This window comes from Alosa sapidissima, chromosome 2 (genome assembly GCF_018492685.1).
Source record: "Alosa sapidissima isolate fAloSap1 chromosome 2, fAloSap1.pri, whole genome shotgun sequence".
NCBI lineage: Eukaryota > Metazoa > Chordata > Actinopteri > Clupeiformes > Clupeidae > Alosa > Alosa sapidissima.
Genome location: NC_055958.1, coordinates 4751838 through 4893593, shown reverse-complemented (window position 1 = coordinate 4893593; position 141756 = coordinate 4751838). Strand labels below are relative to the sequence as shown.

At 43.8% G+C, this 141756-nt stretch overlaps 9 protein-coding genes and 1 long non-coding RNA gene across 30 annotated transcripts; 4 read left to right on the top strand and 6 right to left on the bottom strand.

The window, feature by feature from the left end:
• Window positions 1-3131: 3131 nt before the first annotated feature.
• Window positions 3132-8024, bottom strand: LOC121694093 (caspase a-like). The gene is made up of 8 exons (XM_042074034.1): window positions 7862-8024; window positions 7164-7445; window positions 6670-6791; window positions 6396-6572; window positions 5894-6128; window positions 5678-5797; window positions 4343-4452; window positions 3132-3729 (listed from the first exon to the last, which is right to left on the bottom strand). Exons 1-8 carry the CDS (start codon window positions 7866-7868, stop codon window positions 3637-3639), a joined length of 1146 nt encoding a protein of 381 aa, XP_041929968.1. The 5' UTR covers window positions 7869-8024; the 3' UTR covers window positions 3132-3636.
• Window positions 8025-10146: 2122 nt separating this feature from the next.
• On the top strand, window positions 10147-15703 carry LOC121687280 (sialic acid-binding Ig-like lectin 10). Its single transcript, XM_042066907.1, is given in 11 exon segments — window positions 10147-10194; window positions 10762-10844; window positions 11781-12137; window positions 12521-12630; window positions 13016-13172; window positions 13657-13828; window positions 13830-13918; window positions 14193-14286; window positions 14895-14901; window positions 15110-15193; window positions 15426-15703. Coding segments are annotated over 10 exon segments (1167 nt in total). The 5' UTR covers window positions 10147-10194; window positions 10762-10834; the 3' UTR covers window positions 15513-15703.
• A 548-nt stretch (window positions 15704-16251) lies between these two features.
• Window positions 16252-19319, bottom strand: rpe (ribulose-5-phosphate-3-epimerase). Its single transcript, XM_042074415.1, has 6 exons — window positions 19136-19319; window positions 18731-18810; window positions 18225-18364; window positions 17627-17761; window positions 17301-17387; window positions 16252-17050 (listed from the first exon to the last, which is right to left on the bottom strand). Exons 1-6 carry the CDS (start codon window positions 19255-19257, stop codon window positions 16928-16930), a joined length of 687 nt encoding a protein of 228 aa, XP_041930349.1. The 5' UTR covers window positions 19258-19319; the 3' UTR covers window positions 16252-16927.
• Window positions 19320-55677: 36358 nt separating this feature from the next.
• On the bottom strand, window positions 55678-59442 carry ackr3a (atypical chemokine receptor 3a). The gene is made up of 2 exons (XM_042074063.1): window positions 59261-59442; window positions 55678-56836 (listed from the first exon to the last, which is right to left on the bottom strand). The coding sequence occupies exon 2, from the start codon at window positions 56823-56825 to the stop codon at window positions 55707-55709; it is 1119 nt and encodes a 372-aa protein (XP_041929997.1). The 5' UTR covers window positions 56826-56836; window positions 59261-59442; the 3' UTR covers window positions 55678-55706.
• Window positions 59443-70537: 11095 nt separating this feature from the next.
• Window positions 70538-72531, bottom strand: LOC121694264 (NAD(P)H dehydrogenase [quinone] 1-like). The gene is made up of 6 exons (XM_042074324.1): window positions 72398-72531; window positions 71947-72111; window positions 71677-71807; window positions 71421-71534; window positions 71182-71283; window positions 70538-70904 (listed from the first exon to the last, which is right to left on the bottom strand). The coding sequence occupies exons 1-6, from the start codon at window positions 72399-72401 to the stop codon at window positions 70605-70607; spliced, it is 816 nt and encodes a 271-aa protein (XP_041930258.1). The 5' UTR covers window positions 72402-72531; the 3' UTR covers window positions 70538-70604.
• Window positions 72532-73165: 634 nt separating this feature from the next.
• Window positions 73166-123159, top strand: lrrfip1a (leucine rich repeat (in FLII) interacting protein 1a). 20 transcript variants are annotated; one of them, XM_042073247.1, is made up of 29 exons: window positions 73182-74000; window positions 86753-86839; window positions 92524-92541; window positions 92892-92939; window positions 93950-93994; window positions 94470-94520; window positions 94908-94955; window positions 95694-95753; window positions 95855-95896; window positions 96199-96258; window positions 97792-97875; window positions 98219-98263; window positions 98981-99052; window positions 99806-99883; window positions 100378-100491; window positions 101224-101259; window positions 101413-101535; window positions 102288-102359; window positions 103347-103517; window positions 103814-103906; window positions 106167-106259; window positions 106494-106586; window positions 106805-106928; window positions 112278-112327; window positions 112452-112572; window positions 112679-112758; window positions 112951-113055; window positions 113176-113302; window positions 123132-123159. In XM_042073247.1, exons 1-28 carry the CDS (start codon window positions 73911-73913, stop codon window positions 113284-113286), a joined length of 2214 nt encoding a protein of 737 aa, XP_041929181.1. In that variant the 5' UTR covers window positions 73182-73910; the 3' UTR covers window positions 113287-113302; window positions 123132-123159. The 20 variants fall into 20 exon arrangements, with proteins under 20 accessions (XP_041929082.1, XP_041929120.1, XP_041929067.1 ...); XM_042073254.1 differs by lacking the exon at window positions 123132-123159 and having other exon boundaries at window positions 73185-74000; window positions 112682-112758; window positions 113176-114684; XM_042073242.1 differs by lacking the exon at window positions 123132-123159 and having other exon boundaries at window positions 73189-74000; window positions 113176-114683.
• tyw5 (tRNA-yW synthesizing protein 5) lies at window positions 115176-118042 on the bottom strand. 2 transcript variants are annotated; one of them, XM_042074039.1, is made up of 8 exons: window positions 117770-118042; window positions 117367-117521; window positions 117194-117263; window positions 117045-117089; window positions 116662-116799; window positions 116314-116401; window positions 115875-115991; window positions 115176-115747 (listed from the first exon to the last, which is right to left on the bottom strand). In XM_042074039.1, exons 1-8 carry the CDS (start codon window positions 117944-117946, stop codon window positions 115404-115406), a joined length of 1134 nt encoding a protein of 377 aa, XP_041929973.1. In that variant the 5' UTR covers window positions 117947-118042; the 3' UTR covers window positions 115176-115403. The 2 variants fall into 2 exon arrangements, with proteins under 2 accessions (XP_041929973.1, XP_041929983.1); XM_042074049.1 differs by having other exon boundaries at window positions 117660-117856.
• maip1 (matrix AAA peptidase interacting protein 1) lies at window positions 118018-121104 on the top strand. The gene is made up of 5 exons (XM_042074427.1): window positions 118018-118419; window positions 118891-118962; window positions 119504-119630; window positions 119803-119953; window positions 120128-121104. The coding sequence occupies exons 1-5, from the start codon at window positions 118102-118104 to the stop codon at window positions 120204-120206; spliced, it is 747 nt and encodes a 248-aa protein (XP_041930361.1). The 5' UTR covers window positions 118018-118101; the 3' UTR covers window positions 120207-121104.
• pgap1 (post-GPI attachment to proteins inositol deacylase 1) lies at window positions 121540-138935 on the top strand. Its single transcript, XM_042073481.1, has 26 exons — window positions 121540-121781; window positions 122502-122655; window positions 123712-123887; window positions 124154-124325; window positions 124557-124717; window positions 125033-125085; window positions 125205-125271; window positions 128855-128960; window positions 129059-129117; window positions 129267-129350; window positions 129541-129590; window positions 129709-129760; window positions 133828-133905; window positions 134305-134380; window positions 134535-134608; window positions 134702-134753; window positions 134875-134941; window positions 135101-135206; window positions 135288-135326; window positions 135489-135673; window positions 135873-136103; window positions 136236-136371; window positions 136589-136639; window positions 136806-137020; window positions 137613-137717; window positions 137962-138935. The coding sequence occupies exons 1-26, from the start codon at window positions 121650-121652 to the stop codon at window positions 138098-138100; spliced, it is 2820 nt and encodes a 939-aa protein (XP_041929415.1). The 5' UTR covers window positions 121540-121649; the 3' UTR covers window positions 138101-138935.
• Window positions 126790-127576, bottom strand: LOC121694618. Its single transcript, XR_006025843.1, has 2 exons — window positions 127381-127576; window positions 126790-127080 (listed from the first exon to the last, which is right to left on the bottom strand). It is a non-coding gene; the product is annotated as an uncharacterized LOC121694618 (long non-coding RNA).
• Window positions 138936-141756: the final 2821 nt, after the last annotated feature.

The window sequence follows — 141756 nt, the reverse complement described above, 5'->3', positions numbered from 1 at the left end:
TTACTCTCAACAGGGACAGAGTCAGGTGTGAAACTAGACTAGCCATGTTTGTGCTCCTCTGTGGTCCATGATATCTGCAGGAAGACAGAAGGGATGGATACAGTTTGTGTTAAAGTTACAATGTGAATATATGCATTTGAAAGAAAACAGAGGGAACTTTGTTTAGATTTGGTAGCCCAAGAGATTCATTTATGGTATAAAAAGGGAACAAAAAGTTTTGCTTGATCAGATGGTAGTTGCATACTGGACTGTGATGTTTATTGAAGGCCTGTCCATTGGCCTTGTTGCGCTCTCTGTCAGTCAGAGATCTTAGCTTAATTCTTAATGCTCAAGGTTGAGTGCTCAGTGGGAGTGAGGATGTGTAGAAAATAACCATCTTTTACAGAAAGTAAAAAGTACATTGTCTTATTCATAATCTAAAATTGCTTTGTGAAACTGGCCCTAGGACCTCTGTAGTCTATTTCTCTTACAAATACAAAACCTAAAATATAGCCGCAAGCGGCAATGGCGGGCCCGAGCACCTGCGGGCCGCAACCCGTGACATTTCAGAATCCAACAAAGCACCGACATGGTAACCTGACCCTAGCCAGATGAATGTCGTTCCGCTTAGCTCCGCCTAGCTCCGCCTAGCTTCACTCACATCCATCTGGGACCTCTTCCATTGAGAGTGATTTCTCCAACCAACTTTATGGTTTAGCCAATCAGGACGCAGGGCGTGAGTTTCATAGATGTGACATAGCGTAGAAGCGACTGTGAGTCTGTTATTAGCGTCACGGGTTGGCTTCGATGTGAGTGGTTGAAGTAGCACGTCAATAGATGACGGACAAGTGGCTTATTCAATCATATGCAAGCATTTTTTGATTAGGCCCAGCCTTCTGAAGCAACACTTCAATGGATCGGTTCCAGATGGATGAGTGGAGCTAGGCGGAGCGAAATTCATCTGGCTATTGCCAGGTTACCGACATGGTGCATTTGTAAAATGTACATATTTGATGTGTGTGCTATTTGTTTTTGCATGTTATTTTCTGGCACATTTACTTGCTTGGTCAGGTGGGGGCGCAATGCAAGGCAGGCCCATTGTGTGTCATCATAATCATAATATAAATTAACCTGAGGGGCGGTATATTAAGCATTTGAATTACACATGTGAATATCATCACACTAATGATATCCAATATTTTGCAAAGTTTCAGATCATCCAATATAGGCATTACCAATTTCTGGCACATTTTCCTGCTTGGCCAGGTGGTGGCGCTATGCCAGGTAGGCCCATAGGGTCTCTGGATATCATCATAATTATAATATCTATTAACCTGAGAAGTTTCAGACCATTCATTCAAAGCATAGAGCATTTCTGGCATGTTTCCTGTTTGGCCAGATGGTGGCGCTATGCTAGGCATGTGAATTATATGTGTGAATATCATCACCATAATGATATCCAATATTTTATGAAGTTTCAGATCAATCACTTAAGGCATTGTCCATTTCTGGCACATTTCCTACTTGGCCAGGTGGTGGCGCTATGCCAGGCAGGCCCATTGGGTTTCTGAATATCATCATAATCATAATATCTATTAACCTGAGAAGTTTCAGACCATTCATTTAATGCACTGTGAGTTTATGACACATTTCCTGTTTATATGGTTAGATATTTCAAGCCATGCATGGTGAATTATGACACATTTATTGTTTATGTGGAAGGGTATTCAAATTAATAATTTCGTCAAATTACAACATATCAAAAAAAAGCTTCACAATTTATAATCAGGAACATCTCGGCGTCATGTATACCAACTTTGACATGAATCGGATCAACCATCTAGGAGGAGTACGTTAAAATTGATCATGTCCACAACACACAAAATCTCAATTACCTCACTTCCTGTGGGCGTGGCTAATGGCATGTTAATACAAAAGTTGTTTGTTTTTGGGAGGTACATACACCCACCAAATTTGGTGTGTGTATCTAAAACTATATGCCAACCACAAGTCATAGTGACATAAGGGGGCACTATGGAGTTCCTGGGCAACGCCCGGTGCCAAGGCTTTTCCCCTGTATATTCACGGTACCTCTTGACCTGTGTGCCAAATTTCATGCGTTTTCACCGATGGGAAGCACCTCTTTTGGCATCACAATTCATCACATTTTAGTCCGCACAAAATCCCAAATACCTCACTTCCTGTTGGGCGTGCCTAATGCATTGTACATACGAAAGTTGTTCATCTTGGGGAGATACACACACCTGCCAAATTTGGTGTGTCTAGCTGAAGCTAGAGCTAGTTCCCGGGGCCAAGCCTTTATGCCTGTGTAGCCATTGTGATACCAGATGTGTGTGCCAAATTCCAAGACTTTTCATCCATGCTAACCACCTCAAAAATAGCAAAAAGGTGAACAAATAGTAATAATAATAATAATAATAATAATAATCCTTTCAAAAACAATAGGGCTTCGCACCTCCCTAAATATTTAAAATGCTTGCCAAGTAATTATTAGACTTTAAGCTATAGTGGCCAATAGGCTATTGGCTAGTATATTGAGCAAAATAATTTTTCTGATTTATCTACATCCGTTGAAGGATAAACCCCCCAAAAAAATCATGGTCATTGCCAGTTCTATGCATTTCTTTGGAGTGTTGGAGTGGACATCTATAACAAATGCAGTTTTTCACTTTCAGGTAAAATATTTATATATGTGTGTTGTTAATGTTCCTTGTGTTAACATCATTTAAGACTGGCGTCATCATACAATGGATTAAGCTCAACCAGTTCATCTATATTTACAAACATGAACATCATAGTAACATATTACTGTCCTAGTGTGGTCTAGTTTTCTATACATTAAATTCAAAAATTAAATGGAATTAAACTTGTGGATGATTTAAGGATGCTTTTTGTGCCAACAAATTTTACACTTTTTTCAGTTGTCTAGGTGATGCTAAGTCTAGTCATTAATAATGACACAGTTATTTAACATTTGAGAAACAGTTACATTGTCAAGCACATAGCTTAGGCTATGAAAACCACATTGTGCATACAACTTCAGGAGGAACCCCATACTGAGATAAAAATCGATACCTTCACATGCAATATTATACTTTACCAGAAAATAACAAGTAAAAACATCCAGTGTGTTTAATGTTCAAGACAGGGCAAAGCCAGTTTATTTATATAGTAGGCTACATTTTATACACAGGAGGTAATTCAATGTGTTTTACCTGTTCAAGCTAACATTTGTATGATTTTTTTTAAAGATGAAAAAGACATAAAGCATAAAACCCGTCACCTTTAACCAAGATTATCAAAAATAGTCATACTGAATACTGTGTGGCCCACAGCACTACAAATTACTCCTATAAAATTCCTTTTTTTTCCATCATCATTGGGATGCATGGTAAAAAACAATTAAAAAAACATTCACATTCAAGAGCAAATCCCTGATAGTACCATTGGTCATCTATCCTTTTAGGCCATTTATTTCTGTAAAATGCTGTTTCATGTATAATCAGTCAATAACTGTATTATAATAATGGTGTCATGGTGTTGATATATTATAAATGTAATAGTAACCTAAGGCAACATGTTTTTGAAAATCTGAGAAAAATCTTCTCAGATTTGATGCCAAAGAATACTCTTGTTTTAGTGCCCTGGGAACAGGTAGAAGTGCCTTGAGAGGGTGGTCCTGTCTTTGCACACCATTTGTCTGGGAAACTCCTCAAAACGTCTCATAACCTATTGGAAGAAAACACTTTCAGAAATTTGCTACTCAAGGCTTATATGGTTCTTGTGCAAACATGTTACCGATGTGGGAAAGAAGACATACTTGTTGGAATATCTTCGCAATAATGATGTCAAAAATATCTGCCATTATATCTTAATCAATTGATAATTACAAAGAAAGAAAGAATGAATGAATGAATGAAATTCAATTCTCCGTAATCCCTACACAATGTCAGCACTTCTTCCAAACTAGGCTATTGTAAGAGGGGCTACTTATTTCTATGGAGTATGAAAAATAATCTATCTTAAAAATTCCCTTCACCAATTAACCTACCAATAAAGAATGCACTGTATTATCAACACAAATCTTTACATCTAAATTGAGAATGTTGCTAATTCGTTATCCCTAAAACAAAGACAGTATCTCAACTGATTAACATGAGAACAGTTAGATGGTTCACTATAAGAACTCCGTAGCCTTGTGGAATCTCTAGCAAAGACTTCAATGACATTGATATTTGGTTAAGTCAATGTAGGTTAAAGAACAACAAAGTTACAAAGCATTAATAGCTATTGTGCAATACAGAAATAATAATAATTGATGGATTATATGTGTTACAATTACCCTTGTGAACAATTCTTCTACGTGGTCCTGATGAGCATGAGTGTTGAACTCCTGCACAAGGTACTGAACAAAAAAAGTGCCATTCTCCACATGCCTGTAGGATTTTGTGTCTGTGGATTGAGTGTGACATTACATTACATTTGGCTTGACTCCTTTTAACCAAAGCGACTCCCAACATGGTATACAAGATTGTATACAAGATATACAAGGTAGAGTAAGATAAGTAGCATCAGTGCATCAGTGAGTGCTATTTCCATACAGTCAAGTGACGGTTCTAGTATAAGTAGCAAGGCTATCTGTAGTGCTACGAGAGGAGATATTCTCTGAAGAGCTGGGTCTACTACAGGAGTTTTTTGAAGATGGAGAGGGATGCCCCTGGTAGTGTACCAATGGCAGAGCCAGACATCGTTCATGAGGGCATTGAAGTAGGTGGAAGCAGAACCGGAAACTACTTTGTAGGCAAGCATTCATACACTTTTAATCCAAAGTGACTTGCATATGTCAATTCTATTACAACTACATTGTCCATCTTGAGGTTTAGTGCCTTGCTCAAGGGCACAATGGAGGAAGCCGAGAATTGAATCCACAACTTTTTAGGCGTGCTAGCCCAGCTCTTTAACCACACTGCTACCAGGGACGGGCAGTATTTCTGATGCATGTATTTAAAATATGAATACAAAATATTATTTTGTGGTTTGATTGGGATGATGGAAATGCCTTCATATTTTGTATCAAAAGGCTTCAGTTGTATTTTTATAAATACTGTAAAATACTTTGAGACATAGTGTGATGACATCATACACTGTAAAAATGTAAAGTCAGGGCTGTCTGATTTATCAAACCATATTATGTGTAATTACATTAGTATCAAAGTTATCTTCCTTTACATTAATGTTGCAATATTACACATATCTGAATGTCTATCTGAATGCCTCGGTACACGCCATCTGTATAACACAATGATGTTGAAATTATATAATATACAATTATATACAATTTTATTGTAATTACTAGATCAAATTGGGTAATCACAGCATGAATCAGTTTTGTAAATCCAGAAATTTCTTCTTTTTTTTTCAGTGATATGGTTCCTAAATCCTCTCAATTGGTTTGGAGCATAGGTTTGTACCACTTGGGAAGTTCCTCCCTTATTAAGTTACTTATAAAATTATATAATAACATATTGATACCTCTGTGAAGTTGGCACCCCATGCTCAAGGGCACAATGGTGGAAGAATTGAACCAACAACTTTTCATGCTGCTGCAGCTCCTTAACCACTAGGCTACCACCACCCCCTCGCCCATGGCAAGAGAAAAACGGGTGTACCTACTAACCAGGTGTGCAGGAAAGGAGGGAGATGAAATCTTTCTCCTTGTGTGCCCTGTGGTCATCACTCTCAATGCCGGTACTGTCATCCTGAATGCCATCAGACATCCAAACACATCCTTCTTCACCTGAAACAGTATACTAAACTGATTGCGTTCATCTGAAAATGACCCAAAATTGTATCATACTCAAGAGTTGCAACTTAAGAAAGGTCAGACAAGTACCTCCTCTGCAGGCCTGAATAAGAATAACCTTTGGTTTGTTGCATAATCCAGGACAGCCTTGGGTGTTCAGGTAGCTGTAAACGTTATCAATGGAGAAAACATCAGGGGTGTCTTTATTCCAATGCACACCCAAAATGGTGTCCCTCTTCCCATGTGACATTATTACAACAAAGGTGCTGTCAGATTCAGCGTGCTCCTTGCGTTTTGAAAATTCTTTCATGGCTTTGTCCATCTCCTGCAGGGAACAGACTTTATTAGCTGGGATATAGTGTATTGTGTTTTTTTTTATAATATATTGACAATGCACAATTCTTGTTTGTGAAATACAACATGATCTCTAAAATTACAATTTGACCATTTCTGCAGGTGGTCAATTTGGGTACATCACAATTAATTAGTCTATGCATTGCCCAGTGCAGATTCTGAACCATGCAAGATTGCGATCCATTAAGAGTGTGCATTCAACAGATACATTCTGTAGGACTGTTTTTATGATGCCTACCTCACCAGAGAGGTCTCTGTGTTTCACTACTTCATATCCTAGGCCCTTAAGTAGTGTTTCCATTCTCTCCTCATCTTTATCCGCCCCTCGTCTCAGCATCCCCTTACAGTCAAACTTAACATTGTTAATGATTAGCGCCAACCGCTTCCTTCCTGGCTTGTCCAGAGGCTTGTAGATCTAAGAAGGTGGTGAATCACAAGAAAGTCACTCTTTTGGATTTGTGTAAATGTTTACATGGCTATATTATATGGACATTTTACAAAATAAACTTTACCCTGTCCCCTTCCATAAGTTTCTGTGATCTGAATTGTGCTGAGCTGAGAAGAAGGACCTCTGACACAGGGGACTCATCTGGATTTGACACCTGGGATAGTGGTGCTGGGGCCGCTGGGGCAGCTGGAACACATGCGACTTAGGATCAGTAGGAAAGTGAGGTATACTATTCTATTGTCCACAAAGGCCCTAACAGTGTGGAGCTCCATGCGGAGAAGAACATTGACAAGTAAGGCTACTGCATTAACAGATTTATTTGATCTCAACTTACTCAAGAAGTTATGCAAGTTATTTTAGTATTGTTACAATTCCTACATTGTGTTTCTATTGATGATTTCTGTTAACATGCTCCCAGTTCATGAGATCCATAACACCAGCAATTGTCCTCCTCATAGCCTATAGCCCACTCCTGGAGCGCTGTGAGGTGCACTCAATGCCCAAAAAAATGCGCTATATAAATAAAAGTGACTTGATTTGACTTGAAATTCTACTCACTAGTCCCTGAGGCCATTACACTCAATGACAGCTCCCCGTACAGATTTTCGTCTCTCTCCTGGATTCGTTTGATCATTCTTTCCGAGGATTTGTTCCCCTTCTTCCGAACCATATCAATTAAACAGCGAGCTCTGTCCGCCCTCGCCTTGTTTTCTTCAAATACAGATTCCATCTCTTCTTCATTCAAGACACGGTCGTCATTAAGGTCGTCCAACAATTGCTTGAGTACGGGTGTAGTCACTTTCTCCACGAACTTCACGCGAACATCACATAGTAGTTGGGCTATAGTTAAAAGCAAAAAAAGGATGGGTAACGTTAGGCTGTTCTGCTCATAATAAAACATCTGTTAGACCTATGTGTTGGTAATTGCAGTGGCTAGTCTGTGTCATTATTAAGTAGGTATAGCCTAGGCCACAGTAGTTTATGTAATCAGTTGTTGCTGTTGCTGTTACGATTGACAAGCAAGCCAAGTGCTTGCAAAGCGAAAGTAGACTAATCTTGCTTTTGGTAGCCTGGGCTCTATTCAATATATCTACGCTCATAAATTCAACGCATAAGGTTATTTGAAATTGTAGCACAACAAAGCAGGTATGATGGTTGCAAGAATATGAAACAAAACTTCGCGTCGCCGGAGACATCGCGTTCCAAGAGACGTGTTTTGGGGAGGATAGCTCTGCACGTTTCAACGTGTATCTTACCTGCCATTGTTCAGAGATTTTTCAAATGCCTGATGTTTCTATTGCTTCTAATATCTGTTTTTCAATTGATATCTTGAGGATTCTACAAACCTAAATGAGACAACTCGCAAAACAGTGGAAAACACTGAACGACAACGTCTGCTTTGCCAATAGTGTCATTCTTCCTGTATATAGCTTCATGTTTCGTTGTTCCTGATTGGTTCGTTGCAGCATATACGCTATCTCAAAGTCCATTACACACTGTATCACGCCTGTTCTAGCACTAGAAAGATACAAACTTTGAAAAAGTTTGCTACATCAGTGGTATAGGCTATACTAGCCTATAATCATTTGTCCGGTCATTCTTCAAGACATCATAGGCCTAAGCAGGGGCGTCGCTAGCTATTTAAAACATTCGGGGCTAGAGCCCATAAGTTAGAGTTCTTTTTTGTCCGGGGGTTCGGGGGTTTCTCCCCCGAGAGATTTTGAAAATCGTGCTGATGAACATGCAATTTTAACCTACTTTGAGAATGAAAAGGAAGGCCAATCGTAATGACTCACGTCAAGGCATTCTGAATATTTTGATGTTTAAAGACCGTGTAAGGAGAACCAGGCGCGCCTGCAGGTGTACGTCCGTACACACTGTGCGTACCATCAGGCTACTCAACAGCGAGAGAAAATTTCCCTTGTGTGTGTGTGTGTATTCACACCAAATTGGCCTACCATACCTTCCCAACTTTGTACAGTATCCCATTAGCTGCATGCCATCAGGCTATTTACCATTTTCTATTACGTAAAGTTAGTGAACACATTATGTTTGAGCAGGAGAGAGAATACGCATGCAGCCACGCAATAGGCTACTTGTTGTTTTCTTCAGCACACAATGTTGAGCTAATTCACGAACTCAATACTCATCATGGATATCACAAGTTTTAAACAACGAAAACAGAAAGGATGGAGGCAGCAACGCTAGGAGTTATTCCAGATGGACAAGAACAAGGTAGGCAATTGGTGTGCTTGTCAGAACGTTAGACTGCACTAAAGCCAGACGTCACGTTACGCTAGAACAAAACTAAAGGTAACTTTAGCCTGTATAGGGCTGTATCAAGTTGTCCAAATGAATAGGTCATTGTAGACGTTGTCGTTGTATTATTGCATGTGGATGTTGTTATGCTATGTAGGCTACTTTTTTGCTGACTGACCAATGCACGGACCTAAAACGGACAAATATTGTTCACGAGTGAATTATTTTTTTTGCGGGGGGGGGGGATGGGTGTGCGTACCATAGCATTAATTCCTGCAGGCGCCCCTGAGGAGAACGTCTCTTCTGCCAAAGTGCACCACATACAACACCCCAAATATCACATTAAAATAGCCTGTAGAATAAACATCGTCATGCACCTCTGTCGTGCACTTGACAGGTGTGAGCGTTCGTCTCGGGATAAACATTTCGGACGTCATCCCCTTCAATTAATGGGCTATGGGTGCCTTGAAAGCAATGCATTTGGGTTGTATATCACGAACTTTTGCCCAAAGAAAAAGTTCCATTCTGTCAAAATCAAGCCCAACATGCATTGCTTGGAAGCCCCCTCAAACGAGGTCAGGTTTATTTACTGCGCATGTGATTCAATAGTAAATCACGATATATTGAAACTGAGCTGATCGAAATGTCCTCCTGGGTTGCGGGAGATGATGACACACTGAAGAGTTTCCACTTCTTGTCCCTGCTCTGTCCTTTTTTTTCTCTAAATAAACTTCTAATATCCATTTGTCCTTATACACTTATTTCGCTAAGGCTAGTTAGTAGAAGCACGAAACAGCAATGCGTAATAGCGTAGAGGAGAATTGAAATTTCAAAATTTTGCAACAAATGATTCTAAACCTGCCCAGATCACGTCAGATTGTCTTGCGCTGCTGTTAATGCACACAATGGACACAAAACACAAAAGTCTCTTCTACGGGGCTATTTATTTCATTCACGATTAGAGTTTTTATTGTTGTTGACGGCCCATAGATCCGGGGCTATCCCCAGAGGATCCGGGGCTATAGCCCGAATGCCCAGGTCTAACCACGCCACTGGGCCTAAGGGTCTGTTTTACACATTAAGGGCCCCTTAATTTAAATGAATTGGTTTTAGTATGTTTTCAGGGGTAATTTCAGGTACATTTGAGTACATTACATTATTGATGCTTGTCTGATGGGCAATGGGCAGTGTAGGAATTGTGGAATTCACATTGCATTGATGCAATAGTCACGTGTGTCCTCCTCACAAGTTCCCATTTTTCACCACTACTGTCAGTTTGAGAGGACAGACTACATTGAATAGATCCGTACCACACAGCAAAACCATTCAGGTAGGGTGGACTTCTGAATTTGTCCATTTCAACATAAAAAATGTATGAAAGTGTTATGATAAATGCAATTATATATGAATTTGGTGATCTTATGATGTTTTGGTGAAATTTTGCCTAATAATTACACTGTACCAAACTCACCATGTCATTCAGACTGGATAGTGCTGTGGGACAAGTCCCAGTGTAAAAAACAAGTCTAATACATTGATAAAGTTGATTAAAGAAGACATTGATATGATAAAGCTTTTGATTAAACAAAACAAATCTACATGTTGTTTTTTGCCTATCCTCAAATACTTTTTAGTTGCATTGTTGGATATTTATTCACTTGACTGAAATAAGTGAATGATCACATTTTTAAATAAGTGAATGATCACAATTTGATATACATTTGAGCTTCAAGATACAAGGAAGTTTTGCAGATTGTGCTGGTACATTGCATTAGTGAGGAAGTGTAGAGAACATTATGGAACGATGGATAAACACATTTCATTCTATCTTAGTCATTATGTCTCCAAAATTATTTTCAACTGCTGTAATGATTAATTTGATTTGTATACTTTGCAGGCACATATTTTCTTTTTTTATAAAAAAGGAAGAAAAGATGTTTGGAATACTGGCATCATCAGTTATTGGCTTAATGTTGCAAGGTAAGGCCCACGTATTAACAACACACAGATACACCGATCAGTCATAACATTATGACCACCTGCCATTTTTGCTTTGCAGCAGAATGCATTGTCCTGCTGAAAGAGACCACTGCGTTTAGGGAATAGTGTTTCCATAAAAGGGTGTACATGATCTGAAACAATGCTTAGGTAGGTGGTACGTGTCTAAGTAACATCCACATAAGTAGCAGCATGTATTCTGCCCATGGTAAATGACACACACGCACCTGGCCATCTATGTGATGTAAAAGAAAACGTGATTCATCAGACCAGGCCCCCTTCTTCCATTGCTCCGTGGTCCAGTTCTTATGCTCATGTGCCCATTGGCAATGGACAGGGGTCAGCATGGACACTCTGTCCTGTGGCTGCGCAGCCCCAGACGCAACACACTGTGGTGCACTGTGTGCTCCGACACCTTTCTATCAGAATCAGCATTAGATTTGTTCAGCAATTTGAGCTACAATTTGAAACGGATCACAACCAATGACCCTGATTCACCACTTTTCCTTCTTTGGACCACTTTTGATAGGTACTGACTTCTGCAGACCGGAAACACCCCACAAGAGCTGCAGTTTTGGAGATGCTCTGACCAAGGCGTCTATAGCCATCACAATTTGGACCTTGTCAAAGTCCCTCAACTCCTTTCACTTGCCCAATTTCCCTGCTTCTAACACATCAACTTTGAGGACAAAATGTTCCCTTTCTGCCTAATACGTATATCCCATCCACTGGCAGGTGCCATGATAATGGGATAATCAGTGTTATTCACTTCAGTTGTCAGTGGTCATACTGTTATGGGTGGTTAGTGTATTTCAGTCCTATATACAATACATAATATTCTGATGAGGCAGTTTAAAAAGCCATGTGTGTTAAAAACAGAAATGAAAAGCTATTGATGCCAAACTCAAATCTCTATAGGTTGTCTTTGCACAGAATGGTCCATCCAGATGCCTGAAAACATCACTGCCATCAGTGGGTCTTGTATTGTGATCCCCTGCACTTTCTCATTCCCTGCAAAGTACAATACAGAGGTCAATGCTTCATCAGCGTTGTGGACAAGGGCCACGATTGGTGGCCCTGTAGTGCTTCGGTCCGATAAGAGCTTGGCCACTGGCTTTGAGGGAGAGATTGTGGGGGACTTCAAGAACAGGAACTGCACCACCGTCTTCACAAAGCTCCCTCTGAGATTCAGTGAGCCATTACTTTTCAGAGTAGAGGGGCCTTCTGAGATGAAATACACATATGCTAAAGAGCTGTTCATCAGCTTTCAGAGAGGTCAGTCACATGTTTTCCTGACACGTCCTGTTGTATCCAGCAGTTATCTCAAACAGTAGTCTATACCTCATCTCAAGGAGGAAGTTGTACAATATACGTATTACATATTCTATATATAATAATGTTTCTTTATGATCTATTGTTTACTTATGAGTATAATTGTGACAGCAGTGTGCTCATAGTGGCTCAGCTGTGGTTCACTTTCCACATCATGATGACATAATTCTGTAATACTGTTATTTCATGTTTTGGGGTTGCCTACATACAACATGGTTGCTCATTTACCAAAGCTACTCTAAAAAAAAAACAGTGGGGCCAAACTATAAAGCCACACACAGGTGCTTACTTACACATCTGATATTGCCCCCCACTACCCTTACCAGAGCGCCCCCCTCACCCTGTGCTGAGCCTGAGCCCCTCAGGTGGGGTGAGAACAGGAAGGACGCTGACCCCCACCAGTTTATATATTGTATTAAGTGTTAGTATAATTTGTATTTTAGTATATTTAGCATATTCTTTATCTTCTACTGTCCTTACTGCTTAGTTGTGTTTTTATATTATATACTTTAATTACTCTTTCTGCTGTTAAAGAATGTGTTTGTGTTGTATGTATGCTGCTGCTGAGACCTTGAATTTCCCCTGGGGATCAATAAAGTATCTATCTATCTATCTATCTATCTATCTATCCTTCTTCCATTGCTCTGTGGTCCAGTTCTTATGTTCATGTGCCCATCGGCAGTGGACAAGGGGCAGCATGGGTACCCTGGACTGTGGCTGCACAGCCCCAGGTTTTATTCTTTATTGTAAACACTGTAGCCTAAGTGTAATGCACCTGAAAATCAAAATAACATGACTCGTATATTTGTTGATGTTTGAAGGTGGACTCTGAGCAGGGTGTCATGTTTGTGATGGCCACCCTGAGTTTTACTGTGATGCCCCGTCATCATGGTCAAAATGTCACCTGTGAAGCCATATACCCCCGGAAATATGGAGCCAAAAGCCATGGAGTGGAGAGCCAGACCCTCAACATTCTGTGTAAGTGTGTGTGTGTGTGTGTGTGTGTGTGTGTGTGTAAGAGAGAGAGAGGGAGAGAGGGAGGGGTTAAGTTCAAGAGCAGCCCACTACTGTCTATCATATTAAGAGAAATATGAAGCATTCTAATGAAGGACCTGAATGTTGATGGGTGTTGAGCGGCTGAAGTCATGTTCCTATTCTTTTGTCTAACAAGTTCAACATTTTTGTGGAACATTGTTTACTTTCCCATATTTCCCCAAAAATGACTTGTTTCTCCACATACCATTTAACACACCAAGCATTGTGGGTCGTTGGTCGGTTGGGTTGTCATTTTGACCCAGTAAGCTTCTTCAGCTTATTCCCTTTCTGAGGTTATACATTGGGTGATGTATCAATTAGGCTGTGTTCACATAATTAAAAGCAAATAACAGCCTGACTGAAAGCCACTCCGCTCACTGCAGCTGAGCTTACCGAAACCTGTTACCTTTCAGATGGTGCACATAACACCAGGGTAATGATGAGCCCCCCGAGCCTGGTCCAGTAGGAACGCTGGTGACACTACACTGCCTCAGTGAGGCCAATCCCCCAGTGAACACCTATAACTGGTACGCCGGTAGTGCCAATGGACAGCTGATTCTGAGGGCCTCAGGCCAAGAGCAGGCTCTCCACCTTTGCTGACAAGGGTCTGTATGTCTATCAGGCCATCGCCCTGTGGGGACAGGAGAAGTCTGCTGTGGTCGCATTGGAGGTTGAGGATGGCAGTGAAGGTGGGTTTTTGTAATGGTATGAGACTTTTCAGTGGAAATGCCATCTTAGGGGTGTATCTACAACACTGAAATATATGTTGCTGTTTACATAACCGAAGGTTAAGTAGGGTGATTTTGTGAACAATTACAATCAACAATAGCAGCATACATAATTCATAAACATTTCTTTCATAATTCATAATTCATAATTCATAAACAAATCTGTGTCTTTCAAGCATTTTATTTGTTGTGTTCATGATTAAAATTGAGATAATTCTGCATTTCAACACCACAGGCCAGCAGTGCTCCGTGGTGCCATATGTTATCTGTGGAGTTCTGGCTTGTCTGTATGTCCTCAATGTTGTGGTGGATGTCTACAGATACAAAAGGTATGTCTAACAACCACCCACCCACCCAGCCCCAGTCAATAAATTGGCTCAGGACACACTCTGTTACACTGTTATCATGAGATTTCACCGTTTTACCACCATTTTACATATGCAGCGGCACATCAGTACTTTTTTCCAGACAGGCCTCTGTCAGCCCAAGGCTTAACCAATAAACTGTCAAAAGGCATTTCTTCTATTGCATCCTATATGCACAGTTCATTTAAAACCTCCTACCAACCGGTAGCTAAATCCATATAAGATTTCAGATCTCTTCAACCACGGCTCCTAAACTCTGCATATATCATATGCCCTCTGTACCTAATCCAGTAGTACTGTTTTAGTACTAATACTGGGGGGTATTTGTGCAAGCGCTCATATTCAACATCAACTCAATCATTACTTTGTATGCCAAATTAAATTGACAAAGATTACATTTATTAAAGCAATAAGAGGAACTATCCAAGGGGGGCACTGTACGTACTGATCAGAAGGGAAACATTGAACAGTGGAAAGATCATTAGCAAGTAAAATATTTATTGTATTTTGACATTAATTTCTTCTTGTCTGTTCTACCATGGCCTGGTCATCAACACATATTCGGTAAGAAGATTGACTAAGTATATTTATTTATTTATTATTTTGTATCCTCATATACACAAATGTATGTCATTTCCCTTTCCTGTAGTGGTAATGGTATCACTCTGGACTCAACAGAAATATAGTTAACTACATAGTCTCCTATTCAAATTGCTTTGACTAACTAAAATTATTATTTTTTGGTTGTGAAAAAAATATCAATTGGACCTAAAAAAAAAAAAAAAAGACTTTGAGGACCCGAGAGGAACCTCAAGGGCCATATGCAACCCTTTCCTTACCAAACACCTCTCCTGGTTACGAGCAGATTAAGGTGAGGACCATGTAACTATGTGTTATGTACCTACTCCATAACAACAAGCTTTCAAGAGTTTCATTCAGCACTCTGCAGTAGAAATACCTTTAATACCTTTATCAGCAAATGTCAACAAATACAGTAATTATTGTTTCTTTCTCATGCTTTTGTGTTGTAGAGATTTTCAGTTTACTGTGTGTGTTGAATGTGCTTCACATGTATTTGGTTTTATTTTGACTTCTGTCCCTAGCGAAACATCAAGAGCATGCCTGGTTCAGAAAGCACAAGTGAGGATTATCAAAATGGACCCACGCAGAGAAGACAGAGACCAGCATAATGCTTTCCGACTGTTACATCAAATAGCAGGAGAATTTCCAAAATCTGTAGATTTTCGACCAATGAAGAATATGTATTTTTTAACAGCAATAGTCTCAGTAATTAGCTGAAGATTGAGTGCATGCTTAAAACAAAGTCTTTCCATGCTGACAACTGCTGTTTAAATGGCTCCATATTAATAAGTGCATGAAATGTGTCCATCAATAGAATTACAAGACTGCATCCGAGTTGCAGCGGCTGCACAGGTGCAGGGGTCTCGTCATTCTCCTTGCGTTTATTTTGAGCTTAATAATAAAACCACAATATTGCTTCTTTTTTCAAAATAAATCCTATCAAGTACCATGATGCTATTATCACTCGAATCTTGCACACAGTCTACAGAGGCTGGAGAATCCTTACGATCATTTGGAGGTGTTGGAGTGAGCAGCAGTGGCAGTTGTGCAAACAGCACTCAAAAAGGTGCTTCTGTATTGTATGAAAAACATTCTTGAGAAGATGTTGAATGATACTCGTTAAATAATTAAAAATCCCAGTATTACAGTCATAATTAGAAAATCTTCAAAAGAAGAGAAATAGCCACTAAGAAATACATTCCCCTACTGCCTAACTGTAAGCTTCTTCAAATGTTCATGGGCTTGATGAAAATAACTGCTAAAACTCCCTCTGCTCCTCAAAATCTGGACAGCACAAGCTGTTTTGCATGCTGTTCATAGGCCAAATAAAAAAAGAACACCAAAGGGTGAGAAAACAACTCATTGTATTAACCGTTTTATCACAAAACATTATTCAGCAGTACAGTAGGCTCGTCAGAGGGAATGTAATCATTGAACATCAACAAACAGTATAATGGTAACCAGACTGTTCTGATGCCAAGCCGGAATGAGAGGACAGCACCAGAGGAGCCCCAGAAAAGCTGTGAAGGTGTTACAGGTCTCCTGTTAGGTAGCGTACGCCACCCCTCACACAAATGGAACAGGAGAACTCATAATGCACTGGGAATGTAGGGGACAGTGAAGATGGGAGTTAGAGAAATGCTCAGCCACAACAAATGGACTGAACAGAGAAGTGACCACTTCAGTTGGTTAACCTAACCAAAAGCAAACTGGCCAAATTAGGCTTTCAGTTTGTTCTTTTCTGAAGACAAAAAATGCAATTCAGTGGTTGGCTCTCATTGGCTGTAACGTTGAAGGGCCCTCAAGAGCGACCGCGGCCCTGTTGTCCCTTCCCCCTTCCCAAGGCCAAGCTGCCCCTCAAGCACCAGAGGCTTCTAGATGGCCTCACTTTCACCGTGACAACCATTAAATATAAAAATTAATGCAGCACGCAGCCAGCAGATACCAGAGAATCAATATCAAAATCACAGGTGCTTGAGGCCAATGGCTGTGGGGGGGAGGGTCATCTAATAGTGCTGTCCAATCAGCGGTCAAGAGAGCGCTTCTGGATGGCCTCCATGACGACGTTCTTGAGAAGGGCGATGACGGAGCGGGGGTCATCACTGCTGACGACGGCACTGCCGGAGACAATCATGTTTGCCCCTGCCTGAATAGAGAAGTGCTGTTGTCAGGGGGGATTTGCTCATTTGCTCATGTTCTCTCATTGTGTTTATCATTGAGCAAAGCCATAGATCCTACTCGAAAAATGAGAGAAGGTGTGCTCTGTGTCAACAGTGATTTAGTAAAATACTTTGTCATTCATTTACATTTTGTTAAATTGGCAGCACTCAAAGAAAATAATAACACTAATAGATCTGGTAGAAATGTGCCTGAAAAAGGAGGCCAAAAAAGGTTACCTCTGCACATCTGTGAATGCTACCTGGGCCTACTCCCCCGTCAACTTCAATGTCCAGGGAGGGAAACTGACTTCGTAGCCAGCTGACCTTATAAAAAAAGCATAAAGGCAAAAATGTAAAAAATACAGAAAATGAATAAATGTGGTCATTAAGAAAAATACTATTATAAAACTAAAGACACATATTTGATCTTATTCTACCAAAGCAGCAATACACATCAGCTATGAAACATCAGCTACTGAAAAAAAGTGTTCCAACCCATCATATGCATAAAAATGAAAGAATTATAGCAGCCCATCAATTATTCTACATAAAAGAATACTTACCTTTGGCATCATGTCCTCCATAAATTTCTGACCACCGAAGCCAGGTTCTACAGTCATGACCAGAGCCATGTCAATCTGCCCAGCCCAGGGGGCAAGCTCCTCCACAGTGGTTCCAGGCTTGATAGCAAGGCCCACCTGTCACAGTAACTATTACGTTTAACCAGGTTTGCTCTCCAAAACACACACCGACAAATGCTTTCACTATGTACATAAATATGTGCATGAGATGCTGTCTGATACATCCAGTGTTATGTGTGTCTCCATCAATTCCAATTACTTGCCCATCAAGATATATGCTGATATATGCTGATGTACTTTTGCTTTAAGATGGGACAGGTAAGGTTAGAAATAAGAGATGCAACTAGATCTAATTCAACTCAATCACAATGGCGGCAAATGCACTGATTAATGTAAATAGCTCAAAAAAAATGAAAGTGACAAAGACACTCTATTTAGAAAAATATATGACGAGCCTTTAATTAAACATGCCACCTAATTAAAAACACAATGGCCTATGCGTTGTGGCCATATCAGCCTTCTTCAGGACATCAATCTTCAGGTTTTTTTCTCTAATGTAAATAGCTGTCAGAAAACATACCTTCATGCCACTCTCTCTGATCTCCTTGATGAGGTTGCCAGGGTTTGTTGTGGCCTCCAAGTGAAAGGTGTACTGGCTGGCTCCGGCTGCGGCCATGGGCTTCACCCACTGCTCTGGCCTGGACACCATCATGTGCATGTCTGATAGAAGCAACAAGGTGATCAGAGGCTTACACAAGCTGTGGACACTGTCCCGTTGTGTCCAGGTGAAGAAACTTAAAGTAGCCTAGGCAACACAGTGAAACAAACCATAGCCTAGAGTGCAACGTGTGACCAAGTAAACAGCAGAGTCAACACTCAATGCAAAACAATGTATTTGTAAACATCTACAAAGACAAATGAATAGGCTAATCTAAGAATGGGAGTTTGTGAGTCTCACACACTGTGAGATCATGACACAAAAGACGAATACAATACGATCACTGTTCAGACTTCACCTTGTTTTTGTTTGAGCTCACGCTCTAATGATTACAATGTTGCGATCTCTGTGACACTAAGTTAACTCACCGAAAAAAGGATCCGGACCCACAGCACTCCGCAGACATTCTACCATTGGGTGGCCAAACGTAATATTTGGGACAAAGTGGCTATGAAGAAAATGTGTAAGAAATGTAGACTTAGACTCTCATAAGTCTAAAGAGTATTGTGAATTAAGCTAACATTAGCCAACAAGCTAAGGCCTCTGGCTTAACTTCTGACACGTGATTAATCTAGGATCTTTACTTTATGCTTGCCAATAGCCTTCCAGAAGTCACCGAAAAGACACTTGCATACGAGGTACATGTTCCCAATGTTGATGCACTTTAAGAATCCAACTAATAAGCTAGTTTGACTGTTTTGCAGAATACTTCTGCAGATCTTACTGCCTGCCTGGCGATGGCGATGGCGACGTTTAAAGCGTAGGACACTCACCCATCCATCACATCAAGGTGGAGGTAATCGGCTCCACATTCCATCATTCGTTTGCACTCATCTCCTAACTGCGCGAGATCGCTGCTTAGAATTGAGGGACCAATTTTAGCAGAATAAGACATGCTTGCCTCTTGGTTATTGCTCGATGACACCGACCCGTGGCCACCGACCTTAGGAAATATCATAACTTCCTTGTTCGTTTACATTTCAAAGTAAAAGCTCACGTCACACACATTTAGAAAGAAAGAATGTAGCCTAGCCTACTACTGCGATATCTAAAACGGATGTAGGCAAATCAACTTTTCCCTTAGACTACTAATGTTTTTTTGTCATTATTATCTGATAGAGTAGATTACGTACACTATTGAAATGCAATTACATTTGGCACATGATGTGTTGTGCTGAATTGTGAGCCAGTAGATGGCGCCATGAGAAAGCTTTTTCTTTTTCCATTCTCCTATCATGGATGTTCCATGTTTTCCGAAGGTTTTCTCCTTCATGCATTTTCTCTCATGTCGTTAATAAATTGACTTAAATACTTCAACATCTATAATTCAGTGGGAAAGAATATGTAAGAAAAATAATAACATAAATAATAATAACATGGGCCATGTAGCCTATTCTAGTTTGTAACATTTTGATTCAGGTAAGCTATTCCAACAAGTAGAGGCTCCCCAGGCCTTGTGTGTGTGATGGAGCTGGTGAGTGTGTGAGGTCAGGCTATACAAAAAAGGGAAGTCCTGGAGGCACAGGTTAGAGGTCAGGCCTTGGAGCAATGAAGACCTCCTGTGCACTCATTAGACAAGGGTGCTCATGGTGTGAGGAACATTAGGCCATGACGGAGCCTAAGTGTTCTTCAAGATGTCCTTAAATCTGCCACTGTGTGAGAATGGGAAATGGATGTGATTCACCTCAACATCGAAGAGGTTAATCTTCAGTGGGTAACTGCCCGTGCTGTTTCTTGTTCCTGGGGTGAAAGGAGAAGTCTTTATTGTTACTAGTATTTGTGCAGCAATAACTTATTTCACATTAGAGATGCTGAAATACAATGGGGATGTGAGTAAGGGAGAAGGACTGCCCTGGCACTGTTGACCCCCTCTAGCTATAAACTGCTGTTCCTGTTATTGTGCTATTATGATAACAAAACACCATAAGACCTTTATATAAAGTTTGATAAACTGTGAATGTGTGGGTCATACAGTACATGATTCATGAGGTCTCTCAACTGTTGATGGGAATTGCTTTTGAGAGAAAAGTTAATGTTGTGAAATGATATCAAGCTTTAGGCCTACCCCAAATCAGAAAAAGTTGGGACGTTGTGTAAAATGCGAATAAAAACAAAATGTAATAACTACAAATCTTGTAAACTCATATTTAACCTAAAAAAGGACACAGACAACATATTAAATGTTAAAAATGACAAATTTGACTATTTCATGGAAAATATATGTTCATTTGGAATTTGATACCAGCAACACGTAAAAAAAAAAAAACGTTGGGATGGGGGCAACAAAATGCTGGAAAAGTTGTGTAATGATAAAGAAAACAAAAGGAGGATTCACAACTAATTAGGGTAACTGGCAACATGATTGGGTATGAAAAAGAGCATCCCAGAGAGGCAGAGTCTCTTAGAAGTAAAGAAGGGGTACTCATCACTCTGTGTAAACCTGTGTGGAACAATGATGAAACAATGCCATTTTAATTCTTCTTAATATGAAATTATGAAGTATTTGGGGAGTTCATCATCTACAGTACATAATAAAAATCTTCAGAGAATCCAGAGAAATATATGCAAACATGGGATAGAGCTGAAAAACAATATTGGATGGCAATGGTCTTTTGGACCTCAGATGACACAGCATTAAAACGGAAACTTCTAATAACTATTGTCTATGAGCACAGTTTGATACTCAATTCAGAAATGCTAGTGTAAACTTTACCATGCAACAGCCATAATTGTATTTAGACATGATACAGAAATACTACCGTCTTATCTGGGCCTGAGCTTGTTTAAAATGGACTGAGGTAAAGTGGAAAAATGTCCTGTGGTTAGACCAATCAAAATCTGCAATTCTTTTTGAAAATTATAGACTCATCTGGGCTAAAGAGGAGAGGGCCTATTCAAGTAGCCATCTATGACGGTGTGGAGGTGCATTAGTGCTACAGCATGGGCATCTTGCACATCTGGCAAAGCACAGTCAATTCTGGATGATGTATACAGGTTTTGAGTATCTTTTGCCACCCAGGCAATGTTTTTTTCCAGGGAAGACCTTAAATATTTCAGGAAACCACTGTCAAAATCAATTCTGCACATATTTAAACAGTATGTCTCGATAGAGGAAGAGTCCAGGTGCTAAAATGGCCTGTCTGCAGTCCAGACCTGTCAAATTAGGTGCATCATGGAATGACAAACATGATTAAGAATACCCCATGTTGAGCAACTTAAATCCTATATCTGGCAGGAATGGGACAACATTTATTTTCAACTCTAGCAACTGGTCTCCTCAGTTCCTAAACATCTACAGAATTGTGTTAAATGAAGAGGTGAAGCCACATAGTGGTAAATATACCCCTGTCCCAACTTTTTTTGAAATATGTTGCTGGCATCAAATTCAATGAACATATATTTTCCATGACATTTGTAATTTTCAACATTTTATATGTTGTCTTTATCCTTTTTGTAGTTAAACATGGGTTTTCAAGATTTGTAGATTTTCGCATTCTGTTTTTATTTGCATTTTACACAACGTCCCAACTTTTTTTGATTAGGGGTTGTAGGACCTAAACTTTACTGAGGGTGTTAAATCAATAAAATCAAATAAAAATCAATGAAATAAAAAAGTGATGGGTCATAGGTCATTATATTCATAGGTCATTATATTTATTACCATAATTTGTGCTGGCATAGCAAGAACTACGAACTGTGTGCACTGTGGGATTTCAGGTTCAGCAGGGGACAAAAGAGAGACTCTAATGCTGAGAGCCGCTAGGATGCCAAGTGTGTGAAACTCCCTGTACTCGCAACGTCTTTTGAAGTATTTCCCCCACGTTCCTGTTTGTTTCGCTTGCCAGCAGCTTTTTTAATCACTCCAGCCATTCCAGCCTGGTACAGGTGGCTAATTAATATATAATCCACAACAGGTTTGTTAAAGGTTTTGAAGTAGTTTTAAATGCTTCCAAGGCACATTGTTTATAGCATATTAATCTAATTCAGCTTGTATGTCACTCTAAATGAAATGTGTGGTCCAGAAACACAAGGAGTGTGTGTGTGTGTGTGTGTGTTCTGTGCAAGCCTGAAGGGTTAAAAGCCACCCCTGTAAACAAAGCGAGTCAGATCGGATCGAAAGAATCTGTGTGGCCTTTCAAGTCTTTTGGTAACACTTTAACTGCTCAGCTATGCTGGGGCCGGGTGGGCTGGAACACAGTGAGGATTTGTCTGAAAAAGCACAAAATGGAAGGCCGGGTTAAAGGGCAGTGCCCAAAGCCATGAAGTCATTTTCCCCACTGACCCACCGATAGAGTCATTGACTGAATTGCAACTGTTTGAAGGAGAGAAATACACTTTATGAGGACTTTAATGACACTAACCATATTGGAGGAAAGGGTCATTTTCCCTTAAAATTGGTTTATTTTCCAATTTTGATTTTATGCCCTTCACATATATTTTTATTTTAGGAGTCCATGTAATTCTGTTATTATTGCTGTTTTTAACATTATAAAGTTATAAAGTTATAAAATAGTGATACGCGGGTTTACATGGACACTTTTATTCCGATTAAAATTGAATCGGCTCGATCAGATTAAAACTGCCAATCCAATTAGAATTTGAATCCGTTCTTATCCATATTAAACAACCATATATATGGTCAATTGGATTGCCTGCTATATCTTCTCAAGAAAAAGTAAAGCAACAACGGCTATTCCGATCAGATAGATCAGAGATTCTAAAGCACTTTAGAGCACCTGATTGGAATAGAACGTACCCCATGTAAACAGACGGCACACATTGTTTAATCAGAATGACAAAAAACTGTCCAAGTAAACCCTAGTTATCACATTACTACAACTGTTTTTGTCATCATGAGAAGGATTTCCTGATTGAACAAATAGTGGAGGAGAGATTTCATTGTTCTTCACAGAACAAATAGGAATGCACTTTATCATGAAGGCCATTCCTGGAGAATTGGCTCAGAGGGCTTTAGTTGTTTTGTGCTCCATCTCATGATCTTCCGTATAGGCATGTGTGTGTGTGTGTGTGTGTGTGTGTGTAAGAGTGTGTGTCTGTGTGTGTGTGTGTGTGTGTGTGTGTGTGTGTGTGTGTGTGTGTGTGTGTAAGAGTGTGTGTCTGTGTGTGTGTGTGTGTGTGTGTGTGTGTGTGTGTGTGTGTGCGCGTGTGTGTGTGTGTGTGTGTGTGTGTTGTGTGTGTGTGTCTGTGTCTGTGTGTGTGTGCGTGTGCGTGTGTGTGTGTGTGTGTTGTGTGTGTGTGTGTCTGTGTCTGTGTCTGTGTCTGTGTGTGTGTGTGTGTGTGTGTGTGTGTGTGTGTGTGTGTGTGTGTGTGTGTGTGTGTAAGAGTGTGTGTCTGTGTGTGTGTGTGTGTGTGTGTGTGTGTGTGTGTGTGTGTGTGTGTGTGTGTGTGTGTGTTGTGTGTCTGTGTGTGTGTGTGTGTGTGTGTGTGTGTGTGTGTGTGTCCTCCCTTCATCTGCTTTGTGTCAGGTTGACCGTCGGGCCGGACTTGGAGGACGAGGAGGACGACGACTCCCCCTTCCTCTTCACCTCCACTATCTGCCATCTTCCCCCTGCAGCCCAGCAGGAGATCTGAAGCCTCACTGCACAGCACAGCAGTGGCAGCTCCTGATTATCTCTGAAGATGTTTGTCTTCCGGGACAGCACCCGCCCTTGGACATACTTATCACAAGGTGGCTTAATGATAGGGATATCCTCAACAAATAACAGGCCGGCAATGGGAGCTCAGCCAACAGCAAGGACAGGCACAAACTGTTTGTTCGTGTTAAGACATTTTGTTACATGTTCTGTCGTTACACATGTTCACGTCAATTGAAAGTTAAACATAGCCTAATGTATATTATTTATATGTATATAAAATATATGTTAGTCAAATATTTTAAATGATATTATTTTTGTCATGTCAGCTACTGCTACCTCTACCCCATGTTCCAGTCACTGGCTAATTAGTCCTTGGGAAAACAAATGGTTGATCTAAGGGGTGCCAATCCAGGTGACAAGGTATTTTCCAGTTTTACAAGCTGCACGCCTCTGAGTGCCAGCATCACGCGGGGGACCGCTGCCTTTCATTTGCCTCCACCTGCAGCTTTACTGGCCCTCCACAGACAGACAGATGCCGCTGCTGCGGAGAACGGAGAAAGGGGTGATGCCTGCAGGATCACCGTGGGGGGCGAAGAGGGATGGGGGGGGGGGGGGCGTGGGGGGTCCCAAGGCTGCCAGGCCTCAGATGGTAAAACCCTTAATCGCAGCAGTGAGTTATTAGCCGTCTTTCTTCACAGAATGCCCACCTTGTGTCATTTTTGATGATTGATGAACAGGTGTATGTCATAACAAGTGAGAAAGTTTACATGAAGGGCTAGAACAAAAAAGACAGTCGCAGTATCACGATAGCCACTGCTGGGAAGGTGTTGCATGGAAAGTGTCTGATACAGAGACAGTTATGCTGTGGATAGACAACACACAAGGGGAAACATTACGAAGTCTTGTAATGAAGAAGTCTTGGAAAGACACAATTTTTGTAATTTGATATGGTAAATGTGTATTTGTGCTCTTAGTGAGTGTAAAAATGAACAAAGGGGTATTTAAATAGATTTGGTGTGAAAATGTTGGAATGTCTATTTCAGCAGTTGTGGTCATGTGGTGGGATTTTAATCCTTGATTGTTCTTAACCATCTCATTAATCCTCCACCTACCTCAAACTTGAACCCTAATCCTGACTTTTGCTATTTTCTTTCCAAACACAGAGAACTGTTTGAAAAGGCTCCATTTCTTTGTTGGTACAACAGAAAAGAGAATCAAAGGTTAAGACACAGGGGGACCGCTGGCCAGACATGCAACAGTTCCTCTACACCGCTTGGACTGTGGGCTTCACTCCTTCACGAATGAGTGGTCATGAATTGGGGCTATGTTGTCATCTCACTAGACCATGGTCACCTTGTTTTAAATCACACTGATGGACTCCTTTCTCTAGACAGATCACAAATATTTTTGACCAGCAAGCTTTTATAAAACACGCAAATATGATTAAAAAAAAAACATATGGTCTACAAATGCTCACAAATATTTTGACCACAGTTCAGTTTTGACAATAATTATGTAGTAGGATTCAATAGCAAAACATTAGGCTTGTGGCGCCTTGAAAAATCTAATGGTCAAAACAGCATGAAGCCTCACAAAACAGCTGTGCCCTTGCAGCTGTGAGACCTGTGGTCAACAACTCTTGAGGGTTTCAAAATATTGCCAAATTATCCCCTTCTACATTTACTTGACCATAAGAAAACATTAAACATCGGCAAACTCCTCTTTGACACTACATCCATCTTTTTTAAAAGATCGCAAGGAATTAAAAAATAAACTCTCTCTCATGGTGATCCTGCTCTCCACAGGCCAGAACTGACCAAGCTAGAGTTAGTTTTGTCAATTCAACAGTTCGTGTAAATATCCTTTGAAGTGATATCTTAATGTTTTCCCACATTTCTGTAAACTAAAAAAATTAAAAATGTTTTCACACCAGAGTTACAGGAGACCTTTCAGTTCACTCAAATGGAAACACCAATTCAGGAGAAGCCAAGTGAAATATACTTTAACGTAAGTACAGCACCACACCATATGTGGAACAATTAGGCAGATTAGTCCGTCACAAAACGGCCATTTCCGAGAACAGAGCTTCCTCCATGGCTTTATTGTCTTTTGTCTTTCCATTGTGTTGGTGTCCCGGCGGTGGCGTGTGTGGGGGTGTGCGTGGGAGGGGTGCAGTGTCTTGAGCACCTTGCTGGGCTGGGACACCACATGTTTGAAGTTGAAGTGTGTGTGTGTGTGTGTGTGTGTGTGTGTGTGTGTGTGTGCATGCATGTGCGCGCGTGTGTGAAGTGATGGATTTCCGTGCATGGGAGTGGAACCTGCATTTTTGTCAGATAGATAAGAGTGTCACAGGAACACACACACACACACACACACTTTGCACACAAACATGCACACACTGACAGGCACACACCCACATACAGCATGTGCATTGTGCACACACAAATTGTGCAAAAGCCGAACATATTGTTTGGTTCTATCCACTTTTACATTCCCACATATGCTTTCACTTATTTATACATATTTGTGTTTCTATAGGTACTCCGTAGAATAGATGTATTGCACGGTTGGTGCTCTACTCTCCACTGTAAAAACTAAATTCAATCACAATCCATATTCATCTCACACATTACACCACTTTGACAGATCGCTCGCCTCCGGAGCAGCGGGCCCTTGGTGATACATGGTGCTTGGCCTGACACCGGAGGTATCAGTGTGCGACGTAACCCTCCTCCGCTCCCTTTTGTTTTCGTTCTCGGCATCAGGCGGGAGGCTCCAGACCTGGTCCCAATTGTTCTCCTCCTGGCAGATCTCATCTGCTGCCCGTCGGGTCGATTATGATGTGATGGACTGATTGGATGCACATGTGGCTCTGCGAGGCCGACGTCCTGCGGGGCTGTTCACACCTGGTCTCGCTCGGAGGTGGACGGGCTGCGGTAACTCCCTGCACACGCCAGGACTCCTTTATGGAATGTGGCGGCCATGACAGCTGCATCTTTTACAGCTGTGGGACAGTGGAAGACCTGTGTATAGAGTCACCTCTTTAATGATGTGGCATAAACTCAGTACAGACTGGGCAGATATGAAAACAACAATTGTGTGTGAAAACAATTTTATCCAAAGCAGGTGAAAGACATTTATATGAACAAGAAGTACTACAAGTATGAAACGAAACCAAAAAACAATTCAACAAGTCATTTTAAAACACACCATGACACTTCAACTAACGTAGGTGGTAACATACAAATCCCAAAATGGTCTCTATTATAATATCATATTGTAATACTAAATGTCTCTATTATAATGAGTATAACTAAGTTTCCTTGTGCTTAAATAATATCTTAGTGAAGATTTTAGTTTTGTTCTGTTGCCCAGGCCTCAGGGCAATGCTACTGCTCCCTCCAACCAATGCCCACCCACCCCAGACTGGAAAACTTTTCACATTTCTGCCATTTCATTTTTTTGGCTACGGTCTGTTTTTAATCCCTCCTCCCAGTGGAGCGCTGTGCCCTGGCTCCACGCGTCCGTCAGCGCAGCTACAGATGTATCTGGTCATGGCGACGATGGTAATCTGCAGCCGACACGCAAACCCTCCACCAACAAGCCATGTTTCTAATTTGTGTGGAGTCACATGCAGTAGAACTAATAACTCCCACGAATTGACTTATCTGTGTTTTGTGGTGATCCAGATAGACTAGTGCTAACCATAATAAACGTGGTGTCATTGGGAGGACTAATAGGCTATCAATAAACTCTTAAACAAGCTATATATTCAAACTGAATTGTTTATATATTTGCTCAGTTAGCCGATTGGGTGGTGTCTAATCTTTAGTCCCTGTAAATAGTTTGACTGACTACTGAAAGACTGAGAATGAGATACATATAGTAACTCCATTTTTTCTAATGACTTAAGTCTTCATGCTATACGAAATTCTACCATGCAAATGGATTGTGAGCATTCTATATGAACACTTCCATGTGGCTGTTTTTGCTCTGGCTGAGGAAGGCCGGCATGCATGTCCACTCCTCTGGGGAGCGGCCAAGGCCCCTGCAGCCTCGTTCATGTGCACTCCAGAGGAGGAAACTTTTTTTCAGCTGCGCCTTCTTGGCGTGGACTACCTGACCCCTGTTATCACAGGAAATCACTCGTAAAACAGAGGCACAGCAGACCCCCCCCCCGTTGGATAATGTATCCAACAGAGCCAGAGATGGTGGTGAATTCCAATCAATGTGGGGTGAAGGCGCTCGCTCCGAATGACCATCAACACATCCACATGAGCAAACACCCAAGGTCTAAAAATGACTTGCATTCCCCATCGAGTTGATGTCATTTTTAAAAGTATAACAAGTGTAAGTGTTTCTATTTTCAGAAATATATGAAGCTGCTGAAAGTGTGTTGGGGGTCATTTAGATTTTGTTGCCATTTGATTATTAGGTTTTGACATGCGAGGTAGGGGGATTACTGACATCTCAGTTCACATGGGAAAGCTTCGGTCCTGGCTTGTCTGGTCAGTGTATAGCCAGTTGAGTGGAGTGGTCAGAGCCAACAAGTAGATCAGCTTTTGTGAGGCTCCACCTGTCATCTATCTCAAACCTGACATTGTTTTCTTTCATTAGGAAGAATTTAATCATTTTTGGATCATAAATGAAATCATGTTTAGGAATTTGGGACAGGTTATGCAGACAAATGAAGTTAGTGGAGGCATAAACCTTGTCTGAGACTGAATAATGTTCTCCCTCGGAGGGAAGATCAATCAAATCTTTGTCACAACCAACGGCAAAAACGGTTGGATAGAACTATAAATTAACTTTACTGGTGATTTGAACCACTTTGTTATTGCAATATATATTACCCTAAGTACCCATATACCCATTTGATGTCGAACCCAGTCGCTAATAGCCTTCTCTGAACTTTCACATGCTGGGAGCCCCTCTCCAGCAAGACCTCCGGATAATCTGAGCAAGCTATCCCATGGTGCAATGCACTTGCCCACATGGGAGCACAGCTGGGCCTGAACTCAGGAATTAGTCAACATCAGGAGCTCTGCATGAACAATGGAAAATAATGTTTACTCCCAAAACCCCAGTTAAGCTAGTCTTTGTGATGTGACTCTGCAGGTGCGGGTTTTGATTTTATGGCGGGCTTTATGTGGATCTGGTTCTGCTACAACCCCAGTTTGTTTATGCATTTCACTGGGAACCTGGGCAGTTTCTTGATGATGGGAATGAGTAAAAACAAAGTCCTTTTAGGCAAGTCCCTCCACTCGGCGGCCATATACCAACGTTTTATGGGCACTCATCGGGCACAGTCTTTGGGTCAAACTGCGCGTGCGCAAGGCTTCACGACACCAATCTTGCTCCAGCGGCGAGATCACAACACATGATTGGCACGATGTCTTCACAACACACCACATGATTGGCTCAATGTATTCACATGTCGACATTTTGCCGAGGAAGGGGTGGGATATGTGTAGACAATGGCCATATTGGCGTGACAAACTAGCCCCATGCATTTCTATGGAGTATTTTTTGAGTGCTGTGGCTCCTCATTAGAAAGTCTCTGGTAAAAACGTCTGGGTTTCCACACAACTATACATGAAGCACACCTATATAAACAGAAGGATAAAACTGATGATACTCAAGGCAATTTTGGAACCATGTTGCTGGGTGATGTTCTGTTCTGGCACATTCAACAATTTATTGTATCTTCATAACCCATGTATCATAACCCTAAGGCTTTCGTAGATATTCACAGAAATCTATGGGGTTATCACTGACACGACATTTCTCAACTGAGCTTGTCTTCGCTAAGTGACTGATGACATGTGGTCACTGGTTAAGTTTGTAACATTGTACACTGTCTCTTGTGAATATGAGATAAATTGGACATGGCAGCTCCCAACAAACACAAACAGATCGCCTGAATTGTTGTCAGTGTTTTTGGAGGGGTTGCAGATGCTGCGTTTGTAGTGCTATCATCGCGTGGCTGCTGGCAAATCCTCAGGCGCATGACTTTTGATGTGCAACACCCAAGCATATAACACAGACATAAATTCACATGCCAAATTTATGCTATATGGTTCAGAACAAACACTCTTTATCCCTTATGCTACGCAATATATATTGTCTTGACTCTTGACTTTTCCATCTGCAGTATACCAGCAAAGGAAAGCAACAAATGGTTGTATTTCATTCAGAAATATGTTTAGCAAGATCCATGACGTCTGGCTTTGTTTAACTTTGAATTTATGTTATACTCGTTCTTCGTTGTTTACTTCGTGTACCTTGTATACATTTGAAAAGATCTTTGAGTCCTACGGGCGTGAGAGTATAAATCAGCAGAGTGGCTCATAAACATCAATGAACTTGTAAGGTCAGCAATTTGCATACCTAAACCAGTGGAAAGGTGACAAAAGCTTTTATAATCAACAGCACCCCCGTTTATACACAGTGAACTAGAAAGTCACTGTTTTCAGCTGCCATTTGGTCTCGGTTCTTGTCACCCTGCTGAGGGCCTAACTCAGGCCCGGGACTCTCCTGGACCACAGGATACTGTACCTGAACTGTATTTGTCAAAGGAGAAATAATCTGTTCGTGTGATACCATTTTATAGTCCAACTTTTCCATGCGAGAAATACAGTATTGTCAGTTGTAGAACAGTAAAGTCAATGTCATATGATGTGTCTGTAACCTGGGATATTTAATGTCTTCTCTGATGAGATGCGCCCACACCCCTTGCTCTCAGAGATGCCCTGGTGATTCCAGATGAATGCCGTCTATATGTTAATAGTTAAATTGTTTTATTTAAGGAGAAGAACACAGATTCTTCTCATCTTTCTCTTTTCTTATGTTCTGCCTCTTGTATTTGACTGGGCTCTGCCTTCTGGAGTAGGTATTGCTCTCTCTGGCCTCTCTCTCTCTCTCTCTCTCTCTCTCCTTTCTTTGGGGTTTGTTTTCATTTCTTTATATTTGATGTATTATTTTTATCTGATGTATTTAACATCTGACTTGTGTTATAAATTGTTATTGTTGTTGTTATTTGGTTGAGCTTACTTTGTCCAACTGCATCCAACTCGTAGTATATGCCTATCTGAATTTTACCACCATTTATATATCTCTCCTCGTATGCCATGCCACTACTCTGCTACTACTTGGTAATTATTCAAGGTCAATTTCTTAATTTTATGGAGTCAGATTAATTGTAGTTTCTCATAATATTTACCACTGCTTCACTGCTCTGTCCTGTTCAAGACATGTTAGACGTAACATTTTACAAACTTTCATGTCAGTGGGTGCCGGGATATCTAAAAAAAACATAGCTTGTGGTTTCTCTGGACTATGAAGACATTTTCAACATTTTAAGCATTCTTATATTTACAAGTACACTTTTGAAAAGCCTGTGGTCAGTTCTAAATGCTTATTGGGTGGAGTAAGCGCCAATGATACAGTCACCATTGCATTGCCTTAGTGGACTTAGAGCTCGCATTCCTTCGGGTCTTACCGAAAGACAACCCCTGGAACATCAGCAAGAATTTTCCCATTTTCCCAAGTTGAGGCCGAGGTCAACCAGACGTAATCTGTAATCCAATAGAGGAGGGGTCTACTTCAGGGGAGAAGTCTCCCTAGATGGATGTTTGTGTTTGTATGTTCATGTGAGTGTGTGTCCATGAAAGTGTGTGTACAGTATAAAGGACCTGTGTTTATTTCTGAGTTTGAGTGTGTGTGTGTGTGTGTGTGTGTGTGTGTGTGTGTGTGTGTGTGTGTGTGTGTGTGTGTGTGTGTGTGTGTCTGTGTGTGTGTGTGTGTGTGTGTGTGTTTAAGAGTGAGTGAGAGAGTGAATGAGTGAGTGAGAGAGAAAGAGACAGAATGGTATGTGTGTATACCATGGGATTTGCTCCCAGTTGAATACACTTCTGAGTTCACTAAATGTCTCACGTCTCAGTCATTAAACCAATCAGTTTATCACACATACCAAAGACATTGATATTGTGTTAATGCCATCACTGACCAGAACAAAGTTATCCCTTTGGCAGTGAGCCTCGGTGTGTGAGAGAAAGAGAGTCACCTCCAGGCCAGGGTTAACCTTGACCACTTCAGCCTGGGTATTCTCAGTCCCTCCATGAGCCGGCCTCAGGGAGTATCAGATTCTGCAGTGGTCCACAACCAGGTTGACAAGCCTCATGGATCACAACGCTGCTGGAGGAAATGTGGAGAGAGCAGTTAGATGCTGTGTTAGTTATGTCGGCGGAGTCGTGCCACTCGCTTGTTTGTGTTTCAGGACATTTGTCCCTGCCCCAGGGGAGATATTACGTCCCTGGAGGAGGTAAAAGATGGATGAACGGGGCTGATTTCAGACCCCTACTACTGACCACAGAGCGCATAACCAACACATGCAGTCTCACAGTCTGCCAAAGGCAGAGAACATCAGCCAGTCGTACAGAGGAGTTGAACATGCGTTTTGGTTTAGACCCAGCATTATTTATGATCCGGCTTCAAGTGCCCCCTGAAACCTATGGGACGCATTTGTCTATTCTCTCATCTTCAAAGCGAGACCGAGCAGAGGGAAGCATGCGTGTTAGGTGCCATAACACGGCACTGGGCGGCCATGTGTATCCAGAACAGCTTGTAAACAGCAGCAGAGGCGGTGGCGTAGTACAGTATTCCACACCATGGTTTGTGATGTGCTGAAAGGCGTCCATGATGAATTACGTCTCAGTTGAAAGCCTGGTTTGTCTTCAGACTAGTGAGACCTGCCCATTTGAGTGATCCAGGTGAATATGCACCTGGTTATCTTGTATATGGTTATCTCTGGTAATAGGATATTATCAGGTGATCTCAATTACAGTATTGGTATTTATCACCCGTAGAGAAGAAATACTCTAACAAAGTTGTACAACAAACTGAACAAGTCGGCTTCTTTTTAAACGGAACCACTTATTTCCTTTGCGTGTTATTAAGGCATGACTATTGCCTACAGTGCTATAAAGGCATGACTATTGCCTATAGTGGCAACCGGGTGATAAACAGAATAATGGCCTTCAAGGTGAGAATTAATGGACTCGGTGAAGTTCTTTGCCTCGCCCTCGTCCATTAACTCTGTATAACAGGACACCTCGAAAGCCGTTATCCCTTACATTTAATGGATGGGTTTATACATAAATCAAAATCATTGTTTGCTTGCTAATGTGAAATGATTTTACTTTACACATAGTCATGGCATATTTATCAGCAGTGGCCTATCAGCCCATGGGCACTGGCTAAATTCACCTCATAGTGACAGATTTTGTGTGTGTGTGTTTGTGTGCGTGTGTGTGTCTGTGTGTGTGTGTGTGTGTGTGTGTGTGTGTGTGTGTGTGTGTGTGTGTGTGTGTATTTTAATGGGCTGAGCCATTCATTTGGAAAGAATAGCCAGTTGTTACTGGCTTTTGTGCCGTGTTGAGATGAATTACAAGGTTCCATTTCAGAGTGTGGCGGTGACTCACCATCAGGTACAGAGCACAGTGGAGACCCCGAGACTTCCATCACACAGCACATGGATGCGGTTTCTCCCCAGAGGACAACTGAACAGAAACTACAGGTTCGGCAATATTTTTCATACACACACAGGGGCCAACCCCAGTTGCCATATTCGGTGAGTTTCGCTCTTTAATTTCACTGCATGTCAGTGACAGTCCATAAGATGTCTTATTTAATGTATTTTTAAGCCATATTCCAAAGGCCTGATGGACAGTGAATGAACACATTGTTGAACATAACTCTATCAGATCAGCACATGTCTGAAATTTCTATAATTACTGAGCATGGAAATACCATTTAAGATACATAATCTGACCCATGGGTTTATGAACAAGCTACCATTGATTATGCTGGGGGAATCTCACCCGTCCACTGTGCTGTTTGGAACCCGAGTTGACCCTGAACCGGTGAGCTCTAAACGAAATATCATACTCAAGATCTCCACGGCGTGCTGTCACTCACGTCAGCTGGAGGCAGTAGGAACGCTCGCCGAATAGTCCCTCTGTGATTTGTAAAAAAAGAAAAAAGAAAAGTCAAAAGCGTTGGAGCAGTTGACGGTGCTGCCCAGGTTAACTGACTCGCTCACGCCCACCCGCTGAGACCCCGGTGGACTGCTGAGTGACTGCTCGGACAGTGATGGACGTTTAAAGGATCCCCTGGAGTTAACTGGAGCCCTCCGCTCCTGGTTTAGTGCGTGTGAGGACGGTGGGGGTGGGAGTGGGCATGAAGAGAGGCTTTGTGGAGGGAGGGTGGAGGGAGTTCCGCCATGCCAGTGCCACCCACAGACAGGAGCTGGAGAAGGCAAAGCCGAAGGCCGAGGCCTCCTGAAAGCTGAGGGCTGCTGCCTGCCTGCTTCACTTGAACTCGGTTTGACTCCGTCGGATGGGGGTGAGGGGTTAGCGGTTTATCAGACTTTTAAAGTGGGCTCATCTGAAAGAAAGGCAGCCCTCCCAGACCACCAAAGTCATTTTTTAGAAGTGGAGTAATCTGTCACGGAAGCAGCAGGGAGGGGAGCTAATGAATGACATGAAAATAATCATTTTAGTTAACCTAATGATCAATGATTTCAAAATGGTTTTTGAAATGTCTTTTCTACCAGCAGGATGTAATTAATATGAAAGCAGATCATAAGTTCTGTTGTGGCTGGATCAACAGTATTCGGTGAGTTTGGATTGATGAAGTGATGGTTGATGCAGGTGACCCATGCTCCCCTAATAGTTGTAGACTGGACGAACCACAAACCACATACGGCTGTGCTGGGATTGGGAGATATGTGTGGTGGGCAAACTGGTTGAGAAAGGGAGAGAGAGAGAGAGAGAGAGAGAGAGAGAGAGAGAGAAACAGGGAGCTTCCAGCGCTGGCTGCTACCGCTGTTAGCTCGGGTTCCCCCGGTGGTTGGTGTATCAGATTCCGTGGCGGTGTGCCGTGCCGCCTCGGCAGCTGTGATGATGGATGAGGCCTGGGGGTGCCTGGACTGCGCTGTTTGTTTATAGGTGTGGCCAGACAGAGGGCCGGCCCGTCCTGTCCAGAGAGAGAGGGCCCCTGGGTCTAGGACCCAGCTACTGTGCTTCATTAGCTGGATAAGGGCCTCTATTCATAACTGAGCTGTGAACTGATTGTAAGGATGTTTGGTCAGCGGCTGAGGAAGAACAATACAGATGGAGTCTCAGGTTCATATTAACATAGGAAAGCAAAAGGCCAACGTGCAGACTTACTGATAGTTTGCTCCCAGAATAGCAGGAAGCTGTTGACACACCTTGAAAGGAAACCATCTGGATTCTGGCCATTTTTATTTGACCTCATGATTATGCTTTTTTTCCGCTCCTCACTCTCAAGTGAGTGACCTCAGTGTTTAGTTGTATATACACTGTAACTACAACAAGTGTGTGTGTCTGGGTGTGTGCGTGTGTGTGTGTGTGTGAGTGAGTGTGTGGTGTGTGTGTGTATGAAAAAGATCACAGGATCCAGGAAAAGAAACAGAGGAACCTTCCTTCATGTTCCACTACGGCAAGCTGCAATCAAAGCAGCAACTGCCATTAACACAACCCAAACAGCTTAGCAGCTAAATGCTATTTAACTCAAGCATTAAATGGACTAAACATGTTAAAATGTTTAAAGTCACCCTCATGCCACAAAGCTCTGTGTTTCCTAACCACCCATGAGCAGTAATCCATCTCTCTCTCTCTCTCTCTGAATTGTAGGGCCCAGAGTTTGTTATATTGTGTCATTCTTCATTTCATTCTGTGTGTTCATTGGTGTGTTCCATCAGCCCTTTCCAAACACATTTTAAAACTGAACAATGAATCAAATGTTCAACAAGGTAACCCCACTATCATTCTTTGTTTTAAAAATGGAATGTATTAGCGTCAGACATCAATACATACAATTTTCTACATCCAGTACGCCGGTGATGCGAACTGGGTGTGCATTTTGACTAACGGCTCTTCTGCTGACGTCAACTGTTTCCCTTACCTCCACAAACTCTTGAGATGTATTCTGGTCATGATTGCCAAGTTCTCAGTACTGTTCCTCAATACATAATACATCTTGTGCCTTAGTGCAAACTTTATACAGGAAATCACCTCTCCCTCTCTGTCTCCCCCCTCCCTCCCTCCCTCTCTCTTTTGTCTTTCATCCTCAGCCTGCCTCCGTGAGGACTGCAGCCCTCTCTCCAGGGTCGAGGTGGCAGGGGGGCTGAAAATCAACTCAACATGCTGCCGCGCTGCCCTTCTGCCGGCTGCGCTGGCCTAATCAGGAGCACCAGCGTGCTGTGGGCCAAAGCACACAGCCACCACCACCACCGAGCACATTAACGAGCGCGCCGCCGGAGGTGCTTTCCAGTAGTCACCGCTCCTCCATCACTCCTCTTTCTCCTCCCTCTCTTTTAATCTCTCCCTCTCTTTCCCTCTTTCCTTTCCTCTCTCCCTGTCTTTCCCTCTCTGCTCAGTGGGGTATCTGCTGAGCACATGGTACAAGATCTTCTGCCCTTACTCTTTTCTTTCCTACCCTTCTCTCTCTCTCTCCCCTTCCTCTATCTTTCTCTCCCTCTCTCTTTCCCTCTCTCTCTTTCCCTCTCTCTCTGTGGCGTTTTCTTGGCTCTTTGCCCAAACGTGGCTTTTGATCCGTGACAGGGCCCTGGTTCCTGTCAGCGCACCGATGCTCGAGGTTATCGTAATTACACATCTATTTAGAGTGGGGGCGCAGTGCTGGACCGGGAGGTGTCTCCTCCGCCGCGCAAGGCACTGGCTGCCTCAGACAGAATGGGGTGGGGAGAGAGTGACAGTGAATCAAAAGAAGAGAAAGAGTGATAGCGAGAGGGAGAGAGAGAGAGAGAGAGAGAGAGAGAGAGAGAGAGAGAGAGAGAGAGAGAGAGAAAGACAGAAGCTTTCAGGCTTAGCATTTTTAGCCCTGGATTGATGTCTCTCGCTTTGCGCTCCGGTGATTCTCCACTTATCGGGATGTGATCAGAGCGGGTGCACTTTTGGAGGCATAGGGGGCTGGGTGCAGAGGGTTAGGGGGTGCAGAAGGCGATGGAGAGAGGCCACATTCATGGGCCCCCATGCTGTCAGGCATGTTAAGTCATGTCAGTTTCAATTATGACGCACACATAATCTCTCCCATGTGTGGCTGGGGTGTAAGGCGCCTTTACATTCTCCTCCTGAAGATATTCCATATGGAGCTCATGCCCTCTCTGCATTGAGGAATATAGCAGGAAAATCAGCAAGTTCCAAATATGACAGCAGAACAACAACTAACTTATGCTGCAATAAATATTTCTAGATGTCACACTCCCAATGTGACTTTCTTACAGCTGCATACTACAACAGTGTAACATTTACAATATAGGAATGTGTTTCTAGACCTCAGTTTCAGGAAGGGCTGCAAAGTTTAAAAACAAGACAAATTGGCTCAAAGGCCTCTGGGTACAATCAATGTGACGGAAGAACTGATCCAATGCACTGGGCCCATGTATTAGGTTCAACAGCAGTGTTTCTCTTTCATTCAGACTATGACCATGATGAATGGTTACAAGTACGCCCCTCCATTCATTCATTACATTGAGACGTATAGAGGTGGGATTCCATACAGCCTCAACAGAATGTGTGTGTGTGTGTGTGTGTGTGTGTGTGTGTGTGTGTGTGTGTGTGTGTGTGTGTGTGTGTGTGTGTGTGTGTGTGTGTGTGTGTGTGTGTGTTTCCGTATCTGAAGGTATGTGTTGTAGAAGACTGGAGTCTGTCTGCCAACAGTGACCACGACCCTCTTTATGAAGCCATCAATCTAGCTGAGCCTTATTTCCCTTCTAGAGAGAACTTCTTTTTTCTAAAGGATAGCTCTTCAGAAACTCACAGATCCATGACAAGCACTTTGCATACATCAAATGATTTTGAGGATGATAAAAACCAACTTAGCACATCTCATGGTTATAGTGAACAGGCGTCGTGGATACTTCTATGAATTTAACATGTTTTCAGATTTTACGCCTCCAGCTACCAGCTTTGGTAAAATTATATTAAATCCCAGCCTTAACAAGTGAAACCACATACATGTCATGCATAAAAATTGAGAGGAGAATGCAAATTTTTATACAGATTCTGTTTTCTCATATGATCAAATACATCTCAATCCAATTAGGAAACAGGGTGGTCCTTTCAACCGTTCATGGCAAACCACTCTAGTGCTACCACATGTTGCATGGAGACAGTGCTTTTTCTCTGTGCGTTTGACCACTGAATTGAATGTGTAAATAATTGCAAGAGCACTTGAGAGCAATTTGCCAGAGCTCTTATAAGTTTTTACATCTGCCGACGATTCCCAATGTGTTTACAGTATGTAACAAGTGTGCTTCTCGCTCTCATTACATACAAAAAACATTTATTTTGACCTCACCTGATATCATTTATATGTAATACTTCATTAAGATCTGAAATATTTTTTAATGGTATGTCTTAGAGAGCTGTGTTAGAGCGGCGCTGTCGATGGCTGTATACATTCCTACCGTCAGTCTTGTGCTTTGACAGCTTTCACAGGAAATCCTCTTCATGGGGTGTGCGTGGTGTCACTCTATGCCTGGAGGGGGTGATTATGGCCCTCATTAACCAGCAGGATGGGATATCGAGTAGAGAATCATCTAGGCTTCCCCTGGTTCCCACTGACAACCTGGGGAACGGCGAGTGGAAACCTGACCTGGAGGTATTTTGGACTCCTTACATTCTAAGAGGCAGGTGCCAAGAATTTGCTGTGGAGAGAGATGGGAGTGCCAAGGGCAAGTAAAGCAGCTCATGGCCAGCTGGGCCCTTCACCTTCACATTCTCCGAGACACACACAGTGTCACGTCATGGGACTGACAGCATGGCCACTAGCAAGATGAAAGGCTGAGACCTTTCTGCTGCCATACTTCACCTTTGTGTCACATATAGGATTAAGTTTGGACACTAGCTGCACTTGGTTGTGCCCAGTATACAATTCCATGTGTGTGTGTGTGTGTGTGTGTGTGCGTGTGTGTGTGTGTGTGTGTGTGTGTGTGTGTGTGTGTGTGTGTGTGTGTGTGTGTGTGTGTGTGTGTGTTCTTTTCTTGGTTGGACAGATCTAGTGCCAAAATCCAAGCAGGCTTCTCTATTGTGTGGACATTATTGCCAGCATTTCCCTCAATGGATTTATGTTTGCAACTTCCTCAAACTCTTTAATGTGAAGATGGTTTATGATATAGTGATCCCATCTTGTAACATTTCTTGTCCTGTTATAATAAACCTTGTGTACATAAAACAAATGAAATAAAAGATGGTGAAATGTATATTTCCTTTTTACTCCCTCTTTATCTATGAGCTGTTTTATTTCTGAAGAAAAAACAACATAAGCTTTATTTGGAGTATCAGGGAGCTTTGCACTGATCTCTGGACCTGTTCTGTTTCAAAGGTAAAAAGGTATGTCAAAACATTTTAAGATCACGCTCCAAACAGATTTATTTACTGTGTTTACTGTTTTAAAATAGTTTCCTATGATCAATGATTTCAGTAACATTATTAAATGAATAGGATATGTTTGAATTAATTATGATAATTAATTAAGTGATGACAAATAACTGTTACCATCAACATATGTGTTCAACATGGACATGCAGTGTCAATATGTTCCACCAGTTATTGTTATTCATCACCAACGCACCAGTTATTGTTATTCATCACCAACGCACCAGTCAGAATAAGGGAAATGCCGCTTAGCTGATCACAAACAGATGCTACCATGATCCTCAGTAAGCTACGAGGAGAAACACCTGCATATGCGCCCTCAAATACCAGGGCCAGTATTGTCAAGATGAACTTTGTTAAAAGGCCCAGGAAGTATCGCATGAACATGTGGCAGCAATTATAACTGAGGTTAATAAAGTATGCACAACACAAAATAGGAGGAAGACTTCAGCTGTACACGGAATAGGAAGTGCATCCAGACGGAAGGATATAAAGACCCTGGATTCTTTTCATCTTCGGAATCACAGTTGAGGCCATTATCTCACCTTTTGGTCAGTCACGTGCTGGCAGTAACTCGTACTAATTGCAAACAGGGGGGAGGGTCGGAAAATTATGAAAATTTTGAACCATTAATTCGGTGGGTGTGTGTACACCGCACACTGTTTAAACTCAAAACAGCTGAAAGCTCATCTATAGTTCCAAGTCAGTATATCTTAATGGAAAGAGAGTGGAGGAAAAGTCATGTTGTGGAGATGGAATGCTACATAAAAGCTCCCCCTTTCAGATATATCTCCCTACTGAACAAAGTGAACCTTATTAGCTCTCCTACAGTAGGCTATCTTCTCTTAATCAGCTCCTTGGCTACAATCACGCTACTGATGAGCATTCATTTGGACATTGTTTATTAATATGTGTCATCATAAACCAATTATTGGTAATGGCCCACATTATTGGACAATTAGCTTGTAGAGAGAATGATCTGTGAGCTCTGCTGTGTGATCCTGAGTGAAACATATTGGCAGTGACATCAGCTTCTTTGTCTAGGCAAGGCTGCTGATTTTACAGGCCAAGGACGTGTCACATTTAATACAAGAAGCAAGCAGCCTCCCACCACATTTTGGTCTCTCAAAGCAACAAATAAAAATTCTGAAATGCCAGACTACATTGAATGAAAAAAGGAAGAACATGTTTGACGTTTGGTTCTCCATGCTGGCTACATTGTCTTGTCTGTGTTGTGTTTTCGCGCATTTCATTTAATAACCTCCAAATATGTTCCACTTGTGTTTCCATCTCTGAATGAATCTCTATTATTCACTCTCTCAGCCAAACATTTTTAATCTAAACACATAGCCTCAAAAGCAAAGCTTGGTTCATTAAAAAGTTCCATCTGATATTGAGTTGTAAACCTGTTCAGCTCCACCAGGAACGTCAGGGTATGTCTGGAACTTTGCAACATTGAACCTGTTTGGCCTTCTACAAATCTAGTGACTCTGACATATATTGTCATTAATATGGATGACAGCCATGACGGTTGCATGACTCCTGGCTTGGGGTGTTGTGAGTTGCAGGCTTCTTCGATCAGTACTGCCTGGGTTCAGCCACAGTTCAGGCAGTGTATTAGTGCATGCCTGTCTTAATTGAGACTTCTCTGGCGATAATGGCGTGACGGAGCCAGTGTAGGCATGCCACGCCACCAAACGAAAAGTCAAAACAAAACACACAAAAAAATGTGCAGGCAGAAATGCATAGCCTCAGAGTCTCTCACAACAATGGCTTGAAAACTCAGTCTTGCTGTACAGAAAAGTAAACACGCCCTTTCAAACTTTGATTAACTGGGACTGAAAATATTGTAGATACAATCTAAACTACTAATTTAGAAAATATGTTTTTTTTTTTCTACCACATGCTGAAAAGTATGTGTTTTGCAAATACAATTGTAAAGAAAATTACTTTTTAAATGATCTAATGTGTATTGAATGATGGGAGAAAACCACAGTGGTTAAAGGAACGGTCTCCATTTCAAGAAAGTTTCCATTGTGTGGCGATCCACTGAGTGTCATAATAGCCTCAGCTTCTGGCTGCCAATCACTGACCTATAAATCACTGGTGACACAATGGAAATGTGATCCCCATCACTGCCAGTGAGCCGGAAACAAACGGGGGCAACTGTACCTGGGGTTACATGCTCGGACATTCAGCAGCAAAGGGTGGGGGCCATGGAGCTTCGCCCCGCCAGCTTTTAGAGCTCCACAAAGCTGGCATTTGTTTTATTGAAGCCCGCTAACGGTGTGACATTTCATCTCCCTTTGTGGAGCTTTTACTCCCTTGGGCTCGATAGAACAAACTCCTGCTATTAATAGTGATTTCTGTCAATTAGCCAAAGGTTTTTTTTCTTTTTCTCAGGATGGAGTTTGAAGGTGCCTCTTGAATTTTCTTTTTGCTAAATGTAAGGGAGTGGTAAGAAGAAGAAGAAGAACAACAACAAAACATCCATCCCAGCCACACCTTTAAAAGTGTGTTTCAAATGTAGTCAGAAGATACATGTAACCACACCCAAGGGAAAATATATATATACCCCTGAGACCCAGTTCATTTATTTGCCATTGACATTGTGATCATGTACAGACATTTCCAGCAGCCTGTGTTTCTAATCATACGTAGAAGACGTAAGGGCAAGTGTCAGACAATGCAATGCAAATAGCATACAGCACACTTGTACAGTCACAACATCTATACAGCACACTTGTACAGTCACAACATCTATACAGCACAGTGCTGGCAGCCAGACAGCAACCTGTCAAACAGCCTATGGTCCATACATTGAAATAGTGCTGTGGTATCATAGAATTCATTAAACATATGGAAGGTCCACAGCCAAAGAGGGGAGCTGTGATGTATCCTCTGATAAAGTTGAGTCATGAAATACGTGTGAAGCACTGTGAGGCAGATCTGTCTATATTTCTTTGATTTTATCTTCAGGAGAAGTTAAATGTCACATTCTAATGCAACCCTATCATGCAAACTGTATCATCCGTGACTTCCACTCCTAAGGGGACCATAATTCAGTCCTTGACATGCCGTGATAGTGAACATCCCTCGGATACTTTGGGCTGGGATAGCTCTTACAGTAACTGTCATCACAGACTCGCATGCGAGGAAGATGGACAGTTTCTAGGCTTCAGCTTCAAACTCCTGTCAGACCTACTGCATCAGCCTCAGGATAAAGCATGACCAGGCCGAAGTACTGTTGTGTGTCTGTAGATCCTTCCAGTGGACCATGCGCCCCTGCTTCCACGGCAGAGAGCCACACTACTGAAATTGAATTTGGGTTTACCAGACATCTTTCAGGTCAAAACTCTCGAGAGGAGACAGCTTCTCAGAAATTAAGTCGAGCAGAAAGGTCTCATGCAGTTAACCCTTCTTCTAAATCACAAAACACCAAATGAGATCACCCTCTCTGTATATAGACTGGTGTTTGTGATTACAGTTACTAGATATCTTAATTTCCATCGGGTGAGTTCATGTGTAGAAAACGTCTCAGGATAAGTGGATGTAGGGTCAGCGATACCTTTTTTTAATCCCAATTACGGTTGTTATGGATTCAAACTAATCTAAGACGAATCTTATGTCAGCACTTAACCTCATGGTCCCCTGCCATTATTTAAAAGAACATACCCCTCTCTGCAACATATCTGGGAGTCTGGCTTAACAAAATGGAAATAACTATAGGCCCTATTTCACTGTGACAGAGGTATTTAGTGGAGAACTTAGTGGCTTGAGGATTAATGAATAAGATTGTATGTTTAACAATAAAACATCACTGACATTAACAGATGTGCTGTACTTAAAAAGATACTCATTCATGTCGTATCCTTAATGCCCACCCTACTGCCATGGTTAAAGTGGGAGAAATACCCCACCCCCTTAGCCATGCACTAGGCGCATCCCCCTCCAGATGGGCCAGGAGCTAATTAGCCCAAATCGGACGAGACATCTGCACCTCAGGGACCAGCAGGAAGACTACTGACAGAGAGCGCTGAGAGAGCACTGTGATGCACGATTGTAATTATTGTATGGCTTTTATTGTATGGCTAAGTCGGATGACAGTTCAGCTAAATGTTGTCCTTTTCAAGACATGGCAATCTCTATCATTTGATACGCTTGTCGACCAGAGCACACAAAATGGTAGCAGGCCCTTAGTTGACAAGTCTTTTTGAGGTTTGTTTGGAGATCTCTGTGTGTAGCTACAGCTAGCTGAATGGCTGAGTTAGCGTGGACCAGAGAGTGTTAGCATGAGGGACACAAGAGACAGGATAACCAGAGAGAATGGTGGAGAGTAGCCTAATGTGAACAGGAGGAATTTGGGGATGTTGTTTCTGCGGCAGAGACGCATGAAGTCCTCAGAGTCAGTGGAACCTCTACCAATGCTGTGCTAGATTTGCCACCATTAGTGGAGTCAGCCTTACAAACAACACAGAAACATACTGGTGGAGTTTTATGGTCAAGGCATATGACAGCATAGTTAATGCATAATGTAGTCTGCACACCTGGTTTTCATGAGATGATTCACTTATTTATGGCGTTTTGTGTAGAGGGAAGGGAATGTCAACTGAATGTCATGATGATCTGGATTAACCAATGAACAACATGTTACCCTTCATCTGACCTTGAGTGCTTTGATGAATACCCACATCCTAATTTCAGAGTAAATGTTTATTTTACGCCATCAGAAGAAGCGCTAGAACACTCTTCAGTGGTGGATGTGATTAGACTGTTTGAAATTCCTGTCTTGATCACAAAGGGAGTTCAAACAGAGTCGGCGTACACACACTGTGTTTTTGGTTTTACAGTTGCCAGAACTTCCAGCCCATGAGTGTAAGACAGGAGTGTGACTGCAAAAACAGATGAAAGAGATTCACAGCCACCACAACCTCTTTCATACTGTTTTACTCTATTAAAATACCAGGATAGCTCCTATTGTTCCTCCGTGTGTTTGTGTGCATTTAGACAGTTAAAATGGGGCCCCTAGAGTCTAGGGCTTGGTGCACTTTCGAGGGTGACAAGGGTGTTGCAGACAGAGCAGTAGGCCTACTGTTTTTTTTGTGTTTTCACCCACAGAATGTTCACAATGTAGTTCTTACCATTGCGGTCCATTAAGGAGGCAGACTCAATATGCAAATGCATTGCAGTGGTCATAAGATGTCAGTCAGCCAGCAGCAACAAGAGGACGACAGTGTTTGGATAACTCACATTTGCATCACCGTCATGGTATGAGGTATTCTTGCTATGGGTATCAATGGGGTAAATCAAAACAATTAGCTTGTCATCAATTGTAAAATCAGTCATTCAAACCTTAAATCTTCTAGATACTGTTCCTGTGTGAGAACAGTTTCACTGCCTGCAGGAGAATTTTAAATTCTCTTTTTATGTGCTTGAAGAAAGAGCCAAGGTCAAGATAAGAGGGGGGAGAAGAGGCCCCAACCGCTGAAAGTCAAACGAGTCACTTTAGAGGGGCATTGTAATACATTATTCTCAACTCTGAGGAGTGTGCTTGGGGAAAAAAACATTAATGACTGGGTTAAAACAACACGGCGTGAAACGACCGCTCTTTCGCGGACGGTTTGAACAGCTGTATACCTTCCCCCTCCGGAGGAGCACCTGAGCATAAGGTTGGCAATGGTCATGAAAACGAGGTGGTTTGCGCTGACCCAGAGGGGAGTTTTCCGGCATGAGGAAGGCGTTGAGTTCATTTAACACAATTTAGGGAGCGGATCCGTGCCGGCACCACCACTGTGGCATAAATCACCGGGTGCAGGCAGGGCCTTCACCTTCAATACAGCCCCCCTTCACCTCACTGGCCTTTGATGTGGACAAGTTCACATCTAGTGTGCCAAGACCCATGTGGAGATTCTAAGAGGTATAGAGTATCATAAAAGGGAAAGATAGACTTCTAGAGCGGCTTGTTGTCCAATGTTGACATTACTCTATTCTGTGGACCAGAGTGTAGCCTACTCAAGGCTAAATAGCCAGAGTTTGTTTTAATGGATAATCTTCTATGTATAGGATTTCAAAGAGGGAGAAAAAATGCTTAGCTGAAAAGACTACAGCCTCAATTATTTACTTGAAAGTTAATTTGTGGTAGGATAAGACATTATGCTGATATACATGATCATACGTCATTGCATTACATGTTTTTGTAGTTAAATGAGCCATCGGTATGGTGATGGATGCAGAGGAGGATGCCTTTGTAGATGTATATTCGATTCCTTACACAATTACAGCATTATGATTTCCAGTTGGAGGTTCAAACATCAGACATCTGTGACACATGTGTTGTGAAAGGAGAGCCTAAAGCACAGAATTAATCTCAGCACTGGACTGGTCCTGTTTGCTGTTAATTCTTCCGTCTCGGTAAAACGTCTTCACCATTTATATCAACAGCTATAATTTTACCTTTTAACTATATTGTTTCAATCTAGATGTCCAACCTATTAGTCTTGTCTGTGAAATCGGAGAGACCCTCTGAAGATGTGGTACAGGTGGTGTTTTTGTGGAGTGAGTCAGATTTTTTTTTTATTGTTTTGATTTTAAAGTGTTACAAATCTCTTCTTTGGAAACTTTTTTTCTGTCAGGCAGTTTAAGTTGCTAGAAACCTCACGCTGACTAACAACAGCTGTTACCTAAACTTCAGTGGAGCCTGTTCAGCATGCAAGGGCTCATCTGCAATTAATTTTAGATGCACTGGAGCACACAAAATGCCTGATTGAATATGTTGGGAAACTGGCCAACATTAAACCTTGTGTGACTGAACCAAAACATTAGCTCACATGCTAGGAGGCTCCACACACATAATACACACACATAATACACACACACACACACACACACACACAAACACAGAGAGAAAGAGAGAGAGACAATGCTATTCATCATTATCTGTGATAAATGCAGAAAATGAAATCTGTATGATTGCATGCATTCCTATTGGACTTCAGACCACACTATGTGGATATATGCGAGGGCTTGTCAGTATGTTTACGACTTTATCAGTGTGTTTATAAATTTGTGCTCGGGAGTAGCAGGTCCCTGAGCTCTGTTCTCCATCAGCTACAGTAGATCTTGCACTCTGTGCATTATCAGACGAATAGCTTCACCATTTTTTATATTCCTCTCCATTCATATCCAGCATGCACACTTAAGCCATTGATTTATATTGAAAACCTAAACCTCTAATATCCGTGCTATCATTCTAGCATAGTCCAGTTGTCCAATAATCCAGTTATATGTCATATATCCAGTGGTGTAGTCTATGTGATACGCAGGACTACGTTGTATGCTGACTTCAAAAACAATACGATTTAAGTTTTTACAGTATTACAGTAATCTAAGTGCTGCATATGGGAGAAAAACCCTGTCATTCAAAGACAGGCAGCCCACGCCCCACCGTCCTTATCGCCCTGAGCACTTTACTGTCTACATGACCACGACTACAGGCTGCATTTCTAAAGCCTGAAATGGCAGCGACATGCAACTGCGTCTGTATACTGTACCTGTTTACAAAATATCAAAGTCAAATGAAACTCCCAATAATTAATACAAATATAAGGAGTTTCAAAAGATGAAAAGCACTGACCTGTTTGGTAAAACATCAATCTTGCACGTAGTATTGAGGGGTGGATGAACAACTTATAGTAAGAGCATAGCCTACTGAATAATAAATAAAGAGTTGCCTATGAGGTGCAGTTTTGCAAATCCTAATTCTCCATTTAGTGTGTGCATTTATAAAAATTATGATGTAGCCTACACAATCCTGGCGCAGTATAAACACATATTGCATCGAGTCATTCAACAGTTAGGGCCTACAATGTTATTTTTGAGAGGACAGGGAAAGGTGTAATTTGATTCAATGTTGAAACATCAATAGCCTTTCGCCAAACCACACACTAGTTGAAGGTAGTTAGGAGGCATTCGGTGCACAAGTGTGTGAACTGTGAATGTAGACTATGAGTGGTCAAAACTAAAACTGCTTTGTTATATCATTCTAAATCAATATCAACCACTTTATATTGCTCACACCTTCTTTAGATGAATATAAATTGTGTCTAAATTGTGCCTGCTGTTTGGATTTCCTGTATAGGTGCATGTGATGTGAATGCATATGGTAGCCTACAGTATGCATTGGTCACAGTGGTGAAAGGGATTGCTGGGTGTTGCACTGATGTATCTGTGGAGAGGTGGTGTGTGTGTGTGTGGGGGGGGGGGTCTAATTTAGAATGTTGTATATTTTATCTCTAAAGAATAGAGAATGTAAATTGTTTGAGGATTTGAATGTAAAAAAATGTGCAGTGCTTCAGTGTGTTGGTGTGAATCAGTGGCAGCACTGAGATTACGTTTGAGTTAATGGGGATTATCTAGGGTGGTGCAGGAACATTTGACTGGAATGGAAAAACACTTTAAATCCCTTCTGATTTGACCCTGTCCTAGTATTTAAAGAATGGCTGTAACAGCTCAATGTTTATCTAATATGTTTATCTAATTAGCCAGTTATGTGCTATATATAAGCCATTTATAAAGCTGATGATACATGAGACAACTTTTTGAGCAATGTTACTGGGAAGTATGAATCATTATTGTGGTATTGGCATGTTCACTGATATTGGGCAAAAAGTTATTTTCTGGATAATTTTAATCATCAGTAGGCACATCTTCATGATCATCCAATCAGAAATAATGGAGCTGGTTATGTGTCATGAGCTCTCTCTCTGCCTGGTAACACGTGCTGAGTGAAGTCTGATGACCTCCACCTGTTCCTGCTCTGCTCTGCCTCACCCTCGTTACCTACCAGCTGCACTGCATTCACCACTCATCATGCCCTCTATATAAAGCCTTGCTTTTCAGTCCACACTTGTCAGATCGCCTGCAACCAGCACCAGTTACCTGCCTGTTTATTGAAAACGCCTCTGACTCTTTGCCTGTGATCCCGGACCCGCTCGACTACTTCTGTGTTCTCCAGCCCCGGTAATCTTGACCTGCCTTCCGTCCCTCTTCTACGAATACCGCCTAGTCCTTGACTGTACTGCTGCCTCGTTTCAATTGCTGTTGTGTGTGTGTTTCCCCCAGGACTTCCCGGATCATCCAGCTCCTGCCTTCGCTGTTCGGCTACTGGGGGAACACACACACGCAGACTATTGGAACTCCTGTACCCCCCCCGGAACCCCTGAAACCCCCAACCCTTAAATAAACTTTTGAACGTGACGCAATTGTGGTCCTCTTCCTGTTTGGTGTCTGACAGTACGATCTGACCAAACATGGACCCAGCGCACGGTCGAACCAGCATGGAAACCGACGAACCAGAACCACCCACCGCCATGCAACGCCTGGAAGAGACAGAGAGAGAGGTAAACCGCAACACGGCTGACATTGCCTCCCTACTTCAAGCCGGCTTGAGCCAGCGTCAGCAGTTCCAGCAGCAACAGCAACAACTTGCAATGATCATTCAACTTCTCACCAACCTTTCTCCTCTGCCTGCTCCCACCGGCCCAGCCCCAGCCAGCCTGCTCACCGGCCCAGCACCCGAGTCTCCTGCCCAGTCCACTGCTACCGTGGCTGCCGGAGCCCCAGAACCCAGGATCGGCAATCCAGAGCGGTTCAGCGGCGACCCAACCCAGGTACGGGCGTTCCTGACGAGCTGCCGTGTCCAGTTTACCCTGCAACCCAGGACTTTTGCCACTGAAGGGGCGAGGGTCGGTTACGTGATCACTCACCTGACGGGCCGAGCTCGACTCTGGGGAACGGCGGAGTTCGAGCGCCAGACCCCAGCATGTGCAACCTTCAACCTATTCGCAGAGGAGATGCTCAAGGTATTCGATTTGGAATCCACAATAGCCGAGGCATCTCGGATCCTGATGAGTATTCGCCAAGGCAGAAGGACTGTTGCGGATTACTCCATCGACTTTCGAACCGTGGCAAGTCGGAGCTCCTGGAACATGGAAGCATTGGTGGATGCTTTCCTCCACAGCCTGGCGGACTACATAAAGGACGAGCTGGTTTCCCATGATCAACCCCCCACTCTTGATGAAGCCATTGCTCTGGCTGTCCGCATCGACCGCAGGATCCAGGCCCGCCGTCATGAGAGAGGGCGCCAGAGTCCATCCACCAGCACACGGAGTGTCCCAACTGCCCTTCTGTCCGCACCTGCCACACCATCTAGCCAGCCGGACCAGTCTGAACCGATGGAGATCGGCCGCACCTCCCTAACCCCTGCAGAGCGCCAGCGACGCATCACCTCCAACTTGTGCCTGTACTGTGGTGGTGATGGTCATCGAGTCGCCACCTGTCCAGCAAAAGCCGGAGCTCACCAGATGTAGGAGGAATCCGGATGAGCTCAATGAACATTCAGCCCTCCATCAGCCGTAAACCCCTCATCCAAGTCTGTCTTCACCTGTCTGATTCCACCCACACCCTGGCAGCCCTGGTGGACTCTGGCGCAGAAGCAAACATTATTGACACAGGACTTGCTCGTCAGCTGGGCTTGGAAAGCCATCGCTTGTCCACTCCTGTTCCAGCCCGGGCCCTGGACGGTCACGCAATTGGCACAGTTACCAGCATCACAGCCCCCATCTCAATGATGGTGTCAGGAAACCACCGAGAGACCATCCGCTTCCACCTGCTCAGCTCTCCAGGCCAACCCCTAATCCTGGGCTACCCTTGGCTCCGTCTCCACAATCCTCACCTCGATTGGGCCTCCGGAACTGTGAAAGAGTGGGGAAATGCCTGCCACCTGACCTGTTTGCGTGCTGCCTCGCTGCCCCCCGGCTCAGTACCCCCCAGCATTGCCCACGACATTTCTAATGTCCCTGAATGTTACCATGGCCTCCGAGAGGTGTTCAACAAGACCAAAGCCACATCTCTGCCCCCACACCGTCCGTACGACTGTGCCATTGATCTCCTCCCTGGGACTGCTCCACCCAAAGGTCACCTCTACTCACTATCCCCTCCTGAAAGAAAAACTATGGAGGATTACATCAGGGACTCCCTGGCAGCTGGACTCATCCGCCCGTCTTCCTCTCCTGCTGGTGCCGGGTTCTTCTTTGTGGGAAAGAAAGATGGTTCTCTTCGCCCCTGCATTGATTATCGAGGTCTGAATGATGTCACAGTGAAGAACCGGTACCCTCTGCCTTTACTCACCTCTGCTTTTGAATTGCTCCAGGGATCCACTATTTTCACCAAACTGGACCTTAGAAATGCTTACCACCTAGTGCGAGTAAGGGAGGGTGACGAGTGGAAGACAGCATTCAACACCCACACCGGCCATTATGAGTACCTGGTAATGCCATTTGGCCTCACCAACGCCCCAGCGGTATTCCAGGCGCTGGTGAATGATGTGCTGCGGGACATGCTGAATAAATTCGTCTTCGTGTACCTGGACGACATCTTAATTTTCTCCAGAACTCTGTCCGAACACACCCGTCATGTCCAGCTGGTTCTTCGACGGCTCCTGGAGAACTCTCTCTATGTCAAGGCGGAGAAATGCGAGTTCCATGCTCAGACTGTGTCATTCCTGGGATACATCGTCGCTGAAGGCAATATCCAGATGGACCCCGCAAAGGTCTCGGCAGTTACCTCCTGGCCAGTTCCGGGGAATAGGAAGAAGCTGCAGCAATTCCTCGGTTTTGCCAATTTCTACCGGAAATTCATCCGGAACTACAGCTCCGTCGCCGCTCCCCTCACAGCTCTGACCAGCATCAAACACCCCTTTTCCTGGACCCCAGAGGCCAACACAGCCTTTCATACCCTCAAGGCCCGGTTCACCACTGCCCCCATCCTCCAGATGCCGGATTCAGACCGGCAGTTCGTTGTCGAGGTGGATGCCTCAGACGTGGGAGTCGGGGCCATACTCTCTCAACGGGCAGAGGAGGACAACAAGTTGCACCCCTGTGCATTTTTCTCTCGCCGGCTTTCACCTGCAGAGCGCAATTATGATGTTGGAAACCGTGAGCTGTTGGCTGTCAAGCTTGCCCTGGAGGAGTGGCGTCACTGGCTGGAGGGGTCCACAGTTCCGTTCCTGGTCTGGACCGATCACAAAAACCTCGAATACATCCGCAATGCCAAACGTCTTAACCCCAGACAGTCCCGCTGGGCCTTGTTTTTCACCAGATTCAACTTCACCCTGTCATACCGCCCAGGTTCTCGGAACACCAAGCCGGACGCTCTCTCCCGTCAGTTTCATAAGGATGACGCCCCTTCCCAGGAACCTGCATCAATTCTGCCCGATCCCTGCGTCGTAGCTGCCCTGACCTGGGATATCGAGGAGGAAATTCAAGAGGCCCTCCGTGACCATCCCAGTCCCAGTGCATGCCCAGACGGTCGTCTCTTCGTCCCAGATAATTTGAGGTCCCGGGTCATACAGTGGGGACACAACTCCCGCCTTGCCTGCCACCCGGGCTCCGCCCGCACCTGCCATCTCCTTGCCCAGCGCTTTTGGTGGTCGTCTTTGAGAAGGGATGTCCGAGAATTCGTCCGTGCCTGCCCCACTTGCAATCAGAACAAGTCCTCCACTCGGCCCCCCGCTGGTTTACTCCAGCCCTTGCCTGTGCCCACACGACCCTGGTCCCACGTCTCCTTGGACTTTGTAACTGGCCTCCCACCATCAGGTGGGATGACTGTCATTCTCACTGTGGTTGACCGGTTTAGCAAGATGGCACACTTCATTCCCCTCCCTAAACTGCCATCTGCCAGAGAGACTGCCCAGGCTGTTCTTGATCATGTCTTCCGTCTACACGGGCTGCCCAGGGATGTTGTCTCTGACCGAGGCCCGCAATTTACCTCTACATTCTGGAAGGAGTTCTGCCGTCTTCTAGGGGCCACAGTGAGTCTCACCTCTGGGTTCCACCCCCAGTCCAATGGTCAATCCGAGCGGGCAAACCAGGAGCTGGAGAAGGCGCTGCGGTGCATGGTTTCTCGCAAACCCCAGGCTTGGGCACAACAACTGATGTGGATAGAGTATGCTCACAACTCCCTCACCTGCTCTGCCACTGGTATGTCACCTTTCCAGTGTGTGTATGGCTACCAGCCCCCCCTGTTCCCCAGCCAGGAAGGAGATGTGTCCTGCCCGTCTGCCCTCGCCTATGCCCGCCGTTGCCGTCGTACCTGGTCACAAGCTCGTGCCACGCTACTCAAGTCAGCTGTCAGCTATGCCACTGGGGCTAACCGCCGAAGATCGCCGGCACCCGCCTACCGTGTTGGCCAGAAGGTGTGGCTGTCAGCCAAGGATCTCCCACTGCGGGTGGAATCGCGTAAACTGGCACCTCGATTCCTCGGCCCGTTCCCTATCCAGAGGGTCATCAGCCCAACCGCAGTCCGGCTCCAGTTGCCAACCTCCATGAGGGTGCACCCTACTTTCCATGTTTCGAAAGTCAAGCCGACGCATGAAAGCCCGCTGGTCCCCGTGCCGCTTCCTCCTCCTCCTCCTCGCCTCGTTGACGGTGGGCTGGTGTACACCGTTCGACGCCTGCTTCGGTCCAGACGGCGAGGTAGGGGCCTCCAGTATCTCGTCGACTGGGAGGGCTATGGACCTGAGGAGAGAACCTGGGTGCCAGCCAGTCGGATTGTGGACCGGACACTCATCGCCGACTTCCACCGTCTGCATCCTGATCAACCTGCAATCCGTAGGGGCCGCCCCAGAGGGGTCCCTAACCGTCCTGCCCGCCCGGCTTCCTGTCATGTGCCTGACCCTGACCCTGTCTCGGTACCTGTCCCGTCTTCTGTCCACGACCCTCCAGCTCCCTCCGAGGATGAGGATGTTCACTCGGACCGCTCGGAGGAATTCTAGCCCTCCACCGGCTCCCCTCCGCCCTCCCGACGTGGTGTCACTCTTGGGGACTTCTGGGGCCGTCCCTTAGGGGGGGGGTTCTGTCATGAGCTCTCTCTCTGCCTGGTAACACGTGCTGAGTGAAGTCTGATGACCTCCACCTGTTCCTGCTCTGCTCTGCCTCACCCTCGTTACCTACCAGCTGCACTGCATTCACCACTCATCATGCCCTCTATATAAAGCCTTGCTTTTCAGTCCACACTTGTCAGATCGCCTGCAACCAGCACCAGTTACCTGCCTGTTTATTGAAAACGCCTCTGACTCTTTGCCTGTGATCCCGGACCCGCTCGACTACTTCTGTGTTCTCCAGCCCCGGTAATCTTGACCTGCCTTCCGTCCCTCTTCTACGAATACCGCCTAGTCCTTGACTGTACTGCTGCCTCGTTTCAATTGCTGTTGTGTGTGTGTTTCCCCCAGGACTTCCCGGATCATCCAGCTCCTGCCTTCGCTGTTCGGCTACTGGGGGAACACACACACGCAGACTATTGGAACTCCTGTACCCCCCCCGGAACCCCTGAAACCCCCAACCCTTAAATAAACTTTTGAACGTGACGCAATTGTGGTCCTCTTCCTGTTTGGTGTCTGACATTATGTGGTTGCCCAGCAACATTGCTCAAAAAGTTGCCCCATGTATCATCACCTTAAGACCCGTACTGATTCATAACTGAGACATAAAACAATACAATGATTTATGCTAAATGGATGCAGAAGTTAGCTGAACTGCATAATATCTTCTGCCTCTGGGAAGTAACCGACAAACAGGACATGATCAAGTACATTATCTCATTTCCTTGACAAACTAAGCTAAAGATTCTATAGTTTTATAAGAATAACTACCATGCCATAGAAAGGGTTCATTTGGGGAAAATGTTCATTTATGTTGTGAAAAATACTAAACTGGTCTGTAAAGGTCACAAATCAGTCTTGATTTATTTACTAAATGTTGGTGCTGTTCTATTAATAGAACTATAAAACAGATTCTTGAATGGCAAGATGTGCAGCTTGGGCAACTGAGACAAAGCTAGCGGAGGATTTGTTCATAGTTGTGTGCACCATTAAACAACTGCCATGACAGAGGCAGCCGAATAAATAAATACATAAATGAATGAATGAATGAAATAAATTATGTTATGGTCGTCAAACATAACAATGGAATGGCTCAGCTCCGTGGCAATATCCAAAAGTTTTCTTAGCTAATAGTTTCCATGTCAGCGCAAGGGGCAAGTACGCATACAGACAAGCAGGAAGTCTTTCAAGCAGAGATCTGCTTCAAAGCTGTTGCCTTTTTATGGTATTTTCATTTTAATTCAAAGTGACAAATGACAGTTCTCTTGTTTGATGCTGTAAGTCAAAATATGTTCAAGAGAATGTAACGGTCAATAAGACATGGCACTCAAAAGAATACATAAATATGACAAAATACTTTAATTACATAGAAATTCTAAAATATATACATCTAAAAATAATGAATACAAGCAATTATATTCACAGAGGCATGTTTCATGTAATTGTAGCCTTCACTGAAACCACACTTTCAAATGTGAATGAATGGTCGTTACATAAACAAACACGCACACAACCACATTCACATGCATTTTACACTCAATTTTCAAAAAACAAGTGTATGTTGATGAATTGCAAATAATGTTCCTGTGTTTGTCCTGATTCATTCAATTGGCAGCTTTTACAAATAACTCCAGTGAGAGTGAGAACAAAACAGTCTCATAATAATCAAGGCTGAACACCCCATTTGATGTAGAAATGGTGAATGAATGGTCTACACATAAATACATAAACAAACAAGCACAAAACCACATTCACATCCGTACTGAATTTTTACAAATTACAAATAAAAGTTTTACAAATAATTTTCCTTTGTTTACAAATAATTTTCCTTTGTTTTTCCTATAATTCATTCGATGGGCAGCTTTTACAAATAAGACTCTCTAGAGTCAGAACAAAGCAATCTCTCATGACGATCCAGGCTGACCACTCAATTTGATGTGGAAATTACTTTTCCATTTTGCTTTTAACAGAAAAGTTGTTAAAAACTGAAACTCTATACAAAAAAAAAGCTTTACAATAAGTGCATTTGTGATGATTTTTTGCCTTTCTTCTAAGGCAACCAGTAACAGCAGTTTATAACGCCAACATGAATGCATGAACATGCATTTGTAAATGAAGAGCTACCACCTCCTTCTCTTCACTCTAAACTTTAAAGACTCAATACTGCTCGAGACATCTCTCCCCTAACTATGGGCACCCTGAATTGAAGCGACTTAGCAGCACCTTTGTTCAGAATGCAATAAGGCACAAGTAAGAGGAGGATGTGAGTTTTTTTTTTTTTTTTTTTTTTAAACAAAAACAAATACCCTGAGCTTCTCTGCCTGTCGCCTCACAGCTGTGAAGGGTTCTCCACGGCAGAGTACTCCGTCTCCCCTCCGTTGGAGTTGTCCATGAGGCGGGCGATGCCCGTGCGTGTGGAGTACTTGAAGATGAAGGCCTTCATGAGGTCGTAGCGATAGTGGCGGTGGATGAAGCTGTACACCACAGGGTTGACGCAGCAGTGGAGCAGCGACAGGCACTGGGTGAGGTGCAGAGCCACGTAGAGTGCGTTCTCCATGGCGCAGTTGATCGGCAGCGAGCCCAGCAGCACCAGGGCGTCCGTCAGCAGCACCAGGTGGTAGGGTGCCCAGCACACAAGGAACACCACAATGTACGTGAGGATGACCTTGCGACTGAGCCTGCGCTCGTGGTCCCCAGGGGGCGAAGAGGAGGAGGAGGAGGAGGGGGAGGACAGGGCGCTGGCCAGTAGTGCGTAGGACACGGCGATGACCGGGAAGGGCACGGCGAAGCCCAGCACCACGAAGCTGAGCTGGACTGCAGCCATCCACTCCTGCTGGCTCTCCTCGGGGTAGATGGGGTAGCATTGGGTGGCGTCGGGGTGCGGCACGGCCCGCAAAAAGTAGGCGTCCGGCACGGAGGCGGCCAGCGCTAGGAGCCAGGCACCAGCACAGACCAGCCGGCGCACCAGCCTCTTCCGCTGGCCTGACGTGGATGACGACGCACCGTCGCCGAAGTGTGCCACTGACAAGTAGCGGTCCAGGCTCATGCAGGCCAGGAAGAAGATGCTGGCGAAGAGGTTGACACTGAAGAGCAGGTGCGTGAGCTTGCAGGCGGCCTCGCCGAACGGCCAGTGGCCGCCCTGCGCCAGCGAGCTGACCCACACGGGCAGCGTGGCCACCACGCACAGGTCGGCCACGGCCAGGTTGAGGATGTACATGTGCGTTTCGTGGCGGTGGCGGTGATGGTGCTCGGTGCGCACGTTCACCCACACCACCAGCGCGTTGGCCGCCAGGCCCACCACGAAGATGAACACGTAGAGTGTGCACATGGCCCGGAGGAGCGCGCCGCGGTCGAACACCGTGTGGCAAATCTCAAAGTGCGTGTTGTTCACATCCGTGAAGTTCAGGTCCTCCAAGAAGGGAAAGATTTCCGACATCTCAATGCTCATCTCTCCGTTGGCTACAGAGAAAAGGAGAACAGACAAATACAAATCACTTTCAAGACACAATGACAGAGATAAATGACTGAAGTTCATATAGGGCACCACTGAATGTTCTTTCTGTCTATGAGGGGTTCATATCTACAACAGTGACTCTTCTTATGGAGAGATCATGGCAGTGAATGATATGGAACCAAAACAGTGTATATTTGTGCAATTATTAGGCACATTCCTGAGTCACTCAAAGCGGGAAACCTGATGCTGCATGAAGGAATTCTTTTGCCGTTTTGTGCTGGATGCACAGAAATGTCTCCCACGCTTCCCTAGTTTTTCCCAAAACAAAGAAAGAGCTGCCGTGACGATCGTTGGTGATTGAGGATCAAAGCGCTGAGATAGTTCGGCTTTTGACCTGTCCTAAATATCTGAGGCGGTTTCTTAGTAACTGTCTGGCCCCAGATCCCTGGGCCCTCTGAGTCAGCCCAGGATTTTGGCTCTTTCCTTCGTGGTTCATTATGCTTATGTTAAAACAACAGGAATAGGTGCCAAAGAATTTCAAATTGTTTCGCTACAAGGGTGTCAGCGGACATAGATAAAGACCTCTCAGTGAGGTTGTTAGCCATTCAATGTGTGTGTGTGTGTGTGTGTGTGTGTGTGTGTGTGTGAGAGAGAGAGAGAGAGAGAGAGAAAGAGTGTGTGTGTGCGAGGCCGAACTCAGTCTTTAAGACACCTCAGAGAGAAAATAACCTTAACCATGGCCAGTGTGGTAAATGTCCAACACCTCCGGTTGGACCAGCCATACCTTGTCAGTGGCAGGTCACAAGCTGGGTGCACAGGGTTAAAGGTCAAAGGATTTAGGAAAACCGACACCCTAGGGAACTCGAAGGGGCAGAAGAACGTGACACAATCCAACTGAAGACCAAGAGTGCGCTTCGGACACAGTCTGCTCAGAGTCAACGTTGGGTCATTGACCACAAGAATGGGGACAATAAAAGCCATTACTTCAGAACAGCTGTGTACTTCCCTTCACACATGACATACTATGCTAGAATGCATCAATGTATTGAGAAAAACAGAGAGTTTTAAAACATATATAACTTGTATAACAAATGGGCCACATATGGTAGTCACAGCAAATTTCAGTGGTTCCATGCAAGCATGCATATCCATTTTTATAAATCACATATGTTCAGGACAAGTCATGGATGTTCCTCAATGCATCACCATCCGTGCTTGATTACCCTATGTGCATGATATTGCTGGATGGGCTACATACTTCTAAATCTAAGCTTGACTGACACTGACCACAGGGAATCTTGAAACATCTACAAAATCTAAATAAGCCTAGTAAAATGACATAGCAACGAGGAACGTCAGCATCAATTGCTTCACATATCTTCCAGTAAAGCTATTTGTGACATCAACATTGAAACTGGACCAAAGGAAATCTACCATCCAATGATATTTGTCTATAAATGGGACAGAATTACTACTGCATTCCAAAGTCATCGTAACTTTATCCGCAAAAATACTGGATGTGAAATGTCTACTGCGTCGTTCAGAAGCAGGTCATTATGATCGGAATGTGTGAATTTTTGTTGTTGTTTTTATTGCATTCGCTGCACTATAGCTCTCCTCTTTACCTTGCACGTGCTGGATGAAATATTGAGGTCATGGGAATTTAGGGTATTCACATTACTGTAAGAGGACAAATGATACCACTTTCCCTTTCACTGCTTTGGGCAATAGAAACATTATTGTCTGAGACTCGGAATAAGAATTATGTAAATTGGCCAAAATATCCATTTCATATGCTAATCGGGACGCTCGCAGGTGTTGCAAACGAAAGGCTACCCCCACTGCTCACATTCAATAATCAGCAATGATAACAAGATACATTGATAATGATATTATCATTGATAATGATATTATCAATGTATTTAGGCTACTTTGTGATTCGTTATAAAGAATCCATGGCTATGGAATAAGTCTATTAAGTAACTGACTTTATAGCCAGATTATAGCCTACTTTTCTAAACAGTATCTGTTCAGTAGTGGACTTAAAATTAGTCTAGGCTACCTCGCTTTTAGCTGATAATATTCGTTTCGACACCACAGTGTCTCATAGAGGCTCAAATTGTCCTGTAGAAAGATAGAATGAGAACGATATTGGGTAGGCTACTCGGCAAACTGAGCTGCAACGGACCGCCAATGCGCCTCCATGGTCCATTGCCCTTCTCAAGATGTTGCCAGATTATGTAAAACGCAAACCAGCACTGAATGGACTTTGATTGCTGACCCGTGATCGAAAGTAATTATCTTTGTTTGGAAATAAGCTACTTCAAAATAGCATTCAAATTTATATCAATTTAATTCTTCACTCTGGCTTCTGTCTCAATCTCACGCACTCAAGTAAACTTGTTTTCAAAAGGCAAAGGAAATCTTACCAGTTTAAATCCAGAGAAAGTTTGCTTGCTCGTCAGTAGATAAGTTGACTGTGACCTCCTATCCTCCCGGACGTTCTTGAGGGATAGGCTACCGAAGACGACTGTGCCTAGGCTACTCCGTCCAATTTCAGCAAGAGTGCAGAACCGCTGCACACACTTGTTCATATAGCCTCGCCCGCAAGCAGGAACGCCTCCCGTGCTGGAACAGAAACACTTCCATTCAAACCTCTTTCAACAACTACATAAAAAGGAATAGTTACTTCATGTGGAGGCTCAAACAGTGCGTGGCATGTTTCCCGAAAAGTGGTCGTCATAGGCCTGACCATTTTTTAAAGATATATATATATATATGTGCGGCAGTTTTGCATTAGTAGGTCTAAATTATATTCTTTGCAAGACAATTATCAGGAAATACAGCCGCACTTTCAGCGGATAAGACTGTAGACACCCGCACCCCATTCTAAAACCTCAATGCATAGGCAACGAAACTACAGAAAACATGAAACTGGACCAACCCTTAACGGTCAAACTCAACGTCTATGCCAGCAGATGACGGTTAGCGTGACTGCAATGTCGCTATAATGACTGAAGTCAAAGGCCTAATCAGCCTACACCTGGATAAACCATCAAGGTAGACTTTATCTCACACTGGAACACACACCCAACACAATTGTCAAACACAGGAAGTAATATCAATTTGGACTGAGCTCAAACATAGAAAGGGACAACCTGGATGACACTGTTTCCAGAGAACAGTTTTAGCAACATTTTCTCAAGTTATTTTATTCCGTGTTCTTACCTGGCGTAAATGTAGAGTATAAGAAAACAGTAAGAAAACGGAGCCCATTCCATTCCTTTTCATGCCTTTAGCACATGGAGTCCCAAGGCAGGGACATTATGTGGTGTCAATAAGCTATGGCTTATTGAATATTATGCATAGGCTAATCCCGTTCAAAAGACTGGTTTATTAGAAAAGTTTAGTGAGGAAGTTCAAGTTTGTATAAAACATTAGCATTTTTAGTAACCAAAGCACAAGTGATATGACCTCATTATTTATTGATTTAAAAGGGATTGTATTGCAATTTGGGGTTTCACAGTATTCTTATGAAGAAAAATGGCACTAATAAAGCACAGGAATTGAGAATAACAATAGCTCCCACCATCCAAAAAAAAAGTTGAAAGAACAATTTCAGCATGTACGGATGTCCATTGTCCTATGATATCAAATACATCAGCATTGATTTCAAAGGCCCACGGATAAACATCGGCTGTGCCTTGAAACCCATGCCAGCATCTTTCTTTCAACCTTTCGTAAACCAGAGGCAGAAAGAGATCCGGTAAAGAGTTCCTCCTGACGGAAGCTTTGAATCGCTGGCTGGCCATGGTAGGAGGAAAGAGGACAAGGGGACACAGCTGCCAAGGTGTAAGAACAGTGTGTCGCATCTCACCTGCAGACAGACAGACACAGACACACACATGACATGCTCTCTTGCTCTCTCTCTCTCTCTCTTTCAGGTGCACACACACACACACACACACACACACACAGGCGTACTCACACACACACTGAATCACTAAGCGTGACATATTCTGCTGTAGCTTAACCCCACCATCCATTCAATTAAACTGCTTGAACAGCTTAAACAGAGTAGCAATGCCTTTTCGAATATATTTTTGTTTTGACACGACTGCATTTGCCAGGACAGCTGCAAGTGTGTAGTGGGAGGGTGTCTGTGGATAAAGTTGTCTTAGAATGACACCCTGGGTCACACGGTCTCGCTCTCTGCTGGTCAAGGCCTAGGGGTCAAAGGTGATGTCTGTCAGTTTGACAGCTTCATTCAGGTCTCCCTAACCTTTCAGACAGTCTTGGTCCTCTCTCTGAAGTGTTAATATACAGATAAGGTACATGTGTTCAAAGTTAATGGAATGTATATTTGGAAATATTTCCATCATACAGTAGGTCTACCCAGCTTTATTCAAACCAACTTGCTAGAGACTGAGAGGGAATGAAAGTGTTAGGTTCTCAATTCGGTGCTGTTTAATCAGACAGTGATTGGCAGACTTGCCTAAATATTTAGCATGAAAAACTTTTCAGATATGCGCTCACATTCTGACTTTATTTAGAAATCTTGATCATGTCCAAACGTTGAGTCAGTGATTGTTAATAGAGTCTGGTCTTGAAAAGAGAAAAAATCACAGTAAAACAGTTTCAGAAAAAAAATGTATCTGAAATTCATGTCACATATACAGTATACATATACACACATATTGAGGAAGGTTAGCAGGTTAGGGAACCCCAGGGCACTGGTCTCCTTGGAATAAAACTGAGTACATTAGAGCGGAGACACAAAATGTAATGGAAATCCATTTTTAATTCACCCCCGTAATCTGAAGTGGAATGTGCCTTCCCTGTGGGTCAGGATTATGGCCAAGCATGGTGCAACTCCTTCCTGGGGAGCACAGCAATAGGTTCACAGAGGACATGAACTCTCCCCTCCATTGCCACGAGACAATCAACACCCGAAACTGCAGCTTGCCTCAACATGGCCAAATGAACCCGTGTTACTCCCGAGGAAACAGATGAAGCTCATCTTCTTTATCAGTCTCCCGGTGCACTTTTTTCAGGCCCTGATAAAAACCCCACAGACATAAATATTGGCCCTCTTGCGGTTTCCATACATTAAACAGAGCTCTGGGTGGGCAGAGGTTGCCTCTGTGATTGTCAGCCATGTGTTTCAGTGCGTATATCATAAACTGAAGTGGTTTTGTGTCACAGCACTCACAGAATGTGCATGTTTGAATATGTAGGTGGTTGAGCTTTGAGGGTGATGGAGAGGTTGTTTGGACAAGGGGGCTTTAAATTACACGATTTTCATGAAGACGAAAGAGACATGACGTGAGCTTCATGCACTGGTGGTGTGACTTCACTAGGGATGTGTAATATCCGTGCCACACTTGGTATGGATTGTTTGAGGTCTCAGTTCTCATCCCCAGCCTCATCTGATTTATGTAGGATGAAATAAAAAGGACTTTTTAATATGATCTTCCAGCCCAAAATGTGCTTTCTACATATAATTAGAGGCATTATGCACTCTGGGTCTGTAATATAAGAGAACTGACAAAGCCGAGACTATTAATTCTACGGCACTGTTTCTGATATGAATCGTATTACACTTTCTTCAGTCTTCAGCAAGGTCTGGCACTTCTCCCTGCTGTTTGTTCGTTTATGTGTCTCAGAAGTGTGAGGTTGGATGAGGCTTCCAGCTCTGTGGAATGGGAATTCCAGACACTGTCCACAGCCTCAGGAGGCTTCTCAGTAGCAACGCTCTTTGAAGAATGACTAAAATTATGAACCGCATCTTTAAATCTTTATAGTATCATGAATCTTTCCTTGTAAATAGTTCCATTCTCCCCTCTCTTTTTTCGCTGTCCACAGCGTTGTTTCCCAGCTGTTTCGGCAGTCTCATTGTGTTACAACCCTTCCCAGCTGATGGCCAGGGCTTTGCTAGTGAACCGTGTTTGCATTTCGTGTGAGGAGAGAAATGAGATACCCTGTTGTGTCTCACTAACGACTCAAACTCATGCAGGTGGATTTCTGGCAGTGTGGAGAAGAGAAAAAAGCCATGCCATTTTGATCCACAACATGCCTGGGTCTGAATAGACCTTTTCTTACGGACTTTGAACGCTTCTGTTAGGAGGAGCGTCCCAATTTAGTGCCTGTCAAAAACGTCAGTGGCTGTTGTGTGAGAGAATCCGGTGTCCAGGAAGGTGTAGACTGGTGTATGCGGGTGGGGTTCAACATCTTCCTCTCAGCTTACAGGTCCTGGGCGATGTCTCAAAGCACTTTCATTTCCTTCAGCCCTCCACACTACACAGCGGATTGCCGGAGATGTAGCAACCCACCTTATCCTGTGGTAAAGGGTTGAATTAACTGACATCAAGCTGCAAAAATGGTGTTATCTTTTTACTCTGAAATATGCTGTGTAAGACAATCACTGTCCATTCCAGCCTTCTTTTTTGTGAGTGCAGTCAAAGCACGCACATCCTTGATTTAAAACTGGGAGCAGGACTAAAGACAAATAGTAACAAGTAAGAGAAAAGTCCGCTACAACCAGATTTTGCTCCCAATAGTTCAGTTTCGGGCCTTTCAACCCTTCCTCAGACGTCACGGTATTAAACTGAACTATTGGGAGCAAAATCTGGTTGTAGCGGGGTTTTCTCTTACATGTTGCATCTCATGACTGTAACAAATGAATTACAATTAAAGGAAGGCTGCACAGTAGAATGGATAATGTAAAATGATTCAAAATGACATACAACTCTTTGATGGTTTCCTTTGTCCCTTCCCATTATCTTACTCTGTAATTTATTTCAATTTCGTTTTATTTATTGTCAAGCTTATTTCTAAAATTGTGCATAGAACCCTACACTAGTGAATATGTGTCCTCTTTGCGTTTTTCATGTGCAAACATTCATCTAGTCTACAGCAATCAGCACACCTGCTCAATCTTTTTTGGGTCTAAAAAGTGAAACCTCACGTATGTTCTGCAGTGCTGACAGATTTCACAGTAAATAAGCCAGACAAAACGTGGGTGTCTCTGAGTAAAACATTCTAGAGAACTCCCCCACTTTTCTCTGGCCTTGCGGTCAGTTTATTTCTGTTAGCTTACCTCAGCGGCTCACCGTGGTCTGTCGTTTTCAATCGGTATAATGCAACTCAGCTGGTGGCCGGGGACAGGCCCAGCAGTGGGTCTTGTGGGAACAATAGCTTTTCCATTTCTTATGACTCCTCAGCCTGCTATACTGTATTTCAGGAGTGTGTGTGTATGTGTTTGTGTATTCCCCCGACTCTTAACACACACACACACACACACACACACACAGCTCTCCCACAAACTATTTCCCTGAAGTCTTTTGAGGGGCAGACTCTGGTAAAAGAGGCAGGTGCTGTTTCAGAAACGCTTAATTGTGTTTGTGGAATGGTTGTTAATTTTGGAGAAGCAGCCAGGCCATTTCTGACACGTCTGCACGCACAGGAAACTAGCGGTGCTAAAGTCTACGAGCTTTCCTCTTCAACAGTCTTCCTATGAAACAGCTCACTTTAAACACTGTAAAGAAACAGAGAATGTCGGTCTTCTCCATTTTGTTTATGGAATACAAAAGGTCTGTTTTGGAACATTAAATTCTTTCAGCCTTTAGTTTGCTTATGTTTGTACATATACAGCACATGCTTCCAGGGGCCAAAGCATGAATTTACAAGAGGAGGCCAAAGGGACACTTTGTAGAATCCTCTTCATGTTCACACATGCAGCATGCATAATAAGGCTTAGAGCAGTCACACATGCAAGGCAGTTGATGATGATATCGTAAGTCTCTCTGAACAATCATGACAAGGTGTTCCGTGCCAATAGAGCCTGGTTAGTGTACTGTGTGGCAGTCTGGATGTGATTACGCCTTTAAGTTTAGACACTTACCAACAACTGTTGGACTTTTTGGAATGCACATGAACAGAGCGACAATGATCATATGGTGGGAATGCTGGGGTGGGAACACACATGCAGGGTTAAGGGAAGCAGACATAAATATACACGTGTCAAGCCATGCTCAAATACATCTTTAACCAAACCATCTTTGTGTACAAGTGGACACGGAATCAGATGCAGTATTACAAACCTCTCTAAACAGTTTACATTCTGACCAGCCCACTGATGGAAAAACGAGCCCAACACTTGATAGTAGATTTTATAAGCCTACATGTTGCAAAACAAATGTGGAGTACAATATGTGAAACTACAGGAACGTTTTGCTTGGTCAAACAGTCTAGAATGCACTCAAGTCTGTTTGAAATGTGCAGGAAGAACATCTATTTTTGTCCATTAGACTGGCACAGACTGAAACAGACAGACAGAAACTCCCACCGTTGTTTCCTTAGGAGTACGTGACCTTAGTGTGGTGGGTGGTACACAGGAAAACGTACCAACTGTCTACTACATCAACAGAGAGAGAGAGAGAGAGAGAGAGAGAGAGAAAGAGAAAGAGAAAGAGAGGGAGAGAGAGAGGGAGAGAAAGAGAAAGACAGAGAGAGAGAGTACACAGGCAAGGAACGCAACGCTAATGAGGAAAAGGCACACAGTGCAGGATGGGAAGGTAAACAAAATAAAAACAGCCTGTAATCTCACAGGGGAAGTAATGTGACAGTCAAACATAAACATGTGGCCAGTGGCATCACAGAGCAGGAGTCCTCCAGCCATGCCAGCCAGCCTGCTGCAGGTGGCTTACATTAGTGGTTTCCCTGTGATGCTCAGTAAGAGCACGACAGCCCTCCGGCTAAGGCTAGACAGGACACACTGTACCATCAGGCACCAGATCAGCAGCTCCATCTCTCACGACTCGCTGAAGAGGATGACGAATCCCAGTTGACTTAGAAGAATGGGACCAAGCTAAGAGGGTATGCTCTGTGTGGGACTGCCTAACATTTATCACTATTTGGCATGATGTCTTCTAATAATTACAGTGTATTAATACCAAACAGTAGAGATTCTGCCTCTGCATAATAAACAATTCAAAGCTTATGCTTGGTGTGTGTGTGTGTGTGTGTGTGTGTGTGTGAGTGATGTGGAGTTCACTAACGTGCTGCTGAACTGATACCTGGTGTTTGAGTTCTGGGCGCCACACCTCTAATAACACACTCTTCAGTCAGCAGTGGCCCTCAAGGCAGCAGTAACGTGGCAGTGAAGCATCTCCGGTTGGGAAATGGGGAAACTGAAGAGGAGCTGCAGCACGCTCCGTAAAAAGCTCCTGCTTATTGAGTCTGCATGGTTGCATGTGGGGTGACGGACTTAAGTGACTTCAGCTGTCAAAGAGCCAGCAGCGGGGACAAAGCCATGCCAAAACACAAGAGGCTTTCCCTCAAGGACAGTGTTATTACAGAGGGGATTCCTTTGATACACCACAACTCCGAGCTCGCAGAGCACAAGTGTTTTTTTGCGCGAGCGCTCCGATTGGTTTCTCGTCGGAGGTGATGACATGCTAAATAAATGCCCTCCTTATGAGTGGCGTTGTGAAAAGTCAGAATCAAAATGAAGAAAAAGGATCCGGCGGCGGACCAGCAGCGCGCTCACTGGGCATACAGCTTCAGTAGCTTCTGCACAGGCGACTCGGGTGCCTCGAAAACAAGGCTGCTTTGCATTAGCGGCTCTCTATCGTGGCTAACAGCTGGATGGGCCCGGGGATGGGAACAGGAACGGGGGGGGGGCATACGCAGGACGGGACCCAAGACACACACCAATCTGTCACCAAGCCCAGGAGTCATGCAGACCCCTCTTTGGAAATGAAGTCACCAAGGAGAAGGCGCCTTTGCTGGAGGCCACACACACACACTGTTAATGTTGTTAATCCTCCAGGTGGCTTCTCTCACTCCCAGGGCCCAGCGGTGAGAAGTATACGGCTGCGGGCCGCTGCAGATGAGGTGATTTGGTAACACCCGAGGGCCGACTGGATTCTCAAATTGAAATAGGCCCTCCGAGGGCCCCCAAGTCCGGTTTGCAACTGGTTTACCAGACATGTGCTGACACTCTTGGCCTGCGGAAAGTTGGACCTGTAGCCAAGACACGGTAGGTTCACCTGGTGAGAGAAAAGATTTCATCCTTCTTTTATTATCCAAGATGGCCCCACTTTTGTGATCTTCTCATGATCTCATTTCACAGAAAATTTCAACAACTGGTGATAACAGCTGTAACAAAAGACTTCCCGCAACACTCATTACCTTCTGTGTCTAATAGTGTGTGGAAGCCATTTGACACATAAGACACACAATGTTGCATCCGCTCATCAGCTCTGTCACTCAGAGCGCTGGGATACTCCTCAGTGTAACCGACTCGGCTTACACACCGTTGCACTTCTTGGCAGCGGGCGGCTCTCGGGCCCCGACGCCCTCTCGATCGCACACAGGAGAGCCTTGTGAGCGCTGTGTGTCGGTGCTGCTTCATGCGTGGCTGCCGAGCAAGGGAGATTTGTGGGCCCTGAGCTGAGTGTCATTTGTCCCGCGGCGCGCTCCTCCGCTTCAGGGTGTTTGACGCGAGGAAATGGAGTCTATAAAGCATGGGCAGCAGCACGCCGGCTCTAATCGCTGCTCTGCCGAGTGCAGCTCAGACAGCAGCCTGGAATGCCTTTGAAGAGAGACGCACCAGAGGATGTTTGTGGTAGGAGGTCACGTGACATGAGCTATAAGAAGACAATACTGAATTCATCAGCAGAAGGGCTTCATTATGATGTGATAAAATGCCGTCCAGGATAAATGCATCACTCTAATGTAAACACAGAAGACTTTCACAGATGGTGTAACTGAGACACATGGTTAGTAGAATGGTTATTCTATCAGTTAGGCCTAGAACCCATACAAAAGCAACTGAGCCAGATCATCTACCACTGGCTTTTGTTTCAAATTTATTAAACACTCACTTAGCCTACTATCATTTGCACTCAAGACTGTCAGCTTCACACTCGCATGCATTCCTTGTGCACACCCACATGTGTAGAAGACATTAAATATGAAGAAAGTTTTAACATCAGTTTCCAAAAGAGAAGGAGGTTGCCTGTTGCCTGGCGTTGCCGTCTCATTTCTGAGATGTTTCTGCCGTCATTAAAATAAGTGAGACAGAACCACATGAACTGGGGCCAGTCAGCGTGGCCTCGACGTCTCCTGCTGGGGTTCATAATTTTAAGCGACTGCCCCGCCGTTAACCCTGTCACAAATGAGGCACACGATAGAATCCTGTGAAAAACTCATCAATCCTCTTCCTGTCCCATAATTCCTATGTAGCATTTCTCATCCAGCTCGTTAAGTCGGTTGCCAAAAATTAACGATAAACGCCGGCTGCAAAACGGTGGTTTCATGCACAGTCTAGTGTTTACTAGCCTGCCGCTAGGGTGCGTCTAGATTTCTAGGCTATGTGTTTACCGCTCATTGCTCAAATTAATCTCTCAAGTGTGTAAGGAGAGTGGCACCCCCTTGTGGAAAACTGTAAGTATTGAGACAAAACGACGATTAGGCCTACAATGAATTGAAAAGGCTTAAGAACATACTTTGGGTGTATTTTAGCCACACAGACACAGACACAGAGAGAGAGAGAGAGAGAGAGAGAGAGAGAGAGAGAGAGAGAGAGAGAGAGAGAGAGAGAGAGAGAGAGAGAGATAGATAGATAGATAGATAGATAGATAGATAGATAGATAGATAGATAGATAGATAGAGAGAGAGAGACTTAGGCCCCCATTGAGTACAAAAAACCTATGTTGGATACATTACATTTGTTTAAACACTGCATGTTCTATATAAAACAGAACTTTCACTGCAGTGCAGTCTGATTATGCTGAATTATATCCTCCTCCACAGATTCCCCTCCAGTTCCTTAATGGATTGTATCTCAGATTTAAAGCTATGGATGCAGCATCATTTTGTCAAGTAGGCTATTGCTTGGGAACGCCTTAGGAACACCAGGCTACTATTGCTGAAAAAAAAAAAATGTGAAGACTGAACTGTGTGAACTAAATTGTGGAGTTAGATGAACATCCTAATTTTTTGCTCAATTTTTTTTTCTTTATTTATTTTGGGATGGTCTTAAAAAGGGGTGATGTCATGAGTTCTCCATTTACGACCCCTCCCTTTAAACGTTGAATGAGCAGGTGGACAAACCTTCTTGCCATGTATTCCTTCCACCTGTGCACAATATCAAGAATTAGTGATATCAATTGGTATCCATTCATGGGTTTCATCAGGTCCCTTTCCACAGGTGTATAAAATCAAGCACCTTAATTATCAATGCAGACTGCATGGTGCTTGATTAATACACCTGTGGAAAGGGACCTGATGAAACCCATGAATAACCAGATTTACTGACGACAGACTAGTGCTAATTAGTATCAGCTGGTTTAGTTTGGGCAGCCGTGGCCTACTGGTTAGCACTTCGGACCTGTAACCGGAGGGTCGCTGGTTCGAACCCCGACCAGTAGGCACGGCTGAAGTGCCCTTGAGCAAGGCACCTAACCCCTCACTGCTCCCCGAGCGCCGCTGTTGATGCAGGCAGCTCACTGCGCCGGGATTAGTGTGTGCTTCACCTGTGTGTACACTGTGTGCTGTGTGTGTTTCACTAATTCACGGATTGGGATAAATGCAGAGACCAAATTTCCCTCACGGGATCGAAAGAGTATACTTATACTAGTTGGAACAAATATGTGATAGGAGTGTTCAACCTACAACAGAGAAAGTTCATATTCAGAGTACTATCCATTCTGCTCACATCACCCTCCATCCTTCTGAGCTACACTGGTTACGGCCCTGTCTCATGTATTAAGTTCAAAATCCTGCTTCTCACCTCCAAAGCACTGTATATAACTTTGCTCTCCCACTCCTGGTGGTTTACTCTCCTTATCTTCAGGGTTGTGCACAATTCAAATTGCATTTCTTCTTCCTGTCTGCTACCTCAATTGAAATGCAAGTGACATTCAAGAATTGAATTGGAATTTAAAAGCCAGTTTCAATTCAATTCTGGAATTTTGCACAAGCCTGCCCATCTTGCACCTTTCCATAACCTACTTACTGTCCCTCACACCAGACTTTCCACCCTGGGAAGTACAAGTCCTTTTGTTGATAGAACCTTAAACACTGGAATTCCCCTGCTCTTCCTTGACATCTTACCTAAATACATTTTCCCTTGAATATTTTCCTTTTGTTTGCAGTCTGTATAAACTTGGGTTTATGAAAACTTGAGAATATAAACACAGTTGTAACATTAGCCATAAATATTCCAACTAGAAGTGCAAAATGGATGTTAGGGGGCTCATAAATCAACATAAGAGTTTTTTGGTAGTTAATGGCTTAAAACAAGTATTAGCAAAATCTGCAACCAACCAAGAAATTAGCAGAGGCAGTTATGGCACACCGAAAGCTTAACATGAACTGGGTTCTAAATGACAAAAAGCTGCCGTCATCAGCCAATTCACACACACACTTCTGAGTCTGTACTTATGAACGTAGCTATGAACGCTTTGAGGCGTCAAACAACCAAACTGTTCCCTTAATAAGTAAGAAAGTATGGTCGGAGGCGGAGCATTTGCTCAGCAAGAGTAGCTGATGTGGGTTTTTAAAATTACCTTACAAATGCAGTGTAGTTTTAGGACTGCAATCTGGTTCTAAACCAATTTGTACAAATCAGGTCACATATTGCATGCCTGCAATTATGAATTTAGCTCCTTCAGACATGAAAACAAAGACACACTAAATCAATCCAATAACACATTTTTTATTGAAGACAGAGGCAACAGCCTCACGACAGGCCAAGACAAGACTTCAAACACCAGCTCTGATCTGATTGTTGGGCGGGATCGGCTTGCCTAGATGGTGGCCCACGGTTAGGCCAAACTGAGCTTCAGCCTGCTGCTCCTTCACCTCGGTCTTCAGCTGGAAGCCGCTGCCGGTGTCAAAGCTGTCAGAGGGGGCGAAGGTTAGTGGAGACTCGGTCATGAGGCCCTGGAGACGCTGCCGCCAGTTCTCCAGCATGGTGCTGCGGGCCTCCGACGGGATGTGTGGTGGAGCCCAGAAGATCTGTGGAGCAAGGACGCTGAAGCCACAGTAGTAGAGAATGCCATTCTGCAAAAAGATAGGGAGAGAGAAGACTTAGAAGTAGAACAGGTCATGGTGTACAATTTGCCTTAATGCAGCGGCCATAACAAGGCTACAGGGTACACAAACCATAAGATTGTTGTGTTCTATGCATTTGCCAGTAGGTGGCATTAATTATATAGTAAATGTACCCTGTAGCCTCATTTTGGTATAAACAATGGCCACCATGTGAATAAAACACCACATCCTAATGACTAGTTACAGGTTTGATGGACTGGCGGTCAGGAACACAGGTATACTGTACCTGTATGGGCCACAGTGTGACGTTCATGTCTCCATTGATGCCGTTGGAGCTAAACATGGACTCATGGGAGCCAGTGGTGAAAGACAGCATGGCTCGCTTGCCCTAAGAGGAGACATAAAGCGGTCATGACACTCTTGCGTTGGGTGACACCAGTTATAGCAAACTATAAGCAGAAAGCCCCAAGAGGGTACTAAATGGCAATATGCAATAGAAAACATTGTAGAGGGGGAAATGCAGACCTTGAAAATGCCTTGACTATACCGCTTCTCAGATGTGAAGGCAAAACCTTGTGTGAAAACACGATCAATCCATCCCTTCATGATGGCTGGCATAGAAAACCAGTACATGGGGAACTACAAAAACAGAGGTCATGACCCAATATCCTTAACTACAATTCCTTACAAGGAAATCATTAACATGACAATGGTTACAAGTGTCTGGTACTTGTTGCCTTGTTTGATGGAAATTGGAAAATGGAGCAGAATTCTAAGATACCTGGAAAATTATGAGATCAGAGTCAGTCACTTTCTTATGCTCTTCAATAATATCAGCACTAAGTCGATTCTCCTGCCATGCTAGCATGGTCTCTTCTCCATATCGGAAGTGCTCAGAACTCTTCAACTGACCTACAAGAAACAGGTGGAGGGGGGAAATAATTAATAAATAAATAAAAATTCAGGCTAAGAGGAGTCCCACGGGCACCATATAGCCCTTCATTAGGAAGCATTTAATGCCATTCTTTGAGGCAAAAATGAGTAAACTCACCAGTGATGTCATCCTGAGTAGTAGGAGCTTTAAACTTCATAGCATACAAGTCAGACACAACCACATTGCAGTCCTGTGCAGTTAGTAGTTCCACTGCTGCATCCTTGGCAGCAGCATTGAAGGATCCAGTGCTTTGGTGAGCATAAACAATCAAAACGTTCTTACCTGGAGTTCACATAGAAAAATGAGGCAAGCGGGCGAAAGTCAAAAATGACATACCAAGTCTCACAGATCTTACATTTAAACACTCGGAACAACCAAGTCTCTCTCTCTCTCACACACACACACACACACACACACACACACACACACACACACACACACACACACACACACACACACACACACACACACACACACACACACACACACACACACACACACACACACACACACACACACACACACACACAATACAACTCAAAATATTTTTCTAAACTGTTTCAGTTACCCATTTTGCAGCAATATTGTTCAGGCGAGACAGAACACCGATAGGCTACTGACGAAAACCAAGCGTAGCCATCTTTTAAAGTCTTACAGCTATTAACCAATCAGTTTCACCGGCGCATCTCGATTAATGGCCTCCAATCAAAGAAGACACCTGTTTAAACTAGCAGCTGAAAGCAATTTGTCACTTCGGGACACGTGTCATAGCCTAATAAGTGTTTTCATGTTAGCCTCACCTTCAAAAGAGGCTACAGCAAGAGAACAGCTGTGTGTTTTCACATATATTGCACTTTATCTGTTATATGATATGACCCTTTTGATCTGTGCATTAGTGTGCAATATAGACCACACACATCCTTACTCAAGAAGCCAAGTAGAAGCCGATTACCGAGAACTTACCCAATAGAGGTCGCCAGACACCATGCAAGTGACGATAATGAGTGTCCATAGTAGGCTACCATAGATCTCAACGTATTTGTAAGCTAGGCACAGGCATACCTGTTGCTCAAATAACGTGCATAAGCTACTTTTTTTCAAAGACATGTAATGAACACCAATATTGTTTGGGCTGGGTAAACTTCATTAAGAGGTCCCGCGGGGACGCATAACCTGTTAGAATAGGCCTTCAAGTTATGTAATCAAATTAAGACATGTTGGTCTAGAGTAGCCTAGCCTATGATAGACGGGGGTCCGAATCGAGTGTGCCTTTAAGAACTAGACTACAAGACAAGGGTTCTGTTTTTAGCGCTTGTCTCTCATCATTAAAAATAGCATGGAGGGTGTGAGAGAGTGCGATAGCCTGCCCCTTCAGCTGCGCGGTCGCAAACTGAAAGCGGTACCCCGGAACGTGTATTCATTTAATTCTAGGATCTATACGGGCTAGGACCACAGTTTGTCATGTCTAACTTTGACAGTTCAGTGCTGCCTGTACAAGTAGGCTAAAACGAGGAGGAAAATTAACGATTTTTTTGTTTTGTTTTATTATATCTTCTTGTTTACAAATACTTTCCGTTTATATTAGTTTATTCACTGAGTAGGCTACAATATCTATTGGGAGTGGGAAACGAAGTAGTCTTTAACCGGAAAAGTAAATGCAAAAACTTTAGTCTAAACTTGGACTATAAAGAGCCATTGGTGGACGGAGATTTAGAGAGTAGCCTATTTCCACAAGGAAAGCGACACGTGCGCACGTCAAAACTTGTGGAGAATTTACTAGATCTTCTAAGATTACGTTGACATTTTCAGTGACTGAAAAAGAATCAAGGGGGAGAAGTTAAGACGGATGTACCACAATGCTCATCCATTCATGCTTCACAGAATAGTTGCTGGCGATTTGTATTACCGAGCCACTGGGTATAGACTACACGATTGTTTTTAGAACCTGGAAAATGCGTCCTTTTATTTTATGCTGACCTCGTCTATTAGAGGAATATATGAAACGTGCAGGACGACGAAGTGAAACAGGATATTGTTATTTATTACATTGGAGTAGAAGAACCAAAAAGGAATAAACAACCATGGGGACACAAGGACCAGGACGGAAAAGAATTCCTAACAAAGAACGATTGACAGCAGAAGATGACGCTCTGAATGTAATCGCGAGAGAGGTAAGCGCAAGCAACACTTAAGAGAGACACAAGAACAAGATGATCATTGTCATGATTAAATGACCGTTGTCACTTGAGACCATTATTATTTCCAGCCAACATAAAATATTAGGCTAGACCTGATGAAGTCACAGGGAAATTAGTTAGGTTACCTCTCCCTGTTCGTCCCGATTAACACGTATTGGTGGGTAGCTGAGTTGCATGGTAAAAGTCGCTAGACGTGGAAGGTGGAAAGGTAGTAAGTCTAGGACGGCGTCTAAAATCATATGCTGAGCCTACCCTGTGCTAACCTGTCATAATCCTGCCACCAAAGTTCAGATCTGTCCGTGATGACAAACAGCCACAGGTGGTCGATCTGACAGGTGTCAGTGTGGCCATGTTGTTGCTGGTTTGGCACATGGGCAAAAAATGACCAATCTGCAGTAGGATAATGAGATCAGTATTAAGGCATGGTGAAAAGCCTATCCATCCATACCTTTTATACTTCAAATTATTCGATGGAAATGTCTTCACCAAAGGGCCAGGCTTGAGCAAATGGCAGCCACTTTATTAATAGGGTGCTTTGGGGCTATAAAGCATCTGTTGGGGAGCTCCTGGCTTGGGGAGGGGGAGAAGGCCGGGCAACAACTCTCACAGCACTGTCAGAAATCTGGCCTCAGGGACTCCTGTGTTTCAACTGTGAAATGCATACTGCTGAGACTGCCTTTGGTGCAATTAGCTGCCTCTAATCTTTATTTAAACTTTCAAGTAACTTTTGAAACTCAGTTCTTAGGCAGGGAAAGGTGATGCCTAACATGCCAGATTAAACATGACATGTATAACATGGAGAAGTCCTTATCACAATGTCTTAAGGGAAGGAAGTTGATGTGTGTGATCATGAATAGCAATTGCTGTGTCGTCTCATAAAGTTGAATATTGAAATGTCTCACAATTTTGTCTTGTAACTTTACATACAATTGAACAGTCATCTAGGCACTCTTGATGGAGCTAAGGACGCAGAATGCAGTTTACACCAATCAATGCAATGAACGTGAAGCGATGAAAGAAAGTGTGCTAAGAAAAAAGAACCATGGCATCTGAAAGCAGATTAAACTAAATTTGATTTGTGAGCAGTGTGTAATTAGCTTTACTGCAACCAAAAAGGATGCTGTTTCATGTTGCATGTCATAGAGTGGGGCAATCAACTCCTCAAATGTTGCAATTATTGCACAATTATAATGGTCTGCCTTTAGTCATTGTGTCACATCATGGAGCTGTACCATACAATGAGAGATTAATATTGTTTAGGTTGTCAAGTATTCATTTGTAGTTATTGCATGTGGTTACAGAAAAAGATGCAGAGGTTCAGTTTAAGTTTACAACTGAAAAGGGACTTCCCTTCAGAACGTTCAGTCATCACTCAAACCATTTCAGTCCGTTGAATGATAAATAGGCATGGGCCATATTGTATCATTATCGATATATGGGTAGAATTCCTCTCCATGATATAAATTTGTCATATCATGATACTAGCAATATAGATGATGAAATGTATATGTGCTGCAAGATGAGCAGCTCACATGTTGTATGAGAACAAACATGACTGAATGTGGGATTTAAACTGTAGACAAGGAAGTAGAGTTCATTGCTGCTGATGGTCAGGAGTTTTACTTTTTTGTTTGGTTACATGGCTCTTAAGAGTGTAAGCTGATGTGACTTGTGGCTGAGAAAACTGATGAAGAGTACTATTTTCATACAGTTGTTTATATTATCTCCAAAAATATCATGATATACTTAGTGTGATACACCACCCATCCTTAATGATTAAACCAAAACTCTGAAAATGCCTCATTGACTAAAGATATTCACCAGTAAAGGTCCATGACATCTTTCCTCTTCTCAGTTTGGGTCCTGCCACTTCCTGAATAGATCGCCATTGCAATGCAGGTCGCTGTTGGCCATTGCAGCATGTTAGATTTGCATGTGTAGTGGGGGTGTGTGGAGCAACCAACATGGCTGTGCCTTTAAGCAGAGGCAGAGTGGAGACCCACTGCCCACGTGCTTGACAGCCTGGTATGTCAGCCCTGATGAGCTGGCTCATTCTGTAACAAGGGCTTCAAAAATAGAAGGCCCTTAAAGATCAGCTGTTGGAGATCTGCACTGTTTGACTGGGCTGAGCAACAGTAGAAAAGTGCTTATCATACGGGAATGTAGAGAAGAGGGTCAACTTGGACTGCATGAGACGTCCGCAGGGCGAGAAGACATGTTGCCGTCTCCAACCAAGCTGGTTTAACTGGGTTGTGAGGGAATGTCCATGGGTTTTTTTTTTATCAGTGTGTTGGAATTTTTTGTTTGTGTTTTTTGGTAGGGTAACCTGTCTGACTAGACTAGCTGTGTCTGTCTTCAGGGTGAAGCTGTTGTAGGCTGTTGAGTGAAAGTGATTAGCCAAACAGGGATGAAAGTTGTGGCAAGGATTATGTACTGTGTGCATACTGTACAAAATGTCATGTGATTTCCTATGCTTCTGGTTTATCACAAATTCAAAGGGAACAACAGACATAAATGTAGGTATATTTTATTTAATCCGCAATCAGATCTAACCTTGTTATATTTGTCTTGTACAATATAAGCGACATTTAGGTTTTGATTTATTATTTTAGTGCCACACAAGGTAGGAGATTTCACATAGCAGCCAATGAACAACCAAGCCTATTTACCATCAAAAACAAAATCACTGACAAAGCAACCTTTGTAGGTTATAAAGCAGGCACCTTCCCTTGTTGGTAATTGAATTAGGCCCACCACACATCCAGAAGGCTCAACAACAGTGGTCCAATCAACAATGATCCAATTAGCAGCATACCATACACTTTTTTTACAGCTAGGGCAATGCAGTTGTGGCTGTAATTTACAGCTATGGCAATGCAGTTGTGGCTGTAATTTACAGCTAGGGCAATGCAGTTGTGGCTGTAATTGCTTCTCCGTCCACCATTAGTATGAGATTATAGTGTCATTTTGACATAATCAAGTAATTTCTTTTCTGAACATGAACTTTGATACTATTTGATACTTTGATATATAGTGACTTTGATGAATGTCAAGTACACAAGATTGAAAAAGTGAAAATATGTTATTTGTTTATGCATTTCATAGAATGTATGTCTCACTTAAAGGGGAGTGAACAGTCAAATGTTTGAACACTGATAGTATATTGACAACATAGTTTGAAGAAGATATATTGACAACAAGTTTGAAGAAGGTATCTTAACAACTAAAAGTACCACTCAAGCAAGTAAACAAAACAGATAGTCCTGTTCGGTCCAGCCCAGACTCCATTGTTCTGTGGTAGATGTATTTTGGAAATACTTGGAAACCATTCAGCGGTTCTTAGAAACTGACCAGTGAGAAGAGATGTCTGGGTTTTCACCAATTATGAGAGAGGGCATCCCATTTGTGGAAATAAACTCTGCAGAGCACAGCCATTTTGAACTGTCAGCCATTTCCTGTCCAGGGATGTCTGGTGCTAGGAATATTTGGGTTTAAGATGTAAATTGCTGTATTTCCATGTTAAACAATGTGCCCTAGAGTTGAACACCTCTCTATTGATTTAATAAAACATTTTTTTTAAGTCAGCTCAGTTTTAGAGTGGTGATGGTGGAGCAGTTCTCATTCAAATCAGATTGTGTTCTTCAATCTTGAAAGGTTTTCTAATGCTTTACAAGTCAGAATTGGTCTGATTCGATGTACTTAGACTGAAGGATTGAGTCAAAGAGCCTGGCTGCCTCTGAATGATAGCCACGATGAGATGAGTGGTGGTGGTCAGACCATTGAGCAGATGGATTGGTTATCCACCCATTCTTATAAGCAGCACTGCAGCCACTGCATTCTCACCCAACGGAACTCTCATACAGTCTCAGGAGCTTACCCTGAGGAAATGGAATTGACCATAGTCACTGTCATTATTCTGTAATATAACAATAATACAATGTAATAACATATTATTATTTATAATGAAGTCTCAATTACCTTAATTGTGTTATACTGTTATAGAATTATGGGCTTTATGCTAATCTATGTGAAGACCTCTTGATCAGACGGCTATTTTCCTGCCTGCAGATCGGGGTGTCTCTTTGGAACTGGGGTCTCAGGGGGGCTGGCTGGATTAGGCGGAGGAGTTTGACTAAATTGCTGTGCTGTTGGAGAGCGGCTTCATAGTGTTTTAAGACGGATTAGTCTGGACAGCAGAATTAGGGGCAGGGGATCAGTGACCCTCTTATCATGTGGAAAACATTCTGTCCTGTGGAGACGGAGAGCCACTTTGAAGGGAAACATGTGCAGCCTATACATGCATGTGGCCTTAATGCCATGCTCAAGTGATCTCCAGGGTCTGAGATATAGCTCAGTATTTGCCCCCATTCCAAAACAAGCAGTAAATGTTCTACACAATGAATAACTTTGTACACCAGTTTTATTCAGAATGTTTGTGTTTTGTTTTTGTAATACTTTGCTTTCATCAGAACGAGAACAGTTGTCGGTCTACTGCAGCTCATTTGGAATGTCTGAAACATTCATCTCACTCTGCAGTTATCTTGAATAAACGTGTAAATATACTTGGATCTCAGAGGCGTAATGTCTGAACATTGTGCTGTGCAACATGTACAAAGAGATCATGACATGAGCGGATGAAAAAAACGTTACTGTAATGTAGACCACTCACTTAGGAAATAAACCTCCCTCCACTCGTCCCCCTTTGTATGTTGTTTGGCTGTCCTGACCACATAGAGTGGGAACTCTCCATATAAGGATGTGGGCACACTCTGGGTTCTCTTCCTCGTCATGACGTTGCTCAAGCGCTGATTGTTATCATGAGCCTCTTCCTGTTTGTGCTGCTCTTTCGGGGGCTCCGTCCAAATCAGCGGAGTGTGCCTAACTGTCTGGGCTTTCAAGTACACTTGGGCGTGATCCATGACTTCTGAGTGTTAAGGAGTTACGACTGCAGAGCTTATAATGTACCCTTGTCTCTGATTTATGCGGCCTAATGCAGTGTACAGAAAACTGTGATCATTCTGTTTTGAGGCAGGCCGGTTGGAATGTGCCTGTTGTAAATTATGTTGATATCGGTTTATGTAATTGAGCTTAAAAACAGTGCAAGATAGAGAAAATCTGATAGAGTGTACAAGGTCACATTGTTAGAGTTTATGTGATAAGACTGTTTGCTGACAAGAATGGAATGCCCCAGCTGATTTTTTTCTGTGACCTTGGACCATAATGGTTGACAGGAGTGTGTTTGCATGCTGAACATGTTTGAATTGTTCCAGAAAAACCAGACATCAGGCTCATAGTCTTTCTTTGATGGCAACATCAAAGATCAGGATACAAACCTCTGACACCTCATACCATGATGTAATACCATTGTGTTATTTAGGAGTAAGCTATGGCCGGTCTGACAGTATAGCATTGCCATAATTGGCTTCAGATAACACTCACCAGTGGTAGATGTCTTAGTATGTGTAGCTGTATGTGATGTTGCATGTTACATGGAGCAATATTCAGAATGTGGCAAGTTATATATGGCCGCTTTGAAGTTTTGGGAATTATAATGTGTGTTCTATGTTTAAGTTATTGAAATAGGTTGTTTTTGTTATCATATTCATGCTATTTACAGTTGTTTCTCGGCAGACATGTTTTAAAAGCATGTCATTTGTAATCATGCCGCTGAAACTTCACTGTCTTGCATGGGAAATCCAAGCCTTTTGAGACCCATGATGCATCAGTAGTAAGACCACAGTTGGGAAGGAAACAAGCAAAAGAGGAAACCCAATGTTGCCCTGCCCATCTCACATCCCCACCTCTGAGCAATCCCCTGTTCTTTATCCCTCTCTTCTCACCACACTTGAGCAACTTCCTGAAGTCAGTCCACTAAACAAGGCCTCGCTGGCTGAGTGAGTGAGTCAGTGAGTGAATGCTATGTGTTGTGCTCAGAGATTTTTTTGAGCTCACATACCCATGCCTGCGAGATGCGACCCGACCTCACAGACAAGCCCAGTTGTTGCGCCAAACAGCTCATCCTCTCCTCTTTCACAAACCCCAACGCTTCATTTCACAATGATGCTCTTACCAGGCCCTCCCCCACCCCCTCAGGCGGCCTGTGACTTTCCCTCTCCTCTGACGAGCTGTACGTTTGTGGCATCTCCGGTCACAGAGTAACGACACAAAATCCCCATGTCTTTCTTTTCCCCTCCATCAATGTGCCTTCTTTCATGGAACCATACTTGTGGTTGAGCCCCAGGTTATGTGGTTATATGGCTAAACAATGGAGATGACTCGAAGGCATGTCACTTTTTTATGTCATCTGGGAATGGTAAGCATGGATTGTGTAAAGTCACCGTCCTCTTCACAGAACGATGGCTTTGCTGAAAACTGAGCCTCAGGTCATTACTGTCATAACTTCTCTGCTTCTTGTGATTAGTCCATAGTGGTATACCGTTGGTTTTGAAGGGTGCGGTGTGCAGCTGGGTGCTGTGCCTGCTGCATTCTTTTCGTCCTGCCTAACTTTTCCAGTCTGGCTCAGTTATCTGGCCATGTCCTTAACACTGTTCTAATTTTGGACATGGGGGGAAAAACAGGGCTTCGGAAACAAGAAGCTCTTTTTTTGGGTATAAATCGACCACTTCTAGGCTAATATACTGAGGGGTTTGTGTTTACTTGACATGGCAGCCTGACATAACGAAAGTTTTTTCGAGACTTTTTCCTCGGGCACAGAGTGTTTCTATGTCTGTCACATAGGGTGGGGCAGAGACATTTTTAAAGTTCACATCATCAATTCTCTTTTCAAATGTGTGTGTGTGTTGTTGTTGGTGTCGCTGAAAGCCTGAAAAGGAGCTGGAACAATTGGCTCCCTGATTGGAGAGGGTTGGGAAGTGAGGCGGCAATCAAGAGTCGCCATGGAAATGGGTCCTCCTGGAATTGTGTGTGTGTGTGTGTGTGTGTGTATGCGGGTGATTGTTTGTGTGTGTGAGAGACTGTGTTTCCCCCCACCCTGCGCATTCATGGCTGTGAAAATGTTTAGTGGCGCTCCAGTGCCATACAGTACGGGGGAATTCTCCCAGCATCCTCCCATTGTCCCGCCTGCGTGCCCTAAGATTAGAGCCGCTGCTGAGCCTGCCTGCCTGCCTGCCTGCCTGCCTGCCTGGCTTGCCCAGGGTGTGTGGGACAGACTGGGAGTGCTGGGTGACTTGGCATTTCACTCTGTGCCATTTGTCAGCCGTGGCCATGATAGTGGACTGAAACCCTCTCGTGGCTGTCAGCAGATGGCTAACTCTTTGAAAGACAGGATGCAGACAGACATGCATGCCCCTTTGCTCGGAGGGAACCCATGGCACCCATGGGATGGAATGGAACTGTTTTCAGGAATGTTACACTTCTGCTCCAGGCTCCTTCATACAGGGATAGATCTAGAGATACTGTCTGGTGATTGTTCCCTGAAAACATGTATCAGTGTTAGAATTTAGTCTTTGAAATTGTACAGTGTGGCTCAGTGTGTTGTTTACTCTTTTCTTGTCCTCTCCAGTGGTCTGCCATATCTGATAGGGTTAGGCTACAATGGCTACAATGCAAATGGGGACAAACTGTTTGGAAGGCTAGGCTATGTATAGAGTCCAGTAAACATTATGCATTTATAGGCCTACTGTTGTCCAGTAGCAGTTAGCATTTCTTGTCCTTCCTATTAGTCACAGGACTGGCATATGCGTGCTGCTGACCGTTCCACATCAGGGTGCCATTTTGGGCGGGGGGAATGTTTCCTGAAAAGATTCCTGATTAATCAAATGCCATGCTGCTGGTAGAGCAACAGTGAACAGTCTGTTATTAAGGCAATCTCATGTTGGGTTGAGAGAAGGCAGCCTGTGTGTGCTAGATCTGCTGTGTCTGATGCAAGCTGTGTCATCATGCTCGCCAGCCCCAAGGCACAGTGACAGTGGTCTACTCTGTTGTGTCCGACCCAGACAGACGTGGTCGTCTCTCCCCCACTGTCACGTCCTCTGAAGAAGGACTCCGCATTACAGGCTCACTTTGCATATCCGAGGCTGTGCGCTCACTGCAGGGGAACTGAACCAGCCCTCTAGGGCCCGGCAGCACCAGTCACAGAACAGAACAGAACAGAGCAGAACTCTGAACGCTGAATTAGAGCATTTTCTGGATATTGATAGAACTCCGGTCCATGTAGGTCAGTAAAAATAGCTTTGAAGGAGAAGAGAAGAAAGGAGGGGAGAGGAGAGGATGGTGATAAGAGAGAGAGAGAGGAGGGGAGAGGAGAGGATAGAGAGAGAGAGAGAGAGAGAGAGAGAGGAGGGGTGTGAACATCCCTCTATCCCCGGCCCCGTTAGTCTCTGGGAGGGTGCGAGCCCCAGGAAGGTGCATCGGCCTCAGGGATGTGTGGGAACGTGGACGACCCCGGCTTCCACATGCTGAATGAGACTGACATCATGCTCTATTTTGAGAGCTGCAGGAAGGTAGCATGTGTGTGTGTGTGTGTGTGTGTGTGTGTGTGTGTGTGTGTGTGTGAGCGCAAGTTTCTCACTGTGTGTGTGTTTCCGCAGGTGTGCTGGTCTCCAGAGAGATACAGTCTTGTGCTCTGATAGCTTAACTGCAGATATGCAGCTCTGCTAGATGGGGGTATGTGGTGTATAGATAGTGTGCTGAAGTGGGGATGTGGTCTTTGACCGTGAGCAGCACAGGAAAGGGTGTGTGAGGCAGACTTGTGAATGAGTCAACTGTCTGAGAGGCTAAAGAGTGCAAATGAGCTACTGTAACAGGCCCTTGTTCTCACTTCTCTAGAAGCACCCAACATGAGCTCAACTTATTGAGTGTGTGTGTTCAGGCAGTTACATTGGTTTCAATATTACTGACCGTTTTCTTACATACTTAGGGTGTTGGGTTTTTCTATACTTGTCACATAGTGAGTCAAACCAGCATACCAGCAGCATACCAACCAACATTCATATAAACATCAGATTATATTGTACTGTTTTTTTTTTTGCTATGACATGTTCAGATATTTTATGCATTTCCTGTGTTTTGTCATGCTCCATGGCAACAGACGCTGTACAGAGGCTGCCGGTTGTTGAGTGTGCTATGTTTGACCTGGAGGGTCTCATGTGTGTCTGTCTGGACTACAGAGACCTCCCACAACACAGTGCTGCCTCAGACCAGGATCAGGGCTCCTCATCCAGGGACGTGTGTGTGTGTGTGTGTCTGTGTGTGTGTGTGTGTGTGTCTCTGTGTCTGTGTCTGTGTGTGAAGCTATAGCGTTGCCTGGAGTTGTTTGCTCCCTGTGGTTTGAGTGGGGATATTGTGAAGACGGAACTGCAATACAAAGGTCTCATTTCAGACAACAAAGTGGCAGTTGGACATTGTACAGAACTTTGTATCGATTTATTAAAAGCAAACAAATCAAAAGCGGAAAACACACTTGGTTACTTTGTTGCTTTCTTTGGCTCTTCTCCTTCATTTTTAAATATATTACACCATGGCTTTTGGCCCAAGGGCATCAGCATCACAAGATGGCTCTCATGACAACATGACAGAGAAATATATTGTAAGTCCCCTAACTAAGTCATTAAGTCTCATGGCATCTAGTGCTGAATTTGTTGTAGACTACAACCTTCTGACGGAACCTCCTTAGAATATCAGTATAGTAATATATGCAATACATTTCCCAATCTTAGACTACTTGACTTTAGTCTACTTGATCTTGCATATTGTGAAGACACCCTAATTTATGCATGACCTTATCCTGTGAACTGAACAAACAGGCTGACCGTTGTCCTTGCGTCCCAGAAGGTTGAGCTCTCCCATGCCCCTAGTCTGCGTGGGAAACGGTGCTCTCTAGTGGCTCTGGTGTGGCGTCCACTCCTCCTTGCTGACGGAGGCTCTGGTGAGGACAGACACTGCTCAGGATGTCATCACTTCCTGGCCCACTGACTGGCTATATCCTGTGGACTCTGACCACTGACTCCCAGACCATGAAACTTGACTGAACTGTCCACATCACATTGGGCACACCACTGTTACAACACAGGGTTTAGAGTCAGTATATTCACATGCCGCGACTTTGTGCCCATTAACCAAGATTATGCATTGATTTGGCTCAATTTCCTCAGCTATGAGGTCAATACACAGGGGTGGACTATATGTGGGAATGTATTACGACAATACATGGGAATGTGTTTAGTTTCTTTGTTATTCTTTTGGATGAAATTGATTCTAATTTATAGTATTTTGTGACATAAAGTAAAGTAATTAACTGCAGTTAATACGCGGGTGATGGGTGTGGTACGTTTTTATTTGTTTGCATAAAACACTACGTTTTTTACGCAATTCATGTGTAAAGTCATTCCTTATACACAGGAATTTACTGTAGACTCATGTCGACGAACATCCACACCCATCCCAACAACACCCATTCACTTTTAAGAGACTATGGGTATACACATGAAATTGACAGTGTTGCCTCATACATAATTTACAAAGTGACATTGTATATACATTTAGAATTGCCCTCTGTACATTCTAAAAAAATAGAACAAGTTTTCCCCTGACAGTACGGGACGTCCTGAATACCAAAGTGGTCATAGTGCTTTGGTTAAATGCCTGAATACCAAAGTGGTCATAGTGCTTTGATTAAATGCATGTGGTGGCTTGTTTGCTTGATTAGCTGAGAGACACTCCCCAGCATGCATAATGCCATTAGGGAGGGAGAAAGCTCCTTTGTGACCGGCCAGGCAGTTTGCTGCACGGACCTGGAGAGTGTTTGCGTCTGATGTGAGTTTAGCATCATGGACCTCTCACAAGTGTGATCTATCTAGAGCCAGGCAGCTGCTTCCTTGGGAAAGCCCGTAAGAAGCCTCGCCAGGAAAGGCAGGTCTCTGAGAGGCTGACATTTTACGCTGTGGTGGAGAAGTGCATTCTGGGAGGTGGTGATGTCAGGGGTGAAAGGGTGGGTAGTCGAAAGACTGAAAACTCAGCACAGGAAATGTTTGGGCAACAGATAAAACTCTAAATGTTTAGAGATTCTTTCATCAGCTGGTTGATTGGAAAAGACTTCTTTGACCTCCAGAAAGCATTAAAGCAGATAATAGATATAGAGGTATATGAGTGTAATAGAATAAGTCATATCTGTTTGGGCATACAAATGTGCACTTTTAGTGTCCCACTCTGGCATGAGGTTGTGAAGAAACTGGTGGTTAGGGGGTGGGTAGGGTCATGCTGGTTCCCCTTCATTGATTGGACGAGAGCACTGTTGTCCCCGCCTCAAGGCCACTTGGCCCCCCTCCACATTCTGCTGCCGTCAGTAACAGGAAGGAAGTGCTCTCACTCACCCACTCACTCACACACACACACACACACACACACACACACTCACTTGAGCACAGACAGAGCCTTTTCCTTAAAAGGAGCTGCTCCTACTTGTCAGGAGCTAAATCAAATGCTCATACACTCAGAGACACATGCTTGCCATCGCACACTCACATGCACACACACACTGACTAATACACACACACTGACTAATATACACACACACACACACACATAGACACACACACTCACATGCACAGACACACTGACTAATACACACACACACAGACAAACACACACACACACACATACACACATACACACATGCACTGACTAATACACACACACACACACACACACACACACATGCACACACTCTACTGTATCTATCACTCAAGTAAAACCAATACTCTTGTAAACATATCCCTGTGCGTTGGTTAGCATTAGCATGTAAACACGGTGTGGACCCAGACAGCAACACATACAAACATGTGGTTAAGTAGTTATACCTCTAGATCACTGAGCATGTTTAGACCACACACGCACACACACACACACACGCATGCACGCGCGTACACGCACACACGCGCGTACACGCACACACACATACACACACACTAGTCATACTAGTTGAGCTCCTATAACGGATGAGGCTTGATTTGCATAATGAAGAGTACAGATGTCATATGGTTTGCATGTTGCCAGGTTGCATAGTTCTATTTGAGGTGCACTGAATTGCTTCTATGTAATTTCCATAGTGAAAATAGATCTATTTGACCATTTTGACTTAATTTTAAACACAAGTGAAAAGTGATTTGCTTTTGGTGGATTATTCACTAACATGTCCAGATGTTAGGGTGTTGCTGGGCCTATAATCACTGCTATCCCATGCCAAAATTGTGAGCTTTTAGAGCATTGCTAACAAATTCTATTTAATCATCTCAGCATGTCTGAAATGCCTTATAACCAACCGACTCAATTTATCTGTTTTTGTCTGCCAATCCTTTCATCTGTTCTTCTACCTTTCTCACTTTTCACTTTCCCTTCTCTCTCACTACCCTCTTTCTTTCTCTCTCTCTCTCTCTGTCTCTCTCTCTCTCTCTCTCTCTGTCCCTCTCTCTCTTTTTTCTCTCTCTCTCTCTTTTTCTCTCTCTCTCTCTGTCTCTCTCTCTCTCTGTCTCTCTCTCTCTCTTTCTCTCTCTCTCTCTCTCTCTGTCTCTCTCACTACCCTCTCTCTCTTTCTGTCTTTCTCTCTCTCTGTCTCTCTCTCTCTCTCTCTCTCTGTCTCTCTCACTACCCTCTCTCTCTCTTTCTGTCTCTCTCTCTCTCTGTCTCTCTCTCTCTCTCTCTCTCTCTCTCTCTCTCTCTCTGTCTCTCTCTCTCTCTCTCTCTCTCTGTCTCTCTCTCTGTCTCTCCAGGCGGAGGCCAGGTTGGCAGCCAAGAGGGCAGCGCGGGCAGAAGCCAGAGAGATCCGCATGAAGGAGCTGGAGAGGCAACAGAAAGAGGTGAGTATCACACACACACACACACACACACACACACACACATGCTGGATCCACAAGACCACACAAAATGCACGCCATGGGACCATCTCCTTAAATAACCTTGTAGTGCTTTCGATTACATGATACTTTTGTAGTTGGAGGGTTGGTACCTCTAAATGAAGAATGGATCATTTTCCTGTTGAATGTGCTGTTTCAGGCTCCGTGACCTCCCCTCGTCTGGTGCCAAAGCGGTCAAAGTGTTGACAGGACATGGTTAACAATGGCCTTTTGGCCCACTGTGTATACACAGCTGCCCTTAACCCTCATATAGTGGAATTGATTATAGTCTAGTTTGAATAGTCAATTAAATGACATGTTCTCATCCCAGTACAGTCAGCTAGGAACACAAAAGAGAGAGAGAGGTTACACAATTGTTCACAGATTTGTTCTATTTAGTAGTGCTCGACAGTTTTATGAGGAGTAGGTGATTTTTTTTTATGGGATTTTAGGGATCATCTGCAAAAATCAAGTCCATTCACTTCTGACTGATGTCAGAGAGCAGTGTAATTTATCTCTTCCTCTGGCCTTAGGGGATATCGACACTCTTCCTGCAGGATGTTCGAAGATTTAGCTCACCAAAAAAAGAGAGAACTCCTAGCCTGTACGGGACAGCCCCCTCCCCCTCTCTCTCTCTTTTCAGTTGAGACAACAACAACTGGGGTGTTTGCATGCCACTCTGTAGTTATCTTTTATCTTTCCTTTTCTTTTGATTTTAAGACCTTTAAGCCTTTGAACGTCCCACCGTCGCCATAATTCTGTCAGCACAACCGTTTAAGCCAACACTCACATGCAGCACAATTACAGTAATTATCTCGTTGTTACCTAAACTGAGTTGTTCCCCTCCCAGTGTGGTCCTCCCACTGCACGGAGTGATGGCCTGCCTGCTGCTGGCTCTACGACGGGGTCATCGCAGGGCTGGACATGCTGGGTGTGAGGTCTGCCGGTCGCTGCTGGTGCCCTGTTTGTGTATGTGCTGCTGTCTGATTGCAGAGAGACAGCTGGCCACTGGGAAGCCAGCTGGAGATGTCCCTTCATAGGGCCTCAGTTGGGGGCCTCTTTAAAGTGACGCTTTATGGCCTCCCTCTGGTAGGAGCGGGTTAATGGATAAAGAATCTCTCAGTGTTGCAGTGGCTCTAGTTTAGAGGAGAGTCTGAATCCTTTTTAATGGAGGGTTTAGTCATGCTTTCCTTGGAAGGTATGACTGGGATGAGAGAAGTTGCAGAGAGGTGTGTTTCAGTAGCCACACCTGTCTCCTGCCCTTTGGTGAACATGGTGAACCTGCGCGTGCGTGTGTGTGCGTGTGTGTGTGTGTGTGTGTGTGTGTGTGTGTGTGTGTGTGTGTGTGCGCGTGCGCGTGTGTGCGTGTGCGTGTGCGTGTGCGTGTGCGTGTGCGTGTGCGTGTGTGTGTGTGTGTGTGTGTGTGTGTGTGTGTGTGTGTGTGTGAGGCCAAGTGTGTACTTGCCCAGTCTCCATCTCTTTCATCCAAGCAGCACTTTCAGTGGGCTGTGGTGTGTGATGTGATGTAATGTGGAGTAGCATATTGAAGCCTTGAAGCTTTAGTGACTAATGAGACGGCACCAGAGCAGTGGTAGACTCCCTTTGTAACATAAACAACATGAGGAATGTGTGGAGCTACTGCAGTTAGGGAAGGTATGATGTGCAGGCACAGGCTGATGGTTAGAAGAGGGATGCTCAGGGAAGCTAGTAGATCGCTAGTAGCCAAATTCCATAGCATTTTAGCAGGCCAAATTCCTACACTGCCACTTTATACTCCTGTTTTCATTAAAATAGTACCCTGTTATTTCTCAAGAATTACAACATTTACATGAAACCATGTTAATATCCTTGCCAGCAGAAACTCCATGAGTCCCACTGAATGTATTTTGTATTAGCACGAACACACAGTGAGTGGAGGAACATGTCGTCGGCCATTTGTGAGTCAGCACCGTCCGGCCTGTGGCAGCTGTTGCCAGGAGCAGAAGAGGTCACTTGTGGTCACAGGTGGATGGACTCCGAGGGAGGATTATTTCTACCCTTTTAAACTCAGCCCCTTCAAATACCACACTAGTGAAGTCCTCACCCGTTCCCTCAACATCTCCCTCTAGTCTAAACCCTCTTGAGTATGCTGGAACTGCATAGCCTCTCTCTCTCCCTCTCTCTATTCCCTCAACATGTCCCTCTAGTCTAAACCCTCTTGAGTATGCTGGAACTGCATAGCCTCTCTCTCTCTGAAAGCCCATTGGCTGGGGATGGACATGTCTATGTTTACTGGCAAGCATATGCATATGGGCAATCACCCTTATGCAATCCTGATGCACACACACACCTCGTCACAAACACACGTACACACACATATACGTGGTCACACTGCAGGGATTATCCATCACTGAGGGTTAAGCCCAGTGTGATCAGGAGGTGTATGGCAGTGTTTGGGTGCATACTGTGTGTGTGTGTCACTGTGTGTGTGTGTGTGTGTGTGTGTGTGTGTCTGTGTCTGTGTGTGTATGTGTGTCTGTGTGTGTATGTGTGTCTGTGTGGGTGTGTGTGTGTGTGTGTGTATGTGTTTTGTGTGTGTGCGCGCGCAGCTTTAAACCTCCTGCCAAGTCCTAAAGCAGATTAGCAGGCTGTGCTCTTTGCACTGCCCCACGGCGTGTTTTCGCTCGGCTCACTCGAAAACCCTCGACAAACCTTCTGTTGACGTTCCACCTGTCGGACAAAGACCCCATGGCGTTTGGCTTGACTTTACCCTAAGACCCACCCTTGCTCGGCCTATCCTAGGACCTCTTCAACTGAGACCCATCTTCACAGGTGGGGTCTCGCCGAGCGCAATTCGTTTCTCCGTGCGAGTCGGTGACGTCGGTCAGCGTTCGGATCCTCACTTTGGCCCCCGGCACCCGGCAGGCAGCTCCTGAGGCCCGCGACGCCGCCGCTGCCGCGCATGGCACGGAGGTGGCGGGGGAGGGAGGGCAACGCAAGCTCGGCAGGACGGCTGGCAGGCGCTTGGCGGGGCGAGGGACGCGGGCGGCGCTGAGCGATCGCCCACGCACCCCTCTGTTGAGGAAGGTGGGTAGAGCAGAGCCAGGAGGGGGGTGCTTAAGCAGCCATACGTTGCCATTAGTGTACGGAGGCAGGAAGGTAGCGTGTCAAAGGCAGCCCAGTCAGACTGTCTGGTTAATTCATCCGGAGGAGATTCACACAGTGACCAGGGTCATGTCATGTATAGCTTCTCAGCAGGCGGTAACCAGAAGTGACCTGCCTGTTGTGACGAGGACTTGGTACAGTTCCAACTGAGCAGTTGCCTGGTGTTTTTGACTCTAGTCTTGAAGAGGTCAAGGGAATTTCAATTGTTTTTAAACTGGGAAGTTGTTGAAAAGTTTTACACTTGTTACACTTGTTACAGTGATCCGCTGTGTTGTCGGTCAACTTGATTTTCAAGAAAACAATTGGATTGAATGGCTTTATTGGAACTTAGCTCATTGTAATCATTCAATTTAGGTCAGTCAGGAGTTGTGGTCTGAGCAGTTGTGTTTATTGTAAGCCATTAAGTTCCCTTAACTTTGATGGCTACTATTCCTTGATGGCAACGTATCTCCTGATAGCACAGCAGTGCACATTACGATGCTTTTTTAGTAAGTCTGAAGTGGTAAAGCATGTGGTCAGACCATATTTCCCAAACCCTAACGGCTACAGAACTCAAGGGGAGAAATGATGGCAAGTCCAATTCTAAATCCGGCCTGTTTAGAATGGCTGACTCTGAGAAAAGCGTGACCGTTTTTGGGCGCTGGGGTTTGATGGAGAGCCAAAGAATGTGCTGTGGAGGGCGAGAGTGTCTGGAGCGCCAAGGTTGTGCCAAGGCCTCTGCGGCCCAGCAGAAGGGCAGTCAGTGGCGGATGATGGTATATGGCGGCACAGTAGAAGGTTGGGAGTCGGGGGGAGGGGTGAGGATGGATGATGGGGTGGCAGAGGTGGGTGGGTGGCACTGTAAGCAATAGGAGGGCATGAGGTGGGTGGGTGGCACTGTAAGCAATAGGAGGGCATGAATGAATGGGGAGGACAGCCAGAGGACTCCTGACCATCCACACCGCGCAGATCACCTCCTGACCACAGATCACCTGACCACCCACACCGCGCAGGCTGTGTGCCTTACAGAAGGCAGAGGCAGAGCAAGTCAGTGTACATCAGGGCAGTTGTGCATAGCTGTGGTCAAGCCTCTTTTTTTCATGAGAGGGCAAGGGAGAGTATATTTTAAATGGACAGACAGTGGCAGACAGTTAGTTGTTCAGCAGGCAGTACATGGTAGACATTTTAGCAGGAGAGGAAGTTTTGGTGTGACTGGACTCTACATGGACGTAAAGCCTTTATGCTTTCAGGTGTCCACATACTGTCTGGCTAACTGTTAATGGTCAGCCATCTTAAATGGACGAGCTTAGTGCCTCTTGATGGTGCCCGTTTAAAAGACCATAGTGCCACCAGTTTGTGTGTGTGGCTAATCATAGGAGTTGCCAACAGGGTTAGCGAGCCTGGGCACAGCCCCAGTGAGAGGAGTTAATAACGTGTGGTCAAGGTAAGCTCTCAGATGAAAGAAGATGATAGGATCAGCACTTTAATTCAATTCCCTGGAAGAATTCCTCTGACTGTGCATGGTGAGTGGAATTGTATTCCTCCGTTTTGGATTAATGGATTAATTATTTTTTCTGTCTCAATATAATGATCATCCTCACTAATATGGTTATGTCTGTAGTCTCCTACTGTATTGCAGAAAGAAGCTTATTGAAGGGGTTAATGCAAAGATGGGCTAGCGTCCTTACACATAATGCAGCTGTGTGTATGTGTGTGTATTAGTATCAGTGGTTGATATACAAGTGGAATGTGCAGACAGGTTTGGCTTTGGCGTGGTTGTGTTCTGGGCGTTTGAGTGAGATTTGAAAAAGCAGGTCACTGCAGGTTTGTTGCAGCATGGTCACTGCATTGCATGTTTTTAATTATTTCCTCTCTAACGGATTACTGTTTTGGGTGAGTGGTTTCACTCTAAGTAATTTGTCAGTGCAGTCAGGGCTGTGGACTGGTTGCAAAGGCACTGCATGTAAAATGCGGCTAGCGTGACTCAGGAGGAAGTGCTCCCTGAGTAAGCAGCTGCTCCCCTGATGCTCCGCAGCCCGTTAGAAACCTCTAGAAGTTTCCGGAAAGAGGCAAACTGACAGGCAGCTGTCACGGTAGGGGAGGGGAGGGGTCTGCCCGGCCCACCTCAGGCGACGAGGGTTACCGAGGTCAGGTGACTGAAAACCTCTGCCAGATGTGGAAAGTATCCTGGTGTCCTGGCAACCAGGTCACATGTGCTGCACTGTGATCTCGAATATGTCCGTGCCTCAGTTTCCGACAGAATGGCTGTGCAGTAACACGCCCCTTCCTCCCCAGAAAGCAGAAGTGTCCCTCCCTTCCTTTTCTTCTGTTTTGTCATTTTCTGTCCTCTATTTGCCCCTGAACTATGAGTGCTCATTAATGTTTCCCTTCATTCATCACTACTCTCTCTGCATTCCTGTTTTTCTTCTCCTGTCTCTGTGTCTGTGTCTGTGTCTGTGTCTGTGTCTGTGTTTCCCCTGGCCACTCTGCTGCTTCCCTGCTGCTCTCCTGATGCTGTGCTGTAGATCTATCAGGTCCAGAAGGTAGGCCCCCTTCCTCTCGTCTCCCCACTATATATCACATGGACATTCCCAACCCTGTGCCTTCCTGATCATAGACACCTGTGTAGCATTCCATATTACATTAGCCTTTCTTTGTCTGAGAAAACAAACATTTGGTTGAATCTTTTGCTGCGTGTCTATTGTATGACTATAAGAAGGATGGTGATTATGATATGAAGTGCTGCTTAAGTGCCTAGGCACCTGTCATTTCATCTCATTCTCAGCTTGCCACATATTTCCTTTGAGGCCTCTCTTGTTCTGTCACCTGTTTGTTTCCTGGCTGACTTTTCCTGAGTCTGTAGTCTTCTCTCCTCCTTCCCTGTCTCCTTCAGAAGTACTACGGATTGGACAACAAATGGGGTGACATTGAGCAGTGGATGGTACTGTAGACCTGCACCAGCTCCCTGTGTTTAATGTGAAAGTAGTGCCAAACGCTCCTGATATATCCCTTACCCATACGCCATTGACACTCACATTGTTCACATGTAGAGCATCAAAACGATTATTTTGTTGTTGTTTTTTTGTTGTTGCTGAAAGCATGCCATGATGCATGTGTTTTGTTTCTGCATGTGCATGCATCTTTGTGCGTCATCTATATTTAGTTAGTTTAGGTTTGGAGCGGTGCTTTGTTTTGGTGTGTGCATAGACTTCCAAGTAAACGTTCCAAGGAAACGAGCCTGAAGGCCTTCATGCTTTCTGGACTTGCGTCAGCAGCATCAAAGCTGGATTGTTTCCTCGGAAAAGTGAATGGGTCTCCAGATGTAATCACAGCTCTGTCACTGCCCTGCACACTCACCACACATTTTGTTATGGGCACTCGGTGACATTGACAAATACTGACTGTACCATGAGGTACAATAAGCTCATTCTGGAATGTAATCAGACGCATTCACTGCTGTCATTGGTCAATAAGCTCATTCTGGAATGTAGTCAGACGCATTCACTGCTGTCATTGGTCAATGAGATGTCTACCCTTGTGTTCTGCATGCTGGGTGACTAACATCAGTGTGAGTGCCGTAGCAGTTGATGGATAAATACTCACTGGTACATATTTTACGAGCCCCCACTGTTGTGATTCCGGGCTTATAAATCACAGCTATAAGTGATTCAAAGTCATGGTTTAATCATTGGCATGACGTAATACTAGTGTATGATGAAGTTGTGATATATGTTGTCTGTCCCTCTGAGAGGATTCCTGGTGGCAACCCTCTCTGTTGGAGCATGTGTGTGTATGTGTGTGTGTGTGTGTGTGTGTGTGTGTGTGTGTGTGTGTGTGTGTGCTGGATGCCCAAGTGTACTTCTTCCTTCTCCACCTCCATTCACTCCCATTCCTCACCTGTTTCCTCTCTTTCTCCACCTCTCTGTTTCTCTCCTCCCTTCATCGGTGTAGGAGGACAGTGAGAGGTACTCTCGCCACACGCGGAGGCATGCCTCGGTCTGTATCCCCCGCCATCTTATCCATCAATACATTTTTTTTGCTCTTCATCCATTTTTTTGGTCTTCCATGTTCCCCCTCCACTGAAAATCTGTTTGCTTTATCCTGTGCAATCTATTTTGGTGGTTAGATTGTTGATGTGATTACTCTGCTTCAATTAGTTTTTAGGGCCAGCTGCCTCAATCCCATTTGCAATATGCACTAATGTTTTTGATGGATTCCCCAAATCACTAGAGTAGAACAAGCTGATATTTTGAGTGCTGATGATCATGTTCCCAACCATTTAGCAACTGTAGTAGTGCAGTGAAAACATTTGCAGGAAAGTAACTGTTACATGCAATTATGCATAGTATGGAAAGGTAGATGAGCTCTTACATGATTGACTACAGTATGTGGCTTGTTCACTCTGTAGTGACTGTTCACTATTAGTTCACTATTAATCATGCCCAAACTCTCTCCTCTTTTCTGTCTCCAGAACTCTGATGATGAGGAGCGGATGTCCGTTAGTAGCCGAGGGAGCGTACGGGTAAGTTTCACCTCTTTGGTCTTCATTTAATCAAGCCGCAGAGGCTGTACTCAATCTGACCGCAGTACACCATCTCTCTGTCAGATGCTTTTGACTTGCCTTTGCCATTGGTCAGTTCTCTTCTATTACACAATCGGAGATACAAATAAGATGGCACTTTGGAGAAACATTAATTCACCTGAAGGTTGGCAGTTAAAATGTAGTATGGACATGACCGTGGACTTGCGTATATATTTGTGTCGAAGTCTTGGTAGTGTCCATAGTTGACAATGGATTGAGTCTAAGGACTCCTTATGTGAGATATAGCTGGCTGGCTGGTTGGTTGGTTGGTCGTTTTGAGGAGCTGGTGCACAGCTCCTGTGGTGACACCCCTTTCCCTGTGTGCAGTCAGATTTGGATGCTGTCGGGGCATATGGAGGACTCGGGAGCGAACGGGTAAAAACACTCACCACGACTACCGTGATAACAGTGTGATGTGGTTCGTGTCTGTGGCACTAACTCAGACAGCAGACTTAGCAATGGCACTGAACTTTCCCTTTGGGGACAAATGAAGCACTCTATCTGTAAATCTACCAATGATGTTACCCTCCAGTGATTTTCTCCAAGACTCACTGTTTTTGATGCACAAATAAGGGTAGCAGTAATTGTGGGGAAGGTAGTGGGACATTGTGAAGTTCTGAGGCAAACTCTGACCAGAGAAAACAATGACCTGACCAGTGAACTTTCGTATTCTGATGTAAGGAATAATAACAGCTGTCAACAGATAAAAACCATTATGTCAGCTCAACGATTTAAAGGACAAGCTGATCAAGAGTGCCAGATTTTATCAAGATAAATGTATCCCATGACCATTTAAAGTCATTTTATCCTTCTAAATTGTGTGTTGTGTTCAATAACAACAAACACAATAGCCAATGCAATACAGTCCAATGAAACTTTTCTGATCATTTCTCATAATCTGAATTGTTTTACTAGGTAGAAAGAAAAGTTTAGAGCAAGACTTGTGTTGCTACTAGGTAGTCAGATGCCAGACTTGTATTTTAGTCATATAGTGATGTGCCACTATCATTAAACAATTTCCTTTTTAGCACCATTGATTGTATCTTAATGTCGTTTGTCATTTTCTTGTCCAGTTCTGAACATATTTCCCCTATTGATTTCCCTAAATGTCAGGGCTCTACTTCACATTCACACAAGAAGTCCAAGAAAAAGAAGAAGAAACATTCAAAAGCTGTATGTAGATAACAAAGTTGAATTCAGCCTTGTTTTCCCTCAACTCCCCTAAAGCACCGTGGCAACCCCGTCTCATCCGCGTACTTTTCTCCCTCCCACAGAGCAATGGTTGTGATGACGATTGCAGTACGGTGTCCGGCTGGGTCAGTAGTCCTGGTCATGCGTGTGATGCTCAGTAAGAGCAAACTAATGTGTGTGTGGTCAGTTTCTCATCTGCATGCTTCTGTGTGAGTGTCCTCTTGGCACTGATGTTTTTATTTGAGAGGTTAAATCACAAGTGGGCATAGATGCTCATATGAGTGGATACCTCTGTGGCCTCCCAGAGGCTCAGCGTTGGGTGTGTATGTATGGGTGTGTGTGTGTGCGTGCAGTGGTTGTGTCGGGATGTGGTGTGTTGTTGATTCCTACCGCTCTCTCCCCTCACTCTCCGGTCCGGTCCCGTCAGAGCTCCAAGCTCAGTGATGAGAGCCGACACACTCGCTCCTCCAAACTGGACCTGCAGCCGGTGGGTTCTGCTTTTCCCGCCGCCTGCTCCTTTCTCCTCTGGTATAACCAGTGTGTGCTCCTCTCTCCTCTCTCCTCTCTCCTCTGGTATAACCAGTGCCTGCTCCTCTCTCCTCTGGTCTGTAATCAGTGCCTGTTCCTCTCTCCTCTGGTCTGTAATCAGTGCCTGCTCCTCTCTCCTCTGGTCTGTAATCAGTGCCTGCTCCTCTCTCCTCTCTCCTCTGGTCTAACCAGTGCCTGCTCCTCTCTCCTCTCTCCTCTCTCCTCTGGTCTGTAATCAGTGCCTGCTCCTCTCTCCTCTGGTATAACCAGTGCCTGCTCCTCTCTCCTCTGGTCTGTAATCAGTGCCTGCTCCTCTCTCCTCTCTCCTCTGGTCTGTAATCAATGCCTGCTCCTCTCTCCTCTGGTCTGTAATCAGTGCCTGCTCCTCTCTCCTCTGGTCTGTAATCAGTGCCTGCTCCTCTCTCCTCTGGTATAACCAGTGCCTGCTCCTCTCTCCTCTGGTCTGTAATCAGTGCCTGCTCCTCTCTCCTCTCTCCTCTGGTCTGTAATCAGTGCCTGCTCCTCTCTCCTCTGGTCTGTAATCAGTGCCTGCTCCTCTCTCCTCTGGTATAACCAGTGCCTGCTCCTCTCTCCTCTGGTCTGTAATCAGTGCCTGCTCCTCTCTCCTCTCTCCTCTGGTCTGTAATCAGTGCCTGCTCCTCTCTCCTCTGGTATAACCAGTGCCTGCTCCTCTCTCCTCTGGTATAACCAGTGCCTGCTCCTCTCTCCTCTCTCCTCTGGTCTAACCAGTGCCTGCTCCTCTCTCCTCTCTCCTCTGGTCTAACCAGTGCCTGCTCCTCTCTCCTCTGGTATAACCAGTGCCTGCTCCTCTCTCCTCTCTCCTCTGGTCTAACCAGTGCCTGCTCCTCTCTCCTCTCTCCTCTGGTCTAACCAGTGCCTGCTCCTCTCTCCTCTGGTATAACCAGTGCCTGCTCCTCTCTCCTCTGGTATAACCAGTGCCTGCTCCTCTCTCCTCTCTCCTCTGGTCTAACCAGTGCCTGCTCCTCTCTCCTCTCTCCTCTCTCCTCTGGTCTGTAATCAGTGCCTGCTCCTCTCTCCTCTGGTCTGTAATCAGTGCCTGCTCCTCTCTCCTCTGGTCTGTAATCAGTGCCTGCTCCTCTCTCCTCTGGTCTGTAATCAGTAATGGGGATGGCTACCTGTAGATGTGCCATTGTTCCCTTACTTGTAATCCATAATATATGGCAGACAATGAGGATTAACATCTGCATGTTTTTCTCTAATTTGCTAACTGAGTGCCATGCTCAGAGTGATCATGTTGTTTGTGCTGTGTTGCTGAGTCTTAGATTTGCCCTTGTCTCTCAGATGGACAACACGTTAAATTGGTGATTCAAATCCAGATTAACACAGACTATACCACATTAACATAGACTATGACAGCACACACTAATCTATGTCTGTGAATGTCATTCTGTATTGTCTTTCTGTCTGTCTAGATCTGTGTCTAAACTCTTAATGTATTGGCTTGCTTTAGGGATCTTATCGCTCCTCTGACCTATACGGCAACAGTAGCCTTCCTTCCTCTAGGCTGCAGACCTCCAGCTACAATGGACACCAGGTCTGTTCCTGGTCTTTGCCTCTTTCCTGTTAGCCAGAACAGAGATCCTGTTGGTTGTAATTGAACGTTAAAGGAGACAATATGCTCTGTTGCTATGTTTCTGCTCTGTTGTTATTGCCCATATCAGTCTTTAGTTGTTAATCGTGTATGCAGTTGATTTCAGTTGCCTTTGCTTAACTATAACTTCTTTCGTCTTCTCTAAGTGTATGTAAGTTTGACTAGTCAAGCCATTGTTTAATTCCTCAAGGATAACCACGTTTGTCATGTTTTGTTGACACTCATAAGACTCCTCAACTCCTAAAGAGAGATTCTTATGAGCTTACTGTGTCTCGTTCTCCTGTAGTTATCACTGTTACATGACACCACCAACTATGTGAGGAAGCGCAGGGTTAGTGGAGCCCTCTTCAGTTTGCCCTCTGACCCCTGCCCTTTGACCTCACCCACAGTCTGTCTGTGTCTGTCACCTCACTGAAGGCCTCACTTTCACCTTTCGGTATAACCTGCCGACCACAACCTCCTGTTGTCTCTGAGACACTCACAGCTCACAAAGACACGCCACATAAATCAGAATGCACAGCGGAATGCCCATGCTTGCTACTGTTTTGGTGTCTTTTAGCCCTTAGCTACACTTGGTGCTTTACCCACGTAGTGCTTACTTGAACCACATGAACAGGCTACATTGGTCCTCTTAACTGGTCTTGCATTAGTTGTTTAGGGCAAAAAGTGTCATCACTCCTGCCAAGGCAAGCCAAAGGAGCATGCCCAGCTTTGTATATTAATTGCACATACAGTATGATTATCAGACATCACCTTTAAGCATTTGGTCTTCATGTTACTGTGCCTTAAAAACTGGGCCTCTTAATTGATTGGGGGCATGGAAAGTTGTCATTTGAGAACAGTCACATGTGTGTCACCACAGCTGAGGTAAGTGTATGTATGTGTGTGTGTGTGTGTATGTGTGTGTGTGTGACAGACAAAGTGAGAGAGATAAGAGGGAGAGTGCATGAGGAAGAAAAAGGGAGGTGAAGAGAAGGAGAGGTGTAGAATCTGTCTGTGTGTGTGTGTGTGTATACGTGTGTTTCTCAGTGGTCTCTCCTGCCTCCAGGGCTCTCTGTATGAGGACAGCATTTACAGCAGCGCCAGCTCCCGCCGATACACCGGCTCCGCCGCCCGCGTAGTAAGCATCCCTCCCCCTACTTGGCATGGTGGCATCGAGTTGCAGTGTGGTATTGCAAGTGTGCCCTGTGACGTGCCAGGGTTGAAATGACACTCCTCTCACTCTGCACTCACTTGTGACTGGTACTCATGTAATTGATGATTGAGACAGATTGATTTCATACTACTAATTCCCTTAACCCCTGGTTCTGAACTCTCTGTTATGCTGACTCTTAATACAGGTTGTCAAACTTACAGACATTGTGCATGCATGTAGGCCTGTCTGTATAGATATACGTATGCCCCCAAACCTGTTGAGGCATCCAGCTCGATGCCTGTTTGTGTTATCAGATCTGGTTTGCGTCATTTGCATTGGCTGTTGTGGTGTGTAATATGAGTGTGTCACCAGAGCATGAGTTTGCTCATGGAGAGTTTTGCATCAGCCTGTGTCCATGTTGTAGGGCCTGGACTGTGTTAGTGTGTTGTGGGCCGTGGTGCGAGTTTAGCTCTTGATCGAAGAGTGGTTTGTGGTTTGTCTGTCTCTGCTGGTGTGGGACCAGATATTTTGGGACCAGATATTTACATCTGGTTGTCTGTGATCGTCCTGGCAGTTTGAGAGAGGCCCACTGTTTATCTTCTTTAACAAAGTCGTGTGTGTGTGTGTGTGTATGTGCTTGTGTGTGTGTGTGTGTGTGTGTGTGTGTGTGTGTGATTGTGTGTATGTGTGTGTGCGTGTGCATGCGTGCTTGCGTGCGTATATGTTTGTATTCTCCAGCCATCCGAATACAGTGGTTTCTTGGGCTCCAGCTCCAGGACGTCTTCCAGGGCCAGCTCAGCCTGTGCCAGCCCAGTGGTGAGCTCCATCTGTCTGCCTCCCCCACCTCTCTCTCTCCCCCAGAGCCTGTGCCACCCCCACCACCACTTAACAACTTAGATTCAAACAGGTTTATATAATAAACCTGTTTGCTCAGAGTTTGTAGTCTCAGACCTGTGTGTGTGTGTGTGTGTGTGTGTGTGTGTGTGTGTGTGTGTGTCAGTGTCACTGGGCAGGTGCTAATGCATGCTTGTGTATTTGAGAGAATTGTTCTCGTCAATGACACCTTTCGGTGTTAACTCAAGTTTTAAATGAATGTGGGTTAGAGTGGTCTGTCAGCGCGTTACCTGATCCAGTCCTGGCCAGTAGAGGGATACTCTGAGTGCTTGTGTTGAGTTGCTGCTACTGAGGGCTTTGCTGAATGAGCCCTTTCTGGGGCTGCTCCAGTGTGCACTGGCCCATGGATGGGTTGGACTCTGGCGCTGTGAGTGTGGTTGTGTGGTGTGGTAATGTTGCCCCCTGCTGGCTCTCAGGAGGACTGCGGCGGCTCAGTGGCCAGCTTCCTGCGCAGTGCGGCCAACACTAGCAGCCTGCCGAGGGACCTGGACCACGTGACCATCCCCGACCTGTCGGACGTGAGTGGGAGGGTGAGACTCGGGAGTGACCGCATGGTCGATGCGAGCCGGATCCTTGTGTGTGTGTGTGTGTGTTTGAGAGAAGGCTCTTATTGGAAGCTGACTGTGATGAGACCGCATGATGACATGGATCCAGGATAACTTCAATGGCTTGTTTTTGTTCTGTAGATGCTTCAATGGCAATGGCTGTTTTATATTTCAGAATTCAGCCGAATTGCTGGCCTGATGGTCTGCGGGTCTGCTGCATTGTAGGAGTATGTCAATGAAACTGCAAACCCCAGGATTATGGTGCTTACTATGTCATGCATCCACAAGCTAGATCCAAGTTATTAACTTAACTGCTCTAACGTGACTATGCAAGTGTGCTACTCATGAGAATGGGTTACTACCATTGTAGACACATGTTTAGAACTAATCCTACAATAAAGTACTAATTTTATTTATTTATTTATTTATTTTCATTTCAGTAAGTTAGTTCTCGTTAGAAATCGTTTGTTTTGGATGTGTATGTATTGTTTGATTAATGACATCAATTCTCTGGACATTGAGGGAGTTGCCTGAGGATGTCCACTCCTTAAACATCCTCACAACGGCCGGGTCAGACTCAATGATGTAATGTTTGTCATGGCAACTGAGTGCTGCTTCTAAGAGCTCAAGTGGCTTTGTCCTGGACATCGCGTATGATCTCCCCGTTTCAAATAATCAAAATAGCAAGCTGACTTCCTGTTTCCTCTTTGTCTACAGGTGGATGATCGGTTAGACAGAGACTATTTGGAGAAGGTAGAAATGTTTTAAATATTATTTGTAATAGGGTTGAATATTTAAGCTTGTTTCACACAGCCTGTGTCAATCAATACTAAGCAATCACACTGATGTGCTATAAGTACAGGCACCCAGTGTGTACTTCAACTGATCAGTATGGTGTATCCTCAGGGGTCTAGAGCTTCCACCATCTCCTCAGCCACTCTCGCATCGCTGGGCGGGACTTCTTCTCGGAGAGGCAGCGGTGACACGTCCATCACTGCTGACACAGAGACCTCCATACGAGAGATCAAGGTAGTTTTGACCACCCCCCCCTCCAAGAAAATAGTTAGTTCCTGCCACCAATCTCGTGTTTCATGTCTATTCTTAATGCCTAACATGTGCACCTTCTGCTAAAGTGTTACCATTTCATCATGTTTCCCCCGTCTTAGCTTTGTCATTTCCTGTGAACCCTTATCATCTGCTGTTTCCCACTCACACTGAAAAACACACAGCTCACTACTGTGAACAATGTAGCCGTTGCACATATGGTAGGTTGTGGTTGTGGTAGCACACAGGATAGGCCTTTTGAGGATGTTTTATACACTGCACAAAAGACCTTTTGAGGATGTTTTATACACTGCACAAAAGGCCTTTTGATGATGCGTTAAACACTGTCAAACAGGTTTTCCATCAAAGTGATCCAAAAAGTAAATAAAGAGATAGAAGTATGCTTAACATGGAAAGTTAACAATATATTGTTATATTATTACTTTTTTTCATAAATGTCATGGAAATATCCAGATACCATACATAATGTTAATTATTTATAATTGTTGAAAAGTTTTAAGTGCAAAGTTTAGCTTCAGGCATACCTCAGTGTGGCACACATTTTTCCTTCTGTTTGCTCCGCACAGCAGGTCTCTCACCACCCTCTCTTCCCATGCAATCTCTCTCAGCACTAATGCCTGAGCCGCATGACACATCACCCTGCCCATCCTCATCTCTCTCTCTCTCTCTCTCTCTCTCTCTCATTCTGCACTCTTCCATGCTCTGCTGCACCCCAGGAGATTCACGAACTTAAGGATCAAATCCAAGATGTGGAGGCCAAGTACATGCAGAGCCTCAAAGAACTCAAGGTACCCAGAAAACTCAAAGCCAAACGTGGACGAACTAGTAAAGACCTGGTGGCTCACATTGCACATCGCATCTTGTTTTTTTTATGGAGTGTATTAGGGTTATTTTGATGAGAGGAATAAGCTGAGTGGTGTCCATATTGGCTGGAAATTCTGGCGTCACCAGAGTAGAGTGTTGAGTATGTGGAATGCAGACGTCAGAAAATAGTCTACCTATTCCTTAGATAGGCACAGAACTGACGAATCCATCTTAAGACTGTGACTAATGTGGCTGCAGATTGAAATGGACTAAGACAGCTTCCATAATCATATCCAAGCCTTTGAAGTCTAGAATTAGGAGTTAGATTGCAAGTGAACTTTATTCATGGATGCGTTTTCGTTTTTATGACACACTATTATGTGGACTTCAGTGTCTAATCATGAGTAGAAATTAAGCACTGAATGAATCCCAGATGTAGTCTATCTGGAGTAGCTTGCTTACCTTCAGCCTCTCTTTGATGCATGTCTGTTATGAAACTCAGTGGCATGTTTCCCCTTCTTGGACTGAGATAGAAATCCGCCATAAAAATGGTGCCTGGTCCTTTTCATTTGCATCCTGTTTCTGGAAGTCTGGTCTTTGGTTCAGTCCACTCATCCATGCCATTCATCACTGTACTCTCTACCCCTCCCATGGTCATTTCATGTTGTCCATGAAAGGGTTTTGATACAGAATTTAGCATGGATTATGATGTTTATCATAATGTTACAGAAGAATGATACAGACTTTGTACAGATCGAAACACACAAATACATGAAACATTCTTTGGGACAGTCTATGCATTCACATGTGTGTATGCAGGTTTGTTACACATGTTTTTATATACATGTTATTATACAGTATATTGGTGGGTTTTGTGAATGTGTGTGTGTGTGTGTGTGTGTGTGTGTGTGTGTGTGTGTGTGTGTTATGGAGGCTGTAAGTTCTGAATTTGACCATAACCCTGTCTGCAGGACACTCTCACAGAGATGGAGGAGAAGTATCGTAAAGCCATGGTGTCCAATGCCCAGCTGGACAATGACAAATGCAACCTGATGTACCAGGTGGACATTCAGAAGGACTCGCTCATGGAGCTGGAAGAGCTGTTGTTTGAGACACGCCGAGAGTACGATGAAAAGGCCAAGGTGAGGCAGGAGATTAAGACCTATTTAGGGGGTAGACCATGTTCTGTTGGTCATTATCTTCTTCACATAATCTCCTAGTGTCTAACCATACAGGATTTGATCAATGGGACACATCCACACTTGTGGAAAGAGGGATAATAATTATTGGCATGTCCTTTGGGTCCCTTAAGGCCATAACTTTTCTTTTGCTACATGTTATTGTTACTAGTATTGTTGACTTGAAAAACCCTATGTAGGATATAGGATGCTTCATCTATGAAGTGAGTATTCCATTCTAATTCCACATCTGTGTCCAGGAACTGGAGCGGGAGAAACATGCCCACAGCATTTTGCAGTTCCAGTTTAGCGAGCTCAAGCAGACACTGAAGCAGAGTGAGGAACTACTGACTGTGAGTCTAAAGACACCTTTTAAATGTTCAAATATGTTCAGTGATGACTGCAGTCATGCAATGCCATTTCCTAATGTTATGCACATATAATCGTTGCTGAATAGACATCTTGGACAGGGATTTGTAAGGCTGAATTTTGCACATCACATCAGATACAATCGAGGATAAAAACACAATAAAGTCCAGGACTTATTTCCATTGTGGTCCTCAACACATAACACCAGGACAGAACAAGACACTCACAGAGTGTGTGATAATCAATTACATAACAAACACATTTTTCTTAAATGAATAAAAATGAGCTACCTATTCAGCTACCCTCGCTAGTAACCAGGCCTTGATTCAATTTTTAAAAAAGTTCTTTAATGAAATGTCTTTAATTTGTCTGTCTAACTTGTTCCACTGAACAATCTTAAATTTATAAGGACACAGATCTGCTATGCTGCTACGAGTGCAAATATTGTGTGTGTCCTTTACCTTAGTAATAATATAATAATAATAGTAGTAAAATTGGGACACTACCAAACACCATTTTATGGATCATCTTATGACAACACAAGACTCAACGGCGAGCCAGTTGAGCTCAGCTGAACACAGTACAGATACAGTATATCACAGATGCAGCACATCATTCACACCTTCCAGTCTAATTGTAGCTCTCTAAATGAGGTCGTACTTCAACTGTGGGCTTGTTCTGAAAATAGCATTGCAGTGCGTGTAGACTGCTACCTTATTAATGTCCGTTTTGGAGCTGCATCACCTCCTAGGGATTTGGTCATGTTGGCAATTTGATTATGCCAACACGTTCGCCATGATCCCATCCAGTGGTCTTGTACTCATATTTGCAAGTAAATAAAGTATTTTCGAGATATCTTACGATATCCTCTCCATCTGTAACATGCATTGTGAGTGTAGGGGAAGACTTATATATCAGTCATGCAGCATCATGTACTGTACAAACGTTTGTCCACTGACTACATGTCAGTCAGTAGACTGACAAGGCAAAGGGCAGGGTTTCCAATCGCTCTTTCGCATATCCAATGCACATTCAGGAAAATTCGGCACAAGGATATGTAAAAAGTTGAATAAAAATCCAGCTTGCTGTTCCATATGGGTACAGTGAAGAAGATCGATGTCTTTCTCCAAGCTAAATTTGCTGTGGGGAGAGATTAGTTAGGGTGTCCAACAGCTGCTTGGCTCAGGTGACACTGCAACACAATGAAGAAAAGGGCCAACATCAATATGAAACAACCAGACAACCAGGGGCTGTTAAAGGTTAGTTAGAGTTGAAAGGCATGTACCATGACAGCAGATGAACAGTTCATCATCAAATGAGCAAATGTCAAGTACAAAAATGACCTGCCTTTACTGTAATTCAGCATATTCTTTACAATAGATGTGTACATTCAGATACATCCTGACAGAAAAAGCAGAAGGACATTGCACTTACATTTCTAATATTAATTTTATGAAATGTATAATATGGTAACCGTTTTAGAACAGCAAAAGGCCATGCAAGGACATAGTTGTTGTGGATCATTTGTGGCCTAAGTGGGATTGTAGGGACATTGCTTTGCGTCAAGTCCAACAATGCCATATTATGATTTCATTGACTGAAATCAGTGTGTACAATTATTCACTTGGCCCATATCCAACTGCCAAAGATATATATTTTGCCACATTTAGCATTTTCTCAAAAATGCATTAGTTAGCGTAGTCTTTTACAGCTTATGTCATTTATAACCTAAACTAATTGTTTAGGGTATGTCAAATTGCATTGTCTCAGTACTGTACATAGCATTATTAAATAATGTACAACTTTAACATAACAAAATGGGACTGCTACACATACAAGATTACTTCAATTTATACTTGGGAGTAGCGTGGTATTTATGGCTAGTGTTGAGGTGGCTAGGGTGACTAGGGTTAAACATGCAGTTTATCATGTAGTTGTGAGTTAGGGTTAGTTGTACAATTCTTAAAACAACTGACTGTTGTATAATATCAAACATAGGCTCAAAGTGTAAAGTATCTAATAACAAACATCTGATTTATAGGCAATGTAAAAGTGCATGCATTTAGTAGTTATTTCTGGTTCTGTCCTTCTCTTGGGTATCAGAAGGAGCTGTCTTCTGATCTCTAAAGCACGCTCTCTTGCCCTCTCTCTCCTTGGCTGTGGTCTTTCTCATCCTTTAATCTCCCTCTCTGTTCTCCTCACCCCATCCTCCTGTCTTCATCTTGCTACCGTGGCACCGAGCAGGAGATCCGTCAGCTGAATCTCCAGCGGGACGGCTATGTTAGGGAGGTCGCTGACCTGCAGGAAACTCTGGAGTGGAAAGATAAAAAAATCGGGGTATGCTCAGAGAGCCCCTTACTATTACAGTACATTTTGCTGGACTCTTTTGTTTTATTTCTTTCCTTCTGTGAAATATCCTGCATGATTTCTTTATTGTTTTACTCTGTTTCCCATGTGTTCTGTCAGCATGAGCATCTGTATGGCTTTCTATCATGTATGCCTTTTCTTCCTGCTTCACCATTCCTTTCCCACCTTTGCTTCCTCCTCCTCGCCTGTGGGGGCGCTGTTCAGGCCTTAGAGAGGCAGAAGGAGTATTCTGATGCGATCCGGAATGAGCGGGATGAACTCAGGGATGAGGTTGTCCAACTGAAAGATATTTTGAAGGTATACTAGCGTAGTAGTGATGTGCTTCCGATGGTGTGTGAAGATATTTAAAAATGACGAATTAGCTCCAAATGTTCTGAAAACAGTTCTGTGTGTGTTATTTTTTTGTATTGTATACATTCTTATTTCATTACGTTTAAATAATTTATCAGCTATATTTTTGTGTTCTTAAAGTCTTATCACTTAAAATTGTGTAAAAACATATTTTCTCTGTCCAGAAACATGGTATTGTCCTTGGACCAGACTTCAGCACCAATGGGGAGGCAGGAGAGTCTGGTGATGGAACCGGTCAGGCAGACTCTGACACCAAGACATCTCCCACAGAAGGAAGTAGTGTACTTGGTAAGGAGTTTTATGCCATAAGCTGCATGCTTAAATAGCACTGTCAAATCTGCAAGCGTCCGCATCTTACCTAGCATGAGCTTGCCATACATATCAGCCTGTTGCCCGCATGTCAAGCAATTCTGTTGTATCCTCATCTGCAAACCTGCTTGCTCTCCTCAAATGCAATCATGGCATTGCATGCACCAATGCTTGCTCTCCTCAAATGCAGTCATGGCATTGCATGCAGCAATGCTCGTTTCTGTGTCCTGATGTGTCAGAACCAATGTGCCAATCAGAACTTCCTCAAATACTGTTTTGGTGTGATGATTTGATACACTTGATTTAGCTGAAGAAATGTTTAACGACTGGAACAATGTCTGTCACATTTGTTCCTCTCAAATTTTTTCTCCAATTGCTGCATACCTTCTTGACATAAGAATGATATTTTGGTCGTTTTACTGTTGTTGCTGTCATGCTTGCTTTCATGTCATATTGTAAACTTTATTTTTGCAATTCATTTGTGAAATAGTAAGGTCCTTAGTTTATTGTAGTTGCACACCATGTAGTGTTAACCCGTTCTCCCCTGGTTATATTTCTTGAGCCTAGAATGTGTTGTGGCTACATGCTCTCAGAAATGTCCAAAATCTTGACCTGTATTTCAAAAGGAACTGTCTGCAAATTCCATCAAGCTTCTATGAGAATAAATAGCAGAAAGTACAGCCTGTTAAAAGGTAGTTGGCGAGTTGGCCTTGTATACTGCAGCAGATGTTCTTGGTATGGTTTGCATCGTGCCTAAATAAGGCTTTGAACAATGCTTTCCTCATCTGATTCAACCGGGATCAAGAGCTTTGCCTCTCTATAATCTTCTTCCTTTCTGTTCTGCTGGCTTTGTGATCTTTGTGATCATTTCCTGATCTTCTACAATGCGCTAACTGTCACAGCTTCAACCACTGCATTTGATATGGCCACCTGTTACTGACTTGCTAATGGTCTCCCAGGCAGAAGTGAGGAGAAGCAGCCTGGAGTTTTGGAGGCGGCTGAAGGCTTGCAGCCAAATCAGCTGGATGAGGCAGTGCCCCAGAACCATGTGACCCCACCCTCCCCCAGTGGCCCTGCAAGTGTTGTAGAGACCTGCCAATCAGTGGAGCCTGGGGCTCCGCCTATAGGAAACAAAGAAGAGATCGAGTCAGGGAATACCATTAATACAGAATTGAACAATACGTGCAGTGACACAGTAGAAAGTGTGCAGTTAGCTTCTGTGGTTAGTGCAGGTGCTGAGGATGAAGTCACGAGAGAAGAGAAGGTGTCTTTGGAAGCTTCAGGTAGTAGTGTAGAGAGATGTAAGCCTCCTGGGGAGGTGAAAGAGATGGGTAATTCTGAGATAGAGGGGCTGGATCCCATGACAGAAAACCAATTAGTCCAGAAAGTTGAGGAGGTGTGTGCTGGAGAGCCAACAGCAGAGATTAGTGAAGAAGTGGAGGAAATACGTGTGACTGAAAAATCTGAGAATGCTAATGTTATTGGAGCAGGAAAGGGCACACTTACTGTGCCTGAAATTATTGTTAGCATTGACACCTCAGACCAGTCAGAGGAGAAACCATTGGAGGGTGCTGCAGACTTGTCCTCCTCATGCACAGTAGTAGCAGAGGAGGAGGCATCACACCCACCAAAAACAGTAGCTGAAGCTGAGGCTGCACCAGTGAGTGAGGAGGAAGCTGAAGCATCTCAGACCCCTTCTAAGGAGCCTCACGGTACCAGTGCCTCTGGGAAGAAGAAGAAGAGGAAGAGGAAGAATAAGCAGAAGCAAAAAGTGGGAGCACATAGTGAACAAGACAACAAACACTCAAAGGCTCAGGGGGAAAGCTCACTGAGTAAAGATCCAGGACAGGAAACTGGAAAGGAGAACTTAGGAGGGAAGGCTGTAGGCAGCTGTGTGGAATCTATCCAACAGTCTCCTGTGTGTGGTGAAGCCGATAGCACTGCAAATGAGAGGCCTCTGACTGATACAAAGGAGGATGCAGCTTCAGAAGAATTAGGAAATGTGCCTTGCCTTCAAGCTTCAGACAACAAAGATGACATAAAAGACGAACCTGCTCCGGTAAGCGGTGGTGACTGTCCCACTAAAACCTCTGAAGCACATCCTAATCCTGAAAGTGAGAACAGAGAACATCCTTCAAGTGATTTAGAACAACAGCCTCCTGTGTGTGATGAGACCGATAGCACTGCAGATATGAGGCCTCTGACTGATACAAAGGAGGATGCAGCTTCAGAAGAATTAGAAAATGTGCCTTGCCTTCAAGCTTCAGACAACAAAGATGACATAAGAGACGAACCCACTCAAGTAACTGGTGGGGACTGTCCCAATGAAACCCCTGAAGCACATCCTAATCCTGAAAGTGATGATAGAGAACATCCTTCAAGTGATTTAGAATCTGGACCAAATACGGATAGTGTTCCAGGTGGCCCCGATTGCAGTCCTGATGACGAAGACCTTATAGACGGCACAGAGACTCTTTGTGCCGATAAGGATGCCTCTTCCCCTAAGGTTACTGGAGATGAGCAGAATGAGGAAGTTGTTCAGCCAAAGAATATCGATGAACAAGAAAACACTGAAATCTCTGTGGATGTTTCTGAATCCATTGTAAACACTGATGTCTCTGAGAGTTGTCAGGATCAACAAGTCCAAGTGGAGGGTCTTCCTTGTGACACTCCAATAGATGCACAACTGACCATTGACACTGAAACCCAGTTAACTGAATCAAAATTGAATGTAGAGCATCATGCTTTGGGTGACCTTTCAGAAGACACACATGCAAGTGACTCTCTTGATAAGGAGTTGGTTGAGGAGAAACCTGAGGGGTCTTTACTTATGCATTCCTCAGATGCTCCATCTCAGCTTGATGGCTCTGAATCCACAGAGACAGATCAAGCAGAATCAACTTTGCACTCAACAGAAAACGCCACAAGTCAAGATGACACCACAGAGTCACTGCCAGTCACTGGAGGGAATGGCACTGAGACTCAACTAGATAAAGCAGAAGAGGCAACTGAGGCATACGTACAGAGTGGAGAAGTTGTTCAACCCATGGCTTCAACAGATGAAGAAAGCGAGCCAGTCATCCAAGACCAGCCTGTTGCCACTGCTCCATCTGATGATTTCAAAGACCATCCCAGAGAAGGAAGTCCTGAAACAAACGATGCTACACCCAAGTCAAAAGCAGAAGATGCTGAGGAAGATGAAGAGGGGGAAGAATTTGAATTTGAAGACCAAGATTTGGAATTATTGCCTGATAGCCCCAGACAACCCCTTACAGAGGAAACTGAAGAAGATAGATGTTCAAAGGTGGAAGTGGATGAAGAACATGAAGGTTATCAGGGACAAGATCAGGAAAACAGTGGTAGTCAAGAGCAAAGTAGTGTAACACAGCAAGAGGGTGGAGGGGCAGATGAGGATGAGGAACTTGAGACTAGACAAGAACCCAATGTTACTGGAGGGGAAGCGGGTAGCGCAGGAGAGGAACCCAAAGCAGAGGAAGCTGATCAGGTTGAGTCTTCAGGGATGGATCACATCCCAGCAAATCCTGAGCATCCATTAAGTAGCACAGAGGTTGAGGCTGAGGCCGCAGAAAATAAAGAGGTGGGTTCAATCAGTGGCGATTCTGAGGGAGCCGGTCAGGTTGCAGAGGTAGAGCCAGGCCAACAAGGAGAGCCAACGAGGAAAGATTCTAAAAAAGGAAAGAAAAACAAGGGGAAGGGGAAAGAGGACTGCAAAATGTCTTAGTCTTAATCTTGCCAGGGGACAGCTATATAATCACTTGAAATAGTCTCAGTGCCTAATGAGATAATCAGACAAGAATGGTTATATACAGTACAACTATCAGCACTCACATATTATTTGAACATTTTGAAGCATGCATTGGAATATTACTTTAAACATTTCAGCGGTTTTGTAAAGTTGGATATTTTAACTATTTTTCAGTCTGAATGAACCTTTAAATAAGTGTGGTTCACTTGACAGTTGAGTTGTTGACAGTTGAACAGCACTTCAAGTATTCAGTGTTCGATGACTTCTGGATGTGCACATATCTGGCTTAATGTTGTTACACCTCCAGTTGTTTTTGAGCAATGGGAGGCTTGCAAGGCTCACTTGTGTAGTGTTGAGTATAATGTTTATTAATGTTACTATGATGAATGTAGATGGGAGAGAAGACCAATCCAATAACTTATTTATTTTACAATTCTGCACCAGGAAGAACAGTCTGTTGAGAAAAGATTTCATAAAACTTTTGGGCTTGTCAGATTCCACATGTCACTAAGTGTCATTTATTACATACTTGATGTTGACAAACAACACATTTAACAAGTAAAAAACTGTTTAAAACGGTCTTTTTGGGGGGGTTATATATGTGGCTGCTTCACAGAGATGATGCTATGTTTGGAAAAATTGTATTTTCAATAAAAAAATACCCTAGTTGAGTATCAGTAAAATCCTATGGCTTTTATATCCCTTGACATTCCATCTCCGTCACAATGTTCTTTCATCTCAATGCCGAGAATTAGGGAAGGTAGTTTTTTTCCCTTAGGACATATACCTTGGCATGCTACAACCAAAGAGCTTATGTGTTTTTATATTAATATTAAATAAAATCCCATGTCTTACGTTTGATTTGTTCCTGGGTCTTTTTATTTCCTTTGAAACAATAACTACTAACTGCTAATACAGTGACATCACAGTAGTATTGCTATATCGTGTTTTTGTAGAAAACAAAAGGCACATAGCAAGAGACCCAGTTTTAGTTTGGAATCATAGTCAATACCTTCTCTTAATACGAAACACATGTACCTGTAATTGCACCAACTTATGACAATGTCCTTTGATATGCATGAGAGTATTTCCTGTGTCGCTGTGTGACGTTACTTTGGACTGTGCATGTACAACTCCCCATCACCACACTTATCCCAGCCTCGTACCCCTGCTGCCCACTCTTCTCCTCACAAAAGATAGTCTCTTATTTGCATGTTGTGACCCAACTCCTCCCCCTCCATGTCTCAGGCTCCTCCCATCCCGGTATGTGAACATCTCCTCTGCATTCTCTTGTGTTCATTGCTCCTTTGCAAAAAAATCACTTGCGTATCACATGTGTAATAGTTAAGTGAAGCTGTTAATTATGAGTTCAACATAAATGGTATAGTGTCTCTCAGTGTGCTGTGATCATATATCTGAAACCATCCTGTTAACTCTATTGGCTTTTTTCCAAAGCAGGTACTAATTGTACTCGATCCATTTGCTCTTGCTTGATTCAAAACTAAATAATGAAATCATTGCCCAGGTGTTGTCTGACTTTAGTTCCACCTGCTTTTTTGCAGAGATCCGCTTGAGAAAACTTGTTGACGAGAGGGAGAACCTTATAGAACAGGTGAGGAAACACAACATGTTCTAATGTTTGTTCTCATGTTTCTTCAGTAAAAAAAATGTTTTCTCAACAACCAGTTGAAATAGATCCTTGATGATTCATTGAAATCCTGTTTTTTATTGTCCAGGTGAAAAACCTTAAATTGCAACTAGATCAAAGAAAACCAAGAAATGGGACAGACAATGGATCTAGCCCCGAGGGAGAGATTGTAGAGAATGGCAGTGACCCCAATATTATAGACGTCCAAAGTAAGTCCGACATTACGAACCAAGATGCTTTTTCTCGTAATCCTATTTAAGTGATTAAAGTGTAATAATAAAGAGGGTTACTTTAGAGGTTATTGTTTGTTTTCAGGAGATGCCAACAGGCTCATTAGTGACCTCAAGTTCAAGCTTGTGAAATCAGAGCAAGAGGTTACTGCTCTGGAACAGAATGTAAGTGCTGTCAGACAAATGTTTCTCATTATTGGTAATCTATGTGTGTTTTAATGTGTAATAATAACTAGTAAATAGCAAACTAATTAATGCACATCACTAACAGTATTGTTTTTAGGACCCGTGTATGTATGTTTGTTACCAATGTATTGTTTGTATATGTACGTTTGGTTGTTTATTTCTACTGAATAGATCTCCAGGTTGGAAGGTCAGGTGACACGGTACAAGTCAGCATCAGAGAATGCTGAGAAAATAGAGGATGAACTGAAAGCTGAGAAACGCAAGATGCAGAGAGAGGTACGATTTAGACGCTTCATGATTGCTCCCACAGTTGGAGTCAGTGTTATGGTGTGTCACAGTTACTTGCATACATGTGTCTCACAGCTGATACGTCTGGCTTGATTTCTGTCCCGGCAGCTTCGTTCAGCATTGGATAAGGTGGATGAACTGGAGGCCAGCAACAGCCACTTGAACAAACGGCTGGAAAAAATAAAGGTGGGCCGTGGAAACGCGACGAGTCCACAGTGAGGGAGGGAGCCCCCCCCCCACACACACACGTCTGCTAAATGCTGAGCATCACCTCTCCCTCATTGGCTGGTTGCCTGGAGGCTTCGCCACTCTTCTCGCGCTGCCTCACTCCTCCAGGAAGACTCTTCTCTGATGTTCCAAAATGCAAAGCGCACTCAACTACCACAACATGCAAACGTGCCATTTTTGCCAATTTTTTTTTGTTTTGTTTTCTCCCTCTGTTGGTTTAGGTAAAACTTATCAGGATGGATTCCCATTGGATACCACATACAGGACTGTTGAGAAATAAACTCTTTTATGTATGTGTGTTTCTGCAAAAAGCACAACATGGTCAACACAATGCTGTAATTGTAGTGAAATGTAATGTCATTTCCTGACTCTAGACCCTTTACCCTTGATTGATAAAGGCAATATATATTTGTATCAGGTTTTCAGATGGGCTATTGACTGACAACAAATTAGACTAGCCTAGCTGTTTTGCATCCGACAGACACTTAGAACAGTGTTGTCTGCAACTGATTTCGGTGTCTGTTAGTGTTACCATCTCCAACTCTCATTCTCTCTCTCTCAAGATGTGTTGACTTTCAACACAAACTTTGCATCTTTCTCTCTCATGCTTGTCTGAAGCCAAAGTGTGTACAATTTGTTTTTCTTCTGGAATGTATGCGAGTATGTGAGTGTTTACTTTTCTCATGTTTGTTTGTCTGAGACCAATGGCGTTTAGGATAAAACTTTAGCCTTTGGACATGCAGTTGAAAATACATTAATTCAGTGTATATCTACACAAACACGCATTAGATAGTATTGCACAATCAGGAAATATACTGTATCTGCACTTGCAACTTCACAAGCTTTATATTTTAGATGATGTGTTAGGAGCAGAAGGTGTTTTTTCCCACCGTTTTAGATATAGATGTCAAGACTTTTGCAAGAATGAAGACTTCCCATGAATGTACCTGCTGTTTTATTGACACTGAAGGCATATTTTCCAGAAGAAAATACTCACCTATTTGTTTTGAGTAAATGCCGAGAAGAGCATCGTGGTTGATAAATAGCAAGCACAAAGTTGGCTGCCATCACCCTGAATGGTGCCTAAATATTTACCGTCAACGTTATCTTATGATTGAAATGAACAATGTACATGACAAATCTACATACAACGGCCTTGTCCACAAATACACTATGGAGTCACAAACTTTTTTGCTTATTTACGACATCTGGTGTTGTAATAGTATGATTGTTATGGTATGGCATCTGGTGTTGTAATAGTATGATTGTTATGGTATGGCATCTGGTGTTGTAATAGTATGATTGTTATGGTATGGCATCTGGTGTTGTAATAGTATGATTGTTATGGTATGGCATCTGGTGTTGTAATAGTATGATTGTTATGGTATGGCATCTGGTGTTGTAATAGTATGATTGTTATGGTATGGCAATATTTGAGTTTTACAGTCATGTCTCCAGTAAGCTGTAACCGTCATACAACTGAATGGCAGGGTCCTTCAGTGTGCTTTGACATTCTGGCAATGCTGAAACATTCAACTTTAAGGCTAGATTGTATTTTTAAGGTTCACAGAAATGTTTAGTGATGCTCAATAGGCTTCGCTGAGTAAGAAAATCACTACGATAATAACCTTCGCCCTGGTGAGAAGCTGCGACACCTTGTTTACAAAGCTTTAAAATGGTTGAAGGAAACCTAATGAATTGTATTTTTTGTGCAATAAATTGTCTTCTCTGATAAATCACCAGCTAGGTGGATTGGTGTCATTTATTGCCGCAACATGTAATAAAACGACATTGTTGGTGCAACTCGGCTGCTAGAACTCGCAACTCCTGATTTTATATGTTAATTCTCAGGCTTCCATATCACAGACAAAACAAAGAAGTCTTTTCACATAATTTTATACAGCCGTGGTATAACACCACAATCATAATATTCTGCAAGCGGTATCTCCTTAAGATGCCCCCCTCCCAAGAGTGATTTGCCATAGTTACCTCATGTACAATCATTCCAGTTAGATTCAAGCCACAAGTGAATATGAGACAGCCAGGGATCTGGTTTCAGCTCAGTCAGTAACGTAGCACAAGACATCAAGCAACACTCTGAGATCAAGCTATGTCTGAATCTGAGCAGGATTCAGTTTTGTCTCAGTGGATGTTGGAGTGCTCTGTGTGTCTCCTGTGCAGCCCTGCCCAGTCCCTGCTGACTGGTGAGTGAAGTAGGACCGGCTCTGGATGCGCAGCACCATCCTGCGGGCATAGAAGTCCCTGTAGTCTGCCGGGAGCTCGTCCAAGACACCCAGCGCCCTCTCCAGGGCCTGGAGGGCCCTCGTGGCTGCCACTGGGTCTTTGTTTCCATACGGATCCTTCTTGTCATAAAAGTTCTCTGGCAGATGGCGCCAAAACACGTTGACGCCTATGCCAAAGTGAAGAGCCAGGGTATTGTGAAACCACAGAGCTGTGGACCAAATGTAGATGTAATAATGAATACAACTGCAGACATGGTCATGTACCCTTTTTTCTCTTTCCTTTATTTGTTCAGAAAACAAAAACAGATACTTTCAGTTTCTCCATTTGATACTGACCAGGTATGAAAAGCAGGTCGCCGGGCTCCAGCACACACTCGTAGCGCTGGGCCTTCACAAACTCAGGATATTTCTCAAGGTCTGGAGAGTCGATGTCCAGCACCTCTGACTTGTCACCTGAATCAAGAAGACAGGGGATTGGTGTGTGGTGAACGTTCTGGCCCATAATGGCTTCTGTGCATCACCCAAGTGGGTGCTACACATTGGTGGTTAGTGAGGTTCCCCCTCCACTTTAAAAAGAAAAAACACTTTGGGTGCCTTGATAAAGCGCTATTGGATATAAATGCAAGTTGTTACTTTTTGATGATTAAATAAGACACATGTATGCTGTAGACTGAACTACACTCTCATACAAGACAAGATAATCACACACGATCACAAAGTATTGTTTGTTTGGCTTTGATCCACAGGGAAGGCTTTAACCTTGGTGAATCCTTACCAGACAGGTACAGGTATTCTGCTTCCTGAGGACTGTAGAGGACAACTCGCTTCCTGCCAGTCACCTGGGCTAACAGGTTGTCCATTACCTAAAAGAAAAATTGTGCATGAATGCGAGAGGACAAGAGACAGAAAACTGGGCTGGGCCCTTTTGGGGTTGTGCAACGGTGTCAACAACTTTACAAATATAGATCTATGATGATCAACGTTACCATATGTTTCACATTACATTTAACATTTTCATCACATACTTTATTATTATTATAATAATAATAATAATAATAATAAAAAAACCATTTAAATTAGTGCATGGATGATACAGTGCTAGCGGATTCAGAGCACGTCTCACATCATAGTGTGTCCAGAGCTGTAGTCCACAAGAGCTGATGCGGAACACACTGGAGAAAAACTGTTCAGGCTCAAAAAAAGGAGGTATGTGGAAATCCTCTGCTAGGTCAGGAAACTGTTTGCTGATGTCAGCAGGCTCCTGAGCACACATGACAACAATTTACAGAGCAGATAAAAGGGCATGTTATTGAAATGTTGCCTATGTCACTAAATTACTGAATAGTCTAAAGATGTGGCTAAAATAAATACAGTGATTCTCAATGGATTAAATAGCTGGACATCCTTCGGCCAAGGGATGAGGATTGAGGATCTTTCCAGGAGCTTCTCCTGGTTGAAATCATGGTCATAATCAATTGGGACCACCTGAAATGTATGTCTCCCTACCTTGCGAACATCCTCTCCAAGTGAACGCAAGTAATAACTCTCATTCTGTTAAAAACAAGTTGACATTTTATTTAGCCAACATATGAAGACAGAAGTTATGTAGTAGGCTACTATAAATAAAACTGCATTCTGTAGGGTAGGATACTTACCTCACTAATGAAGAAATCTGAATGCTTCGTCTCAGATGCTCTTTGAACAAACTTGCCAAACTGAAGTGTCCTAAAAAGAGATTGGTCATCCAGAATAGTTCTAGTGAACTGTGAACAAGAATTTCAATTATGGGGAAATATTAAATAGTTTCAGAGAAACGGCTTTAAGTCACCTGTACAGGAAGTTTTTGTGAAGGAAGTCCATTTGTGGCACTGAGGCAACATGGATCTTGACCTCTTTATCGCCTCCCTTCTTGCAAAGGTAATCCACGGTCCATTTCTCCGAGCATGGTCCTAGAGGTACACCCTTTAAGACCGCGGGACGTCGCTAAAACAAACAAGAGATTACACATAATATAAATAAATGTCAAATAATTCGCGCATATTTAAAACAAAGCGTGGTTTATTTCACTGTAGACCCACACACACACAAGATTGGGTGAACGGCTAACCATTCAGTTCTTACCAGGGGATAAATGTTTTGGGTAAAGATGTCTTTGTCCACTGCTGAGAAAACTGACACTGGTATCGTTCTCTGATGCTCCATTTCATATTGTGATTTCTACCTCGTATTACCTTTTTCCATGTTTTGACAGGGGATGTTTCACTGTTTGTCGTTTTGGTTTTCTCGTGTATTGGTTCACTTGTATTACTGTCCCCAGCAACAACATGTGTGTTTGTTGAGTTGGGAAATACTTTAAAGCAATTTGTAAATAGTGGAAGATATACATATATATATATATATATATGCATATCTTTAAGTAGCTATATCTCTTAAGTTATATGTAAGATATGTATGTGAGATTGATATTTAATCGATCGTTTGGTCTGTCGGAAATGTAATGCATTAACATTGTTTCTAGTGGGAATAGTTAAATCGCAGGACATGTGAAGCCCAAAAGAAGTGAATGATGGCGCTACCCGTTTTGAGGTGTTGTAGCTGTAATGTTAGCAGGCAACCCTTGGTTCTAACTCGTCTCTTTAAACCTAACTGCCTGGTACTTAACCAAATAAATGTCACACGTACTATTCCGTTGGCATCGGTTGCATCTACGGTCCGAAATTATAGCACGGACCGCGGCGGGCACAAACAAAACCAGAAGGTGGTTGTAGTTGGTATTCCTAACCCTTTCATCTGGTTCCGAACACGAATATATTACTTTTTGATCAGGACATATTTTGATAAGGAGTTCAACATCGAAGATTTCACTGAAGGTGCGAAACAGGTGGGTGCCACGTTTTAACAGTTTCCCACGTCTGTAATTTAGGCTGGCTAGCCAGGTAGCTAACGTTAGTGTAACTTAGCTGAGGAGAGAATGTGGGGTCAACATAAGGCCAACCAGAACCAAGCCATATTAGCCATGCGTTCCCCACCACTCCCTAGCCAAAAAAAGTAAACAAGGCCGAGCTACAGTTTTAGCCTGACAGACTTTAAACCACGGTACTGCATTTTTACTTAATTGTGGATTTGACAGCCTTTGTTTAACCTCTGTAATCTGTGGTCAAATGTGATCAAAGCTAATAATAACACTGCTAGTGTAAACTGGGAGAAAGTACAGTGACCATAGAGTGAGGTTAGATGGATGTCACAGGTTGCCGTGATGCAGAATAATTTAGCAAAGAGGATGTGTCTGGAGATTAGTTTGGGCTCTTGTAGTTGGAAAATATCGATTTTCTCCCTTTTTATTGCATTGCAGGCGTTTTCCCATGTGTCCAATCTGCTGTCCCAATGTCAGTTTGAGGCTCTCGAAGGACTTGTCGCAAAAGACGTAAGTAGAGTGTATTTCTGATCGTGGTTATTATCCTTTTCGCCTAATATCAGACTTTACAATTAATATGATAACTTTACCATCAAGTCAGTTGGCCTGCTGTTCCAAATTGTGACTAGTTATGTTGATATAATGAAGTAGTAGGAACTGATGAATGAGATCAGTGTTTCCCACAGAATTGAATTCTATTTGTGGTGGTAGGTTTGCAGAATTAACTTGAATGCAACAGTTTTTTATCAAATTAGCGCAGCGTGGTTATGGTGTTAACCAGATTTAAGCACAATTTAGGACAACCTGGAAAATCATTGTGTGATGGTCAATGTTGATATTGTGGTGGGCCGCCACAAATAAGTCAATATAGGGGAAACACTGGAGATATTGTAATATGCAAGACTTTCAAAGAATTACTTAGGTGTTCTTAGTAGGAAATGATTTTGACATGAAGAAATGACCACTGCCGTTAGAATTTCTCCAAACAAGTGGCTGCAAACAAAGTTCTGTGTATTTGCATGAAAGTTCAACTTTTAACTGTTATTTTTAGTTAGTAGGTAAACTTCAGGAGAAATGTGAGCATCTTCCTGTGAGCCACAAGAGGGCCATCTCTGCGGATCCAGATGACATTATGTACACCACTCCTGGCGATGTCGGGATTTACTATGATGACAATGGTGAGAGGCGTGTTCGTGCTTAATTAAAAACTACTGCTAAAGAAGGAACACCATTCAGTTGAACATGGAATCATAATCTCTGTTTTAATTGTTTGAAAAGAACTGGTCTAGAAATTGAATTGTATGTTTTCATGCTCTAATAAGTTGGTTTCCTCTGTTCTCACACTTTCAGGGCGGAAATTTGTGAGTATTCTCATGCGCTTCTGGTACTTAACAAGTGCTAGGCTACCTGATGAGACCATGGAGGGGGCACGAATCTTCCAGGTATCCATTGGTGGAGAGGGTGAGACTGAGACCAAGCGCCTTCTCTCAGCCAATTATGAGTAAGAACCTTCCGACATATTCATAAAGTCTGACTGAAAGTGACAGAATTTCTAATAAATCAGTGTCATTAATATTGCTGTTTATTACATTAAAATGAATGTTGTTGATTTTTAACCTACAGACTTAAAGATGTCAATGATATGTTGATGCCACTTTTGCACCATCTTTGACAGGTTCCAGAGGGAATTTACCCAGGGAGTGGTACCCGACTGGACCATCACCCGAATAGAACACTCCAAGCTGCTCGACTGAAGTTCAGTGAAAGTAAATAGATTGAGGGTAGACAAGGGGCTCTCTCCCTTTCTTTACTTTTTGTTGTTTGCACTTTTGAATATGAAATGCCCTGAAGTTCAGGGTCCCTTATTGAGCAACGCTGGAAGAACTTTTCCAGTTTTCCAGTCCACACACGTTGAAATCTGAGATGACCATACCTCACTTGAAACAGCAAGGGATTTTATTGCCTAGCCAAGCTCACTGGGAAAAGTTGCCTTTGTAATGTTTGTATCATTGTAACTTCACTGGTGTGTGACTTTGGTTAAAGTCTTCGGTTAACACCCAACAAACAAGAGTAAAAGGGTCAGAGAGGGAAAACATACAGTCCATGTCTATGAGATGTGACTGCTAGTCTTAGTCTTAGGTCAGCTGCAGAGTTTGTCTTTGTTCATATCTCTATATTGGGTCCAGCTGAGAGAATGGCCAGGCACAGGTGGTTTAGGATGTTTTTGTGATTGCCTCAAACATATTTTCATTCCCTGCATAATCTATACATCTATTTATATATTTCAACCAGTATACAGAGAGCTGTATTCTACTATGTGTCTTCTGTCCTTGTATGGTTTGTCACAATTAAAAGCTCTAAATTGTGGAGACCTCTTGGAAGAATCTGAAAGCTCTGTCAAGTGATTGGCCTCGTCCACACACTGTGTGAAACTAGAAGCCCAATTTTATTTTGAGCTGAGTATTTCTATTTTTTATGTGCTGTTGTGTGATGTCACCTGAATGTTTTATGAGATCATACCACACAGTGTGTCAGATGATGTGTGAGAGATAGGATGACCCATGTAGCACCTGAGATTTGTGTTTGTGACAGCTGACACAGCTGAACTTTGACTGCTGAGACATTCATAATAAAATACATTTTAAATCTTAATTAAAGTCAAAACTAAAATTGTCTTTAGTTATTCAACCCCCTGGTAAATGTTCTTAAAATAATGTTAATTAGTTGAAGGGCTGGACGTGGTTGATCTTTTCTTTGCTTAGCCCACTGCATTACGTTAAAAATCTACAAATCCACTCCCATGTTCAGGAAAGACCTGTCACTTAAAAAAACAACTGTTTTGCCCATTTTGAAGTGCCATTTTTCCTATTCGTTAAAGTTAAGCATTTTTATTTTACTCTTACTAAAACGGAGGTAATGTTGACAAGGTTTACAAGTTGTAAAAACCAGCTGGTTTCGCTAAACGTTTTTTTTTTACGAAAAAGCTGGTGGACCCGTGACGTCGGTCTTGCCTCTTAGTTTCTATTGGTCAGTTATTATGTCAGTGTCAATGACGACACCACGGAGGGCTTCCTTGAAACGCCCCCCATGGGTTGGAACTTGAAACAGGCAGACGGTGTGGGTTTATATTTATAATCGGGGAAATGGAGACATGAAGCATATTCCTTCTTGCAGCATCACGACACCGATAAGAAAACATGAAAGCAACTACATTAGCTTTCTACGGTTGTGCATTAGGACTTTTAGGACTGGGGCTTAGGGAGTTGCTACTTGGTTTCGAGGAAAACAGGTGTAGCATGACATATATGTTCGAGTATCCCGAATACCGGGTGAGTACGGAATAAAGCATATCTCTATCGCATCTTCTTTATTTTGAACTTAGGAACACGTTTCGAGTGCTTAAGCAACATCATCAGCATTTGAGTTTTTTTTTAACTCAGCTTCGTTAGCCCTAAGCTAGTTTGGAGAGGGCAGTGGCTTAGCCACTGTGTAATCTGTTAGCCACACTTTCGCTATCAAAATGCCAGGACCTCTGTCAACCTGTTGTTGTGTTGGACCTCATCACCTATTTTACTTGCAAACCATCCATAGTCAGTTTTGGGTGAATAGTCGCGCAAACTCCTATCCAAAGTTTCAGCATCGTTTTTAAATCGGCGCCCGACAGTGAGTGTTTGAAAAGACTGAATTGACATGATCTTGGCATTTGATACCAACAAACACCTATATGATTGTGTAAAAGCAACCGAGCGTAAATGTTAAGGAAGCTGGTTTGTGTTTTGAGAGAGGCAGAGATAGGCGATTGGCTGACTTGCTCACCTTTAATGTGCTGCTTAACAGTGGGCTGTCTCGCTGTGACTGCGATGTGAGACAGCAACTGTAATACATGTAGGCTTCTCCGTGCCACTATGGAAGACTGTCAGTCAGACAATGCATAGCAAATGTTGTAGGTGTGTTGTATCGAAATGTTTCAGTAATGTCATGTTTTACCAGGATGGCTACCGCTGTATCCAGCTGATGGTTTTTTTTTTACGTTTTGTTTGTGCGTTCAGCGTGTTCAGCTGCCACGACGAGTGGCCCGCCTGTACCCAGCCTATGGACTCTACTTGTATGGAGAGGGCGTGTATGCTCAGGAGACAAGGGGCCTCAAGCTCAGTGGAGCCCCAGTGCTGTTTTTGCCAGGGAATGCAGGCAGCTACAAACAAGGTATGCCATACATGCACCTTACCCAAATCTACTCAATTCAGAGAAGTGCATCTATGGTCATTTTACTACAGTGCACTTCAGTGTTAATAGTATGGCCTACATATGCTCTGTGAAGCATTATTGCTGACATGTCCTCAGAGGCCTCTCCACCAATGAACTGTACAGAATTAGAGATTTCTCCATTAGACAATTCTCTGTGAACTTGACCTTAAATTAATGAGAAATTCAGAGAAGCTCAACTTGTACTTCGAAAAGAATATGTCCGTATCTGCAGCAGAAATATTTTCACACAGTCTATATTATGACAGCCAGTTTATTTATTGCTATTTTGTTATGTGTGCATGCAGATTTATCTTCATGATTAAAAAGAAATCAGGGGATTTGGTAGTGTGCCTCCATTTTGGTTGGTCTTGTCTCTCCTAGGGCCATGAGTAGGTGGAAAACACCCACTCACCACTGTAGACACACACACACACACACACACACACACACACACACACACACACTCATTGATATGTGGGTGCATGTAGTAACAAGGGTCTAAACAAATCTCATGTTTTTGTAGTTAAGTATGTATTTCACAGCATTGAAATATCTACTACTCTATGTGTGTGTTTGTGTGTGTGATAAAACTATATCTGGTGTATATTAAATGTGTAGCAGCTGTATCATTCCTAGTCACTCAATGTAAAACAGAATTGATTGCTGTATTCCTGTCTTCTGGAGCATTGGTGTTATGTAGTAGAGAGGATACATCCAATTCCAAACAGCTAGTTCTAACAATGAGTTGCTTTGTCTGTTGAACCTTGTGGTTATGCAACCAGGGGTTCAAATAATGCTTTTGATTGTAGTCCTCATGATAGTTTAGAGTTGCATGTAGTGGACTGTGTCAATGATAAATGGAACGTGCTTGTACTGATCTGTGTACATAGATACAGTCGAATTTGGTTAGTTTTGCTCACTGAGGTAATACAGAATTTGACCCAGACCACTTTTTACTAGTAACATAGTGAGCTCTCACTGTCTTCTGTTGTTACCGGTATCTGTTTGTGGCAGCTCGTTCCCTGGGCTCAGTGGCATTGCGGAAGGCCGAGGGGCTGGAGGGTGGCATCCACTTCAACGTGTTCACTATCGACTTCAACGAGGAGCTGGTGGCGCTGTATGGAGGAAGCCTGCTCAGGCAGACCCGCTTCCTGCACGAGAGCATCAAGGCCATCCTGCGCCTCTACAAGGTGTGTGCACACACATGAACATGCACTTTTGAGTATTACTAGTATTATCAATGATCAATGATGCCTTAGTTTTGTGCATCACACTATCCTCTCCCACTTCTTAGTGAATGGGTGAGTTACATGTACAGTACACTACAAAACCACCTTTGAACTTATTGATTTCCCCATTAGGAGATTACCTGTACCATACCATTCCATAAGACAAATAAGTGAAGGTTAAACTACTGTGTGTGGACATATTTCTAATCCTGCTGTATCTCGTGCAGGAGCACCCAGACCCCCCTACTAGTGTGGTGTTGGTGGGACACTCCATGGGCGGTGTGGTGGCCCGAGCGCTGTTCACCCTGCCCAGGTTCAACTCGAGGCTGGTCAGTCTCATCATCACCCAGGCCTCCCCACATCAGGCTCCAGTGCTCCCACTAGACCCCTACTTACTGGGTATGCTCTAGGCCGCACACGATCAGCTACACATGTTAATGCATTAGAATACATGTAGCACTGCCTGTAATCGCAGCATATTGGTCCAGATACACAGCTACAGTTAACTATACAATGCATACCACTGCAAGCATGCATAACATTCGCATTCATACAAACACACATGTGCACAGTGGCACATTTGATTATTCTCTCTCTCTCTCTCTCTCTCTCTACCTGTCTCTGTGTTAGAGTTCTACTCTGCTGTCAGACAGCGATGGATCACTGGAGCACAGGACCTACGGAACGTGACTGTGCTCTCTGTCGGGGGCGGTTACCGTGACTACCAGGTGCGCTCCGGCCTCGCAGCGCTGCGGTGCCCCCTGGCTGACCCCAACAAGCTGTCCCTGGTGGTAAGAGACCGAGAAGCGCTACGCTGTCTCCTAGGCTGGAATGACTCACTGGGCACATGCCCACGGAAGTGGCATGTTGCTCATACTGTAAAGTTTAAACGGAGCAGTCAGTGTCCAGCCACCTCGGACATAATCCATTTATGACCCACATACGCCATTTGCTCATGACATGGTCAGGCTGTGGTTCTCACTCATGCTTGGTTTTTATTATTTAGTTATGTTATCTTGGGAGCTGGAGTGATATTTCTGGTATGTGTTATGCTGGAATATAGACTTCCTAAATTGACTTAGTGTTCACTCTATTCCTTGTGAAAGGTCACTGCTGTACCAAGGACCTGGGTGTCTACAGATCACCTGTCTATAGTCTGGTAAGATACGCAGATGGTCATTTTATCTTGCAGTTGTAGCAGTATGCAAGTAGATGATCCAGCAGCCACTCCAAAGAGCTTTGGGTAAGCACTGTGAATCATTATGCTTTTGTGTTTAGGTGTAAGGAGCTGGTCCTGGCAACAGTTAGGGCTTTCTTTGACCTCATTGAACCTGAGACTGGCCAGGTAAGATACTGTGTATATGTATGTAAATGGCCTCCATTTATGTATAAGTATCCAGTGGGCTATACTACGAATCTCGATTAGTGGGTTAGCCACTAGGTATGCTGTGACACGAAAGTGTCTCTTGTTTTAGCGTCGCTGTATCACCATGGTGCCTTATGCTGCCAATCAAACCTGGTCGAGAGCAGGTTATGTGCTAAGTTATAGTTCAAGTCTTGTATTGGTTGCCGTCCGACCGGTGTCGGTGGGGGGTGTGTGGGTGTTGGGTTGGCGTCTTGTTTGTGCGATACACTACAGACTTTGTACATTTAACAATTATTTATTAAACACTACATATTAAATAAATAACCAGCTTCTCAAAATAACAGTTAACAAAGAACAAAGTAACTAGATGTACCGCAGAGCGGTACAAAATATGACCGCCACCCAGTCCAGCACATGTTTTCCACAAAAATAAGTCACGCTGAAAGGCATATATGATTCTAACTGTCTCACTGAATTGCATTATGCACACTCAATTCTCACTGGTATCTGCTAGACAACAAGTACCAAAACATGATTAGTTCATAGATTTCATATGTAATATACATTTCATACAACCCCACCCCCATCTTGCCTGTTCATAATTCTGAGAAATTCTTGAATTGTGTGCATGTACATGTTTATGTGTGTGTGGGTGGGTGTGTGTGCGTGCGGGTGTGTGTGCTTGTGTGTTTGCCTGTTTATGTGCCTGTGTGTGTGCATGTGCATGCATGCGTATATATGTCTACTGTGTGAGTATGTGTCATACGTAGGATTACTGTGAATGTTTGTGTGTGCGTGTGTATCTGTTTATGCACATGTGTGCATATGGAATGGGTTTACATGACCCGTGGAGGCAAACATACACAAAAAATTGGTTATCCTAGGCCCACAGAAAACTGTGTCTGCCCTACCCTCCTTTCGGGGGTCCAGTCCAGCAGGGGGGGGCTACAGATCAAAACGAAAAGCGATGGTTCCATGCTATCCATGTGGGGGTACATGCCCACCAAGTTTCGTGTGCCCCGGTCTTTCAGTGTCCCGGGAATCCTTGACGGAATTTTGGACATGCGAAAAAGAAAAAAGAAAAATAAATCTGACTAAACCTATATGACCGCTGCTTCGCTGCGTGGCGGTCATAATAACACCAAACAAACTATACAACAGTATACAAATATTTCAAAATATTTGTGTAATTTGTGCAATTTTAACAAAGACTATTACAAACTATAATAAGTACAAGTGCAAAACAACAAAATGTGCAAATGTGATCAGTCACTACTTATGGCAGAGCTGACAACTAGCATCGTTACAAGCCATCCTCCTTGGCTTTAAAAAGATAATTTCAAGGGCCCTTTGGTAATTGCACTGTTTTACTATTGGACCATTAATGCTTATCTTCATGCAGGCTGTCAGACTGTTGACCTGCAGCCTGTTCCGCAAGTCTGTCCTGATGTAACAGAGGTAGTTTTCCCTCTACCACGTTCTCTGCGTTGTGTTGTGTATAATAAGAGACGCCACAACCGACCTGGTCTTTGACTCTTTTACTGAAATATAAGACAAAACAAACACATCAGACAGGGAGCGAGCCAGTCGCATCACAGCTCCTCTGCCTCAGGACAGTAGCAAAAGAGCGGCGTGCGGCAAGACTACGAGACACGCAGTTAACAGCGTTGCCACAAAAGTACATGTGAATAGACAATAACAAAAGTACATTAAACAAACATGGCATACCTGAAATATAAGACAAAACAAACACATCAGACAGGGAGCGAGCCAGTCGCATCACAGCTCCTGCCAATCAAACAGGTAAACCACGTTTAAATGCATTCAGTCAATTCACCAGTATGAAAGTCTGTAAGCTAACTAGTTAACGTCGCTACACCTGCAGCCACGTTAGCAGACTGTAGCATGTAGAACTGAGGTAATGTACATTGTGTAACGAGCTAACATAAAAACAGTGATTAAATAAACATAACTCGTATATAAGGTGTGCAACACCAGAAAACAGTTCTATGTGAAAAATGCACCATACAAGTAACCATAAAAGCATAAATAAAAGATATGATGTATTGTATGCAAGACTCCACATACCTCTGCCTCAGGACAGTAGCAAAAGAGGCAGAGGAGGGGGCTACATGAACACTTAAGGGGTCTTCAGCGTGGGAACCGACCCCTGCCACACCCAAGCCACACCCCCCTACAACCTACTGTACCTCAGAGGCGTGGGAAACTACAATAGAACTTGTAGAAACGATGGGGGAATTCAGGGAAGCATAATTAACCCTGCTACACTGATCTATACACCGAGAGTGAATGAAGTTTAGATTATTTTAGAGTTTTGTGTAATATGGATGGAATTTGAGCGCGGAGCGGTTTTTAATTTAGAGGCCGGAGTGGCGGCCGCTCTGTTCCGCTCAGATACCGCTCACACCACGAGTCTGAGGCATGCCCAACTGTCTTCCTAATAAAACCAAGACCATTAAATTTCAGAGATATTGGCCATATAGCCTAAGTTCGTTGATGGGAATGGTTAGCTAAATAATTTAGAAAACATACGCGTAGGCACGGATCGGATGGGCCTGGACGGGCCTAGGCCCGTCTATTGTCAGTCTTGCGCGTCCGTTTAGAATTAGCTTCTGCGCGTCATATGAAACACAATTGAGACAATAGATTGACCATATTGGACAACTGCAAAGCCTTATCATAGGCATGTTACATTCATGACATGAAAAGTGGAACTTATAGAACGAAAATGACAAAATCACCCAGTCGGCTAAACATTTTAAACTTGCGCCAAATGGATGAACCCAGCATCGGTGCGTCGCATAAATTAAAACAGAAATTGAAGCAACAACTTGATCATTGGACAACCCTACCACTAAACCTTTCAATAGGCCTGCAACGTTTGTGACATAAAAGGTGGAATATGAACGCATTTCATCACACCTGACAATTAAACAGAGCTGTGGCTGTTCGCGATTTGACTGATTCTTGAGAACGAGGAGCGAGATATTTGCACCGCTCACTAGCTCTGATTCGGAGGCATATCACATATGCAAAGATTATAAAATCTGATTATTTTTCGATTCATGACACGTTTATTCTTATTTTTTTAATGCGTTCTGCGGAGAAGGGAGATTGGCGTTGGTCACGGTTTGGAATGAAAGGGAGAAAACAGGACAGAGTAACACGTTTTTTTTTGTGTTTTTTTTTTTTTGACGACATAGTTAAGGCGACAGGCTTGTTTTGCCAAGGCGGTCGCCTTGACGGCAAAGTGCTGCGGGAAACCCTGGACCAACATCATCACACCGAGAACGCGCACAGATCTGAGCTGAAAGCCTAGTTTTATAAATACATCACATAACTGCTATCGTAGTATCATTTAACTTATACCCCTGAGTCAAGGCTTTGTGTAGCTTCGATATGTCTAGATATGTCTAACTTGCTTCGTAGTGTACCCCACTGTTATATGCTCTCAGAAGTGTTTGTTTACATTTCACAGTCATGTTGAAGCATACATTATCTTGTCTTTGATACCTTTGAGTGGACATGTGATTGATTTTAGTTCACAGATGACACAGAGAAGAGGATCTCTGTCCTGAATTATCACTTCATCAGACACCCGGTGCAGGTACTTGGAGAGAAACCAGAGCCCATAGTCACCTTTACAGGTAATTCTGAATATATCCCTTGTAGAAGTCAACATGCTGTAAGATGTGCAAGTGAGTGAGAGTTATTTATTTTATTTTGTTCTTATTTTTCTCTATAGCCCCAACCGAGGCCTGGAGTGAAGTGAACACCCTCCGCCTCTTCCACAGTGCCCCTAAGGTGAGCTGTTGCATTAGTGCTTGACCTTGGAACTTGACAAACAGCAGGAGGGAACGCTAGTGAAACTGACATGTTCTCCATGCATGCTGGCTCAATAATGTTCGAGATCAACCTGCAGACTGGTGAAATCCATAACTGTCTCCTGGCAGGAACCACAGGAGAAGTACTTCCTGTTTGCTCTATCCAGTCGCAGGAAAGCCTACAGCCATTTCCACTGTCGAAGCAGCAACTTGGTAAGCACACCAGTGCTGTACGGTGTGTGCACACAATAGTCTTGTTCTGTGGTCTTGTCTTACATCCATTGTTGGACATAAACCACAAAGTGCTTCTGCTTTTCTCATTTCTTGATTTTTGTTTTTGTCTGAACATTTCTACTGAAGGCATGTAATAAAGAAGGTTGCTCTGTTCAATCCCTTTACACAGGAGATGACCAGCTGGCTCTATGGGTGCACAGAAATGAATGGCTCTATGTGGTGAGTGCAACGCTGCAAATTTGTTCTCTGTTGACATTTTCTTTTGTCTTTTATTCTGGTGCTATAAATGGCTCCTTCTGTTTGTCAAAACCAACACTCAGTCTGCCCTCTCTTTTAGTCTGCAGGCGGTGGATTTGTCATGGGGGACGGAGCTTCTCTCTCCTTACAAGGTAGACTCTCCTCTGACGTTGGCATACATACTGATGATCTCCACTCAGTTCTTACCATCAGATATCCCTGATCAAGGCACGCCTGTGTCAAAGTAAACAAATATGAAAGAATAACCTCGAAGTGTACCTCTGCTTGCTGAAACATTCTCACCCAGCCTATCCCATTGCATCACAGAAAGCAAGATGTATTTTTACAATTTTATAGTTGTTCTCTATAGTTAGGATGGACTACATTTCCTAGGAATTATTGGCAAACCAGCCGGCTGTACTTAAATGGTAGTTTAATCTATTTTTGTGGCCTCACACATTACATTACATTACATTACATTTGGCTGACGCTTTTTTAACCAAAGCGACTAACAACATGGTAAACAGTAAGTTTTAGAACAATTCTCACAATTATAGGACAGTTTAAAAAACATTAGAGTACAGTAAGAATAAGTGCGTCGGTGAGTGCTATTTTTAACAGTTACTTGTCAGTTTAAAACGGCTGGTGAGTGCTAGGATCAGTAAGACTTGTTGTAAGTGTTGCTATGAGAGTAGATGTTCTCTAAAGAGCTGGGTCTTCAGGAGTTTTTTGAAAGTGGAGAAGGATGTCCCTGCCCTTGTAGGAACTGGCAGTGTGTTCCACCAACGAGGAACAACAGATGAGAAAAGTTTGGAGTGGCTTGAGCGTACCGGTGGTAGAGCTAGACGTCGTTCGTCAGAGGAGCGCAGCGGTCTGGAGGTAGTGTAAGTCTGTATGAGGGCATTCAAGTAGGTGGGAGCAGAACCGGAGACTACTTTGTAGGCAAGCGTTAGAGACTTGAATTTGATGCGGGCCGCCATAGGTAGCCAGTGTAGCTGGATGAGCAGCGGGGTAACATGTGCCCTTTTGGGTTGGTTGAAGACCAGGCGCGCCGCCGCGTTCTGGATCATCTGAAGTGGTTTCACTGCGCAGGCTGGGAGACCTGTCAGGAGGGCATTGCAGGAGTCGAGTCGTGAGATGACTATTGCCTGAACCAGAAGTTGGGTAGCATCTTGAGTCAAGTAAGTCCTGATTTTCCGTATGTTGTAGAGTGCGAAACGGCATGACCGGGCGACTGAGGCAACATGATCTGAGAAGTTTAGTTGGTTGTCGAGAACAACTCCTAGATTTCTTGCAGTCCTGGTCGGTGAAACAGACAGGGAGTCAAATTTGATGTTGATGTCGTGGTGTATGGTAGGTTTAGCTGGGATGACCAGCAGTTCAGTCTTTGAGAGGTTCAGCTGGAGGTGGTGTGCCTTCATCCATGTAGCTATGTCTGAAAGGCAATCCGGGATCCGTGCTGAAACCAAGGGGTCATCAGGTGGAAAGGACAGATAGAGCTGTGTGTCGTCTGCATAGCAGTGGTATGAGAAGCCGTGCGAATGGATAATCTGTCCCAAGGAGGTGGTGTAGATAGCAAAGAGGAGGGGGCCCAGCACTGAGCCCTGGGGGACCCCTGTGGTGAGATGGTGAGGTGCAGATAGCTGACCAAGCCATGATGCGTTAAACGAGCGTCCTGTGAGGTAGGATTCAAACCAGGAGAGAGCAGAACCGGAGATTCCCATGTCAGCGAGTATAGAGAGAAGGATACGGTGATTAACCGTGTCAAAGGCAGCCGATAAGTCAAGCAGAATGAGTACTGATGACCGAGCGGTCGCCCTGGCTTCTTTTAAGGCTTCTGTTACAGACAGCAGAGCCGTTTCGGTAGAGTGGCCGCTTTTGAACCCAGACTGATTTGGATCCAGAAGGTTGTTCTGTGAGAGGAAGTCAGAGACCTGTTTGGAGACTGCTCGTTCAATGCCTTTGGATAGGAAAGGCAGTAGTGAGACAGGGCGGTAGTTCTCAACTTGAGCAGGGTTGAGAGAAGCTTTCTTAAGTAACGGTGTTACCCGGGCCATTTTGAATGCTGTTGGAAATGTGCCGGAGGTTAGCGAGGCATTGATTACATGTGTGATAGCTGGAGCGATGGTCGGGCTGATGGACTGAAGTAGGCTCGTAGGTATAGGGTCCAGCGAGCATGTGGTAGGGCGGCTGCATGTCAGGAGTCTGGGCACTTCACTCTCGGAGAGAGGCGTGAATGCCGAAAAAGATGTTCCAGCAGTCCCTAGAGGTTGTAGGAGTGCGGTATCTGAGTCAGATGCGTTGAGTGGGCATGTAGAGAATTGACTGCTGATTGCCGCCACTTTGTTTGTAAAAAATGAGGCGAGGGTATCTGCAGTAAGGCTGGATGGAGGAGGAGGCAGCTGAGGGTTGAGTAGCGATTTGAAGGTTGAGAAAAGTTTTCGAGTGTCTGTAGCGCTGTTGATTTTGTCATTGTAGAAAGCAGTCTTAGCAGCAGTGATGCTGGCTGAGAAGGAGGTCAGGAGTGTCTGGTAGTTTTTGAGGTCGTCAGCTAGTTTGGATTTGTGCCATTTCCTCTCCGCGGCTCTGAGTTTGGTGCGCTGCGATCGGAGGGTATCATTTAGCCATGGATGAGAATGTTTGGATCGAGCTGGCCTTGTGGTAAGAGGGCACAGCTCGTCTAGACACGAGGTCAGTGTGGAGCAGAGCAAGTCAGTGGCCTCATTAACCTCCAGAGAGGAGAAGGTGTTGAGTGGAGGTAGACCGGAGGCAACCACAGAGGAGAAGTGCGTTGGAGACAGGTTCCGGATGTTGCGGCGGAACGTGACCATCGGCTGAGGAGCCGGAGGCTGTTCTGTCAGGCTGACGTTGAACTGGATGAAGAAGTGGTCAGAAAGATGGAGAGGCGTCACCATGAGGGTGTCTGTGCTGCAGTTCCGAGTGAAGATCAAGTCAAGCTCTTTGCCAGCTTTGTGAGTCGGTGGGCTTTGAACCAGTTCGAGGTCAAAGGAGTGGACCAGGGCCAAAACGTCCGCTGAGCCTGGGGCATCTAAGTGGATGTTCATATCACCGAGAACAAGAAGCGGACAGTCATGCTCAGGGATGAAGGATAGCAGAGTGTCAAGTTCGTCAATAAAGTCGCCTAGTTGGCCTGGAGGGCGGTAGATGACCAGCACGTAGAGTTTTGCTGGGGCGATCACTGTGATGGCATGGAATTCGAATGAGACATATTTGTTTGAAGGCAGTAGCGGGGTGAATTTCCATTTGTTGGAGATCAGCAGGCCCGTCCCGCCTCCTCGTCCAGATAGGCGAGGGGTATGGGATAGTGTAAGGTTAGTGGAGAGTGCAGCCGGGGTGGCAGTGTTCTCTGGTTTGATCCAAGTCTCAGTGAGAGCAAGGAGTTCCAATGAAAGGTGGTTGGCATAGCCAGCTATGAAGTCCGTTTTGTTGACTGCGGATTGACAGTTCCACAAGCCCATGGAGAAGGAGGTTTCTGTCAGTGAGGACCGTTTAAGTTGCTGGAGGTTAAGCAGATTTCTGCTCCTTTTGGCATGATGCCGTTTTCTGCAATGGCCGGTGATAACAGATATGGTGGAACGGCACATTTTGCCGTTGTCGGTGCCTGTGCTCGGTGAACTTGCACAGGTAAACTTGCTTGTCTTGACCGCATCCGTGTTAAACGAGGCCGGCTGAAACGAGGGCTGCCGCTTATGCTGACGCTTCAGCAGCCGCCACTATTGTTATGCTGATAGGAATTGCATGCAGCTGTCCTCGTGTCTCACTAATGATGAATCAGCGTAGACCGCCCTCTGACGTTCGCACAGCTTAGATTGTTCAAAAGGGTGTTAATTACTGTCAACTGAAAGTCCGCTCGCTCACACCGACCGAAACTCACAGTTTCAAGTAGCCTCCTCCCTCAGCTGTTCCCAAACGCCCAGAGTCCAATTCTAAACACTTGGAGAGGATTGGCCAGTAGTAGCCTATGTGTTCTTGCTTTCTCTCTCCCAACTCACTGCAGTTGTTGTCTGATTACCTGAGAGGTGCTCCGATATTATAAGGAGCTAGTCACGTCTGATCCCGCCCTCTGACGTTCGCACACATTAGATAAGACCATGTGCATTGAAACACGTTTCCCTGAATATGTGTTGTGGTGCACATTACAATTCCTCTCACACCTGCGGTCCTTGCTATTATTCCCATTATCTGCCCATTTCTCTAGGTACTGACTGTTCGAGTGAACGAGCTGTTCTCAGTCTCCCATCTTGTTGTCGCTGCATCCAACCCTAGTGGCAACCAGGTACACCTCACCTCACATAAAACCTGTACCCAAGTAGACACATTCATAAAGGCATCAGGTCAAATCCATGTGATGGACATCCGTATCCATACAGGCATCAGATACATATATATATATATATATATATATATATATATATATATAGACAAAGACATGTGATGGACATCCGTATCCATACAGGCATCAGATACACACACACACACACACACACACACACACACACATATATATATATATATATATATATATATATATATATATATATATATATATATATATATATATATATATATATATATATATACAAAGGCATGTGATAGACATCCGTATCCATACAGGCATCAGATACAGACAAAGACATGTGATGGACATCCTCTCTGTACTTGTTGTATGACGCAGTTTGTGATGGAGTGTGAGTGGCAGAGGGAGGAATCTCAGACCATCCCTGTGGCCGTGCCTCATGTGCTGTCCTTTGGTAAGTGGGGGAACGGAAGGGCGTTTTGTCTCTTAAATTCACATTCAGTACCTGTCTCAGCCACGGTGAGCAGCTTGGCTGTTTACGCTAAAGCCACCCGTGCCTATAATTAATGTTTTAAATCTCATGGGCAACTGGCCCTCTCTGCCTCCAGGCCTGACTGTTAGTGATGTCACCATCAACTCCTCTGGGCTGCTCCACACCGTTCAGCTGCAGCATTTTCACCAGGTGCTGATGCACAAACCTTCCTTGTTTTATGGTGTCTATGCATCCATACAGTTTTGCATTTGTTGAATTTGTACTGCTCTGCTCTGTTGTCAGGTCTACCAGGCTTTCAGAATCACAGTTGTGAGCCAGTGTAAAGTAAGCAAAGGTGAGTCAGACACACTGAGCTCTTTGTGTTTATCTGAGACTGCAGGATTCAAGAATGATTAGTGATGTCTTTGGTGTTCTGTAAGGTGAGCGCTCAGTTCAGTGCACATTTTGGTTTGCAGACCGACTGCCCAGTGTTTATAGACTGAAGGCCCCCTGGTTCAGAGAGGACTCTTTCACTACTGCAAGGTAAGGTCTGTGACCTCTGTTATTCTCTACTGTCTGTAGTCACGACTGTTTAAAGCTGCAGGCAGAGTGCAGAATGGAAATCTGACGGTACACAGTGTCTAAGTTGTTTTTTTTCTCCCCTTTTTTGTTATTTCCGTTTCCATGAATTCCTTCTAAAAGCATCCCCTCTGTTACCGAGATTTCTGGAATGCTTCACACAAGTCGTCTCGACAACACCTCAAGTGCCCTCTTGTTGCTCCACACTGCCCCCAACTGTCAGTATAAGGTATTACACCTCTTGCATTCAGGTTTAACTTGCATGTGTGAAGTCATTTTTGTTTGTTAACTGAGCGCTCTCCATTTTCAGGTATCAGTGAGGACCTCTTTCCCTAAGGTGCTGGGACAGGTGAGGTGGCCAGCAATCAGCCCTGAAGGAATTTACACCATAGTAGCTCTGTAATCATTGTTATCAGATATGAATATTATCAGATACAAATCTTTATGACCTACAGTTTGTCTGCAAAAAAACCCTCATATTATAGGTTTTTAAGTTTCCGTGTGTCCGTAGGTTCTGCGTTTCTGTGGCCCGGTGCTTCCTGTCTACATGGCCGTGACTCTGCTTCTCTCGCTCGGGGTGCAGCTGGGCTCCATCGGCCGGACAGGGCGGCCAGTGGGGATGGGTGAGGCCATGAGCCGGGCCCTGCAACCCCACGCACTGGAGCTCCCTGTCTACCTGCTACACCTGCTCCTCAGGTGAGTCGCGTCATGAGAGAAACTTGGTGGAGGAACCACTCCTTGTCTGAAACCTGTATGTGTGCTAGTTTCATCAGATAATAAATGAATAAATGAACAGGTTCCCTCATTTCCGCATTCCTGCATCGGTCTGTTTTGCATCTCTGTTTGAACTTGTAAATTACACCACCTGCTTGGTCTCTTGTGTCTGGTTGTGTAGGCAGAGCTGGTTTGAGGAAGTCTGGGTGTCTCTCGGCCTCCCGGCCGTGGATGGCCTGCCCCTCATGGCGGTGGAGAACACCGTCCAGAATGCCACGGTGCCCAGCGAGGACTGGCCTCGCCTCCTAGGCCCCGTCCTGGGCCTGCTGGGGGCCACTGTTGCATTCTGGGGTAGCACAGTGATGCGGCTTGGTCTGCGCCTGTTCTCTCTCTTCCTCGCTCCTTTGCACAGGTGCAAAATGGGACATTATTGCACAAAGTTACTTCATCTGTCAATCACAGTGCATTACACACAATTCTGTTTTTGTGGTCTCATTCCGTGTGTGTGTGTGTGTGTGTGTGTGTGATTTCTGTGCCACACCAGGCCCTCAGTGTCTCGAGACTGTGGTACCCTCCTCTTACGAACTCAGGTTTTCCTCATCCTGGCTTTGGGCACCTTGGGCGGAGTAACTTGTGGGGCTTTGTCAGTCACCACAGCCTTTCTGCTCCACTTCTACCGGGTGAGATGAGGCTCAATCCCCTCAGAATCATTTCAGTGGATGGACCCCAGATATATATTTATATTTATATTTACGCTGCTAGTAACAAATGACGCTAATTACTAATTAATAGTAATACTGATTCACATTCTAATGTTCCTTTGAACAGTGATTAACCATTAAATGGTGATTTATTTGAACAATTCGGCTCATCTTATGTCCTTGTGTCCTTTTGTAGGTGCTCAGGTTACAGATGACAGAGAGGTCATTGCGCCACGTGCTGAACCTGGTGGGTGATATGAAAGCACAGCATAATTCTCCGTACCACACACCTGGATGTTCTTATGAAACATCTCCCAGCAGCCGACGCTGTTGATGCATGTCAGTGCTACCAAATGGCCACAGTCTACCCAGCAGACATAACACTCCTGCGTCATTTCTATTCCCCTACCCAGGCTCCTCTGAAGGTATCCCCAGAGACAGAGAACGGTTATGGGGTCGGTGGTTGTCAGAGTCAACCTAAGGAATGTAATGGTTCCCCGCTACTGACACAGTCAGCGCTGCAGGAAGTCCGAGATGACCTACAGCTGCACCTAAGTCTCTCAGCTCTGCTCACGCTACCCATGATGCTTTGCGCCCCGTCACTCATACATTGGTCCCGTAACCTCAGGTACTAAGTTAGTGTATAGTGGAACATCTGGTGTCAAAAACTGGTACATGCCATATGATCTGAATGTGGTTCTTGTAGTTCAGATATTACTGATACACATGGACAGTTGATATAATTTGGGGGCAGCCGTGGCCCACTGGTTAGCACTCTGGACTTGTAACCGGAGGGTTGCCGGTTCGAGCCCCGACCAGTGGGCCACGGCTGAAGTGCCCTTGAGCAAGGAACCTAACCCCTCACTGCTTCCCGAGCGCGCTGTTAAAGCAGGCAGCTCGCTGGGATTAGTGTGTGCTTCACCTCACTGTGTGTTTGCTGTGTGTGTTTCACTAATTCACGGATTGGGATAAATGTAGAGACCAAATTTCCCTCACGGGATCAAAAGAGTATATATACTTATACTTATAATTAGGGAATATGTGCAAGTAAATGTCGTCTGCATGTTTTTAAAATCACATACCACCTACCTTTACAAAATAAATCATATCACAAAACTCATGAACTAGCATATCAGCACACATGCTTGAACTGCAACTGCAAGAACTGAATGAAGTGTTGTGTTAATTTCCTCCTTTTACTGCTTATTCGGCGTCCGCAGATACTCCGTCCCCTTGGACCCTGACCCATGCTGGCCCCACACTCTCCCCCTGCTCTCGGCCACTGTGCTGCTCATCAACTGCAACACTGACACACTCCATCACAGGTATGGCACAGTATGAGTTGTGTTTTTTTTTATGCCTAGACTTTTTTCACACTCATCACAAAGCAAAATATTGAGAGCAAATCTTAAGAAGATGGATGAAAAAAGTAACAAAGGTCTGCAAAAATCATACATGATTTTGTGGTTATGTTTACACATTTTAAATATCAAGCTCTCTTACTAATTGTGTGTGTGCGCGTGCGTGTGCGTGTGTCTGTGTGCGCGTGTGTGCGTGTGTTCATTCTAGTAAAGTCCTCAGACTGACCTGCCGGCTATTGTTGCCCCTGTGCATTGCCATGGTGACCTTCTCCTCCCTACACCTGTATCGAGTCACTCACTTCCTGTCTGTGGCTCTGGGCTTTCTGGCTATTTCCTGTTCCCTCTGACCGCTCTCGATGGGGTCCCGTCACCAAACCCATAAGCAGGTAGAACCCATCCCAGACAGCCTTACAATATAAGTTACTAGTCCCATCCTGAAGGGGGGGACAGTGACTCCACTTCAGAAGACCCAGGCCGTGCGATCTCACCAATGGAGTCTCAACAGGGTATTCCTGTGTCATTGATTGTCGTGGTTAGCTTGATGTGAGTTTATGATTGGACTCCACAACACTCCTATTTCTTTTAACTGACCTGGTGTTTTGTCTGTCTGTGTCTGATGTTCTTTCTGTCTGTGTCTGATGTTTTTTTTTTTTTTTCTGTTTGTGTCTGATGTTCTATCTGTCTGTGTCAGATGCTCTTGTTCATTTGTCTATTCTTGTCCGTCTCCACATACAACTTAACAACAAGCCCGTTTTAAGATGATGTAGGGTAAATACATAGCTCATTTATTGCTGCTTATGTTCTCACTGCAGCACGCTCGCACTATGTACTATAGTGTATCCATGTCATTAGTGAATTGATCGCCAAAAATGACCCATAATCATCATGGTCGCCACACTACAGCCATGTAATTTAATGGAACTTGACTTTTTAATGCTACTGTGTACTGACACTTATACTGTATATGAGTATAACCCGCCTGAATGCGAGTGCAATATTCAGTATTCTAATCATAACAAGCAAGACCGACTGGCCAAGTGGACATTGGCAAGCAGAGAGACATTGTGACTCCAGACAGAGTATATATCCTGTCTTGGAGGGTAATGTCACAACATTGACCATAAGCCATTGGAGAAGCTCTTCTCAGATTAGTGCCATTGTTTGCCAGAGCATTCAGTCAAGTGCCAGCAGAAGGCCAGGAGTCTTAAGACTCTTCATTTACGCCCTATACAGCGACCCATCACTTATGTAGGGCAGATGGTTAGTGGACATTGTGTATGCCCACTCCAGTCACTGTTAGTGGTATAGGTGTCATGTGCATCTAAAATCAGGGAGTACTTGAATAGATAACTACTTACAGATCATGAAGGGGAAGAATACTGGTACAGCCCTGTGGCTGGCCTACTGTAATTAGTAATGATGAACTACTTGCAGTACTAACTGGTATGTGAGTGTGCAGGGCGGTAGCTCTCACACCTGTAAGGGAATGCCCGTCCTGTTTGTGTCTAAGTAATGCTACACTGATGAGCAATGTAGCCACAGAGTGTTGCTATTGCAGCTGTTCAGTTTTGTGATGGCAGAGAACACCAACCCATCAACGTGTGCCCATACAAGTTACTGTTCGTGATGCCCAGTTAACTTTGTTGAGAGTATGTGTTTGTGGAGGTGAGGTCAGGAGAGTTGCATTTTTCAGTTTGGGATTCGATAACTTTTTCATCATATCACTGTATTTACATAGAAGGTTAATTGCCGGTTTAAACTTCTAATGCACTGCTCACCAGCACCATATGTCTCTATAATTAAATCTATATTCCACTCAACGTCCTTAACTACTGAACCATAGCCACGGTTTTATAATTTTTCTCCCTAGTGATTATGGTGTGGATAGCAAGAAGCCATGCTAAAAAAAAAAAACTCACCCAGTAAGTCAACAGAGGATTTCCTAAACACTACAACTAGTGCCTTGCTACAAACATTCCCTTATTTATCACTTTTGCGTGAGCATCTTCCTTATCTGCCCACTGTCTAAAGTTGGACAGTTCGTGGGACCTGCGGTTGTCAGTCAGACCAGCATCCCTGTCTCATCCAACTGCTTTATTCACAAATATCAAGAGACAATGGCCAGTGTGTGCACAAGAGGACGTGTTAGTGGTTCACCAGTATGATACCTGATCAGGATTTATATGCAGAGTCTTTTGTATGCCTTCTTCTGTAAGTGAAATTTCACCCTTGGGTTGAGGAGCATTTCAATATTAATGGTGTTGTAAAATAATGTTGTTTCTCAATGTTCAATTTGACTTGATAAACCAGAACAATCTGACCAGATACGTTTTACAGTGGTGACCCTCTTTTCCCACATAAATGTCAAGAAAACAACCAAAAAAATGAATTATTCCAGAAAACCTGGAATATTGTATGTGAACATTCAGAAACCCATCCTTTCCATGATACCTTGATACCCAGAATGATACCTAGCTGTATCATTTATATGATGGTACTTGTATGAATTGTACCATTATCGGAAGTATAGAAGCATCTTCTTGAGCAACAAGAACTCTATATGGCACCTTGCTTCCTTGACCAAACTCTGCTGTCACACTCATTGAGGAGACACTCTCATGTCACCTGCACTGTGATTGTACCTGCACCTGTCTGTGTGTGTGTGTGTGTGTGAGTGTGTACTGATGTGTGTGTGTGTGTGTGTGTGTGTGTGTGTGTGTGTGTGTGTGTGTGTGCTGATGTGTTAATGGCACATGATATTACTGACTGTAGCATCAGCTGCCGAGGGAGTATTTGTGGATATCGTCTGTCTCTTATTGTGTGGTGCAGTTGATTTTGTGCTTTGAAGTACACATATTCTGCCTCGTTTCGAGTTCTGGCGTGATTTATAGAGTACACACACTTTGGTAGAGTACACACACTTTGGTATAGGCTCAACATTGTGGTGAAAGTACTAGAGAAGTGGACATACTTTTTTGTATCAAACATGATGGTGATTTTTTTAACAATTGGTGTTCACTGTGATGTGTCGTGATCTTCGAGGAACAATTTTTTGACAGCATTGTCTGTTTTCGCTATCCTGAAAGGGGAGTTTTATTGAGACATAATGAGCTTTGTGGCAAAACTAGTCTTAAGCGATGTCTAATAATACAGAATAGATGTTTCTCTGTGGTAGATGTGTTGTTGCAGCTAGAGCTGTTCATGGACTATGACTGTACTGGCCTCTAACTCAGCCTTGATTCCATGTTCATAGACATCACTTTGACTTCGAGCATAATGTAACACAAGCAAGTTTTGTCATAGGTCAGCTGTAAGGTTGTGAAGGTTTTACCATTGCAACTAGGTATGGACACTGACTTTGACTAAAACATTGCATCGACTGTTTCTGATTCCTCAGCATCACCACAGTACAACTGATTCACTGATCAACCAAATGTCTGTGTTTTTATTAGGGTGTTACTGCTTTTTTTTTCTTTCAAGTATAATTCCTTGCACTACAAACTGCTCTCACTGTCTAGTATCGGAGTACTGCTCGGAGTATTACAAATACCAACAAATGTGGCTCTAGATAGGATGGCATCAAGTGATTTTGTAAATACATCATGACCAGTGGATCAAATGTGTATGCTGGCATTTTTACTTTGGTGATTTAAAGTACAAGTGCTTGGTGTGAATACACTGTAAGATGTGTAAGTGCAGTGATAAATGTTGATTTAGTAATGTCAAATATTCTGTAACCATTGTAAATGGTGACTCACTGAAACATCACACGTTTCTCTAAAGGGAACATTTAACATTTAATCATGTGGAAGACATCTTGTACTTGATTTGTGACTCTCGTATTTTGCGGGTTTCCTTGATTTATTTAAAAAGGGATTGTCCAAGCAGTGTCCATAGACAAGCATAGCGTGTTTGTTTGGCTGACCTGACACAGGCTTGATCTGCTGTCACCATCAGTAAGCTAACCATGTTTGCTACAGGTCTTTGTGACCCAAATGTGTGT

Bases quoted from the DNA above. Each gene is read 5' to 3' on its own strand.
- LOC121694093 (XM_042074034.1), bottom strand. The intron at 6,792-7,163 runs GTGAGTAGAATT...CATGTGTTCCAG, and splicing joins TGTAATGGCCTCAGGGACTA to CTGCCCCAGCGGCCCCAGCA. The intron at 4,453-5,677 runs GTTAGTAGGTAC...CTCAATCCACAG, and splicing joins CCTCCTTTCCTGCACACCTG to ACACAAAATCCTACAGGCAT.
- rpe (XM_042074415.1), bottom strand. From the start codon at position 19,257: ATGTCTTATTCTGCTAAAATTGGTCCCTCAATTCTAAGCAGCGATCTC. The intron at 17,762-18,224 runs GTATGTTTTCTG...TTACTGTGACAG, and splicing joins TCAGAGAGAGTGGCATGAAG to GTGGGCCTTGCTATCAAGCC. The intron at 17,388-17,626 runs GTAAGTATTCTT...TTTTTTTATAAG, and splicing joins TGGAGGACATGATGCCAAAG to GTCAGCTGGCTACGAAGTCA.
- ackr3a (XM_042074063.1), bottom strand. From the start codon at position 56,825: ATGAGCATTGAGATGTCGGAAATCTTTCCCTTCTTGGAGGACCTGAAC.
- LOC121694264 (XM_042074324.1), bottom strand. The intron at 71,808-71,946 runs GTGAGTTTACTC...TGTTTCTTGTAG, and splicing joins TACTCAGGATGACATCACTG to GTCAGTTGAAGAGTTCTGAG. The intron at 70,905-71,181 runs GTACAGTATACC...ATCTTTTTGCAG, and splicing joins TCACACTGTGGCCCATACAG to AATGGCATTCTCTACTACTG.
- lrrfip1a (XM_042073129.1), top strand. From the start codon at position 73,911: ATGGGGACACAAGGACCAGGACGGAAAAGAATTCCTAACAAAGAACGA. The intron at 95,754-95,854 runs GTATGTAGATAA...TCCCTCCCACAG, and splicing joins AGAAGAAACATTCAAAAGCT to AGCAATGGTTGTGATGACGA. The intron at 103,518-103,813 runs GTGAGGCAGGAG...ATCTGTGTCCAG, and splicing joins AGTACGATGAAAAGGCCAAG to GAACTGGAGCGGGAGAAACA.
- tyw5 (XM_042074039.1), bottom strand. From the start codon at position 117,946: ATGCATATATATATATATATATATGTATATCTTCCACTATTTACAAAT. The intron at 117,090-117,193 runs GTAAGTATCCTA...TGTTTTTAACAG, and splicing joins CAGATTTCTTCATTAGTGAG to AATGAGAGTTATTACTTGCG. The intron at 116,402-116,661 runs GTGAGACGTGCT...TTTTTCTTTTAG, and splicing joins AGCTCTGGACACACTATGAT to GTAATGGACAACCTGTTAGC.
- maip1 (XM_042074427.1), top strand. From the start codon at position 118,102: ATGATGGCGCTACCCGTTTTGAGGTGTTGTAGCTGTAATGTTAGCAGG. The intron at 118,963-119,503 runs GTAAGTAGAGTG...TGTTATTTTTAG, and splicing joins AAGGACTTGTCGCAAAAGAC to TTAGTAGGTAAACTTCAGGA. The intron at 119,631-119,802 runs GTGAGAGGCGTG...TCACACTTTCAG, and splicing joins GATTTACTATGATGACAATG to GGCGGAAATTTGTGAGTATT.
- pgap1 (XM_042073481.1), top strand. From the start codon at position 121,650: ATGAAAGCAACTACATTAGCTTTCTACGGTTGTGCATTAGGACTTTTA. The intron at 136,640-136,805 runs GTGGGTGATATG...TCCCCTACCCAG, and splicing joins TGCGCCACGTGCTGAACCTG to GCTCCTCTGAAGGTATCCCC. The intron at 137,718-137,961 runs GTATGGCACAGT...TGTTCATTCTAG, and splicing joins ACTGACACACTCCATCACAG to TAAAGTCCTCAGACTGACCT.